The sequence below is a fragment of the Salvelinus alpinus genome, chromosome 3, assembly GCF_045679555.1.
Source record: "Salvelinus alpinus chromosome 3, SLU_Salpinus.1, whole genome shotgun sequence".
Lineage (NCBI taxonomy): Eukaryota > Metazoa > Chordata > Actinopteri > Salmoniformes > Salmonidae > Salvelinus > Salvelinus alpinus.
Genome location: NC_092088.1, coordinates 18,339,312 through 18,483,032, shown reverse-complemented (window position 1 = coordinate 18,483,032; position 143,721 = coordinate 18,339,312). Strand labels below are relative to the sequence as shown.

General features: G+C 43.2%; 6 protein-coding genes and 2 long non-coding RNA genes across 14 annotated transcripts in view; 5 read left to right on the top strand and 3 right to left on the bottom strand.

Moving 5' to 3' along the window:
* Positions 1-3,276, bottom strand: part of LOC139570178 (trichohyalin-like) — an 11,097-nt gene extending 7,821 nt beyond the window's left edge. Inside the window, exons 1-2 of the mRNA XM_071391799.1 lie at positions 3,050-3,276; positions 2,851-2,953 (exon numbers count right to left, since the gene is read on the bottom strand). The gene's annotated coding sequence lies outside the window, so the exon portion shown is untranslated. The remainder of the gene's footprint in view (positions 1-2,850; positions 2,954-3,049) is intronic.
* Positions 3,277-18,683: 15,407 nt separating this feature from the next.
* On the top strand, positions 18,684-22,341 carry LOC139570176 (uncharacterized). Its single transcript, XR_011674021.1, has 4 exons — positions 18,684-18,740; positions 19,146-19,256; positions 19,376-19,403; positions 19,495-22,341. It is a non-coding gene; the product is annotated as an uncharacterized lncRNA (long non-coding RNA).
* Positions 22,342-35,536: 13,195 nt separating this feature from the next.
* On the top strand, positions 35,537-43,694 carry LOC139570175 (V-set and transmembrane domain-containing protein 4-like). Its single transcript, XM_071391798.1, has 9 exons — positions 35,537-35,740; positions 36,877-37,281; positions 40,441-40,494; positions 40,673-40,780; positions 40,962-40,995; positions 41,148-41,269; positions 41,970-42,034; positions 42,300-42,415; positions 42,729-43,694. The coding sequence occupies exons 1-9, from the start codon at positions 35,689-35,691 to the stop codon at positions 42,811-42,813; spliced, it is 1,041 nt and encodes a 346-aa protein (XP_071247899.1). The 5' UTR covers positions 35,537-35,688; the 3' UTR covers positions 42,814-43,694.
* A 3,069-nt stretch (positions 43,695-46,763) lies between these two features.
* On the bottom strand, positions 46,764-77,176 carry LOC139570174 (uncharacterized). Its single transcript, XR_011674020.1, has 2 exons — positions 76,989-77,176; positions 46,764-47,461 (listed from the first exon to the last, which is right to left on the bottom strand). It is a non-coding gene; the product is annotated as an uncharacterized lncRNA (long non-coding RNA).
* On the top strand, positions 51,219-53,462 carry LOC139570170 (leucine-rich repeat-containing protein 18-like). The gene is made up of 2 exons (XM_071391788.1): positions 51,219-51,496; positions 52,102-53,462. The coding sequence occupies exon 2, from the start codon at positions 52,106-52,108 to the stop codon at positions 52,871-52,873; it is 768 nt and encodes a 255-aa protein (XP_071247889.1). The 5' UTR covers positions 51,219-51,496; positions 52,102-52,105; the 3' UTR covers positions 52,874-53,462.
* Positions 58,671-98,075, top strand: LOC139570172 (rho GTPase-activating protein 22-like). Of its 3 annotated transcripts, XM_071391792.1 has the most exons (10): positions 58,676-58,921; positions 64,286-64,485; positions 69,150-69,237; positions 89,042-89,173; positions 92,048-92,255; positions 94,174-94,306; positions 94,480-94,553; positions 94,670-94,791; positions 95,074-96,034; positions 96,311-98,075. In XM_071391792.1, exons 1-10 carry the CDS (start codon positions 58,879-58,881, stop codon positions 96,531-96,533), a joined length of 2,184 nt encoding a protein of 727 aa, XP_071247893.1. In that variant the 5' UTR covers positions 58,676-58,878; the 3' UTR covers positions 96,534-98,075. The 3 variants fall into 3 exon arrangements, 2 of the variants coding, with proteins under 2 accessions (XP_071247893.1, XP_071247894.1); XM_071391793.1 differs by lacking the exons at positions 58,676-58,921; positions 64,286-64,485; positions 69,150-69,237 and adding an exon at positions 75,119-75,767; XR_011674019.1 differs by lacking the exons at positions 89,042-89,173; positions 92,048-92,255; positions 94,174-94,306; ... (2 more) ...; positions 95,074-96,034; positions 96,311-98,075 and adding exons at positions 83,207-83,289; positions 83,671-84,168 and having other exon boundaries at positions 58,671-58,921.
* A 103-nt stretch (positions 98,076-98,178) lies between these two features.
* On the bottom strand, positions 98,179-117,809 carry LOC139570173 (mitogen-activated protein kinase 8). Of its 4 annotated transcripts, none has more exons than XM_071391796.1 (12): positions 117,395-117,809; positions 110,632-110,812; positions 110,058-110,187; positions 109,629-109,687; positions 106,239-106,377; positions 105,843-106,008; positions 104,345-104,416; positions 103,545-103,727; positions 102,992-103,116; positions 102,330-102,393; positions 101,614-101,691; positions 98,179-101,317 (listed from the first exon to the last, which is right to left on the bottom strand). In XM_071391796.1, the coding sequence occupies exons 2-12, from the start codon at positions 110,751-110,753 to the stop codon at positions 101,160-101,162; spliced, it is 1,296 nt and encodes a 431-aa protein (XP_071247897.1). In that variant the 5' UTR covers positions 110,754-110,812; positions 117,395-117,809; the 3' UTR covers positions 98,179-101,159. The 4 variants fall into 4 exon arrangements, with proteins under 4 accessions (XP_071247897.1, XP_071247896.1, XP_071247898.1 ...); XM_071391795.1 differs by lacking the exons at positions 104,345-104,416; positions 117,395-117,809 and adding exons at positions 105,242-105,313; positions 113,718-114,005; XM_071391797.1 differs by lacking the exon at positions 117,395-117,809 and adding an exon at positions 113,718-114,005 and having other exon boundaries at positions 98,179-101,322.
* Positions 117,810-121,013: 3,204 nt separating this feature from the next.
* LOC139570171 (FERM and PDZ domain-containing protein 2-like) lies at positions 121,014-139,899 on the top strand. Of its 2 annotated transcripts, none has more exons than XM_071391790.1 (27): positions 121,014-121,168; positions 121,523-121,686; positions 121,967-122,212; positions 122,879-123,042; positions 123,200-123,359; positions 124,638-124,709; positions 124,824-124,998; positions 125,150-125,285; positions 125,424-125,562; positions 125,766-125,918; positions 126,373-126,558; positions 127,568-127,727; positions 128,095-128,296; positions 128,721-128,818; positions 129,061-129,144; positions 129,238-129,345; positions 131,390-131,506; positions 132,009-132,187; positions 132,432-132,533; positions 135,309-135,402; positions 135,558-135,643; positions 136,132-136,321; positions 136,687-136,904; positions 137,224-137,290; positions 137,771-138,009; positions 138,128-138,238; positions 138,369-139,899. In XM_071391790.1, the coding sequence occupies exons 1-25, from the start codon at positions 121,030-121,032 to the stop codon at positions 137,806-137,808; spliced, it is 3,477 nt and encodes a 1,158-aa protein (XP_071247891.1). In that variant the 5' UTR covers positions 121,014-121,029; the 3' UTR covers positions 137,809-138,009; positions 138,128-138,238; positions 138,369-139,899. The 2 variants fall into 2 exon arrangements, with proteins under 2 accessions (XP_071247891.1, XP_071247890.1); XM_071391789.1 differs by having other exon boundaries at positions 138,128-138,279.
* The last annotated feature ends 3,822 nt before the right edge of the window (positions 139,900-143,721 follow it).

The window sequence follows — 143,721 nt, the reverse complement described above, 5'->3', positions numbered from 1 at the left end:
ACTATCTCGTCGCTATGTACACCACAGACAAACACATACCATACCGCAGGCTATTTCAAGGGAAGGAGGATGCTTCTACACCGTCTCCTAAACATCAAGTATGACCATGGATATGAGCAGCATGACAATAAAGAACTTTTGACCTCATGTCTCATAAATACTGAGATTTTATAGGAGCTGGTGTCCTTGATGCCCTGTACTACAGTGTATTTGTTGTACTGCCTACAGATGTAGGATCTTAATTTCAGCCAGTTTGCTACAGCAGGAAAATAGTCCCGCAGCAACAGAAAATGTGGACTAATTAATGGACATTTTTGTAGGGGTTGAAACATTTTCTGTAAGTGAATTTTTTTGTTGCTAAGGCAAATCAATTCTGAAATTTCAAAGTGGAAATTAAAAACTTCAGAAGCCTTTTTAAACCTCAAATACACCACAAGTGTGATATTTCTTGCATTGGAAAAAAGTTATCCTGCAACTGGGTGATCAAATTAAGATCCTACACCTGTATGACTATGTTAGTCTATAGGCATTATTATCTGACTATATCAGGGCTTTCCAACCCTGTTCCTGGAGAGCTATTGTCCTGTACGTTTTTGCTCCAACCCTAATCTAGTACACAAGATTCTAATAATTAGCTAGTTTATACGCTGAATCAGGTTAGATACAACTGGGGTTGGAGTAAAAATGTACAGGGGGTTAGCTCTCCAGGAACAGGGTTGGAGAACCCTGTTCGATAATAATAGTGCGATAGTAATGGCTAGTGGCTAGTGCGATAATAATGGCTTTAGACTAACAGGCTATAGACTAACAGACTAATAGACTAATATAGGCATTATTATCAGAAAAGGCCATCACATTGTAATCACTGTTATTGTTTGCAACATTCCTATAAATCAGCATAGGTTTGTGTGCTACAGGTGCAGGATCTAAATTCCATCACCCTGTCATTGCAGGAAATGCAAACTTGTGGTGTATTTGAGGTTTAAAAAGGCTTAAAATGTTAGTAATTTCCACTCTACAAAAATGTCCATTATTATAATCCACACAATAATTCACTTTTCCTGTTGCTGCAGGATTATTTTCCTCCTGTGGTCACCTTCACAACAGATATACAGTACTTATTATATTCCCCCGAGTGTACAAAACATTAGGAACAATAGGAACTCTTTCCATGACAGACTGACCAGGTGAATCCAGGTGAAAGCTATGATCCCGTATTGATGTCACGTGTTCAATCCACTTTAATCAGTGTAGATGAAGCGGAGGAGACAGGTTAAAGAAGGATTTTTGAGCCTTGAGACAATTGAGACATGGATTGTGTATGTGTGCCATTCAGAGGGTGAATGGGCAAGACAAGATATGTATGTGCCTTTGAGCGGGGTATGGTAGTAGGTACCAGGCGCACCGGTTTGTGTCAAGAACTGCAACGCTGCTGGGTTTTTCACGCTCAACAGTTTCCTGTGTGTATCAAGAATGGTCCTCCACCCAAAGAACATCCAACCAACTTAACACAACTGTGGGACGCATTGGAGTCAACATGGGCCAGCATCCCTGTGGAACACTTTCAACACCTTGTAGAGTCCATTTCCTGACGAATTGAGGCTGTTTTGAGCGCAAAAGGGGGTGCAGCTCAACATTAGTAAAGGTGTTCCTAACGTTTTGTACACGCAGTGTGTATTTTCATAATGTGATTGATGGTCAAAGCTTATATAAGCAAATCACACACCACAATGCTCTTTAAACATTTTATGTGCAGCATAAGTTTACATGGGGCGCTGAGAATGCATTTAAATCACAGCGTTGTTCACAGTGCACTTTGCAGCAGCTGCTTAGCTTAGTTTAGCTATCTGGGTGAGGGACTGGAATAGCTCATTAACCCATTTCAATATTCTGACCTGGGAGCTTAACCGTTGGCATATTGGTCAATGTTATTGTTCCTACAAAACTGGGACACTCCTTAAAAGCAGCTGCAGCTGATCGAGATCAATTAACACACACACATAGTGAGAGTACTGAATGTATAGAATATGCCATAGTATTGTATTCAATTTAACCCTCTGAGTAAAACTTGATTCAAAAGCACAGAAGAAGAAACATGATTCAGATTCATGATCATGTCAAGATCAACAACAGTTATCCAGACATGCATAGGCCTAGCTCTGCGTACAGTCATCATAACTTTGCCAGTCACACACATGCATTTTCAATCTTTTGCCCTCAATATTTAACAATATACTTTATTATGTAACTGTAACTGAGATGAAAGAATACATTCACTTTCCAGGAGAATTTGGCCAGCACTGAGCTATTTTCCAGTGCTTATAATGTGATACCAGTTAGAGAGACAGGGTGATTTCCCAGCCTCTAGTTGGTGTATTAATACCAGAGGAGAAATAAGAGTAGAGAGGCTATCTATCCACCCTATCACACCCCAGGGTAACTATTCAGTATTATACAGTTAAGGTACAGTAATATACAGTAAATGTAGTTAGTGCCAGCAACTTAACAAACACCGTCTTCAAAGTTCCGCCTCATAACTTTGATCAAATGTTTGGACTTTCATAAAAGTGCACAATTTGGACAAAAGCTTCAGTTGGTATATACATATATAACTGAAGTTTTTATATATATATTTGCATATGGCTATCATAAAAATTAAAAGTAAATATTGACATCTTTGTCGTGTACATGTGCCATATGTTTGTTTGGGTATTAGGGTAGAAGGTTCAGATTGTGAGCCCTTCACCGCACACATAAAGAAATGATTCAGACTGTGTGATCCAATCATCCCCTCACATTTCCATGCTTTGGACAGTTATTACCATAAATAAAGATACAATTCGGCTTTACCTTTTGATTGTGTATTCCATGTTTGGTTGGGGTAAGGGTCAAATCAAGACAGGGGGGGGGGGTCATGAGGAAAAATCCTTAAGTCCTGATGAATCAACGGCACCTGCAAAAAAATCGTAGGAGTGAGTAACAAGTTTACAAGCAGGAAAAAAGTTGACTTTGAATAAATAAATAACCAAAGATAAATCCTTGAACCTACTCAAGTCCTGAGTTCCATGTGGTAAATGCAGCGGGGCAAAGGACCCTAAAAGCTAATCATGGAAGAGTGGCTACCGAAATAGACACAGAAGACGGTGTGGCCAAACTGAGCAGTAACACTAATTTTAGTATCTAAGAGCATGTGTCCATAGCAGCACGCTAGCTTTATCTTTAAGCGCCTTCAAAGACTACAGTGGCTATTCACGTGAGGGGTTGAGTGGAGTAGTCTCTAGCTCCTGATGGACTCATGGGGTGATGGCTTTTAGTCTGTGACTCACTTGTCTCTCCCATGGTCTCGCCATACAAACAAGGTATCAAACATAGCTCATTGCGTCATCCACACAAGTGTCACACTCCTTAAAGCGGAGAATGAGAGACAAATGGCATCTGATTACCATGACGGGTTTGGTTTTCCCCACACACACACATTGTCCGTGCTTTGTTTACTGGGATAAGCTGTGTGGTCTGTGTGTTTGAAGCTTCTGTTGTTTCAGTGAGATGCGTCTAGTTTCTAGTAACTTTTACTCAATTTAGTCAATCATTGTTCAACCACATTGGTGGAACTTTCATAATTGCTTTGGTAAGGAAAATAAGGACTTGAATAGTACACACATAAAGGTGTCAGTGAAAAGCTCAATAGCTCTTGTAATCCTGCAGACAAATTTAGATTTGAATCGTTCCTACAATTAATACATTTCCCCCTTTTATTGTCAATACCACACTTTCATTCAGGTTTGAGCAGTAGCTGATTGCATGTAATCAATTCCATGTAATTCCATGTAATCCATGTTATCAACTTTTTTTAACTGTAATAAATTACGTTAGCAGCACAAATATTATAATCAGATTATAGATACTTTTGAAAAACTAGATTATTTATTGGATTACTTTTACATTTAGAAACATGTTTGCGAGAAGAAAACAAACAATATGACACCTTTCTGTTTTCTCAATGACATTCAAGTCAGCATTGAAAAAATGACTCATCAAACGAGCAAAAGCACAAAATAGGAATAAGGAGGAATCCTACTACTCTCTGACGCCCTCCGCATGTGGCAGGGGCTAAAGTTCACTACGGATTACAGAGGAAGACCCAGCCGTGATCTGCCCAACGATACCTTTCTACCAGATGAACTCAATGCAATTTTATGCATTCTCAAATGACTGCCTTGCCTGGTTCACCAACTACTTCTCAGACAGAGTTCAGTGTGTCAAATAGGAAGGCCTGTGGCCGGACCTCTGGCAGTCTCTATGGGGTGCCACAGGGTTCAACTCTCGGGCCGACTCTTTTCTCTGTATACATCAATGATGTCGCTCTTGCTGCTGGTGATTCTCTGATCCACCTCTACGCAGACGACACCATTCTGTATACTTCTGGCCCTTCTTTGGATACTGTGTTAACTAACCTCCAGACGAGCTTCAATGCCATACAACTCTCCTTCCGTAGCCTCAAACTGCTCTTAAATGCAAATAAAACTAAATGCATGCTCTTCAACCGATCGCTGCCCACACCCGCCCGCCCGTCTAGCATCACTACTCTGGACGGTACTGACTTAGAATATGTGGACAACTACAAATACCTAGGTGTCTGGCTAGACTGTAAACTCTCCTTCCAGACTCACATCAAGCATCTCCAATCCAAAATTAAATCTAGAATCGGCTTCCTATTTCGCAACAAAGCATCCTTCACTCATGCTGCCAAACATACCCTCGTACAACTGACTATCCTACCGATCCTTGACTTCGGCGATGTCATTTACAAAATAGCCTCCAACACTCTACTCAGCAAATTGGATGCAGTCTATCACAGTGCCAACTGTTTTGTCACCAAAGCCACATATACTACCCACCACTGTATGCTCTCGTTGGCTGGCCCTCGCTTCATATTCGTTGCCAAACCCACTGGCTCCAGGTCATCTATCTGTCCTCGTGTTCCTAGACCTTAGTGCTGCTTTTGATACCATCGATCACCACATTCTTTTGGAGCAATTGGAAACCCAAATGTGTCTACAAGGACAAGTTCTGGCCTGGTTTAGATCTTATCTGTCGGAAAGATATCAGTTTGTCTCTGTGGATGGTTTGTCCTCTGACAAATTAACTGTAAATGTCGGTGTTCCTCAAGGCTCCGTTTTAGGACCACTATTGTTTTCACTACATATTTTATCTCTTGGTGATGTCATTCGGAAACATAATGGTAACTAGCACTGCTATGCGGATGACACAGAGCTGTACATTTCAATGAAACATGGTGAAGCCGCAAAATTGCACTACCTGGAAGCCTGTGTTTCAGACATAAGGAAGTGGATAGCGGCAAATGTTCTACTTTTAAACTCGGGCAAAACAGAGGTGCTTGTTCTAGGTCCCAAGAAACAAAGAGATATTCTGTTGAATCTGACAATTAATCTTGCTGTCTCTGCCTGGCCAGTTCCCCTCTCTCCACTCGGATTCTCTGCCTCTAACCCTATTACAGGGGCTGAGTCACTGGCTTACTGGTGCTCTTCCATTCCGTCACTAGGACGGGTGCGTCACTTGAGTGGGTTGAGTCACTGACATGATCTTCCCTTGGGTAGTGCTGTGGCAGAGATCTTTGTGGGCTATACTCGGCCTTGTCTCAGGATGGTAAGTTGGTGGTTGAAGATATCCCTCTAGTGGTGTGGGGGCTGTGCTTTGGCAACGTGGGTGGGGTTAAATCCTGTCTGTTTGGCCCTGTCCGGGGGTATCGTCGGACGGGGCCACAGTGTCTCCCGACCCCTCCTGTCTCAGCCTCCAGTATTTATGCTGCAGTAGTTCATGTGTCGGGGGACTAGGGTCAGTCTGTAAAATCTGAAGTATTTCTCCTGTCTTATCTGGTGTCCTGTGTGAACGTATGCTCTCTCTAATTCTCTCTCTCTTTCTCTCTTTCTCTCTTTCTCTCTTTTTCTCTTTCTCTCTTTTTCTCTCTTTCTCTCTTTCTTTCTTTCTTTCTCTCTCTCGGAGGACCTGAGTCTTTGAAAATTCCAGAAAATTATGTGATGGCTTTAGAAGCTTCTGATTGACATAATTTGAGTCAATTGGAGGTGTACCTTTGGATTTATTTCAAGGCCTACCTTCAAACTCAGTGCCTCAGTGCTTGACATCATGGGAAAATCAAAAGAAATCAGCCAAGACCTCAGAAAAAAAATGGTAGACCTCCACAAGTCTGGTTCATCCTTTGGAGAAATTTCCAAACGCATGAAGGTACCACGTTCATCTGTACAAACAATAGTACGGAAGTATAAACACCATGGGACCACACAGCCGTCATACCACTCAGGAAGGAGATGCGTTCTGTCTCTTGGAGATGAACGTACTTTGGTGCGAAAAGTGCAAATCAATCCCAGAACAACAGCAAAGGACCGTGTGAAGATGCTGGAGGAAACAGGTACAAAAGTATCTATATCCACAGTAAAAGGAGTCATATATCGACATAACCTGAAAGGCCACTCAGCAAGGAAGAATCCACTGGTACAAAACCACCATAAAAATGCCAGACTACGGTTTTGGGACTACTGCACATGGGGACAAAGATCGTACTTTTTGGAGAAATGTCCTCTGGTCTGATGAATCAAAAATAGAACTGTTTGGCCATAATGACCATCGTTATGTTTGGAGGAAAAAGGGGGAGGCTTGCAAGCCGAAGAACACCATCCCATCCCAGGCCTGATCACCGACAATGATGAGGCAGACTATAGGGAGGAGGTCAGAGACCTGACCGTGTGGTGCAAGGACAACAACCTCTCCCTCAACATGATCAAGGTAAAGGAGATGATTGTGGACTACAGGAAAAGGAGGACCGAGCACGCCCCCATTCTCATTGATGGGGCTGTAGTGGAGCAGGTTGAGAGCTTCAAGTTCCTTGGCGTCCACATCACCAACAAACTATCATGATCCAAGCACACCAAGATAGTCTTAAAGAGGGCACGACTAAAACTATTCCCCCTCTGGAGACTGGAAATATTTGGCATGGGTCCTCAGATCCTCAGAAGGTTTTACAGCTGCTCCATCGAGAGCATCCTGACGGGTTGCATCACTGCCTGGTATGGCAACTGCTCGGCCTCCGAACGCAAGGCACTACAGAGGGTAGTGCGTATGACCCTGTACATCACCGGGGCCAAGCTTCCTGCCATCCAGGACCTCTATACCAGGCGGTGTCAGAAGAAGGCCCTAAAAATTGTCAAAGACTCCAGCCACCCTAATCATGAACTGTTCTCTCTGATACCGCATGGCAAGCGGTACCGGAGCGCCAAGTCTAGGTCCAAGAGGCTTCTAAACAGCTTCTACCCCCAAGCCATAAGACTCCTGAACAGCTAATCAAATGGCTACCCAGATTATTTGCATTAACCCCCCCCCCCCCCCCCCCTCTTCTATGCTGCTACTACTCTGTTATTATCTATTCATAGTCACTTTAATAACTCTACCTACATGTACATATTACCTCAATTACCTCGACTAACTGGTGCCCCCGCACATTGACTCTGTACTGGTACCCCCTGCATTGTCTTAAAACTGCATTGTTGGTTAAGGGCTTGTAAGTAAGCATTTCACTGTAACCTGTTGTATTCAGCGCATGTGACAAATCACATTTGATTTGCAGGCATCCGGCCCGCCACAAGGAGTAGCTACTTGGCGATGAGCCAAGTAAAGCCCCACCGGCCAAACCCTCCCGTAACCCGGATGACGCTGAGCCAATTGTGTGCCGCCCTATGGGGTTCCCAGTCATGGCGGGATCGAACCCCAGGCTGTTGTGATGCCGCTACACTTCAATGCAGTGCCTTAGACCGCTGCACCACTCGCAAGGCCATTTTTTTCCTTTAAAAATTAATGATATGTACCCATTGATTCTTTAAGAATATATTTTATACATTTCCCATGAACTTAGTTCAACTGTCATACCCAATCAGTAATCAACATATAACCTTGTTTTTCCCCAATGTTTCTAAACAAAGTAAATTTAAACAAACATGGTTAAAATGATTATGGATGGTAAATCCTTGCATCCATACCCCCATCTATGAATTAGAGAGTGGTTACATTTCTGCAGCTCCATCCCTCAGCTTTTCACTGAAACAGGGGAGGCGAAAATGATTTGTTATTGTTTCAACTGTTGATTGCTGCTTTAAGGGGAAAGTAATCCCAAAGTAACAAAGTAATCAGATTAAGTTACTGAGTTTGGGTAATCCAAAAGTTACATTACTGGACATGTATTTAGTAATTGTAATGGATTTACATTTAAAAAGTAACTAATTCAAACCTGATTTCTTTGTTTTTGTTCCTTGGTTTGTTTTTCCATGAACTTCTCCTGACTTACTGTACCAAGGTGCTCTATTTAAGCAGGTCTATTTCTGTCATGTTGTATTTCATACAGTAACAACCTGCCTCTCGTTCTGTCACACCTTCCATATCTCAGCTAATCAGTCAAATGTCAGGCCAACAACACCTGTTACTGGCAGCAAGCAAGGTCCAATGTGATTCCAGGGGCTGGAAACAGTGTCTTCAATGCCTTTGCTGACTTGAGAGATACAGTGTGAAGAGTTGTTGCAGAAAGTATAGACACGGGATTATAAGGACTGTATCTTTGAAAAAGCAAGATTTCAAGGAAAATTTGAGAAATGTGTGATTTTACACAACTTTTCTGTTTGCAAGCAAAGGTGACAGACTTTTATTTTTACATTACCTCGATGGTTTGACAGGGAAAAAAGCATAAAGTCACGAGCTCTGCTGGCCGGCTACTGCGTAGCAACCTAGCGGTGCCATAAGCCCTAGTCTGCCCTAGCCCATTACGATCGCCACAATGGCCAACAGGGACTACCGTTTTGTGCCGGCAGGCTATGAGGAGGCTTGCGCCCTCATGCCATAGACATTAAGGTTGACTCTCTCAGTCAGGATGAAAATTACTACATCAACCATGATCCTTTGCTAGTTATGGCCACTTTCACCATGATCCTTAGCAATTTTTCAGCCCCATTATGCAAAATGGTGCACTTCAAATTAAAATAGTTCCAGGTTCATGGGAGTTTTCCATAGGAATACATGGATGATGTCAGCGCTATCACTATTTACTGTTTTAAGTGTATATGGAATATACTGGAAAATTTATTTCAGAGGGGAAATTCCCTTCATTGTTTTGGAGAGATTGATGGGATGATTTAAAAGTAGAGTGCAATCCGAGTGCATTTCCCTATTACTATCTGTAGCCAGCCACTAAACCTTTCCCGGAATCAGGTCACATGGTGTCAGCAGGAGGATCTCCCCTAGCAACCCAGCCTCCAACCCAGATACAAATGGGCTCTGGTGTCAGTTCCTCTTGCTGCCCTTCTCCCTGCAGCCAGCTAATGCTAAAATAGGAGATTGGAGCGGCGTGGGCCGCTTTCCGCTGGAGTGTTAGTCAGGCAATCAGGGACATAGTCATGCAGGCCGGCAGGGATGCAGGGCCCAGACCCTATCTGATGGACACACACACATGGGTCTGTGCTGGGCAGCAGTGGGGGGCTAGTTATCAGTCACAGCCACTGGGGACCATGCAAGCAAGCACATGACTAACTGACTGGCTGTCATGGCAGCCCAGTAAAAACAGGCATTTCTGTTCGGTTGGCTGCGGTATGAGGACGATGTGCACAGCTGGCGGAATGCCCCTCATTCCTGTCCGCTGATGCAGTTAGCACAGCTGGGATTAGCTAGTTGATAGTCTGTCCAACTCCTCTTGGATACATTCAGTAGGCCCATGGTTCCCTGGATCAGATAGATAGAAAAGCAGTGTGTTACTGAAACAGCCTGACCAATTGGTCAGCCAAGGACAGCCCAGACATTCTGACACCTCTGAGGTGACATCGATAGTTTGACAAGCTAGGAATGAGGCCCCCATTACTGTATGAAGCAAGTTGGAACTGGTCAGAGAAACACATTTATAACCTTTATAGAGAAACATTATATCAAAATAGATTAGCGTCTGTTCGAACAGGACAAACAAAACTAACCTCTGATTATCAAGCTTAATGTACAATCCACAGAAACCAGTGGAGGCTGCTGAGGGGAGGACGGCACATAATAATGGCTGGAACGGCACGAATGGAATGGCATCAAACACATGGAAACCATGGAAACTATGTGTTTGATGTATATGATTCCATTGCACTAATTCCGCTCCAGCCATTACCATGAGCCCGTTCTCCCCAAATAAGGTGCCACCAACCTCCTGGGATAGAAACCATGATACCTTGTTCATTTGTTTGGTTTCATGGATCAAGATACTAAAATGCATACTTAACTCAACCACATTCAATCCGTGGTCTCAAGAGTGTGTGGAGCAGTGGAGACAGGGCTCCTGTGAGACAAGGCTCCAGTGTGATACTGTCTGTGGCATGTGTCTAGGTCTGGAATCACACCGGAGGCCATCATAATTCCAGGAAGCCAGAAGAAACTGGAGAGGCAACAGACTGTATTTAAACTATGCCAACGACACAAGGTCACAGTCTGAGGAGGCCTCATTGACCTCCATGGTTTAGGAGGACCATGTGGCTTGGCCTATAAAGTGGCATGTAATCATGGGAGCCAGGATTCACATGGGTAGAATAACATGTAATACTGTAGGTATTCAAGTGTCCCAGTGCATTGTCTGCCATCTCCGTTTAATTCAAGGATTTATTTAAGCAAAATAATGCACAGATTTTGTATACTGAATTGTGTGGTATGAAAGGCTAGGAAACATGATTGCAAACATTACCAAAATACTTTTTGTTTTGTCACCTAATCACTGTAGTTTATCCAATACATGGCACACCCACCCCTCTGTTTGTTTGTTCATTACCTTCATCTAATCAAGGCTTCCAAAATCCCCCCTTGTCCCTACTAACAACCTGCAAAGACCCAGCTCATGTTAATATTGTCTTCTCTCCTTATCTCCCACACCTCTCCAGTGTAGGGAGCTGCAGTGGAGTGGTGGGGGGTTGAGGTTAGTGGGTTGGTCGTTGCTGGCTGGCTGGCAGGGGCCATGGGGGGTGCTCTGGGCCCGTGCCAAGGCATCCTAGGCAGCTAGGCGCACAAAGCTACCCTTTCCATTGTACATGTCTGCGACTCTCCATAATTTACACAGCAGGTCAAAAATAATCAAGAGATACCTGGTGATACGGACCAGGCTGTTGCTATTAATGCAGCAGTAGACTGTGTCTTTACAAGGGAAAGCTGGGAGAGTTTGAACATTGCTGCCTGCTATTAAACCCAACCATGACCCGAGCACTGAGAAGGGGCAAGCTCACCTCGGTGTGCCCTGAAGGACCCATGTTACGAACCTGACACCTCGGGCCTCTCCAGGTCCAGACTTCTCAGGGTCATGGAGAAGGGAATGGGAGGGGAATGGGAGGGGGCCGGGGTAAACTCCCCTTAAGGTCACTGTCCGGGTGTTGTTGAGCAAAACACAAACAGCTCAGAAAATTGTTAACTGCCAAAGAGGATTGTCTGCCGGTGGGTGGCATGCTGTACAGTTGCCCTTGGGATTTATGTGCTGTATATTATGGTGGAACATGTCTGTGCTCGTCGGGCCCACATGCCAGGCAGAATTCTTTCCAAAATACCAAGTACTGTGTACCCAACATACCCAACATCCAAGTGTCAATGACTGCTGTGTAATCAAAAAGCAACAGCATTCCACTACGTGCAAGTTCATACATGTAGATTTCGATCCAGATAAACAATAACACGTATTATTGTAATATACACCACACCAGTAGGACCCAATGTTTTCTTTACAATCTATAACTTAGCGATCCATTTTGCTAAGTGAATATACTCCCTGTGCATTGACTACTGTGTTGCATGGCCCTGTGTAGTTTACAAATCTTTACAAATCATAGGCTAGCCAAGAAATTACAAATGTGAACGTGTCAACCGTTTTCATAATCATATACAGAATTATATTTAAAAACAAACGTGCCATTATCAAGCATACAGTGGCAAGAAAAAGTATGTGAACCCATTGGAAATACCTGGATTTCTGCATAAATTTGTCATAACATTTGATCTGATCTGCATCAAGGTCACAATAATAGGCAAACAGTCTGCTTAAACTAATAACACACAAATAATTATACATTTTCATGTCTTTATTGAACACACTGTGTAAACATTCACATTGCAGGGTGGAAAAAGTATGTGAATCCTTGGATTTAATAACTGGTTGACCCTCCTTTGGCAGCAACAACCTCAACCAAACATTTTCTGTAGTTGCGGATCAGACCTGCACAGCTGTCAGGAGGAATTTTGGACCATTTCTCTTTACAACACTGTTTCAGTTCATCAATATTCTTGGGATGTCTGGTGTGAACTGCTCTCTTGAGGTCATGCCACAGCATCTCAATCGGGTTGAGGTCAGGACACTGACTGGGCCACTCCAGAAGGCGTATTTTCTTCTGCTGAAGCCATTCTGTTGTTGATTTACTTCTCTGTTTTGGGTCGTTGGTGGACAGCCTAACATTCTCCTGCAAAATGTCTTGATAAACGTAATACATTTTTCCGTTGATGGTGGCAAGCTGTCCAGGCCCTGCGCTGTGCTCTTGCAGTCATCTTTGCAGGACGGCCACTCCTACGGAGAATATAAACAGTGCTGAACTTTCTGCATTTATAGACAGTTTCTCTTACCATACACTGATGAACATCAAGGCTTTTAGAGATACTTTTGTAACCCTTTCCAGCTTCATGCAAGTCAACAATTCTTCATCTTAGGTCTTCTGAGATCTCTTTTGTTCGAGGCATGGTTCACATCAGGCAATGCTTCTTGTGAATAGCAAATTCACATTTTTTGTGTGTTTTTTATTGGGCAAGGCAGCTCTAACTAACATCTCAAATCTCGTCTCATTGATTGGACTCCAGGTTAGCTGACTCCTGACTCCAATTAGCTTTTGGAGAAGTAATTAGCCTAGGGGTTCACATACTTTTTCCAACCTACACTGTGAATGTTTAAATGATGTATTCAATATAGACAAGAAAATACAATAATTTGTATGTTATTAGTTTAAGCACAGTATGTTTGTCTATTGTTGTGACTTAGATGAATATCAGATCAAATTTGATGACCAATTTATGCAGAAGTCCAGGTAATTTCAAAGGGTTCACATACTTTTTCTTGCCACTGTAAGTGTAGTGAACTTCTCGGTCAAGCCTAATACTAACCTACTACATTTCTGAAACAATTAAGTTACGACAAGTAACGCATTTGGCTTGACCCAGAAATTCACTTCACAGTTTAATCATGTAACTGCTTGATGTGGAAAACTCGAGGGTAAGGGGGATTCCTAGCTTGTTTGGAGACACCACACCTTGCCTTGTTTGGCAAGGCAATGAGAAGCAAAAACAGATCTCCGACATCCTAACAACCTCTCACTCAACTACTTAGTCCTACTTAGTCCTACTTAGTCCTACTTAGTCCAAGTGTTTATACAGTGCCTTCGGAAAGTATTCAGACCCCTTGATTTTTCCACATTTTGTTACATTACATTCTTATTCTAAAATTGATTAAATAAATAAAAATAAATACATAAATAAATAAAAATAAACAAATCTGCAATCTACACACAATACCCCATAATGAAAAAGTGAAAACAGTTTTTTAGACATTTTAGCAAATGTATTAAAAATAAAATAAAAAAATTCCTTATTTAGATAAGTATTTAGACCCTTTGCTATGAGACTCAAAATTGAGCTCAGGTGCATCCTGTTCCACTGATCATCCTTGAGATGTTTCTACAACTTGATTAGAGTCAACCTGTGGTAAATTCAATTGATTGGACATGATTTGGAAAGGCACACACCTGTCTATATAAGGTCCCACAGTTGACAGTGCATGTCAGAGAAAAAACCAAGCTATGAGGTCGAAGGAATTGTCCGTAGAGTTCCTAGACAGGATTGTGTCGAGGCACAGATCTGGGAAGGGTATGAAAAGAATGTGTGCAGCAATAAAGAACACAATGGCCTCCATCATTCTTAAATGGAAGAAGTTTGGAACCACCAAGATTCTTCCCGAGAGCTGGCCGCCTGGCCAAATTGAGCAATCGAGGGAGAAGGGCCTTGGTCAGGGAGGTGACCAAGATCCCAATGGTCACTCTGAGCTCTAGAGTTCTGCAGCACTCCACCAATCAGGCCTTTATGGTAGAGTGGCCAGATGGAAGCCACTCCTCAGTAAAGGGCACAAGACAGCCCGCTTGGAGTTTGCCAAGGGCACCTAAAGGACTCTCAGACCATGAGAAACAAGATTCTCTGGTCTGATGAAACTGAGATTGAACTCTTTGGCTTGAATGCCAAGCGTCACATCTGGAGAAAACCTCTGACCATCCCTACGGTGAAGTATGGTGGTGGCAGCATCATGCTGTGGGTATCATTTTCAGCGGCAGGGACAGGGAGACAAGTCAGGATCGAGGCAAAGATGAACGGAGCAAAATACAGAGAGTTCCTTGATGAAAACCTGCTCCAGAGCGCTCAGACTGGGACGAAGGTTCACCTTCCAACAGGACAACGACCCTAAGCAAACAGCCAAGACAAGTGGCTTTGGGACAAGTCTCTAAGTGTCCTTGATTGGCCCAACCAGAGCCCGGACTTGAACCCGATTTAACATTTCTGGAGAGACCTGAAAATAGCTGTGCAGTGACGGTCCCCATCCAACCTGACAGAGCTTGAGAGGATCTGCAGAGAAGAATAGTAGAAACTCCCCAAATACAGGTGTGCCAAGCTTGTAGTTTCATACGAAGAAGACTCTATGCTATAATTGCTGCCAAAGGTGCTTCAACAAAGTACTGAGTAAAGGGTCTGGCAGGTGCCGTGAGGGGTGCTCTGGGCCCATGCCAAGGCATCCTATGCAGCTGGGCGCACAAAGCTACCTTTGCCATTGTACATGTCTGCTCCTCTCCAAAATGTATACAGCAGGTCAAAAAGGGTCTGAATACTTATGTAAATGTGACATAAAATTTTTACATTTGTAATACATTTATAAAAACCTGTTTTTGCTTTGTCATTATGGGTTATTGTGTGTAGATTGGTGAGAGAAAAAAATGTAATACATTTTAGAATAAGGCTGTAATGTAACAAAATGTGGAAAAAGTCAAGGGGTCTGAATACTTTCCGAATGCACCGTAAATGGATGCATTAAGACGTGCTGAGCTCCGGGGATATTATCTAATTTCATCATCAACCACGTTCTAAACTAACACAGGAAATGTTTATTTTTCAATGAGACAGCGCCTTCCAAGCTGCTATCAGAGCGAATGAACAAAATAAATGGTAAAGAAAGTCTAAAGAGATGAAGACGCTTCACAATGGTCTATGTTTGTCCGTCAAAACAATTATCTTTACAATTGGTGAGTGACTCCTGTATATTTAAATACTGTATGTTTGTATCTCCAGTCACGGAAAAAACATGTCTTCTAAAATTGAATTCTGATTCAATAACTGGATTTGCAGATTTTTTTGATTGTGAATAACTTCGTAATATGATCGTCTTGCATATTTCACGAGTAAATTTGCCTAAATGATCAAGCTTGGAGAGGGCTTATTTTTTTGGAAAGAGCACCTAGTTGCTATACTCATCGATTTACTGCAGACACTCTGTTTGCGTTTACATGTCTGTTGAGCAGAGAGCGAGTTAAGAATCACCACTCTTCTCGAACATGTTACGTCAGAAGTAATATAATATATGCATATGCCATTTACCAGAGGATTTTATCCAAAGTGACTTGTGTGCATCCATTTTACGTATGGGTGGTCCCGGAAATCAAACCTTAAACCCTGGCATTACAAGCGCGTGATTTACAAACTTGAGCTACAAAGGACCAAACCATGGTCTCCTCATGGCTGCCAATGGAATGTGACTAGGGAGGGTTGGCTGTTTACAGTGTTAACTACCCAGTCTCCAGTGCTAGTGGTTTGACAGTGAAAGTATTTGGTCTGGGGGTCTGGTGTTGGGTGGTGTGCTAGTGTCATGTGCCCCATGTTGCAACATTATTGTTCAATCTATCTGGCAATCACACACTGTCAACAGAGTCGGCCTCAACAAGACTGGCTCCAAAATAGATATGTGAGCTCTCTTTATGTGTGTTTCAGTAACACCTTGAAGCAGTTCCTTAGATATATTTAGGTTTGTTACCATAATGCTCTTGTATGGAAAGGCTATGACCTTGAATAGGAAATGCACTTTCCATTCAAATATACAGTTGAAGTCGGAAGTTTACATACACTTAGGTTGGAGTCATTAAAACTCGTTTTTCAACCACTCCACAAATGTCTTGTTAACAAACTACAGTTTTGGCAAGTCAGTTAGGACATCTACTTTGTGCATGACACAATTATTTTTTCCAACAATTGTTTACAGACCGATTATTTCACTTATAATTCACTGTATCATAATTCCAGTGGGTTAGAAGTTTACGTACACTAAGTTGACCGTCCCTTTAAACAGCTTGGAAAATTCCAGAAAATGATGTCATGGCTTTAGAAAATTCTGATAGGATAATTGACAATATTTGAGTCAATTGGAGGTGTACCTGTGGATGTATTTCAAGGCCTACCTTCAAACTCAGTGCCTCTTTGCTTGACATCATGGGAAAATCAAAAGAAATCAGCCAAGACCTCAGAAAAACAATTGTAGCCTGGTTCATCCTCGGGAGCAATTTCCAAACGCCTGAAGGTACCACGTTCATCTGTTCAAACAATAGTATGCAAGTATAAACACCATGGGACCACATCCTGTTTTCAGCTATCCGTTTCATCCTTACAACGAGTTGTGGACGGGTGACTGTCTGAGACAGATATTAGAGCAGTGCATTAGCTTGTTCTATAACAAAGTTTATCCCTGTGTTTCAGAGTCTATGTTGACAAATGTGAGGGGAAATGAACTAGAAAGCAATGAAGAACCAGGTAAGAAAGAAAGTTTCCTCAAAATTCATATCTATAGTCAGTAGACTTTTAGTTGAGAACATTCAACAGGCTCCCATTTAGTAAGTGACCTATGCAGCACAAACACTGACATGCCAAACAAGCCAATCCCCTATTACAATTCAAGGCCTTCTGATCCCAATTGAGAACCACTGATGCACTCAAAGCATTTCAAATCAACACAGGTTCATACAGAGACTGAGGACCTAACTGGACCTTTCTTTAATCCTAACTGACCTAAAACAGGGAATTTTTACTAGGATTAAATGTCAAGAATTGTGAAAAACTGAGTTTGAAGGTATTTGGCTAAGGTGTATGTAAACTTACGACTTCAACTGTAACTGTTTAACTTTGAATAAGATCTACTACTACTACTACTACTACGCTACTACTAAAATACTACTGCTACTGCTAATAATACTGCTACTTGGCTACTACTACTACTACTACTACTACTGCTGCTTCTAGTACTACTACTACTACTACAACTACAACTGCTGCTTCTAGGCTACTACTACAACTAGGCTACTACTACTACAACTACTACTAGGCTACTACTGCTACAACTACTACTAGGCTACTACTGCTACAACTACTACTAGGCTACTACTGCTACTTGGCTACTACTAGGCTACTACTACTTTTTTAAATTTTTTTATTAAAATGTTTTATTTAATCCTTATTTAACTAGGCAAGTCAGTTAAGAACAAATTCTTATTTACAATGACGGCATAACAAAAGGCAAAGGCCTGCTGCGGGGACGGGGGCCTGGGATAAAAATAAATAAATAAATACAATATAAATATAGGTCAAAACACACATCACAACAAGAGAGACAACACTACATAAAGAGAGACCTAAGAGAACAACATAGCAAGGCAGCAACACATGACAACACAGCATGGTAGAAACACAACATAACAACAACATGGTAGCAACACAACATGGTAGCAGCACAAAACATGGTACAAACATGGTACAAGCTACTACTACTACTAATAATAATAATAGTAGTACTACTACTACTACTGCTACTACTACTAGTGCTACTACTGCTACTACTACACTACTACTACGGACTAAAGACATCAAGTTTAATCTGTGAAAGTGTTTTTCTGCTCTACTAATAATACTGCTACTAGGCTACTACTGCTACAACTACTACTACACAACTACTACTACTACTACTACTACTACTAGGCAACTGCTACTATTAGGCTACTACTACTGTTACTACTACTAATACTACTGCTACTACTACTACTACTACTACTACTACTATTACTACTACTGCTACTACTATGCTACGACCACTAACGCTACTAATACTACTACTATTACTACTACTGCTACTACTATGCTACTACCACTACTGCTACTACTACTACTACTACTACTACTAATACTACTACTGCACTGCTGCTGCTGCTGCTGGTGCTACTACTACTTCTACTACTGCTACTACTACACTACTACTACTACTATTATGGACTAAAGACATCATCAAGTTCAATCTGTGAAAGTGTTTTTCTGCTCTGTTTCACATTGGATTAAATACCACTGTCCTCATCTGTCTTATCTACATGCACATCCTGTTTTCAGCTATCAGTTTCATCCTTACAACGAGTTGTGGACGGGTGACTGTCTGAGACAGATATTACAGCAGTGCATTAGCTTGTTCTATAACAAAGTTTATCCCTGTGTTTCAGAGTCTATGTTGACAAATGTGAGGGGAAATGAACTAGAAAGCAATGAAGAACCAGGTAGGAAAGAAAGTTTCCTTAAAATTCATATCTATAGTTAGTAGACTTTTAGTTGAGAACATTCAACAGGCTCCCATTTAGTAAGTGACCTATGCAGCACAAACACTGACATGCCAAACAAGCCAATCCCCTATTACAATTCAAGGCCTTCTGATCCCAATTGAGAACCACTGATGCACTCGAACCATTTCAAATCAACACAGGTTCATACAGAGACTGAGGACCTAACTGGACCTTTCTTTAATCAGACTGAAGAAAAAGTCAACACATTGCATTCGGCAGCTCTCACGTGTAAACTGTCCTCTTGAGCAATACAAGCAACTGATTGCAGCTGCTTTCACAACATGCTGTTGATGACTTAGTCTGCATATTACATTCTTAACATTGTGTGGTGGTTTTTCTCAGATGCCACATATGCTTGGATTGGGGCAGGGATCGGGCTCTTCTTTGCTATCTGTTTTATTGGCAGCAAGCTCTACATGATTAAAAAGTACATGCTTGATAATGAAGTTTCAGGTAAATGCATAAGCACTACTGCATAGTAGCATACCTACGTATATAGCTTTACATTTCTCTACACTGAATATAATTCCCTGATAAATGTGAAACTGAAAAGCATTCTTTACTTGTTTTAGAGGATTCCGTAAAAAGACCATCTCTTCGGTAAGTGGACAGTATCTAACATGACGGTAGTATCTATATAAATCAAATTTTACTTAACTTCCCATGTGTGGTTTTATTCCTTTGCTCATAGAACTACTTTGGTGGACATGAAGGACTGAAGAAGAGTAACTGATAGATGAAGAGAGCAGGACACCAGGGGAATACTGAAGATAAATGGCATCTACTAATCTACTAATGTAATTCACTGTTTGGGCAAACACAATGTGAATAACAATTTAGTAATGTGTGTTGGAAGAGGGTCCACCCTATGTTCCCTCAGCCCTATGTTCTCTCAGCCCTATGTTCCCTCAGCAATATGTTCCCTGAGCCCTATGTTTCCTCAGCCCAATGTTCCCTCAGCCCTATGTTCCCTCAGCCCTACGTTCCATCAGCCCTATGTTCCCTCAGCCCTATGTTCCCTCAGCCCTATGTTCCCTTGGCCCTATGTTCCCTCCGCCCTATGTTCCCTCAGCCCTACCTTCCATCAGCCCTATGTTCCCTCAGCCCTATGTTCCCTCAGCCTTATGTTTTCTCGGCCCTATGTTCCCTCGGCCCTATTCCCTCGGCCCTATGTTCCCTCAGGCCTATGTTCCCTCAGACCTATGATCCCTGAGCCCTATGTTCCCTCAGCCCTATGTTCCCTCAGACCTATGCAGTGGCAATTTTAGAATGTAAATCTTGGTGGGGCAAAAAAAAAGTCTCCAGTGGGGGGGGGTGCATGCCAGCAAAGCTCCTACACAACACAACAATAAACAATACATTAATTACACTATAACAGTGACAAACGGTGCCCACAAACTGTTAGGGCCTACATAAAGCTGTCCCAACAGCAGAGTCCAAACAGCAGTCCCAACACCTTACCACTGGCTATCAGCGGAGCCTTGTCTGGCAGCGAAACAGTTATTTCAGCCTCATTTACTGCCTTTTTAAAAAATATAGCTGATATGGCTGACTTGCTTAAACAAATGTGGTTTCAACAGAAAATTGAGATGTACAAACTATGGCATATGGGGACGACAAGCGGATAAGAGGCAATCCGTAATTTAGGACAGAAATAAGTAATGTAACTAGACTACTATTAAGAGGGTAAAATAGACCAAATTATTAGGGTGAGGCACATGCACTACTAACAGCTTACTACACAACATACACTTAGTATTACTTTCTTAGCTACAGTATACATAGCTCCATGGCATAACACATCATTTATGCAGCAGCATACAAGATATTTTTGGACTCACCTAGTTGTGCTCACTTGAACAGGAAGGTGGCGCAGCAGTCCTTTGTGAGCACATTTTGTCATCAAACGTTGTCATCAAAGTCTGGTATTCTCTGGATTTATGGTGCTTTCAAGACAACTGGGAACCCGTAAAAAAACAAGGTTGAATCATGATGACGTCAGTGATCTTCAGATCATAGCTCTAGAAAGAAGCCCGAGTTCCCGACATACAATTCCAAGTTGGATGACCATTCAAAATGTATTTTACCAGTCGGATAATTTTTTTTCTCCAGAGTTCCCAGTTGTTTTAACCTTTCTGGCGTAGGCATACCGCTAGCGACCCACCTCGACAACATCCGGTGAAATTGCAGAGCGCGAAATTCAAATGACAGAAATAGTCATATTTAACATTCATGAAAATACAAGTGTCATACATCAGACAAAAGCTTAACTTCTTGTTAATCCAGCCGCTGTGTCAGATTTCAAAAAGGCTTTACGGCGAAAGCACACCATGCGATTATCTGAGGACAGCGCCCCACACACAAAAGCATTTTATAAAAATTCAACCAGGCAGGTGCTCCACGAAAGTCAGAAATAGCTATAAAATAAATGCCTTACCTTTGAATATCTTCTTCTGTTGGCACTCCAAAAGGTCCCAGCTACATCACAAATTGTCCTTTAGTTCGATAAAGTCCTTCTTTATTTCCCCAAAAACTCAGTTTAGCTAGCGCGCTTCATTCAATAATCCACCGGTTTCCCTACTTCAAAATGCATACAAAATGAATCCCAAACATTACCAATAAACTTCTCCAAACAAGTCAAACAACGTTTATAATCAAACCCCAGGTACCCTAATACGTAAATAAACGATAAAATGTAAGACAGAGAATCGTTATTGTCTTTACCGGAGATAAACAACAAAGAACAGGCTCTCATCCACGTGCATGAAAACACTACAGCCAAAATGGGAGCCACTTAGAAAAACTACAAATTCTAGCTCATTTTTCCAAAAACAAGCCTGAAACTCTTTCTAAGGAATATTGACTTCTAGTGGAAGCCCTAGGAACTGCAATCTGGGAGGTTTTCGCTTCATATTAAACATGACAGCCATTGGAAACAGTGGTAGGCTGAAAAAAAATATTCTGGATGGTTTGTCCTTGGATTTTCGCCTGCCATATCAGTTCTGTTATAATCACAGACATTATTGTAACGGTTTTAGAATCTTTACAGTGTTTTCTATCCAAATCTACCAACCATATGCATATCCTAGCTTCTGGGCCTGAGTAACAGGCAGTTTACTTTGGGCACGCTTTTCATCCAGATGTCAAAATACTGCCCCCTAGCCCAAAGAGGTTTTAAACTCACTGAAGTCAGATATCCCAGTTCCGAGTTAACAGTTGTTTTGAGCGTGGCAGAAATCATGCTGGATTGACAGCATGGCCAATGTTGAACGTTAATCATTTTAAGCTTGGAAAAGAGACCCTTAAACCCAGAATTGGGACCACACACCCACTCTACTGAATAGCAGGCTAGTGATTGCTTTGCAATACTTGCAGTTAGCCACTGATTCCTTCCAAATCACTCATTGTTGAATTTGCAATTTCCTTCTTGTTGTGTAATGTTTATGTCCAATGGCCGATGAGCACCGATACATTTTATCTATAATTTCTCTTCATTATTTCTCTTCATTTGACAAGGATTAAAAAAGATTTGCCAGTAGATTGTCGACTTGATTCATGATGATGACTGCTAGCTAAGATGTCCAGTCAAAGCTACTGTAGATATAACATGATTTGACGTCATTTTATCTGTGGCCAATGACCTTGAGCCTCCTTGATGGGCACTTATAATGTAACTCTATGGCAGCACCCAAGGGGCTAATTTTGGCAGTGACATAGGGTCCCCTTAAGTGACAGAACACTGAGCCAATCACGGCGCAACTAGAGAACATTACCAACCACTGGCTGCCCCACCACCACAAAAAGCACTGAGCTAAGCCAAAACACCAGCATTTTGGAGCTGCCTTACTCAAGAAAGCAGAAAAGAGACCATGTTTGTATGGAGGCTTTATTAACTCAATTATTTATTTATTTTTTACATTGTTTTCAAACTGATATGTGACACGTATTGATGCTAAAATAACATGCAAAACAAGCAACCCAAAACATTTAGCTAAAAATGTGGAGCTCAAAATGCACCACCTGCCACTTTATTTTAATTTTTTTATTTCATCTTTATTTAACCAGGTAGGCCAGCTGAGAACAAGGTCTCATTTATAACTGCGACCTGGCCAAGATAAAGCAAAGCAGTGTGACAAAAAACAACAACACAGAGTTACACGTGTACAGTCAACAAAAGTACAGTCAATAACACAATAGAAAAATCTATATACAGTGTGTGCAAATGGAGTAAGGAGGTAAGGATATAAATAGGCCATAGTAGCGAAGTAATTACAATTTAGCAAATTAACACTGGAGTGATAGATGTGCAAGTAGAAATATTGGTGTGCAAAAGAGCAAAAAAAGTAAATAAAAACAATATGGGGATGAGTTGGATGGTAGTTGGATGGTTGGATGGGCTATTTACAGATGGGCTGTGTACAGCTGCAGCAATCTGTAAGCTGCTCAGATAGCTGATGCTTAAAGTTAGTGAGGGAGATATAAGTCTCCAACTTCAGCGATTTTTGCAATTCGTTCCAGTCGTTGGCAGCAGAGAACTGGAAGGAAAGGTGGCCAAAGAAGGTGTTGGCTTTGGGGATGACCAGTGAGATATACCTGCTGGAGCGCGTGCTACGTGTGGGTGTTGCTATGGTGACCAGTGAGCTGAGATAAGGCTGAGCTTTACCTAGCAAAGACTTATAGATGACCTGGAGCCAGTGGGTCTGGCGCCGAATATGTAGCAAGGGCCAGCCGACGAGAGCATACAGGTCTCAGTGGTGGGTGGTATATGGGGCTTTGGTGACAAAACGGATGGCACTGTGATAGACTGCATCCAGTTTGCTGAGTAGAGTGTTGGAGGCTATTTTGTAAATGACATCGCCGAAGTCAAGGATCGGTAGGATAGTCCGTTTTACGAGGATATGTTTGGCAGCGTGAGTGAAGTATGCTTTGTTGCAAAATAGGAAGCCGATTCTAGATTTAATTTTGGATTGGAGATGCTTAATATGAGTCTGGAAGGAGAGTTTACAGTCTAGCCAGACACCTAGGTGTTTGTAGTTGTCCACATATTCTAAGTCAGAACCGTCCAGAGTAGTGATGCTAGTCGGTCGAGCGGGTGTGGGCAGCGATCGGTTGAAGAGCATGCATTTAGTTTTACTAGCGTTTGAGAGCAGTTGGAGGCCACGGAAGGAGAGTTGTATGGCATTGAAGCTCGTTTGGAGGTTTGTTAACACAGTGTCCAAAGAAGAGCCAGATGTATAACAATGCTGGCAGATAATTTTAGAAAGAGAGGGTCCATCGGTGGTGACCTTGTTTCCTAGCCTCAGTACAGTGGGCAGCTGGGAGGAGGTGCTCTTATTCTCCATGGACTTTACAGTGTCCCAAAACTTTTTGGAGTTAGAGTTACAGGATGCACATTTCTGTTTGAAAAAGCTAGCCTTTGTTTTCCTAACTGACTGTGTGTATTGGTTCCTGACTTCCCTGAAAAGTTGCATATCGCGGTGACTATTTGATGCTAGTGCAGTCCGCCACAGGATGTTTTTGTGCTGGTCGAGGGCAATCAGGTCTGGAGTGAATCAAGGGCTATATCTCTTCCTAGTTCTACATTTTTTGAAAGGGACATGCTTATTTAAAATGGTGAGGAAATTACTTTTAAAGAACAACCAGGCCTCCTCTACTGACGGGATGAGGTCAATATCCTTCCAGGATACCCGGGCTAGGTTGATTAGAAAGGCCTGCTCGCAGAAGTGTTTTAGGGAGCATTTGACAGTGATGAGGGGTGTTCGTTTGACCGCGGACCCATAACGGATGCAGGCAATGAGGCAGTGATCGCTGAGATCCTGATTGAAAACAGCAGAGGTGTATTTGGAGGGCAAATTGGTCAGGATAATATCAATGAGGGTGCCCATGTTTACAGATTTAGGGTTGTACCTGGTGGGTTCCTTGATCATTTGTGTGAGATTGAGGGCATCTAGCTTAGATTGTAGGACGGCCGGGGTGTTAAGCATATCCCAGTTTAGGTCACCTAACAGAACGAACTCTGAAGATAGATGGGGGGCAATCAATTCACATATGATGTCCAGGGCACAGCTGGGAGCTGAGTGGGGTCTATAACAGGTGGCAACAGTGAGAGACTTATTTCTGGAGAGATTCATTTTTAACATTTGAAGCTCGAACTGTTTGGCCATTGACCTGGAAAGTATGACAGAACTTTGCAGGCTATCTCTGCATTAGATTGCAACTCCTCCCCCTTTGGCAGTTCTATCTTGACGGAAAATGTTGTAGTTGGGTGGAAATCTCAGAATGTTTGGTGGCCTTCCTAAGCCAGGATTCAGACACGGCAAGGACATCAGGGTGGGTGGAGTGTGCTAAAGCAGTCAGTAAAACAAACTTAGGGAGGAGGCTTCTGATGTTAACATACATGAAACCAAGGCTTTTACGGTTATGTTCCTTCAGCCCTATGTTCCATCAGCCCTATGTTTCATCAGCCCTATGTTCCCTCAGCCCTATGTTCCCTCAGCCCTATGTTCCCTCAGTACCCACAGAACCAATTTCAATCAAAATTCAGAGTCAGAATCACCTTTATTCGCCAAATACATTTGCATGTACAGGAATTTGACTCTAAAATAGTGCTGCTACAATAAACAGAATATACAGACGAAATATTTAGACACATCACAATCCACATACAGTATGTACACTATGGACACTGAAGCTAAACACTACAGGCTACACTATGAACACTGAAGCTAAACACTACAGGCTACACTATAAACACTGAAGCTAAAGACTACAGACTACAATATGAACACTGACGCTAAAGACTACAGGCTGCACTATGAACACTGACGCTAAAGACTACAGGCTGCACTATAAACACTGAAGCGAAAGACTACAGGCTACAATACAAACACTGAAGCTAAAGACTACAGGCTACACTATAAACACTGAAGCTGAAGACTACAGGCTACACTATAAACACTGAAGCTAAAGACTACAGGCTACAATACAAACACTGAAGCTAAAGACTACAGGCTACACTATGAACACTGACGCTAAAGACTACAGGCTGCACTATAAACACTGAAGCGAAAGACTACAGGCTACACTATAAACACTGAAGCTGAAGACTACAGGCTACACTATGAACACTGAAGCTAAAGACTACATGCTACACTATGAACACTGAAGCTAAAGACTACAGGCTACACTATGAACACTGTAAGCTAAAGACTACAGGCTACACTATAAACACTGAAGCTGAAGACTACAGGCTACACTATGAACACTGAAGCTAAAGACTACAGGCTACACTATAAACACTGAAGCTGAAGACTACAGGCTACACTATGAACACTGAAGCTAAAGACTACAGGCTACACTATGAACACTGTAAGCTAAAGACGACAGGCTACAATACGAACACTGAAGCTGAAGACTACAGGCTACACTATGAACACTGTAAGCTAAAGACTACAGGCTACAATACGAACACTGAAGCTAAAGACTACAGGCTACAATACGAACACTGAAGCTAAAGGCTACAGGCTACACTATGAACACTGTAAGCTAAAGACTACAGGCTACACTATGAACACTGTAAGCTAAAGTATAACTGTGTGTATAGAGATGTATGAATAAAACGTTTTTAAAGGTTGAGCATACAAAACATTAAGAACACCTGCTCTTTCAATGACATAGACTGACCAGGTGAATCCAGGTGAAAGCGATGATCCCTTATTGATATAACCTGTTAAATCAACTTTAATCAGTGTCAATGAAGGAGAGGAGACAGGTTAAAGAAGGATTTTTAAACATTGAGGAGATTGGGACATATATTGTGCATGTGTGTCATTCAGAGGGTGAACGGGCAAGACAAAAGATTTAAGTGCCTTTGAACGGGGTATGGTAGTAGGTGCCAGGTGCACCGGTTTGTGTCAAGAACTGCAACGCTGCTCACATTTTCAAGCTCAACAGTTTGCCATGTGTATCAAGAATAGTCCACCACCCAAAGGACATCCAACAAAAATTATCTGTTAATTGAATGATTAGAATATTCCGCCCTGAAACATATAATTGTATGGAATTTATTAGAATGTATAAAATCATAATCAATAAATGTGTAGTCCTAGTCAGAATTAGGGTAAAGACAATATGTCTGTATGGTATTTTAAACACAGACTGTCTGAGCTTGGTGCCGACCTGACTAGAGATTTGGGAGAAAACGGGGAGTACGTCTCAAGGACAAGGTCACTAATCTCTGTCGGCTGGGTAGCAGGACATGCGTGTGCGTCTGTTTGTGTGTATGTCTGTGCGTCTGTTTGTGTGTATGTGTGGGCGTGAGAAGTCAGTATAAAATGTATTGTTTTGTATTCTTGACTTTAGAACGTTCCCGTGAATAAACCTTTTTGACTACTTTAGCTGGGCCTCCGTCTGTTTCATTCGACCAGGATCTTACAAATTCTGGTTTGCAGACTGAGGAATATAATTAAATTGGGTTATGTACCTTGAGAACAAAATTCTCTTATCACCAACTTAACACAACTGTGGGAAGCATTGGAGTCAACATGGACCAGCATCCCTGTGGAACGCTTTCGACACCTTGCAGAGTCCATGCCCCAACGAATTGAAGCTGTTCTGAGGGCAAAAGGGGAGGGGGGGGGGGCTGCAACTCAATATTAGGAAAGTGTGGTTGGTATACTCAGTGTATGTGGGAGTCAGTCCCTGCAGGGCCTAAAGGCATTGCAAGAGCAATGGGCAGCTCTACTTGGCACTTTTGGCAGGCATGCTTATTGTTATAAGGTGGAACATGCAGATTATTTCAGCATCTACAGGAATGTGTAAGGGTATATATGGGACCTACGGAATTATGTTAAATCACTGTGACCTTGACCTTCTGTCAATATTCCAGCAGCCCGAATTTCAAAAGAGATTTAAATGTGAGTAATGTGAGATTTAAAAAGATGTATCTCAGCATCTACTCAAGTAATTTTTATAATGATTGGCTCAAATATGTAAAATTAAGGTCTTTCACCCACTGAAGTATTGAATCATTGGTGACCGAAAATGTATCTTCCTCTCATTTGGGTTGCTAACCCCTGGTTTAGAAGATAAAACTGAGGGAACAAAGGGCTAAGGAAACAAAGGGCTAAGGGAACATAGGGCTGAGGGAACATAGGGAGCATAAGGCTGAGGGAACATTTTGCTGAGGGAATATAGGGAACATAGGGCTGAGGGAATATAGGGCTGAGGGACCATAGAGCTAACAGAATATAAATCAAATCCAATTTTATTCGTCTCATACACATGGTTAGCAGATGTTAATGCGAGTGTAGTGAAATGCTTGTGCTTCTAGTTCCGACCATGCAGTAATATCTAACAGGTAATCTAACAATTTCACAATAACTACCTTATAAACACAAGTGTAAAGGAATGAATAAGAAAATGTACATAAAAATATATGGAGGAGCGATGGCCGAACGACATAGGCAAGATGCAGTAGATGATACAGAGTACAGTATATACATATGAGATGAGTAATGTAGGGTATGGAAACATATATATAAAGTGGCATTGTTTAAAGTGGCTAGTGATACATTTATTACATCCCATTTTTAATTATTAAAGTGGCTAGAGATGAGTCAGTATGCTGGCAGCAGCCACTCAATGTTAGCGATGGCTGTTTAACAGTCTGATGGCCTTGAGATAGAAGATGTTTTTCAGTCTCTCGGTCCCAGCTTTGATGCACCTGTACTGACCTCGCCTTCTGGATGCTAGCGGGGTGCACAGGCAGTGGCTAGGGTGGTTGTTGTCCTTGATGATCTTTTTGGCCTTCCTGTGACATCGGGTGGTGTAGGTGTCCTGGAGGGCAGGTAGTTTGCCCCCGGTGATGTGTTGTGCAGACCTCACTACCCTATGGAGAGCCTTGCGGTTGTGGGCGGAGCAGTTGCCATACCAGACGGTGATACAGCCCGACAGGATGCTCTCGGTTGTGCATCTGTAAAAGTTAGTGAGTGTTTTTGTGGACAAGCCGAATTTCTTCAGCCTCCTGAGGTTGAAGAGGCGCTGTTGCGTCTTCTTCACCACGCTGTCTGTGTGGGTGGACCATTTCAGTTTGTCCATGATGTGCACGCCGAGGAACTTAAAACTTTCCACCTTCTCCACTACTGTCCTGTCGATGTGGATAGGGGGCTGCTCCCTCTGCTGTTCCCTAAAGTCCACGATCATCTCCTTTGTTTTATTGACATTGAGTGTGAGTTTATTTTCCTGACACCATACTCCGAGGGCCCTCACCTCCTCCCTGTAGGCCGTCTCGTCTTTGTTGGTAATCAAGCCTACCACTGTAGTGTCGTCTGCAAACTTGATGATTGAGTTGGAGGCGTGCATGGCCACGCAGTCATGGGTGAACAGGAAGTACAGGAGAGGGCTGAGAACGCACCTTTGTGGGGCTCCAGTGTTGAGGATCAGCGGGGTGGAGATGTTGTTTCCTACCCTCACCACCTGGGGGCGGCCCGTCAGGAAGTCCAGGACCCAGTTGCACAGGGTGGGGTCGAGACCCAGGGTCTCAAGCTTAATGACGAGTTTGGAGGGTACTATGGTGTTAAATGCTGAGCTGTAGTCGATGAACAGCATTCTTACATAGGTATTCCTCTTGTCTAGATGGATAGGGGAGTGTGCATTGTGATTGTGATTGTGATTGCATCGTCTGTGGACCTATTGGGGCGGTAAGCAAACTGGAGTTGGTCTAGGGTGTCAGGTAGGGTGGAGGTGATATGGTTCTTGACTAGTCTCTCAAAGCACTTCATGATGACGGAAGTGAGTGCTACGGGGCGATAGTCATTTAGCTCAGTTACCTTAGCTTTCTTGGGAACAGGAACAATGGTGGCCCTCTTGAAGCATGTGGGAACAGCAGACTGGGATAAGGATTGATTGAATATGTCCGTAAACACACCAGCCAGCTGGTCTGCGCATGCTCGGAGGACGCGAGTAGGGATGCCGTCTGGGCTCGGCAGCCTTGGGAGGGTTAACACGTTTAAATGTTTTACTCACGTTGGCTGCAGTGAAGGAGAGCACGCAGGTTTTGGTAGCGGGCCGTGTCGGTGGCACTGTATTGTCCTCAAAGCGAGCAAAGGAGTTGTTTAGTTTGTCTGGGAGCAAGACATTGTGGTCCGCGACGGGGCTGGTTTTCTTTTTGTAGTCCATGATTGACTGTAGACCCTGCCACATACCTCTCATGTCTAAGCCATTGAATTGCGACTCTACTTTCTCTCTATACTGACGCTTAGCTTGTTTGATTGACTTGCGGAGGGAATAGCTACACTGTAGCTACACTGTTTGTATTCGGTCATGTTTCTGGTTGCCTTGCCCCGATTAAAAGCCGTGGTTTGCTCTTTCAGTTTTGCTCGAATGCTGCCATCAATCCACGGTTTCTGGTTGGGGAAGGTTCTAATAGTCTCTGTGGGTACAACCTCACCGATGCACTTGCTAATAAACTCACTCACTCAATCAGCGTATTCATCAATGTTGTTGTCCGACGCTATGCGGAACATATCCCAGTCCACGTGATTGAAGCAATCTTGAAGCGTGGAGTCCGATTGGTTGGACCAGCGTTGAACAGACCTGAGTACGGGTGTTTCCTGTTTTAGTTTTTGTCTATAGGCTGGGAGCAACAAAATTGAGTTGTGGTCAGATTTTCCGAAAGGAGGGTGGGGGAGGGCTTTGTATGCGTCGCGGAAGTTAGAATAACAATGATCCAGGGTTTTGCCAGGCCGGGTCACGCATTCGATATGCTGATAAAATTTAGGGAGCCTTGTTTTCAGATTAGCCTTCTTAAAATCCCCAGCTACAATAAATGCAGCCTCAGGATATGTGGTTTCTAGTTTCCATAGAGTCCAACGAAGTTCTTTCAGGGCCATCGATGTGTCTGCATCGATGGCATCAACTGTGATTATAATTGAAGAGAATTCTCTTGGTCGATAATGCGGTCGGCATTTGATTGTAAGGAATTCTAGGTCAGGTGAACAAAAGGACTTGAGTTCCTGTATGTTGTTTTGATCACACCACGTCTCGTTAATCATAAGGCATACACCCCCGCCCTTCTTCTTACTGCGATGCGTGAAGAAACCAGGTGGCTGTACCGACTGTGATAACATATCCCGAGTGAGCCATGTTTCCGTGAAACAAAGAAAGTTACAATCTCTGATGTCTCTCTGGAAGGCAACCCTTGCTCGGATTTCATCTACCTTGTTGTCAAGAGACTGGACATTGGTATACTCGGGAGCGGTGCGCGATGTGCCCATCTATGGAGCCTGACCAGAAGACCGCTCCGTCTGCCCCTTCTGCGGCGCCGTTGTTTTGGGTCACCGGCTGGGATCCGATCCATTGTCCTGGGTGGTGGACCAAACAGAGGAACCGCTTCGAGAAAGTCGTATTCCAGGTCGTAATGTTTGTGAGTTGACGTTGCTCTTATATCCAATAGTTCCTCCCGGCTGTATGTAATAAAACTTAAGATTTCCTGGGGTGACAATGTAAGAAATCATACATTAAAAAAACTAAATATGGCATAGTTTCCTAAGAACGCGAAGCGAGGCGGCCATCTCTGTCGGCGCCGGAAGATATAGGGCTGAGGGAGAATAGGGCTGACAGAATATAGGGCTGAGGGAGAATAGGGCTGAGGGAGCATAGGTCTGAGGGAACATAGGGCTAAAGGAACTGAGGGAACATAGGGTTGAGTGAACAAGGGGCTGATTGAACATAGACAAGTCCCTTCACTATTTCCAGTATGTGCACTGTTACTGACCACTGTTACTGAACACTGCTACTGAACACTCAGTAGTAATTATGTGAACTGGTACCTACTCAGCCACAAATGGAAATGACCTTGTCCTGTGTGTGAAAACAGGACCAATGAGATCATTCCTATCCAGCGTCTCTAGTGATAGGGGTCAGAGGTCAGGTGCAGTGGTTTACAGGGTGTGAGCAGGGTGGCGTGGAACCCACAGAAGCAGGGTTTCAACTAGCTTATATAGCCACAAAGTCAGATTCCACAGCCACAAAGACAAAATTGGCTACAAAAATTCACTTTTTGGTTTTAATTTAAGGTTAGGGTTAGGCATAAGGTTAGCAGTGTGGTTCATTTTAGAGTTTAGGTTAGGGTTAGGCTTCAAATAAAAATGTAAGAGGAGAAATTGTAGAACTGGGTGAGGTTTATGACTTTGTGTCTATAGAAACTAGGGATGACCCAGAAGCAGCTCAGGGTGAAGGGTCAATGGTGTTGTCTTCACGTTTGGTCTCCATCCACCTTGTAATTCAATATTTGCCATGTTTGGAAATATATGGGTGGAAGTTCTTAATGTCCCTCTATGCACATTAAACATGTTTTCAGCTGCAGCCAGTTTAAATGTACTTTTAATCTATCTGTAAGATTGATGGACGAATACATCAAACATTATTTCAGAAATATCCTGACTTCATTAAATCATACAAACTCCAAAAATGCTTGCTATTTCAGCTAAACCTACTTCTGTTCTGATGACACAAATAGAGACAAATGTTCGTATTGGGAAACACTATCAATATACTTCCCACAAGGTGGCAGTATTACTTACCATTGATAGCGCCATAACAAGGCAGCTTGCCTAAACTGCAACTCCACAACTCACTTCCCCGAGCTCCAATTCCTCCCACGCATATCTCACATCTGAGTGCAAGAAGGATCTTGTTAACATGCCTGTTTACTTTACTTTCCCTGCAACCACATCAGCCTTAACTGCCTTCTGTTGAAAAGACATAGACTTTGATTTAAAGGAACACTTGACTGATGAGAGTCTGAAGTCACTGTAGGAAGTATAACCCCCCCCTCCCCGCAATGGCTTCAGTCTCTCAGTGAAAAGAGAGAGAGAGAGAGAGAGAGAGAGAGAGAGAGAGAGAGAGAGAGAGAGAGAGAGAGAGAGAGAGAGAGAGAGAGAGTGTGTGATGGATAATACTACGCAAACGTCAGATGCACTTAGAATTATCCTCAACAGACGTTCTGGAGCAGGGAAAATACAGTAACTCCCCCATGCCGCCCCCCCCGGGCAGGTAGCCTAGTGGTTAGAGCGTTGGACTAGTAACCGAACGGTTGCAAGATCAAATCCCCGAGCTGACAAGGTAAAAATCTGTCATTCTGCCCCTGAACAAGGCAGTTAACCCACTGTTCCTAGGCCGTCATTGACTTACCTTGTAAAATAAAAAATAAAAAATTGCTCTATATAAGTGTCGTCTCGGACGCTTGTCAAGTTTCTGGGGATGCAGAATAGCTCAGCATTTTCTATAAAACTCACAGCCAAGATGATTGCATCTCCAGCCTCGAGCATGGATAGAATATACAGATTTGAATTTAAAGACATTTGAGAAATTTACCGTACATTCATATACACTTAGGTTGGCGTCATTAAAACACATTTTTCAACCACTCCACAAATTTCTTGTTAACAAACTATAGTTTTGGCAAGTTAGTTAGTACATCTACTTTGTGCATGACACAATTAATTTTTCCAACAATTGTTTACAGACAGATTATTTCACTTATAATTCACTGTATCACAATTCCAGTGGGTCAGAAGTTTACATACACTAAGTTGACTGTGCCTTTAAACAGCTTGAAAAATGCCAGAAAATTATGTCATGGCTTTAGAAGCTTCTGATAGGCTAATTGACATAATTTGAGTCAATCGGAGGTGTACCTCTGGATGTATTTCAAGGCCTACCTACAAACCTAGTGCCTCTTCCTTGACATCATGGGAAAATCAAAATTAATCTGCCAAATCCTCAGAAAATAAATTGTAGACACAAGTCTGGTTCATCCTTGGGAGAAATTTCCAAACGCCTGAAGGTACCACGTTCATCTGTACAAACAATAGTACACAAGTATAAACACCATGGGACCACGCAGCCGTCATACCGCTCAGGAAGGAGACGCGTTCTGTCTCCTGGAGATGAACGTACTTTTGTGCGAAAAGTGCAAATCAATCCCAGAACAACAGCAAAGGACCTTGTGAAGATGCTGGAAGAAACAGGTACAAAAGTATCTATATCCACAGTAAAACGAGTCCTATATCGACATAATCTGAAAGGCCACTTAGCAAGGAAGAAGCCACTGCTCCAAAACTGCCATAAAAAAGCCAGACCACAGTTTGCAACTGCACATGGGGACAAAGATCGTACTTTTTGGAGAAATGTCCTCTGGTCTGATGAAACAAATATATAACTGTTTGGCCATAATTACCATTGTTATGTTTGGAGGAAAAAGGGGGGGGGCTTGCAAGCCGAAGAACACCATCCCAACCGTGAAGCACGGGGGTGGCAGCATCATGTTGTGGGGGTGCTTTGCTGCAGGAGGGACTGGTGCACTTCACAAAATAGATGTCATCATGAGGGACGAAAATTATGTGGATATATTGAAGCAACATATCAGACATCAGTCAGGAAGTTAAAGCTTGGTCGCAAATGGGTCTTCCAAATGGACAATGACCCCAAGCATACTTCCAAAGTTGTGGCAAAATGGCTTAAGGACAACAAAGTCAAGGTACTGGAGTGGCCATCACAAAGCCCTAACCTCAATCCTATAGAAAATGTGTGGGCAGAACTGAAAAGCGTGTGCGAGCAAGGAGGCCTACAAACCTGACTCAGTTACACCAGCTCTGTCAGGAGGAATGGACCAAAATTCACCCAACTTATTGTGGGAAGCTTGTGGAAGGCTACCCGAAACATTTGACCCAACTTAAACAATTTAAAGGCAATGCTACCAAATACTTTGAGTGTATGTAAACTTCTGACCCACTGGGAATATGATGAAAGAAATAAAAACTGAATGAAATAATTCTCTCTACTATTATTCTGACATTTCACATTCTTAAATTAAAGTGGTGATCCTAACTGACCTACGACAGGGAATTTTTACTAGAATTAAAAGTCAGGAATTGTGAAAAACTGAGTTTAAATGTATTTGTCAAAGGTGTATGTAAACTTTCGACTTCAACTGTAAGTCTTGTTAGCTCTAAGACAAATGGATGCATGAATGCAGTCACGTTTTATTTCAAGAAGAGTGAATGTGTGAACGTTTGTTCTAAACTCTAGTGTGTCTCTAAAGAGAGGAAACAGAGTTGCTCTCACAAACTCCTGCTCAAACATTGTCTGTGGGCTCCAGTTACACATAGGGAGACAGCCTTGATACATCTTCCCTCGTGTGTGTGTGTGTGTGTGTGTGTGTGTGTGTGTGTGTGTGTGTGTGTGTGTGTGTGTGTGTGTGTGTGTGTGTGTGTGTGTGTGTGTGTGTGTGTGTGTGTGTGTGTGTGTGTGTGTGTGTGTGTGTGTGTGTGTGTGTGTCTGCGTTTGCGTGTGTGTGTGTGTGTGTGTGTGTGGATCAGTGTGTGCATGAATCTGTGTGTGTGGATCAATGTGTGTGTGTGTGTGTGTGTGTGTGTGTGTGTGTGTGTGTGTGTGTGTGTGTGTGTGTGTGTGTGTGTGTGTGTGTGTGTGTGTGTGTGTGTGTGTGTGTGTGTGTGTGTGTGTGTGTGTGTGTGTGTGTGTGTGTGTGTGTGTGTGTGTGTGTAATAAAAAGCTGGCCAAAAGTGTCTGTTTTCTCTGCTGTAGTCCACAGCTGGAAGTCTGATCGACTCTGTGTCAAAGCTATAGCACAACCTTCCTTCCTCCTACACAGGAAATTGCATTTCCCACTTTCTGCCAAGCAGAGGAGTGAGGTGGGTGGGGTTGTGTGCCTGGGGGGAGGAGGGTGGTTCTAAGCAGAAACAGAGCGAGCCCCATTTCGTATTACACACGAATACAGAAAAAATAAAAGGGAATCCTGAGCTGAGGCTCTTTACTTCGGGAGACATTTAACTGTTTTTTATGGAGACTGCTGGTCTGGAAAATGAAGATCTCTTCTGTGGTCATAGTTCTCCTGACTAGAGCGTTCATTGGAGGTAAGCAACTTTTCTATTTAGGTGACTGGGTTATAATGGAAAATAGTGTTTTTAGGTCATGATATGAAATTTGGTAGTTATGTGTTGATGGATACAGAGAGAGAGAGAGACAGCAAGAGAGAGAGAGAGAGACAGAGAATGTCATAATAAAAGATTGGGAAAACTTTTGTGAAATTAGTAAGTGTTAGAAAACACATTCCACGTGACATGCATTTGAATCAGTAAATCATGTGTTTTCCCTTATCTTTGTTAAAAGCCAAATTGTCTGTGGTTTGTGTGACTTTTTCAAAAGATGCAGCTTAATACTTTAGCTAAATAAATAAATCTAGCAAATTATAGATTTTATCTAGAGATGAATAGTTCCCTTCTTCGTGGCTTGATGGCTTTGTGTGGCATAGAAATATGCTTCCTGCAAATGGAAAGTTATGAAATGACTTGAAAAACCAGATGTTGCTTTGTTCATGAAACAGGCCATAAAGTCTGGTCCTTAATATTTCTTCCACTTAAAATGGACATATGCTTGCACTTAAGCCAAACACCACTTTCAGATGTCTCATCCACAAACATTAACACAGTAGGAAAGAGATAATTAGGAACTCCTTCCTAATATTGAGTTGCACCACCTTTTGCCTTCAGAACAGCCTCATTTCGTCGGTGCATGAACTCTACAAGGTGTCGAAAGCGTTCCACAGGGATGCTGGACCATGTTGACTCCAATTCTTCCCACAGTTGTGTCAAGTTGACTGGATGTCCATTGGGTGGTGGAGCATTCTTGATACACACGGGAAACTGTTGAGTGTGACAAACCCAGATCAAACCGGTGTGCCTGGAACCAACTACTATATCCCATTCAAAGGCACTTAAATCTTTTGTCTTGCCCATTCACCCTCTGAATGGCACACATACACAATCCATGTCTCAGTTCTCTCAAGGCTTAAACATCCTTCTTTAACCTATCCCATCCCCTTGATCTACACTAATTGAAGTGGATTTAACAGGTGACATCAATAAGGGAGCATAGCTTTCACCTGGATTCACCTGGTCAGTCTATGTCATGGAAAGAGCCAGTGTTCCTTATGTTTTGTCTACTCAGTGTTTATTTACTGTACATACCCTTTGTGTACTATATCTTTCAGAAGTGTGCCAGGCCATCAACATCACTGTCACCCCCTCCCCATTTACGGTGGCCCAGGAGGGCGAGAACGTCACCCTGACCTGCCAGGTGTCCCAGAGACGCCGCTCCAGCAGCCTGCCCGTAGTCAAATGGACATTCCTGCCGGAACGTTCTTCAAGCGAGGAAGAGTTCCTCATCGCCAGGGTCAACATGAGAAAGGCCAGGTTCTATGGGGACTATACCAAAAGCTTCCCCTGGCCTAAGTTGAAGCTGACAGTGGTCAAGCAGTGGAAGATTTTCGACCTGCTCATTATGAACATCTCAGTGGAGGACCGCGGACTCTACATATGCCGGGTGCAGGAGTTCAAGAAGCACCACAACCGATGGAAGGCATCAACAAACTGTACGGCCGCCACCGAGCTTAGAGGTAACTATGGCTTTAGGTGTAGCACTGTCTGTGGTGCAGTAGAATACAAATGATGCAGTTGGTGGTGGTATTAGTAGTAGTAGTAGCAGTAGTAGTAGTAGTAGTAGTAGTAGTAGTAGTAGTAGCAGCAGTAGCAGTAGTAGTAGTAGTAGTAGTAGTAGCAGCAGTAGCAGTAGTAGTAGTAGTAGTAGTAGTACATTGGTATAAGTAGTAGTAGTAGTAGTACAGTGGTATTAGTAGTAGTACAGTGGTATTAGTAGTAGCAGTAGTAGTAGTAGTGGTAGCAGTAGTAGAAGGACATTTACATTGATATTTCAGTCATTTAGCAGATGCTCTTATTCAGAGCAACTTACAGTTAGTACATTCATCTTAAGATAGCTAGGTGGGACAACCACATATCTCAGGCATAGTAAGTACCTTTTTCCTCAATAAAGTAGCTATCAGCAAAGTCAGTGCAAGTAGTAGCAGTAGTATTAGTAGTAGTAGAAGTAGTAGTGTAGTACAGTGGAAATATTGGTAGTAGCAGTAGTGGTAGTAGTAGCAGTACTTGTAGTGGTAGTAGTAGTAGTAGTAGTAGTAGAAGTAGTAGTGTAGTACAGTGGAAAAATTTGTAGTAGCAGTAGCGGTAGTAGTAGCAGTAGTAGTAGTAGTAGTAGCAGTAGTAGTAGCAGAAGCAGTATTAGTAGTAGTAGTAGTAGCAGTAGTACAGTGGTAATATTAGTAGTAGAAGTAGCAGGAGTAATAGCAGTAGCAGTAGCAGTAGTAGTATCAGCAGTAGTAGTATTGTATGTATTGTGATTCTCCCGATTCTCCCTATTCTACATGTGTTGCGATTTGATACTGTGATTTTATTGCGATTTCATGTTCCAAACGTATTGCTTACTATTGGGGGGGGGGGGGTCCAAATAGTCCGGGTAGCCATTTGATTAGCTGTTCAGGAGTCTTATGGTTTGGGGGTATAAGCTGTTTAGAAGCGTCTTGGACCTAGACTTGGCACTCTGGTACTGCTTGCCGTGCGGTAACAGAGAGAACAGTAAATGACTAGGGTGGTTGTAGTCTTTGACAATCTGAGGATCTGAGGACCCATGCCAAATATTTCCAGTCTCCAGAGGGGGAATAGCTTTTGTCGTGCCCTCTTCACAACTATCTTGGTGTGCTTGGACCATGATAGTTTGTTGGTGATGTGGACGCCAAGGACCTTGAAGCTCTCAACCTGCTCCAATACAGCCCCGTTGATGAGAATGGGGGGTGTGCTCGGTCCTCCTTTTCCTGTAGTCCACGATCATCTCCTTTGTCTTGATCACTTTGAGGGAGAGGTTGTTGTCCTTGCACCACATGGTCAGGTCTCTGACCTCCTCCCTATAGGCTGTCTCGTTGTTGTTGTCGGTGATCAGGCCTACCACTGTTGTGTCATCAGCTAACTTAATGATGGTGTTGGAGTCGTGCCTGGCCATGCAGTCATGGGTCAACAGGGAGTACAGGAGGGGACTGAGCACGCACCCCTGGGGGCTCCTGTGTTGAGCATCAGCATGGTGGATGTGCTGCTACCTACCCTCACCACCTGGGGGCGGCCCGTCAGGAAGTCCAGGATCCAGTTGCAGAGGGAGGTGTTTAGTCCCAGGATCCTTAGCTTACTGACGAGCTTTGAGGGCACTATTATGTTGAACGCTGAGCTGTAGTCAATGAATCGCATTCTCATGTAGGTGTTCCTTTTGTCCAGGTGTGAAAGGGCAGTGTGGAGTGCAATAGAGATTGCATCATCTGTGGATCTGTTGGTGCAGTATGCAAATTGGAGTGGATCTAGGGTGTCTGGGATAATGGTGTTGATGTGAGCCATGACCAGCCTTTCAAAGCATTTCATGGCTACAGACGTGAGTGCTACGGGTCGATAGTCATTTTGGCAGGTCACTTTAGTGTTCTTGGGCACAGGCACTATGGTGGTCTGCTTGAAACATGTTGGTATTACAGAGTCAGACAGGGAGAGGTTGAAAATGTCAGTGACGACACTTACCAGTAGCCCAAAGTGACCCATTGAATTGGTCTATTGATTGCTGAAGACAGTATTTATCCCAGAATGCAGATCTGTCTTAGGGATGCTATTCATTCGATCTATAATGAGAGACTTCCTATCAAAAAGAAAGGGAGAGCACATATGAATGGAATCAATTGAACAGTGAGAGACACTTCTTTGGCTCCATGCAGTGCTGCAGATTCAGATGATTCATGGTATTCCAGAATGTGCAGCTGGCCTTTTGGCTCAGTGCATATTCATAATGTCCTATTGAAGTCATACTATATGATTCATGGCAAAGAAGAGTCTTCTGCACCACGATACTATACGCTTGATTTCTGATGACCACTATCAAGTATATTCGGGACTCCTCAATCAGACTTGGGAACCAAAAACACATGATCGAGTGTAGCTTCACCTAGATAGGAACAAGCTATATAATTTACAGTAAAAAAACGTGTGGCAAAAAAAGTACATACTTGGCAAACACAACTACAGCAAATACTGAGCCAAGACTCATAGCTCGCTGTCATCTACCTCAGACTAACGTTTCAAAATAGTTGAATGTAGGCCATAATTATGGTCGGCACAAACAAAGCAAGTGCTGCTGGTTTAGCATGAAGGGAAATACTCTAGGGGTAACCCCAGCGTAAGGGTCAGTGCTATCCGGGTTCCTTGGAACATCCCTACTCCAAACCTGACCCTAACCTTAACCTTAACCATAACCCTAACCTTAACCCTTACCTTGACCATTTTACATTTCAACTTCAACGTGGTAGTCCCAATAATCTTGGATGGCACAGACCCAGTTTAAACCCTGTGGACAGGCTAACGTGCAGCACACCCAGACACCCAGCCAGGCTTCAGCCCAGTAACCCTGGAGCTCTGGTGGCTAGCTAAGCTAAGGATGGCTGCTATGTGTGAGAGAGGCTGTTGTCAGCTGCTCGCGGGTTGGGGGTATTTCAGGACGACTCGGTGGGTGTTAGCTACCACTAGCCAGTGATTCAGGAAGAGGATCCAGAGGAGAGGATAACCTCGATGCTGTCATCCAACGCCGAGCCACGTACAATTAGATGTATTGCAAATGTATAATCAGGCGGGACGGTTGACACACTGATGACCATGGACTTTCCCTGGTTTCCTTTCAGTGCACGTCCTGCCAGCGACCACGGCCAAGGAGAGTCTGTGGAGACTGTTTGAAGGTAAGAACGCGACTCTCTAGTTCTCTGCATTGTACTTGACTAAAATAGCGCAACAACAATAAATAGGTCATAAATGGCAAAGATATTTCTGCATAAGTGACTAACAACTGAAACATGAGTCTTCAGGGTGGTACGATATTATGACTGTGACTAATCTGGTCGGTTTCGTGTGTTTCAGACGTGTACCTGTGCGCTGTGCTGATCTGCTCTGTGGGACTGGTGTGCATGTGCATGTTCACTGTGGCGGTGACCTGCCAATATGTTCAGAGGAAGAAGAAGTTAAAAGGTGAGTAAACACTCTATCCCTGCTCCTTCCATCCAACACTGAAGCCCTCATCTGGGCCATATTACCAGATCATTTAAAGATAATGGACTCTGATATGTAAAAGCCAAGGCATGCTTTTTGATGACATTGCAGGATGTTTTTTGCCCCTCATGCGCTTATGTTTTGTCTCATTGCCTCATAGACAACTACCATTTGGTCAAGAGCCTACAGAACAGGTAAGCTTCATCATCCAAGCTAAAGTAACTGTGACTTATACTGTACTTTAGCCACTATGGTACACACAGACTATTTTCTTCCATGACCGTGATGGCTACTTACATTTCCCTGCTCTAATTCTGCTGTAAACATGCCTGTCTGCTGTCTGCAGTTCAGGGGAGACGGTGACCAGTCTAGTCAGTGCGTCTCCTGCTCTGCCCAAAAAGCAGAGGAGGTACAGGAAGAAACGAAGCAAAGCCCAGTCAGAGATACCACCAGAGATACCAGTTAAAGGTAAACAGACAGTCTCTCAACAACATCATACATCTGTATCACATTTTCCCTTACCCAAGCATGTATGTTTTCGTAGAAGCCTATCTTTATACCCACAGTTGGGTATGTGGTCTGGGGGAGGGAATGTGGTTAAAGTGATCATCAGAGCATAAAGGAGTTCTGAACACTCTGTTTCCTGATGCTAGAGACGTTGTGAATTATCTGAGGAACATTGCTTTACTTGCCACTACCTTTTGAGCCCATATATGGATCTACTATACCGTACGTGCTGGCATAGATCAACTGGAAAAAGAGCAAAGCAACTTCTATATCAGTCTTTGTGATATCAGTGTACAAGAAAGAGTGCAAAGTTTATGGTCAACTAATCAAGTAGGACAGTGGATTTTAAGAATGTAAGGTTTGCTCTTGATGATGATACTTTTGTTTACCCTTGAGACGAATAGGCTGATGTTGGGCAGTTTTAAAGTGTTGCATCTGTCTCACAAGGAGTTCATGTCATGTCACGTTGAATGTCTGTTCAACTCTGCTTTGACGTCTGCATCCAAATCATCACTAATAAATGACAGGACGGGCACGTAAACATTGCGGACGGAGAACATTTTGGTTCTGGGTTTGGGTTTTAGGGGGGAAATGTTTCTTGTGACACAGACAATGTGTTCCCTATCTGCATAAAGTATGTAATCATTGTATTCTTCCACAGCACCCATAGCAAACAAAATCCCAAAACCCAAACTTTTAAAGGTACAACCGATGAAAGTGGTCTTGGTAAGTGCTCTGGGGTAACTCCTGGTTCATACATACAATTTAAAAGGCAACACCTACAGTATTTCAGTAGAGGGCTGTCCATAAATCTAACATTTTCCTTTAAGTTGTTTTACTTTAAGTTTTACTTCATTCGATGTTTGTGTATATGTGACTGTTATCTCGAGGTAATTTTGTCCAGTATCATATTATAAAAGACACAACATGAATAACTCAATTGACGAGTATGCTTCTTCACACGTTTAATCTTTCTCCTTGTCCCCTGCAGCCGAAGATTGCAGAGGAGAGCCTGACATATGCAGAGTTGGAGCTAGTCAAGCCTCTGCCGGACAACAAAGCCTCGTGCACAAGCACTGTGTACGCCCAGATCCTCTTTGAGGAGAGGCAAGTATGAGAAACACACCACTTTTAGCTGAAGCTCATGTACAAAATGTTATATTTATGATCAGCATTATTGTTTTATATTGTGTATTTCAATAAATGATTGGCAAGTTTTATTTTTCTTACAAAGCCAAAATGAGATGAGATACAAACAGGTTTTCTATACTGTGTTGAATTTTTATTTTACCTCCCAGAACATCTGCATGATGTCTGTCATCTTCTGCTATGTTATTACAGCAGTACTGCAGCTGCAAAGGTTGACATTAAGGCAACAATTAGACGCCCACCCATTTGTGTTATTTGTGTTATCACGCAGCTCTTTCAACTGGTGCCAAAGTCAACGGGCTCTTGGCGACACACTTGTACCCAGAGCTGTGATCAGCTGTGACAGAGCAGTTTAACTGGCTGCAAACGAAGGCCTTGTTTGGTTTGACTTGTGGCACCAGTGTTTTCCTCTCACCTTATGATTACATAGCACATGATTACTTAAGGTTTTTTTATTTTTTATTTTTTACTCCTGATAAGAACAACACCAATGACCAAATGGCGTTTCTTTATCTCTCAAGATCTGCACAACAGTGGAGATTTTGTCTTCTGGTTTTTACTTTTCTGTGAATTTAAGTGTGTGTAAAAATGCTTAGTACGTTTAATGACCCCTTGGATTTAACCATGGAAAAGCGAGCAAAACAACAGTATTTTATTTCACCCCCTGTGAACTTGAAATGCCAGACATCCAGGCACCATAACCATTCCACATCCACCAGCTCTCTCTCTCATATATGAAGATCTATACATTGACTAATAATCACCAGAGTGCATTGAGACGATTCCATGTAGGAAAAACAAATCCTTCCCACATACATTGACAACAACGAAATCTATCTATATCTATCTACACACATCTACACAATGGCTCAAAGTAAACTTCCTGGGGTGAGAAAAACGTCTTAAAACCTTTTTAAACTGTGAAAATTGAAGTCTCCTCCAAACCACATTTGACTTAATGGGAGGCCACTGCGTGGACCTCTAACTAGAACCATGTGTGAACGCTGAACTCTGCACTTTCCTCTGCACTTTTCCTTTGCCATTCGTTTCACCCGGAGAGTGTCGTCGCCCGCACTCATCAACATTACTCTCCATTCCATTTGGAGCGCTTCTGTTATTTGTTTTTGTCATTTGAAAATGACGTCGTCGCTGTCTGATGAAAACCTCGTAACAAAATGTTTGCCAATTGAAATGTTTTTTCATTTATTGAAAGCAATACAGTGGGGCAAAAAAGTATTTAGTCAGCCACCAATTGTGCAAGTTCTCCCACTTAAAAAGATGAGAGAGGCCTGTAATTTTCATCATAGGTACACTTCAATTATGACAGACAAAATGAGAAAAAAAAATCCAGAAAATCACATTGTAGGATTTGTTATGAATTTATTTGCAAATTATGGTGGAAAATAAGTATTTGGTCATTAACAAAAGTTTATCTCAATACTTTGATATATACCCTTTGTTGGCAATGATGGAGGTCAAACGTTTTCTGTAAGTCTTCACAAGGTTTTCACACACTGTTGCTGGTATTTTGGCCCATTCCCCCATGCAGATCTCCTCTAGAGCAGTGATGTTTTGGGGCTGTTGCTGGGCAACACGGACTTTCAACTCCCTCCAAAGATTTTCTATGGGGTTGAGATCTGGAGACTGGCTAGGCCACTCCAGGACCTTGAAATGCTTCTTACGAAGCCACTCCTTCGTTGCCCGGGCGGTGTGTTTGGGATCATTGTCATGCTGAAAGACCCAGCCACGTTTCATCTTCAATGCCCTTGCTGATGGAAGGAGGTTTTCACTCAATCTCACGATACATGGCCCCATTCATTCTTTCCTTTACACGGATCAGTCGTCCTGGTCCCTTTGCAGAAAAACAGCCCCAAAGCATGATGTTTCCACCCCCATGCTTCACAGTAGGTATGGTGTTCTTTGGATGCAACTCAGCATTCTTTGTCCTCCAAACACGACGAGTTGAGTTTTTACCAAAAAGTTATATTTTAGTTTCATCTGACCATATGACATTCTCCCAATCTACTTCTGGATCATCCAAATGCTCTCTAGCAAACTTCAGACGGGCCTGGACATGTACTGGCTTAAGCAGGGGGACACGTCTGGCACTGCAGGATTTGAGTCCCTGGCGGCGTAGTGTGTTACTGATGGTAGGCTTTGTTACTTTGGTCCCAGCTCTCTGCAGGTCATTCACTAGGTCCCCCCGTGTGGTTCTGGGATTTTTGCTCACCGTTCTTGTGATCATTTTGACCCCACGGGGTGAGATCTTGCGTGGAGCCGCAGATCGAGGGAGATTATCAGTGGTCTTGTATGTCTTCCATTTCCTAATAATTGCTCCCACAGTTGATTTCTTCAAACCAAGCTGCTTACCTATTGCAGATTCAGTCTTCCCAGCCTGGTGCAGGTCTACAATTTTGTTTCTGGTGTTGTCCTTTGACAGCTCTTTGGTCTTAGCCATAGTGGAGTTTGGAGTGTGACTGTTTGAGGTTGTGGACAGGTGTCTTTTATACTGATAACAAGTTCAAACAGGTGCCATTAATACAGGTAACGAGTGGAGGACAGAGGAGCCTCTTAAAGAAGAAGTTACAGGTCTGTGAGAGCCAGAAATCTTGCTTGTTTGTAGGTGACCAAATACTTATTTTCCACCATAATTTGCTAATAAATTCCTAAAAAATCCTACAATGTGATTTTCTGGATTTTTTTTTCTCATTTTGTCTGTCATAGTTGAAGTGTACCTATGATGAAAATTACAGGCCTCTCTCATCTTTTTAAGTGGGAGAACTTGCACAATTGGTGGCTGACTAAATACTTTTTTGCCCCACTGTATATCCCCTCAATGTACTCTCAACATTTCATGACTCTAGGACCAAGAAAATGTATTCAAAATAGCTTCTGAAGTTTCATAATTGTGTGTTCGTTAATGGGAAAATATGGTCATTTTTTTCATTTACTGAAACATTTCTGTTTTGGAGATGAGGTTTCATCAGACAGCGACGATATATGTGTGTGTGTATAATGTATCATATGTGTGTGTGTGTATAAGGTATCATATGTGTGTGTGTATATAATGTATCATATGTGCTGTATAAACACAAAGCGGATGCATATGGTCAGTGGTTAATGGCATGTTTCCTTGTGCTTTCTTTCAAACCTCAACAGGATATCACTTCAGTGAAAAGTCAATGGTTATTCATGACATGTTATAAGGAAAAGGGAAATTGAACAAGTAGCAGGTAAAAGAGATGTTGTGGTTTGATCATACCTCCATGTGTGCTTAATTGAGGGAAATGGAGGGTGGGGTAGGGAGTGTCTCCTCTTGTGAAGGAGGGACTGTAATGAGAGAGAGAGAGAGAGAGAGAGAGAGAGAGAGAGAGAGAGAGAGAGAGAGAGAGAGAGAGAGAGAGAGAGAGAGAGAGAGAGAGAGAGAGAGACAGACAGAGACAGAGAGAGACAGACAGAGACAGACAGAGAGAGACAGAGAGAGACAGAGAGAGACAGAGAGAGACCGAGAGAGACAGAGAGAGACAGAGAGAGACAGGCCCAGACAGGTTGACAGAGGGAGCAAACAGAGAGACTTTAAATAGACACAAACAACAGTCTGCCTCCCCGCCCTGCACACAGATTAAACTACAGAGGCCAGCGAAAAATACGTGATAAATCAAAGCATATTTTTCTGTGTGTCACGGAGGGGGTCAGATCTCAAGTCTCCAGACATCACAAAGTTTCTGAATTGCAGTGTACAGTAAACATAGTGTGGCTGTTGCCTACGTATATCCTGTGTGGTAATAGGTACCGTGATTGTCAAAGTACCAGTCTGACATCTCTGACTCAGACTCAATAAGCTATAGGAAATAAATGGTTTAGGCTATTTAGCCATGTCATGTCTCACTGCAAATTACCCACTGGCTCTGTTAAACACTCATTGTGTTCAAAGAGTGTTTAGGTCAGTGGCTCACACTGAAAGTGTTGGGCCGTAACTAATGAAAACAGTTTTGGTAACTGATCCCCTCTGGTCCCATGCTGATGACATCAGTCCTTAGTGACACACTATGAACGAAGCATTACATTTTTACAGAGTACAGAAGAGTACTATTTTCATTGAAGATGTTCTTCTGTATCGACAGAGTTGTTTCTTTTTCCACAATCACATCGGTAAGCAATGGCACAGTATCCAACTTCTCTCACCACCAAGCCCTTCCATTTTCCTGTACATCATAGCACCATTAGACACATTATACAACTTTTCCAAGTATAATCATTATTGATACTCAGTCAAGTACCTTCGAAGTAACTCCAGAAACATGTATACAAGGAAGAGCTCTTTAAATTGGATCTTTAGACCGTATGACAGGGTTGTATTGAGTCAGAGGAGAACAAAACCACATCCATTCAGGACTTGAATAAACAGAACGACATGTTTCTGCCCATTCTTGACAGTTCTCCTACACATGATGTCCAACAAACTATAACTCATCCCTTGAATAGGCTACATGGCTAATTTGGCTATCTTTGAAAGGAATTACAATAACAAAACAAAACAGCTCTGCAGTCAAAGACATGCCAAGAAAAGAAATGAGAATTGTACAGAAATCCTCTGTGAGTATCATCAGACAATTAGTCACTTGGGGCCTTAAATATTTAACACATAATGAAACCTCTGTACCTGGTGACCCTACCAAGTTTCAGGTAAGACCCAAGTGCAGACTGTGTTGAATTAACAATGTTTCTTGCAACAACAGGGGCAGGCAAACGACAGGTCAAGGCAGGCAGGGGTCAATAATCCAGAGTACAGGACGGCAGGTGGATACTTGGTAGACTGGGGTGGCGGGGGTGAAAGTCGGCGATGAGTGCCGGGTCCAAGATGTCTTTAGCGGGAACCCAGCACCTCTCCTCTGGGCCATAACTCTCCCAGTCAACCAGGTACCGCTTCGTGGACGAACCTTCAGGATGCGTCTCACAGTGTATGCTGGCTGGCCACCGATGACACAGGGGGGAGGGATGGGCCTAGAAACAGAAGACAAGGGGCAGTCAGACAAGGTTTTGACTCTAGACAGAGCCAAGTTAAGAAAAATACGGAGGGTACGGGGCAACAGAGGACAAACAGCATAGGGGCTAATGATCTTGGAGCGGGGGGTCAGCTTCCGGGGATGTAGCCGTGGCACTACAGTGGCGTACCAGCTCCTCAGGCTTGACATTGTTGGATACCGGTCGTTGCTGCGGAAGCGAAGTGGCCCGGGCCTTACTGAACCCCTCCCAGAGGTCCTGGTACTCTGTTGAGCTGGCAGGGGGAGGTCCGGGGAAATTTCCAAGCCCCAAGGAAGACGTCCCGGGGCAGGCAGAGCTGACTTCAGGCAATGAGTGTGGCAGGATGGGCTCCAGCCCACGATGGCACCAGTAGCCCAGTCAACCAGCAGGAATTGTATCGTCTCGCTGTGGTTCCGACACTCGTAGGTTGACGGGAGGGGTGGGTCTGGTGGGTGACCCGGCCTATAGAGCGCCCGTCCAGTGCTCTAACACCCATGGGAATGGAGAGGGGTTGAGTGGGGATGCCCAGCTCGGACGCCAGGGTAATGTCCATGAGACTCACATCGGCCCCCGAGTCAATGAATAGCTGGAGAGACTTGGACTGGTCACCCCACCGCAGGATGGCACGCAATACAGACAACTCTGGGTCTCAAGTCTGCGTACGCGTTCGGCTGGAGATAGCCTAGCCCTGCCGAGCTGCATCGGCTCGGGAAGATGTGAATCGGCAGTCTCCGGAGGCTCTTGGAGAACTCGGGTAAGCTCGGATGTGGGGTGGAGGGGGGTGGAGACAAGCACAAGGCCAGGTGAAACAGATCAGGGCGTGACATACCCAATGGAGCAGTTACACAATAACAGAGGAAGAAAACCGAGAGGCTGTAACATACAGTGTCAGGAAAGCTAGACCGGACAGAACGGACGTCCTGCTAACAACGATGTGAACACGAATGGCTGTGTTCACACAGCCCAATTCCGATATTTTTCCCACTAATTGGTCTTTTGACCAATTATGTTCGATTTCTTTCACAGCAGATATTTTTTCAGAGCTGATGTGATTGGTCAAAAGACCAATTCGTGAAAGAAATATCATAATTGGGCTGCCTGTCTAAATGCAGCCATTGTGTCCAGCAATCCAGCCTCAGCACTTGGCCAATGTGCTAGTATCGCAGCAGTAGATAGCCCAGTATGATTGATTGCTGAGTGTTAGTGTTTGACACTGTCAGCTACTAGAGGGTTTTCTTGAATGAAACAATAAGTAGAATCAGTGTGTATAAGTAGAATAAACCCATAATAAACTAAATGAATAGGTTAGTTAAAACACCAGTTAATGAAATGCAGGTATGTGTGTTTACACTCAACTGGTTGTCTGGCTGTTACAGAGGAATCATCACCCCTCAAGTAAAGCAGAGCTCTTTTTACAGGGGAGGATGACAGACTGAACACAGGTAAACAAGAGGCCATTGTGATGTGTTGTCCTCCTGGGGACCAGAAACAGGATCCCATTGACAGACACAATGACCTGGGGGATCTGTCTAGCTTGGTTTCTGTCTGTGGACAACCCAAAAAACCTGTGGACATAACCCCCCCACCCACCCCCTCCTACCCCTCATCCTCTCTCTCTCTCTTTCCCTCTCTCAATTATTTTTCAATTTAAGGGCTTTGTTGGCATGGGAAACATATGTTAACATTGCCAAAGCAAGTGAAATAGATAATAAACAAAAGTGAAATAAATAATAAAAATGTACAAATAACATAACACTCACAAAAGTTCCAAAAGAATAAAGAAATAAATAAATGTCATATTAAGTATATATACAGTGTTGTAATGATGTGCATATAGTTCAATTACAAAAGGGAAAATAAATAAACAAATATAGGTTTTATATACAATGGTGTTTGTTCTTCACTGGTTGCTCTTTTCTAATGGCGAAAGGTCACAAATCTTGCTGCTGTGATTGCACACTGTGGTATTTCACCCAATAGATATGGGAGTTTGTTTTCACATTCTTTGTGGATCTGTGTAATCTGAGGGAAATATGTGTCTCTAATATGGTCACACATTTGGCAGGAGGTCAGGAAGTGCAGCTTAGTTTCCACCTCATTTTGTGGGCAGTGTGCACATAGCTGTCTTCTCTTGAGAGCCAGGTCTGCCTTCGGCAGCCTTTCTCAATAGCAAGGCTATGCTCACAGTACATAGTCAAGGATTTCATTAATGTTGGGTCAGACACAGTGGTCAGGTATTCTGCCACTGTGTACTCTCTGTTTAGGGCCAAATAGCATTCTAGTTTGCTCTGTTTTTTTGTAAATTCTTTCCAATGTGTCAAGTGATTATCTTTTTGTTTTCTCCTGATTTGGTTGGGTCTAATTGTGTTGCTGTCCTGGGGCTCTGTGGGGTCCGTTTGTGTTTGTGAACAGAGCCCCAGGACCAGCTTGCTTAGGAGGCTCTTCTCCAGGTTCATCTCTCTGTAGGTGATGGCTTTGTTATGGAAGGTTTGGGAATTGCTTCCATTTAGGTGGTTGTAGAATTTAACGTCTCTTTTCTGGATTTTGATAATTAGCGGGTATCGCCCTAATTCTGCTCTGTATGCATTATTTGGTGTTAGAGAGAACCATAGAGAGCAATGGGTTCTATAACTGAGACGCTATTACTTTTCATAACATTTTTTATACTGCTAGTCCTCCTTCAGATTACATTTATATCAACAATGACCTCAAAATATTTCATATACATGCAAATGTGTAACTCTGTGTTGTTGTATGTGTCGAACTGCTTCGCTTTATCTTGGCCAGGTCGCAATTGTAAATGAGAACTTGTTCTCAACTTGCCTACCTGCTTAAATCAAATAAATAAATAAATAAAAATAAGATTGACCATAGATTTAGAATGTATCGATTTACAACAGTGAGTGACATCATAAATACCTGTTTCATTCTTAGAACCATTCTCAGTAGAATACCAAATCATGGAATGGTAAGAATTCTACATGAATCTGTGCTGCTAAAGTTTTGGATCAAGGTAACGTTCATTTATTTTCCATCACCCCTTATCATGGTGCCATCTATTGGTGCTAAATGATACTGACTGAGATTAGTGTATCTTGAATGTGTTATGATATCCATCTGGCTAAAAATACACTTGTTGACAGGGTTGAGTAATGTCACTATAAGGTATGTGTGTGGCTTTAAGGTGTCTTATGAACCATGTGACAGATTTCATAAAACTAATTGGGCGAAGTCTGAGATGTGGGTCATAGTCTATGCTATTTACAAACACGGGAAGGGGACCAGACCGAAGGGGACAAGTTAATTTATATGCCCTACTTTTGACTCCGTCTCGATGTCTTTAAGTTGAATTACAATACTCTCTTAGGGCTTCCAATAGCCAAAGATCAATCTCTCTATCTCCAAGTAAAAGAAAACATGTTGTTTTTGCTTTTCTAATCCTGTAGGATGAGGGCCCACTTAGATACTTCCATGTACAAGGAAGTAAATGTAGCAGTAAATGACTTGAGAAATATGAGAATATAACACGAAAATAGTCTAAGCTTTTCCACCATTTATGTCTCAACATGACAGGCTTATTTGTGCTTATTTGTTCTGAGCTTCAACTGTATGCTAACTGTGTACAGAATGTACACAGTAAGGTATTAACAGCAACAACAGTACACTAGCTCTTTCCCTGTAGGCCTCAGACCTAGTTATAAACAAAATTCAGTTGCTTGGTTACAAAGAAAAACGTGACAAAGCTTGCAACACTCACAGTGTACCCAGGCCAGGCTGACAGTTAAACACAGGGCCTCAGCTGTGTCCACTTAAAAACGTCAGAGCGATGCACTTCCTGGTTTTTATTTACATGGCTCTCGGTGGCTCTTATGTATAATTCACAGCCAGGGAGATGGAATGATCCTCGACAAACACGGCCGTACCTTGGGAGAGTATTCCTGTGTCTTCGCTCTGGAAATTGCACCCTCTCTGGCTCTGCACTGATCTGGGGGAGGTGGACTAACTCCAATGCTGGTAAGAAACAAAACATCATATTTTTCTTCTATTCTATAAGTTCAGAACAAAAGAAACTTGATGAAAAGTCATACAGCAGATTCTAGTGTTGATGTCAGTGTTGTAAGAGGTTAGGTTAAATAGGGGGAATGTGAGAATAGGTCAACTTATTTATAATTGTTAATTTAAAGACAAGCTATACAGTAAAATCAATGACTATTCACTCTTTTATTCTACTAAAAGATGGGATTGAGAGTTCTTGTGGTCAAGGTGTATGTTCATTCTCTGCTACAGTGGCAAACAACAGCCGGCTGTGTCATGTCCTTAGCTGTAATGTGATGAGCTTAGTTACAGTGAGACAAGCCTATTGTCATGGATACAAGGGATTATGGCAATATCTATTACATCAAGTTCTGGTTCTACTAGTAATTCCATTGTTCTACTGTCTACTTCATGTGTAAAGGAGAAATGAACAGCTTTGTTACGATCCCTGAAGTAGTTAGAACCATAGAAAACTGAATAACATATTGATGGAACAGGTTAAAGCTTAACCAAGGAAACCACCTTTAATCAAACTTGTTAAACACTAAACTCATAACAAGTTGCATCTCCTTTATTTATTCAAGCACCATGGCCAAGGGAAACAAGCAGTCAAAAGAGCCCAAAGGCCGGAAGATCACCCTGAAGATGGCAAAGCTGGCTCTGAAGCTGACCGTGGACGGCAAACGTCGGCTGGACCTCAGCAACATGGAGATCGCCAGCTTTCCCAAGTGCATCCTGAAGCTGTGTGATGTGGACGAGCTGGACCTGAGCCGCAACATGCTCAAGAAGATCCCTGACTCCATCGACAAGTTCGTCAACCTCCGCTCGCTGGATCTCCACACCAACCAGCTGGACCACGTTCCGGAAGCTATCGGGCACCTCCAGAACCTATACAGCCTCAACCTGTGTAACAACCTACTGAGCAGTATAGGACTCCCCAACGAGATCGGCCTCCTGCAGAAGCTGAGGAGCCTCAACCTGGGCATGAACCTCCTTGAAAGCATCCCGTCCTCCATCGCAGCCCTCAAGGAGCTGCGCCACCTGGGCCTGTTCAACAACCGCCTGACCCGGGTGCCTGAGTGCCTCCGCAACCTGCCCCACCTTGAGAGCGTCAACCTGAAGTGTAACCCAATCCCCTCGGGGGATGACAAAGGCATAGACCCCATCCAGAGGGTGGAATGTCTGTACCTGGTGAGGGAGAGCTGCCTGTGTACCTCCTGCCTCAAGAAGGTCAAAGACGCCAGGCAGAGGTTGGACAGCAGGCTAAGCAGAGCCACTGCTCATGGGAGGTCCATCTTCGCCGGCCTGATCACACCCAACTCGGTGGCACAGGAGGACCAGGCCACCTGGAGGTGATTGAGGAACCAGGGTTGTGACTAGATGGAGTACAGCTATGACCGGAAGTGACTTTTCGTGGCAGGTTAGGATAGCCTCTAAGCTAACCCTAACCCTTTTCCTAACCTTAACCTAATACTCCTAACCTACTGCATTATTTATGCTAATCTGCTGCGTAAGTTCTCCTAACCTGCTACAAAAAAGTCCCTTGCGGGAAGCTCTATTCCACCAAGACAGAACCAGGAACCAGGTCCAGCATGATGTCATCAAAAGGTCATCAAGGACAGATTATTTAGGATGAGAACAGTCCAGGTGCTCCATTGCGATAGCTACTTATTACAAACAATGTATATTAAGCATATCAGGAATTCTGGAAGACAAACACATTACAGAGGTTACAGTCACACGTCCGTAACCACAGCTTTTTATAAGCTGCTGGGTCTGTGGTCTGTTCTACTCTACCACCCTCTAGAGTTTGGACTACTGTAATGTTCTTCAACAAACGACTGGAAGGAAACCTGCTTAGCTTCACTATACAGAATTCTCATTTGGTGTATTCTAAATCCTGTCACATGTTTCTGTTAATAAATATGATTTCATTCTCATTCTTCATCTGATTATCTGTCTCTTCTGTTCCAGTAAGGAATCACACTAGGCCCAAGACAACAACATCCCAGACATAGTTTTTATTTTGTATTTTACCAGGTAAGTTGACTGAGAACACATTCTCATTTACATCAACAACCTGGAGAATAGTTACAGGGGAGAGGAGGGGGGATGAATCAGACAATTGGAAACCTAGGGCAAAAATATACAGTACCAGTCAAAGGTTTGGACACACGTTGGACACACAACGGGTTTTTCTTTATTTTTACTATTTTCTACATTGTAGAATAATAGGGAAGACATCAATACTATGAAATAACACATATGGAATCATGCAGTAACCAGAACAGTGTTAAACAATCAAAATATATTTTATATTTGAGATTCTTCAAAGTAGCGACCCTTTGCCTTGATGACAGCTTTGCACACTCTTGGCATTCTCTCAACCAGCTTCATGAGGTAGTCACCTCGAATTGATTTCAATTAACAGGTGGGCATTGTTAAAAGTTAATTTGTGGAAATACTTACCTTCTTAATGTGTTTGAGCCAATCAGTTGTGTTGTGACAAGCTAGGGGTGGTATACAGAAGATACCCTATTTGGTAAAAGACCAAGTCCATATTATGGCAAGGACAACTCAAATATGCAAAGAGAAATTACAGCCTATCATTACTTTAAGACATGAAGGTCAGTCAATACGGAACATTTCAAGAACTTTGAATGTTTCTTCAAGTGGAGTTGCAAAAACCATCAAGTGCTATGATGAAACTGGATTTCATGAGGACCACCACAGGAAAGGAAGACCCAGAGTTACCCCTGCTGCAGAGGATAAGTTCTTTAGAGTTACCAGCCTCAGAAATTGCAGCCCAAATAAATGCTTCACAGAGTTCAAGTAACAGACACATCTCAACATCAACTGTTCAGAGGAGACTGCAAGAATCAGGCCTTCGTGGTCAAATTGCTGCAAAGAAAGCACTACTAAAGGACACCAACAAGAAGAGACTTGTGTGGGCCAAGAAACACAAGCAATAGACATTAAACCAGTGGAAATCTGTCCTTTGGTCTGATGAGTCCAAATTTGAGATTTTTGGTTCCAACCGCCGTGGGAACTCCTTCAAGATTGTTGGAAAGCATTCCAGGTAAAGCTGGTTGAAAGAATGCCAAGAGTGTGTAAAGCTGTCATCAAGGCAAAGGCTACCTTGAAGAATCTAAAATCTAGAATACATTTTGATTTGTTTAACACTTTTTGTTTACTACATGATTCCATTTGTGTTATTTCATAGTTTTGATGCCTTCACTATTATTCTACATCGTAGAAAATAGTAAAAATTAAGAAAAACCCTTGAATGAGTAGGTGTGTCCAAACTTTTGACTGGTACTTTATGTTTGGCTTGACAATGACAGTGAAGTAGGCAAAAGCACAAACTGATCTGGGACCAGGCTGGCAAAGACTGCCAACACATTTCTGCACCAACCGTGACGGCTTGATAAGGTCTGTGCACACACCTCAGTGGAACAGCCTTGCTATTACCCTATCTTCCATTTTAATAAACCCTTGAGATACAAGGTCATCACCATCTCCAACATTACACCGTATTTACAATATGGCTGCCTGGGGCTGACGCTGACCAGAGAAGTGCTGAGTCAACAAGAAGATAAAGACGCTAAATCGATAGATTAACTAGTTAGCCAACAGAAACTACACAGTATTGATCTGACCGTTATAAGATCTGGTCACTATCAATGTTAAGAGGCGGTATCTTATAAGATCCTCCTTTCTGTGTTCTGTCTATGCAGCCTTGTCACAGGTGAGCAGTCTAACATGCTTTGCTTTACACACTGCTCACCACTGTGTCAGCGCTATAGGAAATCAATGCACCAGTACACACAGACACACACACATGCACACACTCCGACAGTCAGGCTGGCAGAATGCAGTGGAGCAGAAGCCGTGTGAGTGTGTGTGTGTGTGTGTGTGTGTGTGTGTGTGTGTGTGTGTGTGTGTGTGTGTGTGTGTGTGTGTGTGTGTGTGTGTGTGTGTGTGTGTGTGTGTGTGTGTGTGTGTGTGTGTGTGTGTGTGTGTGTGTGTGTGTGTGTGTGTGTGTGTGTGTGTGTGTGTGTGTGTGTGTGTGTGCGTGCGTGCGTGTGATGGACTTTAACACTCATCATTCAGACATACGTGGCAGCCAGTGCATACTCTGCTGTCCCCATCACATCCATTAGCAGATGAAATGATGGCCCTTGCTAATTGCCAGTGACAGGGTAATGGGGGTTTAGGCATTGTGTCGGGGAGAACGGGAGCTGCAGGGGCACATGGGAATCAACTTTGTCTCTACAGACGTTACAGGTTTGAACTAATAAGCCCCAATTGGATTTTTCACTGGTCAATTATGACTAGAATGCACTCAGCGTGGTTGGAGTCCACCTCCCACATCAAATTATTACTACAGATGTCTGTGTTCTGGTATAACTGAATATATAGTATTAAATATTTAGAAGAAGATTAAAGAATGACTGGCACTGGAATAGCCCAAACAGTGTTTATAGGTTTTCATTTTTGTATTCAATTACATCATTCATTACAGTAAGGGCCCACCCCAGATATGACCCAGATTTCCATTCATCGCATCCTAAATAATTGTCAGTAGAACAACAATCTGTGAAGTAATTTAGTCTATACCTGTTTGTAAACGACCCATTAATTTCTTTAGATGCCAGATATTTAATGAAGTGTAAGTCCCCAGCATTCCGACTAACGCTACATTGAGTATAATGAATAGTATGTCTGGCACAGTGTCAACCATCGAAAAAAAATCTTTACTGTAGAAACAAATGGTGCAGATCTGCAAAGCCTTCTGTCAATACAGTCACTGCCAAAAGAAAACATAAGAATGGATGGCTGATTCTTGAACACACTGCAAATCAATAAGTCATTCTAAGTCATCACACCTTCAACAGACAGCCAAGACAATCTCACAACAACTACCACACGTATCCATTATGAAAAGGTACTTAGGTTAAACTATTCATATCAGAGGAGGCTGGTGGGAGGAGCTATAGGAGGACAGGCTCATTGTTATGGCTGGAATGGAATGAACGGAACGGGTCAAACATGGGGTTTCCATATGTTTGATGTGTTTGATACCCTTCCATTTATTCCATCCCAGCCATTACAATGAGCCCATCCTCCTATAGCTCCTCTCACCAGCCTCCTCTGATGAATATTTAACTTGAGAGCAAAGCTCTGGATTCCCATTTGTAGACAGTCAGCAGTAGCGCTAGTCAGCATATTCCAATTCAGTACAAGGACGCATTGACACAAGAAGAGAGGCTACGTCTGTATCATAAACTGGGTGGTTCGAGCCCTGAATTCTGACTGGTTGACAGCAGTGGTATATCAGACAGTATACCACAGGTATGAAAAAACATTGATTTTTACTGCTCTAATTACATTGGTAGCCAGTTTATAATAGCATTAAGGCACCTCAGGGTTTGTGGTATATGGCCAATATACCACGGCTAAGGGCTGTATCCAGGCACTCCACTTTGCGTCGTGCCTAGGAACAGCCCTTAGCCATGGTATATTGGCCACATACCACACTCCCTAAAGCCGTATTGCTTAATTACTGTACAGCATTGCTTGCAGATTTTCACACAGCTAGTGCTAAGCCATGATATTTCCCATTTCAAACAATCCATCTTAAACCACTAAACAACAATACAACATGTGATGCACCTCTGAAATAGACATAGGAGCCCATATTTCATGAGCAGCCCAGTGGTTATGACTGAACAAAAACAGCAGTGCCCAGCCCAACCCTAACCATAGCCCTATACGCTATCCATGGTGGTGAGGTTTTTATTGCTGTCTCATTTTGGGCTTGTGCTAGGGTGTGTGTTGCCCTCCCCCCTCTGGGCTCTGTAATAAGAGCATCTGTGGTCTACAGGGCAGTGCTGATTCAATTGCAATGGAGGATTTAAAGCTATTATCCTCCATATGGGAAGAGGAGGATGAAGAGGGGGAGAAGTGGAGGAGGAGGATGAGGATGAAGAGAAGAAGTGGAGGATATCTGGGCTGCTGCTGCCTGACTGAGGGACATATTCTTAGAGAGATGCGGAAATGAGGGAGAGAGAAAGGGAGAGAGAGACAATATTCAGAGATCTAGAGATGAGAGAGGCAGAGAGAGGTAATATACAGAGATCTAGAGATGAGAGAGGCAGAGAGAGATAATATACAGAGATCTAGAGATGAGAGAGGCAGAGAGAGGTAATATACAGAGATCTAGAGATGAGAGAGGCAGAGAGAGATAATATACAGAGATCTAGAGATGAGAGAGGCAGAGAGAGATAATATACAGAGATCTAAATATGTGAGAGGCAGAGAGAGATACAGAGATCTAGAGATGAGAGAAGCAGAGAGAGATAATATACAGAGATCTAGAGATGAGAGAGGCAGAGAGAGGTAATATACAGAGATATAGAGATGAGAGGCAGAGAGAGATAATATACAGAGATCTAGAGATGAGAGAGGCAGAGAGAGATAATATACAGAGATCTAAATATGTGAGAGGCAGAGAGAGATACAGAGATCTAGAGATGAGAGAAGCAGAGAGAGATAATATACAGAGATCTAGAGATGTGAGAGGCAGAGAGAGATAATATACAGAGATCTAGAGATGAGAGAGGCAGAGATAATATACAGAGATATAGAGATGAGAGGCAGAGAGAGATAATATACAGAGATCTAGAGATGTGAGAGGCAGAGAGAGATAATATACAGAGATCTAGAGATGAGAGAGGCAGAGAGAGATAATATACAGAGATCTAGAGATGAGGGAGGCAGAGACTCGAGAAAGAAAAGGAAGAACACAGAGGGAGAAGAAGAGAGAAAGTGAGAAAATGTCAGAACATCTGTGAAAAACAGGGAAGCACACAGCTGTAGCCGATTAAGATGGTAGCTGCCAGCCAGAGAGAGGAAGAGAGAGAACAGCAGCTCTACTCCTTGTGTGTTTCAGCCCCAGTGAAGCCTGCGCTTGGAAGGACATTCTGATCACACACAGGCATTTACCTGTCAGTGTGGTGTAGTAAGAGTGGGATGAGATCCCCCCTCCCTCCAACCTCCCTACCGGCGTGGTCGCCCTGGCGATGAATAATGCAGCAGGGGTGGGTGGAGGCCACTGAGCGTGTGCGAGGAGGAGGAATCCCTCCCCCTCAGCCTCAGCCCCCTAGCCTGCTGTTGCTGCTGCTGCTGTTGCCTACTGCAGAACGTCAGTGGCAGAGAGGAGAGAAGAGAGGAGAGGCAGGACAGAGGAGAGGATGGTGTGTTGAGAGAGAGTGATAGAGAGCAAGAGCAAGAGGGGTGGGGTGCCGGACGGACGGACGGATGAACATGCCCAGAGGGGAGAGTGTGGTCTTCCTGCGATGACAGCCATGCTGAGTCCCAAGATTAGACAGACCAGGAGAGGTGAGAGAGCCGAGCGCGTTGTATTTTTCTCTACCACTACTACCTAACCATACTACTACTACTACCACTACATATCTGAATGGAGCATATGGGCGGTACACACGGGTCGTTCTACTACGATGCTGTCAATGACATCATCATCTCCTGTTTCATCTTGATAATGCTGATCAGATGCTTGTCTGTCAATTGCTGCTTTTGATGCATTGAATGGTGAACGTCAAAATGATGCAGGTGTGTTTAGTTAGTGAATGTGAAACGGTGAATATCACTGGATATAGGGATAGGTCACTTTGTTATCTTTGTTCTGTTATTCTCTCTGAAATAAGATACAATTGAGAGTGTATGAGAAACGAAATGGATTAATTAAATAGATTCAATTAGCTTTGTGGTTCTAAGATACACACATTCTCTGCATAGATGTTGTAATTGGAATGTGATTGCTTCCTTTTATTCATTCAACAAAACACATGACGAAATCCGATTTCAAGTCCTGGTCCATAGAAAATCTATTTCCTGGTCCATGGAAACCTCATTAAACAGCCCACATCGCAGCTGTTTCATTCTTCTCCTCACCATGTTTTTTTGGAATGAGAGATCCTACTACTGTACTATATTACACATCATGGACAGTTCTGACAGCTAAGCTACAGGCACAGTAGTACACACACACAGCATAGATAAGTACCCCCCCCCCCCCAATCCGAGTGGAGCCTACTACAGTTTCTCCGGCAACGCAAACACTCCACTAATTCTCAATGGGTTAATACAACCGCAGATGAGTCAGTGGAAATGATGCACCTGTAACTCTCCCAGCTCCTTCCCAGGCATCATAAATCACACAGCAACCAGATTCATGAAATTTTATTTCTCAAAATGGATTCCATGCTTGGAGAAAAAGAGCCAGGTAATTTGTCTTGTGGCTGATAAGTCTACCCATCGTGACAGGTTAATGGATAGCTATTCTTCGATGTGGAGAGGGGACTAGACATCTATACCGTGGGATGATGAATACACAGCTCAAAAGTGCATTAACAATAGTGACTGGATATCATAGGCCATAGTACGTGTGTGTGCAATGCAATCATGCAGTCATATTTCTCTATGGTCATGACTATCTCTGGGTTGAGTCTTCACCCACGTTGAAACATCATACTGTAAGGTAGGTATGAGATCAACAGGAAAACAGCCACACTTAGTCTATGTCATTACTATGGACCAGAGCCATGTGTTTAGCTAACGTGGCTGCATCCTAATGCTCATTCTAGACATGATATTCCTCATGTAATGTTAATGGGGAGCCAACATGGCTGCCATAGAATGTTGTAGTGTCTTGTAAACGCGTCATAATGCTCATTCCAGACATGATATTCCTCATGTAATGTTAATGGGGAGCCAACATGGCTGCCATAGAATGTTGTAGTGTCTTGTAAACGCGTCATTATGCTCATTCTAGACATGATATTCCTCATGTAATGTTAATGGGGAGCCAACATGGCTGCCATAGAATGTTGTAGTGTCTTGTAAACACGTCATAATGCTCATTCTAGACATGATATTCCTCATGTAATGTTAATGGGGAGCCAACATGGCTGCCATAGAATGTTGTAGTGTCTTGTAAACGCGTCATAATGCTCATTCTAGACATGATATTCCTCATGTAATGTTAATGGGGAGCCAACATGGCTGCCATAGAATGTTGTAGTGTCTTGTAAACGCGTCATAATGCTCATTCCAGACATGATATTCCTCATGTAATGTTAATGGGGAGCCAACATGGCTGCCATAGAATGTTGTAGTGTCTTGTAAACGTGTCATTATGCTCATTCTAGACATGATATTCCTCATGTAATGTTAATGGGGAGCCAACATGGCTGCCATAGAATGTTGTAGTGTCTTGTAAACGCGTCATTATGCTCATTCTAGACATGATATTCCTCATGTAATGTTAATGGGGAGCCAACATGGCTGCCATAGAATGTTGTAGTGTCTTGTAAACACGTCATAATGCTCATTCTAGACATGATATTCCTCATGTAATGTTAATGGGGAGCCAACATGGCTGCCATAGAATGTTGTAGTGTCTTGTAAACGCGTCATAATGCTCATTCTAGACATGATTCCTCATGTAATGTTATGACAACATGGCTGCCATAGAATGCTGTAGCGAAGCTCATTCTACTGATATTCCTCATGTAATGTTAATGGGGAGCCAACATGGCTGCCATAGAATGTTGTAGTGTCTTGTCACTAGACGCGATATTCCTCATAATGTTAATGGTGGCTCATGGTGCTGAAGTTATGCTATCGCGATATTCCTCATGTAATGTTAATGGGGAGCCAACATGGCTGCCATAGAATGTGGTAGTGTCATGTAAATGCATCATATTGCAGAAACCTCAATGTCTCAACTCTCTAAATACATGGCTCTGCTATGGATCCTACAATGTGTAATTACTATGGGTGAGACATATACACCATACGCTAGTAGCAGCACATTGAAGCATGCTAAATAAACAGGTTATACAGAGCACATCTTAGCTGGCGCTTTTAGACATTAGCTCATTGATTGATGGTATTAATGAAGCTCATACACAATATACATTACTCATGATGCACATCCTTGGCAGACTATTCTCTAGGGTCAGGGGGTACACGATACATAGAATCAAGATGGTGGACCACCAATCTACTACTTGTTCATTGAAGATAACTATAGATCCTATGGAGGGGATAGCATGTGTGGGTTTGAATCCCAGAGCTACTGGGAGAGTGAATCATCCATTTACTTAACTTTAAACATGGAAAGAACTAGTATGAACGCACACTCAATGAATTGCTAGTATTTTGTGAAAATGTTCACTTTGAACCACAGTCCCAGTGTTACAAATTGAGTGAGACCACATTGTAGCTACACCCATGTCAACACAGGGAAGGTATGAATCACTGTGAGGAGAAATGTCCAAACTGGCTCAGTGTAGCATTTGGCCTACAAACACACACACACACACACACACACACACACACACACACACACACACACACACACACACACACACACACACACACACACACACACACACACACACACACACACACACACACACACACACACACACACACACACACACACACACACACACACACACACACTGACTCGGATAATTGGGCAGTGTATTCCAAAGCGCCCACGGATTGCAACAGCTGGTGCGAACTACAGTACATGACATTACTATGGCAACATTTACAAATCATTCCTTTATTCCTCTTGGACCCAGTTGGTTTCTTCCTGTGGAGACAAATTTGAAAAGACAGTGTGGAAACTGGAAAACAAGACTCATGAGGTTTCCCCCAAATGTCCGTTTAGAAAACCCACAACGCCACTGTGTCCTGAAACACCACTGATGAAATACATCTGTACGGAATTACAGAATAATGACTACAGTAGTGAAAGACTTTCTTGTTATAGTTCCAATTAAGACAATATTGTTCTTGTTCGGTAATTCTTTGATATTGGGTTCTATTCAATCCGCATCGCAGAAGTTCAGCTTTAGAGAATGATTGAAATTTAAAGGCAATGTTCCCGCTTCTGCGGAGACTGTATTCACGGTAACCGCTGAATACGTCGGCTCAATCGGAAATGATCTTAACATTTCTTGCGCGGAATCTGTAACGCTTCAGCTTTGAACAGATTGACTAGAGCCCATTGTATCTCACAATAAACCAATTCAAATGAATTCTGACAATAAACCAATTCAAACAAAAGAGCTCAAACGACACTCTACTAACCATGCTTATAGTCCCTCCATGACTCTTGAGTGTACAGTATGCACTTACTCTAATAAGGCTTCCAGGGTAGAACACAGGGCTGTGATTGAGTGGGACCAGCAGTGCAGCCAGACACGGTGACGGAGGCAGAGAGGGATGGTTGTAGACGGAGAGAGAGAGATGGTTAATGTGATATACGGCCCATGTTCCTCTTGTGAGTTTAACCGATTAGGAATGGAGCCAGGCAGCGATGGAGGTAGGAGTGGAAGGGGACCATGATGACTAGGCTATAGTGGCCATGCTATGTTGTGCTACAGCCAAGCCCACAACCAAAGAGTATAGTATACAATGACTGTAAATGAATGAACAGTTTGAACTATCAATTAATTCCAATGAAACATGGTTGGTGGTGCCGGGGATATGTCGGGAAGTGTCTTTTCAGGGTGTCTTCATCTATACCATAGCCTTCCCCATCCTTAGAGTCAGGAGTTTTCTTTGACCATGTGAGAAACTCCTGGCCCTCCATCCCATATCCATCCCATATCACAAGAGGAAGAAGAAGAAGAAGCAGAAGGAGAATAAGAGAGAAATGACAGAACAAACATTGATTTTCATCCCCCCTTCCGCCTCTAAGCCATCTGTGCATTGATCCTGAGTGTGTCACACAGGATGCTGGATTGATTCTTATAAATTATACATCATAATCAAATAGTTTAGTCTTGTTTGCCTTGCTGCTGTTTGGCTCCGTGAGATGTGTTGCTGGGTGGTTATTCTCTCAGGATGGTCTCTAGAAGCTGTATTCAGGGTTTAGTTGATTTTGGAAAATGGCATGATCAAAGCATGCTGTTTTTTCCACTAGTAATCACCAGATGTTACTTTCTGCACAGGCTGTACTGTATTCAAATAAAATTGTATTGGTCACATACACATATTTAGCAGATGTTATTGCGGGTGTAGTGAAATGCTTGTATTTGAGTTGAAAAGAAATAACACAAAAAAATTAAAAATACTGCAAAGCTGCTTAGGAGCTAGAAGCAGAACTGCCATGTCTGTCAGCGCCATCTTCTCTCTGAGAAAAGATATTGAGTAATACTAAGTGATTCCTGTACTTTTTAATGTATCTCATTTCATCAACTGCGTTGAATAGCGAGCAGACTGATACTGATACAGGATGAGGGACAGCGCGGGACTCCAGAGCCTCCTGACATGAACTGCATCTGAAACGGTCCTTGACTGAGCTCACATTACACTAAAACCCAGAGACAATCCCAGGAGGCCTTGTTATCCCAGTTCAAACAGGTTCCTGGTTCTATTGGTCTGCCAGAACTGACAATAACTCTCTTCCAGGGGCTTTACATTAATCGCTTATATCACCTGAGGCCTCTCCTTTCTTCCCTGTGCCGGGTGGGTCTCCAGCCACCTCTACCCGTGGGATGAAGGGGGGCCTCAGCCTCAGCTCCAGGGCGGGACATGGTGTGTGTGGTATGTGCCTCACCATGGCAACCTTGGAGCGCACACACACTGTGTGTATGTGCCTGTCTCCCTGCTGCTTAAATGTGTATTTGTATTCATGTTTGTATGTGTATCTCCACTCTCCAGCCCGGTCCAAGAGCATGGTGATGGGAGATGTGTCCCGGGGCCCAATCCGCCCGTCCTCCCCCAGTCTCCAGGAGGGGGCTCTGAAAGCTGGCTGGCTGAAGAAACAGAGGAGCATCATGAAGAACTGGCAGCTGAGATGGTTTGTCCTACGCTCCGACCAGCTTTTCTTCTACAAAGAGGAGGAGGAGACCAAGCCACAGGTACTGAACGTTCACACCTAAGCTCTTCTTCATGTTCTTACAGAGGTTAGCTGACATCCTTTATTTGGTTGAATGTGGGACCTTACTATAAAGCCAACGTCGCAGGTTCAGATCCTCTCCTGTCACGCCCTGACCTTAGAGAGCCTTTTCATTTCTCTATTTGGTTAGGTCGGGGTGTGATTTGGGTGGGCATTCTAGTTTTTCTATTTCTATGTTGGCCGGGTATGGTTCCCAATCAGAGGCAGCTGTCTATCGCTGTCTCTGATTGGGGATCATACTTACGCAGCCTTTTTTCCACCTTTAGTTGTAGGATCTTGTTTGTGTGTAGTTGCTTTCTGCACTGCATGTTACGTTCGTTTTTATATTTTGGGTTTTTTTCGGTGTCATTTAAATAAAAGTAAAATTTCTACCACGCTGCACCTTGGTCCAATCCATCTCGAAACGAACGTGACAGAAGATCCCACCACCAAAGGACCAAGCAGCGTGGCCAGGAGGAGCAGGGATCCTGGGCCCAGGAGAAAAGGGAGTGGAGAACATCATGGACATGGGAGGAGATTATGGCAGGAGACAAGACCCTGCCATGGAAGCAGGCGGAGGCAGCGAAGGAGGATCAACGACGACTCCGGGGTTCACAACCACGACGGAAGCCCGAGAGGCAGCCCCCCAAAAAGGGGGGGGGGCACACGGAGTGGTCGGCGGAGCCGAGGGGTGAACCAGAGCCAGTCAGGGAGTCGAGTGAGGAAATCGACGAAGGATTCCAGAGAGAGGTGTGGGCGTTGAGAGTACTGCAGAACGGGCGTGCTGAGGAGCGTGACACCAGTCCGGTGTCATATGCACCAGTGTCACGCATCTGGCCTCCAGTGCGCCTCCTCAGTCCGGTGCGTCCTGTGTCTCCTCCATGCACTCACACTGAGGTGTGTGTCACCGTTCCGGTACAATGTGTGCCGGTTCTACGCACCGTGTCTCCAGTGTGCCTTGTGCCAGCGCCCCGCACTTGCCGGGCTAAAGTGAGCATCCAGCCAGGACGGGTTGTGCCAGCTCTACGCTCCAGACCTCCAGTGCGCCTCCACGGTCCAGTATATCCTGTGCCAGCTCCATGCACCCGGCCTCCAGTGCGTGTCTCCAGCCTGGTACATCCTGTGCCTGCTCCACGCACAAAGCCTCCAGTGATGATCCATGGCCCGGAGCCTCCAGTGATGATCCATGGCACGAAGCCTCCAGTGATGATCCTTGGCCCGAAGCCTCCAGTGATGATCCATGGCCCGAAGCCTCCAGTGATGATCCATTGCCCGGAGCCTCCAGTGATGATCCATGGCCCGAAGCCTCCAGTGATGATCCATGGCCCGAAGCCTCCAGTGATGATCCATGGCCCGAAGCCTCCAGTGATGATCCATGGCCCGAAGCCTCCAGTGATGATCCATGGCCCGAAGCCTCCAGTGATGATCAATGGCCCAAAGCCTCCAGTGATGATCCATGGCCCGAAGTCTCCAGTGATGATCCATGGCCCGGAGCCTCCAGTGATGATCCATGGCCCGAAGCCTCCAGTGATGATCCATGGCCCGAAGCCTCCAGTGATGATCCATGGCCCGAAGCCTCCAGTGATGATCCATGGCCCGGAGCCTCCAGTGATGATCCATGGCCCGAAGCCTCCAGTGATGATCCATTGCCCGGAGCCTCCAGTGATGATCCATGGCCCGAAGCCTCCAGTGATGATCCATGGCCCGAAGCCTCCAGTGATGATCCATGGCCCGAAGCCTCCAGTGATGATCCATGGCCCGAAGCCTCCAGTGCTGATCAATGGCCCGAAGCCTCCAGTGATGATCCATGGCCCGAAGCCTCCAGTGAGGATCCATGGCCCGGAGCCTCCAGTGATGATCCATGGCCCGAAGCCTCCAGTGATGATCCATGGCCCGAAGCCTCCAGTGATGATCCATTGCCCGGAGCCTCCAGTGATGATCCATGGCCCGAAGCCTCCAGTGATGATCCATGGCCCGAAGCCTCCAGTGATGATCCATGGCCCGAAGCCTCCAGTGATGATCCATGGCCCGAAGCCTCCAGTGATGATCCATGGCCCGAAGCCTCCAGTGATGATCAATGGCCCGAAGCCTCCAGTGATGATCCATGGCCCGAAGCCTCCAGTGATGATCCATGGCCCGGAGCCTCCAGTGATGATCCATGGCCCGTAGCCTCCAGTGATGATCCATGGCCCGAAGCCTCCAGTGATGATCCATGGCCCAGAGCCTCTAGTGATGATTCATGGCCCAGAGGCTCCAGAGACGATCCAAGGTCCAGAGTCTCCAACGACGGTCTGCAGTTCAGAGTCTCCAGCGACGGTCTGCAGTCCAGAGTCTCCAGCGACGGTCTGCAGTCCAGAGCCTCCAGCGACGGTCGGCAGTCCAGAGCCTCCAGCGACAATCGGCAGTCCAGAGCCTCCAGCAACAGTCGGCACTTCAGAGCCTCCAACGATGGTCTGCGGTCCAGAGCCTTCAGTGACAGTCTGCAGCCTAGAGCCTCCAGCGAGGGTTCCAAGTCCAGAGCCTCCTGCGAGGGTTCCCAGTCCGGAGCCTCCTGCGAGGGTTCCCAGTCCAGAGCCTCCTGCGAGGGTTCCCAGTCCGGAGCCTCCGGCGACGATCTACGGTCCGGAGCCTCCGGCGACGATCTACGGTCCGGAGTCCCCGACGACAATCTACGGTCCGGAGTCCCCGGCGACGATCTAAGGGTCGGAGTCCCCGGCGACGATCTACGGTCCGGAGTCCCCGCGACGATCCACGGTACGGAGCCTCCGGCGACAATCCACGGTCCGGAGCCTTAGGCGACGATCCACGGTCCGGTTCCTCCGGTGACGATCTACGGTCCGGTTCCTCCTGCGACGATCCACGGTCCGGAGCGTCCGGCGACGATCCCCGGTCTGGTTCCTCCGGCGACGATCTACGGTCCGAGTCCCCGGCGCCGATCCCCGGTCTGGTTCCTCCGGCGACGATCTACGGTCCGAGTCCCCGGCGACGATCTACGGTCCGGATCCTCCGGCGACAATCTACGGTCCGGTTCCTCCGGCAACGATCCACGGTCCGGTTCCTCCGGCAACGATCCACGGTCCGGAGCCTCCGGCGACGATCCACGGTCAGGTTCCACGGAAGCGGAGCGGGGTCTACGTCCCGAACCGGAGCCGCCACCGAGGCTAGATGCCCACCCGGACCCTCCCCCATGGAGTCAGGTTTTGCGGTCGGAATCCGCACCTTTGGGGGGGGGGGTACTGTCACGCCCTGACCTTAGAGAGCCTTTTTATTTCTCTATTTGGTTAGGTCGGGGTGTGATTTGGGTGGGCATTCTAGTTTTTCTATTTCTTTGTTGGCCGGGTATGGTTCCCAATCAGAGGCAGCTGTCTATCATTGTCTCTGATTGGGGATCATACTTAGGCAGCCTTTTTTCCCACCTTGATTTTGTATAGTTACTGTGTAGCCTGCAGAATGTTACGTTCGTTTATATTTTGGTGTTTTTTGGTGTTCATCTAATAAAGTAAGATGTACGCTTACCTCGCTGCACCTTGGTCTCCTCATTCCGACAACGAGCGTAACATCTCCACAAATACTTTGCTTGTTTGCTGTGGTTTTTCCATCCATTCCTGAGACACGCAGGTCAAATGGCCAATAGAAAATAAAGATCTTTCTATACCATGACCTAGCCTGGATGGATTACATTGTCATTGTGCCTTGCCTAGGAGGAAAATCAGGATAAAACATAATTTTGATACCGTCACTCAGTGTTGGTCATGAGTCACGACACCTGTTGATTGACACCTTTTAATCACAGGCTGTCAATAGTCATCCAGCCAGAACTGATTTCTCTACACACACACCTCCCTGTGCAGTATTCAGGATGTGTGCGAGTGTCAATCTGGACGCTTTCCCCCCATCTAATCAATAGGAATCGGAGCAGGGCACTGCGTAGGCACATCACACATCAAGGTCTCACACTGAGATGAAAGGAAATTATAATTGGAGGAAGGACATTTGCACAAAAGCGATCTATAGCCATTCCTCATCATGTAGAGCAGGTCATTAAGGAATGGATTGGTGTTAGAGCCAGAGAGTTTGCTCCAAGACACATTCTGAAGGAAGAACAATCTCAGATCTTGAGTTACATTTTGGTTCTTCTCATTCATTCGTTCCCACCAGAAGTATTCAAGCCACATTGTACGCTTGGGAGATGTGCTTCTGGGCTGCTAGCCCTGTGCCAACGTTCTACCAATTTGTTGCCATGGCGACTAATGTGGTGACAGCTTGGCCTCTAGTTTGGCCATTTGGAAGATCGCAGCCTGTTTGATGTGGGATAGTGCCAGCTCCAGACTGGTAGGATGAGACCAATTTTCCTTCTGCGTAGTCTCTAATTAACAGGCCTTGATTCCGTTGTTAAATTACTAACGATCTGCATTTGATAATGTGTACATCTTCATCATTGGATAGATTAAAGAGATCAATATAAATAACGAGATCTTCGGTCTATTTTCTACCCTAATGTTCTCATCATGATTTAATCAATATTTGTGATTTAATCGATTAGAGTCTCACTGAGGTATCGTTAATCTTTGGTTTCAAATTGATCTATTCCCAAATGCTGCTTATTCCTGTGTTCCAGTTAAGTCCTTCTCGGTTTGTTCGTTCCAGGGCTGCATACCCCTGCAGGGCTGTCAGGTGAATGAGCTCACCGCCAACTCAGAAGAACCAGGGAGACATCTTTTTGAAATCGTTCCAGGTGAGGTGATCCATCAACACCAAATCCTCTCCTATTCTCACAAAAAAAAATACATGTGCTGTCAAAGTCAGGCATCACTGCACAGAGCTGATATTTAACGTTCCAGTTTTCTCAATACCACAGTAGGCCAGCAGGGGGCAATGCTGATGTTTAACAACGGCGTCTGGTGTAGAGAATGTAGATGTAGGACACATACAGTACACACTACTGACTGGTAGATGAGCTTGCACTCAATGCACTGTGCAATTATATGACCAGCTAAGAATTGCTTTCGAAATCCTGTGGATGGTAATCTCTCTCATAACATCATTTCCAAACTAAGACTCCAGAATCAGAACTAATCTCGAAGAACACATTAATACCTCAGGGAGAAAAGAGAATCTCCTAGGCTTGTCCAGGCTTATTGACCCCAATACCTGGGTCTCATGTCTATCAGGAGTCTGTTACTGTTGACACCCATACACAGACAATACACAGCGTCGTCTGGGGGCGAGTGTGCTGGAAAGACCCTACTCAATCAGCTCTTCAAGCTTTTGGTCGCGCTCAATACAGCCAAATGGTCATTTTCAATGAAAGTCACTCAGAGTATGCGAGTTAGCTATATCACTCAGTAAAGGGTATTTGCTAGGTGGTTTTTCCCCCTGTTTATTGTTGTCGACGGGCCAGTGGGTCCCTGTGTGTTTTATTTATGCTGAGTAAATATTGCAGGAGAGTGTGACCCCAATCAGCCAAGTGTGGATGGGCCAGGCAGGCAGCACACAGGCAGACAAAGCCATTTCTGAAGACCATTAAAACAGTGCGACAGTGAGAATAGAAAGGGGATTGAATTTCAATCTGGTCTGTGCACTTTACATACCTTTCACTCCCAAACCCAACTCAACCCCTCAATACCCCCTACATCTAATGTTTACAAGATATTCAACCCTCAGGCCCTTGTTTTTTTTCTCTTTCTCCCCCTTTGTTTTATTCTTAATCAGCTTAAATGAAAGCCTTTTTTGCTTCTCAGCTTTGAAATGAACAGCCACTGAGGGCTTAGGTTGACTTTCGCACTATGATAAAGATCCACTCTAGCAAGAGGGGTTGGGAAACAGGGGATTTTTATTTTATTTATTTTACCAGGTAAGTTGACTGAGAACACGTTCTCATTTGCAGCAACGACCTGGGGAATAGTTACAGGGGAGAGGAGGGGGATGAATGAGCCAATTGTAAACTGGGGATTATTAGGTGACCGTGATGGTTGAGGGCCAGATTGGGAATTTAGCCAGGACACCGGGGTTAACACCCCTACTCTTACGATAAGTGCCATGGGATCTTTAATGACCTCAGAGAGTCAGGACACCCGTTTAACGTCCCATCCGAAAGACGGCACCCTACACAGAGCAGTGTCCCCAATCACTGCCCTGGGGCATTGGGATCTTTGTTTAGACCAGAGGAAAGAGTGCCTCCTACTGGCCCTCCAACACCACTTCCAGCAGCACCTGGTCTCCCATCCAGGGACTGACCAGGACCAACCCTGCTTAGCTTCAGAAGCAAGCCAGCAGTGGTATGCAGGGTGGTATGCTGCTCATGGTAAACAAGTATTACTGTAAGGCTTCAACAGAGGCGCAGGGAAGCTTTCTGTACACTTCAGTGGGTCCACAGGGAATAATACATTGACCCATATCAGCCAAAATGTCTCCATACAGTATGGAGTCAGATCCACTTTGGACCGATGGTCCTATGTCCTCATTCATACTATCCATTTCAACACCGGTTCTGGCACAGAGCAGTGCCTGCAATTCGTTTAACAATTTGGCTTTTGACTGCAGGGGGTTAGAGAGCCCATGACTCCTGAGGCTACTGTCTATATGATGTTCATATACGTTTGATGAATTCCTCTTAGCACCTTTCGTTTCCTGTTACTGCGTCGCGTCATCCTTTCAGAGCAAGGCTGGGCGATAGGGTGTTCCTGGGTCTCAGTTCACTGACTCTCTCCATGCATGAGCTCTGGCAATAAACGCCCTTGCAGGTCGTGTTTGTTGTGGACACTTTAAGGTCCTTGCCCTGTACAAACGAAAGAGAAGCAAAGGCCCCTGCAAACTGAGACTAACTCGTCAAGGGTACAAGTAGCTAGATTTTCTTTGGGGTCCAAAGTTTGGCAGGTGATGATACATTGAGGCATGATACATCTCCACTCATTTCCACAAGAACATCTACGTTGATAGACATCCTGTTTGACCAAATGAACCTCTCTGATAGCATTTCTTCTGTCCTCATATCCAAGGGTTTTATTAAATTAGTTTGGGAGGCCTAATATCCTTGGGACCTAGAAAGCAAGCAATGAACCAAAACACAGCCAAATCACAGCCAAGAAAGTATATGGCTATGACTGAAAGCCTATCAGATTAAGGAACAGTTGTAATAATCTGTGGTTTTTAAATGCTGTCTGTGCTTAAGGGGGCTACTCAAGGCTAAGCTTCCTTTTGTGTTGGTCTCTAGCCATAAAGCCAGCTGGGAAACAACAGCCAGGAAAGGATGGTGCACTAATACACAAACACACACACACACACACACTAAAGCACAAGCCTGGGTAAACGTGACTACTTCAGCGAATTCATTATTGCAGGCTACTTGTTTAGCCAGTGCATGTGCAAACACACACACACACACACACACACACACACACACACACACACACACACACACACACACACACACACACACACACACACACACACACACACACACACACACACACACACACACACACACACACACACACACACACACACACACACACACACACACACACTTGGAGCCTGTCCCCTGCCCCCAGCTCTCCCACAGAGTATTTAACTAAGTTCAGCCTTATCAAATATCTGTTTGTCTATCCCCTTCCCCCACATGTGCAACATCCATGGGTTTTATAAAGCACACCGGTAACAGTTCTAGACAAAGGGACAGTCCTCCTCTCTAAAGACTTACAGTACTTCTGCTCTGAGTTCAGCTTGCTGTCAGTGCTGAATGTCTGTCTGATCATTCCTTACAGACCAGGCTGACACGGAATAGGGATAGACTACAACAAGATCCTTATAAGTCTCTATAGTTAATTGCTGTGTGAAATGACGTGATTCTGATTGGTTTATGACCTTGTTTACTTGAGTAATGTAACCCATGTTGGAAAAGTAGACAATATTAATGCATACCTACATTTCATCTGAGCTTCAGTGTGAGCTCTTCTTACTTGATATGCATAAACTGTCAGCAACTACAACAATGGTTCACTTCATGACCCCAGATAGTGTTGCGTAAGAAATGGAAACGAGCTAAGTGCTAGGTTTAAGTCCCATGTTTACGGATGGAAAAAGGCAAAGTGCTGGGTTTAAGTCCCCAGTCTATGGATGGAAACGAGCTAAGTGCTAGGTTTAAGTCCCATGTTTACGGATGGAAAAAGGCAAAGTGCTGGGTTTAAGTCCCCAGTCTATGGATGGAAACGAGCTAAGTGCTGGGTTTAAGTCCCATGTTTACGGATGGAAACAAGCAAAGTGCTGGGTTTAAGTCCCACGTCTATGGATGGAAACGAGCTAAGTGCTGGGTTTAAGTCCCACGTCTATGGATGGAAACGAGCTAAGTGCTGGGTTTAAGTCCCATGTTTACAGATGGAAACGAGCTAAGTGCTGGGATTAAGTCCCATGTCTATGAAAGGAAACGAGCTAAGTGCTGGGTTTGAGTCCCATGTCTCTGAGTAGCATGCTGGAATTAATACACGCCATTTATCAAATGTTTTTATCGAAAGCGACTTACAGTCATGCTTGCATACAGTACCAGTCAAAAGTTTGGACACACCTACGCATTCAAGGGTTTTCTTTATTTTTTTTACTATTTTCTACATTGTAAAATAATAGTGAAGACATCAAAACTATGAAATAACACATATGGAATCATGTAGTACAGTAATCCCTCGTTTATCGCGGGGGTTACGTTCCGAAAATGACCCGCGATAAGTGAAATCCGCGAAATATAAATTTTTTTTTTTTTTACAATTAGCAACTATTACATGTATACAAATACAGTGACTCACGTGTAGGCCGTTTCACTGCTCACGTGTAGGCCGTTTCACTGCTCTTTAATGTAAATTTGCCAAGCTGTTTTATGTACGTACACATAACTGCACGAGACGACAAAATGATAGCACAATTCGTAGCATGTTTTGATACAAGAAGCGGGAGTGAGTTTTTAGCGAATCAGAATGCAGAGCACAATGCACCAAAAAAAAATGCATTATGAAAATCCGCGAAATAGCGAATCCGCGATAAGTGAACCGCGAAGTGGCGAGGGATCACTGTAATCAAAAAAGTGTTAAACAAATCAAAATATATTTTATATTTCAGATTCTTCAAAGTAGCCACACGTTGCCTTGATGACAGCTTTGCACACTCTTGGCATTCTCTCAACCAGCTTCATGAGGTAGTCACCTGGAATGCATTTCAATTAACAGGTGTGCCTTGTTAAAAGTTAATTTGGAATTTCTTTCCTTCTTAATGTGTTTGAGCCAATCAGTTGTTTTGTGACAAGGTAAGGGTGGTATACAGAAGATACCCTATTTTGTAAAAGACCAAGTCCATATTATGGCAAGAACAGCTCAAATAAGCAAAGAGAAATGACAGTCCATCATTACTTTAAGACATGAACGTCAGTCAATCCAGTAAATTTCAAGAACTTTGAAAGTTTCTTCAAGTGCAGTCGCAAAAACCATCAAGCACTGTGATGAAACTGGGTCTCATGAGGACTGCCTCAGAAATTGCAGGCCAAATAAATGCTTCACAGAGTTCAAGTAACAGACACATCTCAACATCAACTGTTCAGAGGAGACCGCGTGAATCAGGCCGTCATTTACATTTACATTTACATTTAAGTCACTTAGCAGACGCTCTTATCCAGAGCGACTTACAAATTGGTGCATTCACCTTATGATATCCAGTGGAACAACCACTTTACAATAGTGCATCTAACTCTTTTAAGGGGGGGGGGGGGGGGTTAGAAGGATTACTTTATCCTATCCTAGGTATTCCTTAAAGAGGTGGGGTTTCAGGTGTCTCCGGAAGGTGGTGATTGACTCCGCTGTCCTGGCGTCGTGAGGGAGTTTGTTCCACCATTGGGGTGCCAGAGCAGCGAACAGTTTTGACTGGGCTGAGCAGGCTGAGCGGGAACTGTACTTCCTCAGAGGTCATGGTCGAATTGCTGCAAAGAAACAACTACTAAAGGACACCAATAAGAAGAAGAGACTTGCTTGGGCCAAGAAACAAAGAGCAATAGACATTAGACCGGTGGAAATATGTCCTTTTGTCTGATGTCCAAATTTGAGATTTTTGTGAGACGCAGAGTAGGTGAACGTATGATCTCCACATGTGTGGTTCTCAATGTGAAGCATGGAGGAGGAGGTGTGGGGGTGCTTTGCTGGTGACTGTCAGTGTCAGTGATTTATTTAGAATTCAAGGCACACTTAACCAGCATGGCTACCACAGAATTCTGCAGTGATACGCCATCCCATCTGGTTTGTGCTTAGTGGGATTAACATTTGTTTTTCAACAGGACAATGACCCAAACACACCTCCAGGCTGTGTAAGGGCTATTCGACCGAGGAAAGAGATGGAGTGCTGCATCAGATGACCTGGCCTCCACAATCACCAAACCTCAACCCAATTGAGATGGTTTGGGATGAGTTGGACCGCAGAGTGAAGGAAAAGCAGCCAACAAGTGCTCAGCAAATGTGGGAACTCCTTCAAGATTGTTGGAAAAGCATTGCTCATGAAGCTGGTTGAGAGAATGCCAAGAGTATGCAAAGCTGTCATCAAGGCAAAGAGTGGCTACTTTGAAAAATCTCAAATATAAAATATATTTTCATTTGTTTAATACTTTTTTGTGTATGGGTTTTTAAATATGGGTTAGTAAGACAAACTAGCCTACAGCATCGTGTGATCCAACAACATGATTACATTGATACAGTACATTGCGGTTTAGACTCATACTATAGATCACCATCACAAAGCAAGCCAGCCAGAGGCTTCCCAATTGATTAGCAGGGTCTGTTTGTTTTCTGTGTGGGGACGGTGGAGGTTTGTTTGGTAAGGAAAGGAAGAGCAGCCCATCTTCCTGTCACTCCACGCACAGCTGCACACAGCCAGGGAGGGAGAGCAAGGCAAGGCAACACAAGGAGAGCTTAGCTCTTCCTCTGGGACCTGCCTCTCCATAGGGGAGCTAGGGGATAGAGGGATTTTCTGCTGCCCATGTTAGTGAATGAGGGACCGTGTGAACGGATGAAAAATAAGAAGGGACTTGTTTTTGGGGTTTTGTTTTTCCTGGCATCGAGCATGCCTTATTGGCACCGTCTGCCCAGTAGTACCTGTTTGTGGATAAAGATATACAACCTCCAGGAGGGCAGTGTGTACATTCATGCCCCAGCTGTAGCACTGTCAGCTCCCCTCAGTGAAGCATGGGAATGGGGCTGGCCTGCTGTAAGCCCACCGGGCTCAAACAGGAACACCTGCAAGGTAATGCTAGCTACCTTTTTAAGAGTTATATTTGGGAAATGTAATTTAATTTAATTTGAGTACCTGTAATGTACTGTAATTACAATGTACATTGGACAGCTATGGGAGGTTGAAGCCTGGTCTCATAGATTAGATGTAACATACTGTAGTAAATGTAAATCCGTGACACCCAAATTAGTATGATATGTTAGGTTTGGTATGGTTACATAAGACAGAAGATTACTTAAGGAATAAACGAAAGGAGGGTGGTTGGTTGGGTTGGACGTGAACGTCTGGCAACCCAAAGGTTGCGTGTTTGAATCTCATCAAGGACAATTTTAGCAACTATTTACTACTTTTTAGCTACTTTGCAACTACTTAGCATGTTAGCTAACCCTTCCCCTAACCTTAACCATTTTACCTAACTACTAACCCTAAACTTAACCCTAACCTTATCCCCTAACCCTAATCCCTAGCCTAGCTAACTATAGCTACAATTGGTGACATATCATACGCATTGCAAATTTGTAACATATCATGCGAATTGTAATTCGTAACATATCCTACGAAATGGATGATGGACATCCACAAATGAATACATACCACACGAAACGTAACATATCATACTAAATGGAGTGTTTCGGATTTACATACAGAACCATAGGAAATGCTATGAGACCAGGTTGGCGGTTGAGATTCATGTCATACCCCGACAGAAGGTGTACTTAGTAGGGGCACTATAGGGGCTCAAAGAAGTGTTATCTTTAGTTGGTGGCTCTGTTGTTGTATAACATACTGCAGTCAGGTTTTGTGAAGAGTCCTTCATTTCACTTGAAGGGTAAGCTTTTCTGATTATCCAACAAAGGTTGGACAATCACGATGGTCAACAGGAGTTAATCCACTCCCAATCCTCAGAATAATTCTCCGGACAATTATTAACACTGACCACACACACATACCGTACACACACAACGCCACTGCTTACCATTTACTGCAGTCAGTTAACTAAGTTCACACAGTACAATCAGCGATAAGAAGAAATGTATTTTTCGCAGTAAAACCCATCCTTCATCTTCCACTAAGGATCCATTCATCCACAAGCACAGTGGGCAGTCTGACATTTACCAACCTGAGGGAATCAGTATCATCAAAAAATGACCTTCATTGCAGTTTTCTGTGGAACATGAAGTGTCCTTTTCAAAATACCAGCCCTTCACTGTGCTCTGTAGGAGTGAGACTTACTTTCATTAAATCCCAGAGCTCTTGTCTCCAAATCAAATCGTTTTACTTTCTTTCTTCAAACAGAGGATTTTCTTCGATTTTTGACAGTCTGACGTTTCTTGATTGATTTTGTGAAGCTGTCTTATCCGCCTGGCAGTGGGCTGGAAGAGAAACTATTGGCTGTGTTCAGGCTCCTTTATGTCTGCGTCGGCAAGACATCTTTATCACTTGCTTGATTTCTCTCTTTCCCGTTGGCTAGGCAACCTGGTGGGAAGGGATCCATCTGGTCTACACGGTTATTAACGACAGGAACTGGGCCTGAAAAGCTTTAGCTTTCCTATCAGACCACATAAAGGAACAGCTTTTTGAAGAAGTGCTTTTCAAGCTGTAACGATATAAGTCCTATGTTTTAGAACCGAAAGTAGCCAATAAAGACAAGACGGTTAGAAGGTATATTTAGTACAAGACAGTAGAAGGTATTATATTTGGTGAATGATATGATCACCTCCTACAGTGGGAGTCCATTTATTCTCTGTTTTATTGAAGTTCATATCAGATGGCAGCAGCTAGCTGGGCATTATTGCTTTATGCCTGTCTGGAATATGAGTAAGTTGTTTTGAAGCAGAAGACAAGTGGGAAATACAGTATACCTTCACAGAACCAATATTCCACCAGTCAAATGATAGGATCATAATGCAATATTTTATGAAGGCAAGGGAATTCTCATTACTTTTTACTCGGGCATAAGGGGTTTCAACTGATTCTAAGACTATAGTAATATAGTAGCAATGCACTAACAGGAAATCTATCTACAGATGTCGGCTCTTAACTTGATCACACTTCTGTTGCAGAGAATTTTCGTGCCGCATCAGGAAATTCAAATGAGCCTTGTGAGTGGCTGAAAATTAGCAGATCTCTTTCTCTCCATGCAGAGGTAGTCGAATCACTGGGATCAGGCTTGCTATCAAATTAATATTCTCTCTTGATTGCGCAAACTCTAGGCCTAGGCCCTGTTACTGCAACATTCAAATGTACAAACATTTATCTAAAATTCAGCCATACACATCAACAACCGTCGTTTTATATAGATTAATAACACAAGATAGAACATGGTCTCCACCAGACTATGACGTACAAATGTCTAGTGTATCCTAAGGTTATGAATTAACTGTCAAAATTGAATTCAATTGTGGCCTGGGGTGGTTTAGCGGTTAGGGACGCTGCCTTCAGTGCGCACATACAGTATAGGCCTACCGTATCACGCAGATACGACTCCAGCCCACGTCCTTCTGGCACAAATAAATCAATCCCCTGATTGACTTGATGTAGTTACACATTTCAAATGTGGACAGTCCATGGTTATTTTCCCCCTGATCTTGATAAGAAATGACACTTTTAGATAACGTAAATAGGAAACTATTAACAAATAAAATAATAACAGTCAGTAGGCTACACCAATGTTAATTTCCATTCATACATATTGTCAAGTAAATTGCCACAGTAGATTTTGTGTGGTAACCAAGGAAATACTTTACAGAATACTTGTCAAATAGATAAATTGCCCTTAGTCTGTTAAAAAAGGACTAAGTTGTTGCGATGACAATACCAACCATAGGGCGAACATACACTACATGACCAAAAGTATGTGGACACATGCTCACCGAACATCTCATTCCAAAATCATGGGCTATAACAGCCTCCACTCTTCTGGGAAGGCTTTCCAACCAAATGTTGGAACATTGCTGTGGGGACTGCTTCCATTCAGCCACGAGCATTAGTGAGGTCGGGCAGTGATGTTGGGCGATTAGGCCTGGCTCGCCGTCGGCGTTCCAATTAATCTCAAAGATGTTCGATTGGGTTGAGGTCAAGGCTCTGTGGAGGCCAGTCAAGTTCTTCCACACCGATCTCGACAAACCATTTCTGTATGGGCCTCGCTTTGTGCACGAGTGCATTGTCATCCTGAAACAGGAAAGGGTCTTCCTCAAACTGTTGCCACAAAGGTGGAAGCACAGAATCGTCTATAATGTCATTTTATGCTGTAGCGTTAAGATTTCCCTTCACAGGAACTAAGGGGCCTAACCCGAACCATGAAAAACAGCCCCAAATCATTATTCTTCCTCGACCAAACTTTACAGTTGGCACTATGCATTGGGGCAGGTAAACATTTTTTGGCATCCGGCAAACCTGGACTGCCAGATGGTGAAAAGTGATTCATTACTAGAGAAGAACACTTTTCTACTACTCCAGAGTCCAATGGTGGTGAGCTTGACATCACTCCAGCTGACGCTTAGCTGAAATACCCAAATCCACAATTTGAAGGGGCGTCCACATACTTTTGTATATATAGTGTATCTTGAAAGACTTGGGTTGCAACAGGACACAAATATCATGTTTTAGGGAGCGGTAATGAGGTGACCAATAATAATTGAGATCAACTGTGCAGGTGAATTCAGTGTGTATTGATGGTTTTGAGGCAGAATTTCGAGGCAGGGCGTCAACATTGGCATGTCCCAACGCCATGTATGCTGAGTAGAGTCTATCTGCGTACTACATGCCACACCCACTGTATGCCGCGAGGGTATCGTTTATCTGAAAAGCCTGGAAGGGATGAGATCGCCAAGCCCATGGGTTTGCAGCTTCAACCCTGCAGCACACACACACACACACACACACACACACACACACACACACACACACACACACACACACACACACACACACACACACACACACACACACACACACACACACACACACACACACACACACACACACACACACACACACACACACACACACTTACACAGACCAACTGATTATTGGACTGCTGAATGTTTTTCTGTCTTTTTTGGTTTGTTTGTTCTTTTCCATATTATGTCTATCTCAGATAAACTGCCCAGGAAAGGGCTGAAAATAGCCCATATTAATATATGTAGCCCTATAAATAAGGTTCATGAAATCAATAACTTGCTGACAATAGATAACATTCATATATTAGCCATGTCTGAGACTCACTTAGATTATTCATTTGATGATACAGCAGTAGCAATACAAGGATATACAGTTGAAGTCGGAAGTTTACATACACCTTAGCCAAATACATTTTAACTCAGTTTCTCACAATTCCTGACATTTAATCCTAGTAAAAATATTCCCTGTCTTAGGTCAGTTAGGATCACCACTGTCACGCCCTGACCTGAGATATCTCTGTTTTCTTTATATTTTGGTTAGGTCAGGGTGTGACTAGGGTGGGTACGTTCGTTTTTGTATTGTCTAGGGTTTTTGTATGTCAAGGGTTGTTGTAGGTCTAGGTGATTTATATATCTATGGTGGCATGATATGGTTCCCAATCAGAGGCAGCTGTTTATCGTTGTCTCTGATTGGAGATCATATTTAGGTAGCCATTTTCCCTTTGGTGTTGGTGGGTTCTTGTCTATGTGTAGTTACCTGTCAGCACTCATTTGTATAGCTTCACGGCTTGTTTTGTTAAGTGTTAATTCTTAGAATAAAGAAGAATGTACGCATGCTGCGCCTTGGTCTCCTCTTTTTGACAGCTGTGACAACCACTTTATTTTAAGAATGTGAAATGTCAGAATAATAGTAGAGAGAATTATTTATTTCAGCGTTTATTTCTTTCATCACATTCCCAGTGGGTCAGATGTTTACATACACTCAATTAGTATTTGGTAGCATTGCCTTTAAATTGTTTAACTTGGGTCAAATATTTCGGGTAGCCTTCCACAAGGTTCCCACAATAAGTTGGGTGAATTTTGGCCCATTCCTCCTGACAGAGCTGGTGTAACTGAGTCAGGATTGTAGGCATCCTTGCTCGCACACGCTTTTTCAGTTCTGCCCACACATTTTCTATAGGACGGTCATGGCTTTGTGATGGCCACTCCAATACCTTGACTTTGTTGTCCTTTTGCCACAACTTTGGAAGTATGCTTGGGGTCATTGTCCTTTTGGAAGACACATTTGCGACCCAGCTTTAACTTCCTGACTGATGTCGTGAGATGTTGCATCAATATATCCACATAATTTTCCTCCCTCATGATGCCATCTATTTTGTGAAGTGCACCAGTCCCTCCTGCACCAAAGCACCCCCACAACATGATGCTGCCACCCCCTTGCTTCACGGTTGAGATGGTGATCTTCGGCTTCCGAGCCTCCCCTTTTTCCTCCAAACATAACAAAGGTCATTATGGCCAAACAGTTATATTTTTGTTTCATCAGACCAGAGGACATTTCTCCAAAAAGTACGATCTTTGTCCCCATGTAGTCTGGCTTTTTTTATGGCGGTTTTGGAGCAGTGGCTTCTTCCTTGCTGAGCGGCTTTTCAGGTTATGTCAATATAGGACTCGTTTTTACTGTGGATATAGATACTTTTGTACCTGTTTCCTCCAGTATCTTCACAAGGTCCTTTGCTGTTGTTCTGGGATTGATTTGCACTTTTCGCACCAAAGTACATTCATCTCTAGGAGACAGAACGCGTCTCCTTCCTGAGCGGTAGGACGGCTGTGTGGTCCCATGGTGTTTATACTTGCGTACTATTGTTTGTACAGGTGAACGTGGTACCTTCAGGCGTTTGGAAATTGCGGTCGTGGAGTTGTGGTTTTGCCTCACCAGGCGTTTATCGTCGAAGGAATGAGCGTTACACCGAGGCCTGTACTCTGGAGCGGGATCGATTTGGAGGTGGAGTGTCCGTCATGGTCTAGGGCGGTGTGTCACAGCATCATCGGACTGAGCTTGTTGTCATTGCTGGCAATCTCAACGCTGTGCGTTACAGGGAAGACATTCTCCTCCCTCATGTGGTACCCATCCTGCAGGCTCATCCTGACATGACCCTCCAGCATGACAATGCCACCAGCCATACTGCTCGTTCTGTGCGTGATTTCCTGCAAGACAGTAATGTTAGTGTTCTGGCATTGCCAGCGAAGAGCCCGGATCTCAATCCCATTGAGCATGTCTGGGACCTGTTGGATCAGAGGGTGAGGGCTAGGGCCATTCCCCCCAGAAATGTCTGGGAACTTGCAGGTGCCTTGGTGGAAGAGTGGGGTAACATCTCACGGCAAGAATGGGCAAATCTGGTGCAGTCCATGAGGAGTAGTTGCACTGCAGTACTTAATGCAACTGGTGGCCACACCAGATATTGACTGTTACTTTTGATTTTGACCCCCACCCCCCCTTTGTTCAGGGACACATTATAAAATGTATGTTTGTCACATGTCTATGGAACTTGTTCAGTGTATGTCTCAGTTGTTGAATCTTGTTATGTTCATACAAATATTTACACATGTTAAGTTTGCTGAAAATAAACGCAGTGAGAGGACGTTTATTTTTTTGCTGATTTTATGTGTAACTGATAGATGCACACACATACATGTTAATGTTTATATCGGACCCCAGTAAGACTAGCTTTTGCCGTTGGTTAGAGCATTGGGCCAGTAACCGGAAGGTTGCTGGATCGAATCACCGAGCTGACAAGGTAAGAATCTGTCGTTTACCCCTGAGCAAGGCAGTACAGGGAGACACTGTTCGCCGGGCGCCGAATTCGTGGATGTCGATTTAGGCATCCCCCTGCACCTCTCTGATTCAGAAGGGTTGGGTTAAATGCGGAAGACACATTTCATTGAAATGCATTCAGTTCTACAACTGACAAGGTATCATCCTTTCCCTGATAGTGAGCCTAATAAAATTAAAAAATTAAATCCCTTAACACCTTGCGACGCAGCGAAAGTTATTTTAAAAAACATCTGAATTAATGGCCGACAAGTCCCCGCTTGGGATAGCATTTTCCAGAAGAAAAAGGAATACTTTTGCGAAATGTAAGTATAACGTTTGTTTATTCATGAAATTATGTTTAAAAAATTCAACAAATTACTTTCATATGAATGTTTGATTAAAATGCTGAGTAACTGGTGTTTATCCGCTTGTTGCCAAGTTAGCTAGCTAACACGTCAATTCAACATCTATTCCATGTTGGTTCAATGTAATTTAATTGAAGTGACGTGGAAACAACGTTGATTCAACCAGTGTGTGACCAGATGGGGCGGACACGATAACTAGCTAGCAGGCGATCTCATCCTGCTTATCGTTAGTTTAGAGATGAACAACTAAATTAACTAATCGTAGATTCAGCAATGGGTCAATTGTGAAGAATCTGACAGTCTAAATCATGAACTGGTGAACTTGCTAGCCAGCTAAAGACATGTCGCAAATATTTTGTATTTTATTTTCAGGAACTAAAGTGGGCACCTGATCCCGTTTCACTCCATTACATTGGTTTGGCAGGAGAAAACAGTCCTGCCCGACTCGTTTGGAGGTAAAACATTAACAACAGCTGTTCATTGTGTATTGTTCAGTCTAGGCTTGCTAGCCAGCCAAGTTATTTGTGCATTTTGTTGACGAGTCTGTTTTGCTAGCTAGCTGTATGCAGTGTCTGTTTACCTAGCTAACGTTTTCTTGCCACATTCCCTTCCCCTATTGTGTTGCACCATTGTGGTTGGTGTTACTAGTTCAAATTAGAAGCTAAGGAATTCTACTCTTACTGCAAACAACTTGACCAAGCCTAAAAATATGCAAAACCGTTAACAAAACGATTGCACATTAATAAAGGTAGTTGTGGCTTCAGCAACTTGAACCAGTAACGTTAGTGAAATTTGAGCAGTGAGGTTAATTACTCCCTTGTCTCTACTTGTTCCAGGATGAAGGATCCCACCATGACACCCTGCAGATGTAAATAACTTGGTGTGAACTTCCCAGGCACCAGCATAATCACCATATTCCAGGATATTATTCAGGAGTGTTACATCACAATGTTAGATAGAAATAGATTCACACATGTTATTGTGTATCATGCAGATTTGTTAGGACATTGTAATTTATGAGATTCTAAGATACAGATGTGATGTCTGACCCAGGGGATTGCACATTGAACAAGTCTTCAATTTAGACCACAATTAGTTGAATTAGGTGTTAGTGAAGGGCTGGAACAAAAAAAACGAAACTCCGGTCCTGTCTATAAAAAAAGAAACCTGTGGCTGAACAAGCTTATGTACTGAACAAGCTTATGAATGTTGGAGGTTAATCTCCTTGAAATCCCTCACTTGGTAATTATTTATTTTGTACAATGGACTGTGTTTTAAGGACTCATGCACTGATACAGGAAAACCAATAAAAAGTTAACATTTATTTAAAACTACAATTGTTGATGTCTCATGTTTCTGGTTTTGAGGCTTGGGCATCTACAGTATCTGGTGACTGCATCTGTCTAATCCACTGCAAGGAGAGAAAGGCATCAATCATATTACAATGCTGTATTCATTTAATTGAATATATATTTCTGTTTGATACACATTTACATAATTATATTGGACATGTTGTCCTTTATCACATGCCAGTATTTGTTTTGTATCCAATGCATTTAGCTTACATTAGGATGAAGTAGCCTAGGCCTTCTAATCTAGTTAGAATGCATCATATCACCTTTCAATATTAGTTATCAACGAATATAAATCTTGAAAATCAATGTCATTTAAAATAATATGCACGGTGTGATAGTTATATGAATTACTCACAATGCAAGCCTACTCACAATGCAAGCCTACAACCCTACTCACAATGCAAGCCTACTCACAATGCAAGCCTACAAGCCTACTCACAATACAAGCCTACTCACAATGCAAGCCTACAAGCCTACTCACAATGCAAGCCTACTCACAATGCAAGCCTACACGCCTACCCACAATGCAAGCCTACAAGCCTACTCACAATGCAAGCCTACAAGCCTACTCACAATGTAAGCCTACAATCCTACTCACAATGCAACCCTGCAAGCCTACTCACAATACAAGCCTACTCATAATGCAAGCCTACTCACAATGCAAGCCTACAAGCCTACTCATAATGCAAGCCTACTCACAATGCAAGCCTACAAGCCTACTCATAATGCAAGCCTACTCACAATGCAAGCCTACTCACAATGCAAGCCTACAAGTCTACTCATAATGCAAGCCTACAAGCCTACTCACAATGCAAGCCTACAAGCCTACTCACAATGCAAGCCTACAAGCATACTCACAATGCAAGCCTACAATCCTACTCACAATGCAAGCCTACTCACAATGCAAGCCTACAAGCCTACTCACAATGCAAGCCTACTCACAATGCAAGCCTACAAGCCAACTCATAATGCAAGCCTACTCACAATGCAAGCCTACAAGCCTACTCACAATGCAAGCCTACAGGCCTACTCACAATGCAAGCCTACAATCCTACTCACAATGCAAGCCTACTCACAATGCAACCCTACAAGCCTACTCACAATGCAAGTCTACTCACAATGCAAGCCTACTCACAATGCAAGCCTACAAGCCTACTCATAATGCAAGCCTACTCACAATGCAAGCCTACTCACAATGCAAGCCTACAAGCCTACTCATAATGCAAGCCTACTCACAATGCAAGCCTACAAGCCTACTCACAATGCAAGCCTACTCACAATGCAAGCCTACAAGCCTACTCACAATGCAAGCCTACTCACAATGCAAGCCTACAAGCCTACTCACAATGCAAGCCTACTCACAATGCAAGCCTACTCACAATGCAATGCAAGCCTACTCACAATGCAAGCCCACTCACAATGCAAGCCTACTCACAATGCAAGCCTACTCATTAGAGAAGCACATTATCAGCTCCAATGCAATATTAGCTTCACAGTGAAACCACTATTCTGGCTATTAATCATTCTTAAACAGTAAGCTAAATAACATTTTACAATCTCAAAAAATCGTAGCATGTATAATATCATGCATGCAAGCTTACAATGATGGAGCAGCAGACCAAGCAATATGCGAGAGGAGGACCCTATTCCGAAGGATAATTATTCTGGTCGCTGTCAACTTCATTCATTTACAGGTACTGAGGAGATGGATTCTGTTACTTGTTTATTTGTGTCAGATATTTCCATTTTGAGATGGTGACGAGATTGCTAGCACTAGTTGCTCACACTAGTCACACACTTAGAAGCCGAGGAGAGAGAGGAAGGACAGCTATGAAAACAATAGCTGGAAAATGAGTCGGAAGCACAGTAGCATTTGGATGCATTTTAATAATGTAGACAATGTTAGAGCACAGTGTAGAATTTGCCAAAACAAAATCTCCTATCAAGCCGATTCTACGCACAACCTACACCGGCATATGTGAACTGTGCACCCAACTGTGAAGCTAGCTGTAGCGGAGCTTCGAGAAACTAGCGGGCCTGCTAGTGATAGTGGTGGAGCCAGCACCTCAACGTATCCACTCAGTCAAGTAATTTAAGTCGCTCTGGATAAGAGCGTCTGCTAAATGACTTAAATGTAATGTAAATGTACTCTGTGACCCACAGCAACGCAGTCTTCTATGGACCAGTTTATGCCAAAGTCTGTAGCAAAGCCGATTCTTGTGATGTGCTTGCATGACATGGAGGGTTCTTTTTCTTCTTCTTTGTGTGCATGTAGATCCATTTTTTGGGAAATCTCTATGTTTACATATGAATCTTAATGTTAATATATTATAACAAATGAAAATGACATATATGGATGTTGCCAAAAAAAAAATTTGGTAAATGTTGAATAAATATGGAAATGACTAAAAGTAACTCCACTACATGTAACTGTTATTTTTATTGATATTGCATATTGCATATTGGCTAAAATGATTCCCACCGATTTCCAGCCATTTTCGATCGTGGAGGACAGGTTTTTAGAAATTATTATAGCAATAGTCTAAATCCAATGTACACAATTCCAAGCAGGAAAACCCTTTCAAAATCACTTATTCCATAACTGTACGAGAGCATACAGGCTTCAGTGCGGGAAAGAGTCCAAAAAGCTACTGCAGTTTGCCTTACCACTGAGTGCTGGACATCAAGGGTAACCACTTCTTACATGTCGGTTACATGTCACTTTATTGAAGATTTTTTGATGTCTAGCTGTCTTCTAGACTGCTTTGAGTTCAGCGACAGACACTCCTCAGAGAACTTGACAGAGAAACTGTTGAGAATGGCAAGTAGATGGAAAAGTGGTATGTTGTGTTAGCGACAATGCAGCTAAGTCGCTCTGGATAAGAGCGTCTGCTAAATGACTTAAATGTAATGTAAATGTACTCTGTGACCCACAGCAACGCAGTCTTCTATGGACCAGTTTATGCCAAAGTCTGTAGCAAAACAAGGCCAAATTGATATTGCATATTGGCTAAAATGATTCCCACCGATTTCCAGCCATTTTCGATCGTGGAGGACAGGTTTTTAGAAATTATTATAGCAATAGTCTAAATCCAATGTACACAATTCCAAGCAGGAAAACCCTTTCAAAATCACTTATTCCATAACTGTACGAGAGCATACAGGCTTCAGTGCGGGAAAGAGTCCAAAAAGCTACTGCAGTTTGCCTTACCACTGAGTGCTGGACATCAAGGGTAACCACTTCTTACATGTTGGTCACATGTCACTTCATTGAAGATTTTTTGATGTCTAGCTGTCTTCTAGACTGCTTTGAGTTCAGCGACAGACACTCCTCAGAGAACTTGACAGAGAAACTGTTGAGAATGGCAAGTAGATGGAAAAGTGGTATGTTGTGTTAGCGACAATGCAGCTAACATAACCAAAGCCATGAAAATGTTTAAATGGACCCATCATCCATGTCTTGCCCACACAATCAACCTGATTGTAAGAGATGCTCTGAAGGTGATGAAGCCCAATGTGGACAAAGTGAAAGCAGCTGTGGAATACTTCCACAGGAGCACAGTAGGTGCTGAAAAACTCTGAGCTGGTGGAAGAACAAGGCCTCTGTCTACCTACCTTACTAAAGTCATGACAGGGAGACTCTGCATAGTGGCCACATCCGTTCCCTCTAAAGAAGAGAGACAATATGGACCAGTTTGATGTTTTAAGTGGGATGCTGCAGTTTTACACATTGTTATTTATTTTTCTTTGATATGGTGCAATATTCTATTATTATGTTGTTCAGATTGTATTAATTTTGATTTGTTAAATTAAAATGCACTCAATAGCATTTAGCTTCGGGAAGGTAAACCAAATAAACCAAAGGGTAAAACCCTTTCCACCGAGGGTTCAACATGGAACCAAAAAGGGTTCTATCTGGAACCTAAAAGGGTTCTCCTATGGGGAAAGCCGAAGAACCCTTTTGGAACCCTTTTATCTAAGAGTGTAGGGGTCACATGAGTACACAGCAACTGGTCTGCTCAGTGATAAAGGTGTGAGTTTGCTGAGCTGGGTGACAAAGGCAATTAACTTTATGGCACTGCTGTTTATATTTGGTTTACCTTCCCGAAGCTAAATGCTATTGAGTAACATGGCAAGAGATACCATAACATATAACTGGACCGAAGGTAAATGCTATTGAGTAACATGGCAAGAGATACCATAACATATAACTGGACCACAGTAAAATGACATCTAAATAATTATATCTGATTAATCACTTAAATGTGACAATTAGGGTCAATCAATTGAGACACGTAGTCTATATCGGTATTTCAGTCATTCTGTTAAGTTTGTAGCTGTCACTGTATTCTAAACAAATCAACTCCACCATCTAGTGGTACTAATGCCAGTTACAACATTATTTACTGATAGGTCTGAGATGAGGGCAGATGATAATTAGCTTGATTTGCTGAAAATCGAATCAGAATTTTAATTTTGACAATTAGATTTTTGAGGAGTCAGAGGTTGTTGACCATTCACAATATCTCATATTGTAGCCTAGTACAGGGATGGGATCTTGAAGGACACCATCTCCCCCTGTAGAGCTGTGGTATGGGGAAAAACATGGGAGGATATTGAAGTGGCTGCTGGACTCATCAACCTTTAATTAACATCAGTCCAGTCTTCCCCAAGATTGGAGTCTGGCAAAAATATGTACTTTTCAAAGACTAATTCCACTCATCTCTCTCGCTCCGTCTCTCTCTTTGTCTTTCTCACTCTCTCCATCTCTCTTTCTTTCTTTCTCTCAATTTCTCTCTCTTCATCTCTCTCTTGCTCTTTTTCTTTCTCTTTCTCTCTCTTTCTCGCTCAGGTGGTCCAGGAGGAGAAAAGGACCGTGCTGCGCTCAGTCATGAGGCCTTTCTGCTCATGGCCAACTCTCAGAGTGACATGGATGACTGGGTCAAGGCCATAAGACGGGTCATCTGGGCACCCTTTGGAGGAGGTAAATTAGCCTGGCATTCCAAATCATTTTGCTATGTTTCACCGTTGTTTTGCTTTGTTCAGGCTGGTTTAGCCGGGCTAGAGGTAAACTGCTTTGCCCAGAGTTATATTACTAGACAGAATGATTACAAAATGCACTCTAAATCTCAGTGAAAGCATATTCTGGTACGGGCTCACATTATGCTCTTTGTATATGTCACTCAAACGTCTTTGTCTAGTGCTTTATGGGGTCAGTGGTTTGATAGACAGAAGATAATTTTATGACGTACTGTGCATTCGAAAAGTATTCAGACCCCTTGACTTTTTCCACATTTTGTTACGTTACAGCCTTATTCTAAAATTGATTAAATAAATAAAAAATATTTGTCAATCACACACAATACCCCCATAATGACAAAGCAAAAACATTAAAAAAAATGTTTTTTAAACAGAAATACCTTATTTACATAAGTATTCAGACCCTTTGCTATGAGACTCGAAATTGAGCTCAAGTGCATCCTGTTTCCATTGATCATCCTTGAGATGTTTCTACAAATTTATTGGAGTCCACCTGTGGTAAATTCAATTGATTGAACATGATTTGGAAAGGCACACACCTGTCTATATAAGGTCCCACAGTTGACAGTACATGTCAAAGTAAAAACCAAGCCATGAGGCTGAAGGAATTGTCCGTAAAGCTCTGAGACAGGATTGTGTCGAGGATCAGATCTGGGGAAGGGTAACACAAAATGTATGTAGCATTGAAGGTCCCCAAGAACACAGTGGCTTCCATCATTCTTAAATGGAAGAACAACCATCTCTGCAGCACTTCACCAATCAGGCCTTTATGGTAGAGTGGCCAGACAGAGGCCACTCCTCAATAAAAGGCTCATGACAGCCTGCTTGGAGTTTGCCAAAAGGCACCTAAAGGACTGTCAGACCATTCTCTGGTCTGATTAAACCAAGATTGAACTCTTTGTCCTGAATGCCAAGCATCACGGTGAAGCATGGTGGTGGCAGCATCATGCTGTGGGGATGTTTTTCAGCGGCAGGGACTGGGAGACGAGTCAGGATCGAGGGAAAGATGAACGGAGCAAAGTACAGAGAGTTCCTTGATGAAAACCTGCTTCGCCCCAGTTCTCAGGACATGAGACTGGGGCGAAGGTTCACCTTCCAACAGGACAACGACCCTAAGCAAACAGCCAAGACATTGCAGGAGTGGGTTCTGGACAAGTCTCTGAATGTCCTTGAGTGGCCCAGCCAGAGCCCGGACTTGAACCCAATCAAACATCTCTGGAGAAACCTGAAAATAGCTGTGCAGCGATGCTCCCCATCCAACCTGACAGAGCTTGAGAGGATCTGTGTGCCAAGCTTTTAATGTCATACCCAAGAAGACTCGAGGTTGTAATCGCTGCCAAAGGAGCTACAACAAAGTACTGAGTAAAGAGTCTGAATACTTATGTAAATGTGATCTTTTTTAAATATATTTTTTATATACATTTGCAAAAATGTCTAAAATGTTTTTGTCATTGTGTAATATATTTGAGAATAATGCTGTAATTAACAAAATGTGGAAAAAGACAAGGGGTCTGAATACTTTCCGAATGCACTGTATGTTCAGAACAGAATAAAAGGTCCTTTCAGAGCTCGAAGTCTTCAGTTGCTAACGTTGCACTGGAGGCTAGTCTACTGTATGCTACTATTCTTGACGTGTGTCCAGAAATATAACTAGGCTAGGTTGTGTGGAGGCAGCTGAATATACAGATATTATGTTACAAAAATGACGTTATAAATAGGAGGATCACAGTATGTCTGTGATCATTGCCGTAACTTTAAACCAACCAACTCTCTGGAACTGGAAGGGAGGCACTGTATTGTAGACAGTACTTGTGGCTTCATACATTACATTTTCAAAGGTGCGTGCAATGACGAAGATCACTCTTCTTTAGCCCGACATGTCTAATTCATGTAAATAGGGCCTAAACTGAAAACGGTTGGCTATCATTTCCATTTTACATCAGGAGGATATGCACGAGATTGCTGATAACAGCAGGATTTCATCTGTACAGTATTTGAGGCCTATTGGCACGTTTTGTATTGGCCCCTGAATGTTCTGTTGCACTGGAGTGTATTTCGTTTCCATCGTCTCGAATTTACATGGCTGCAGGAATGCTTTCCAGTTCTCGCTTTCCAGTTCTCGCTTTCCATCAAGAATAGAACTGTTGCCAATTTATAGAACTGTCGTTAACAGGAATACTGCTGGCAGAACCCGTGACGCTTCCATGTCTGTTATTTAAATTTTTATGTGCTGCCTATCTGCCACCAAACCTTTTATCTCTTGCTCATCCTATTCTCACGTCTGCTCGGACGCTGCGCTATTACCAACGTCTATAGATGTGTCATTACGTGTTATTAGAAAACCAGTCATCTCGAGTGCACGAGCCAGACTGGATTGAATTACTTCGACCGTCGCTGCTTGGTAAATGTGGCTTTGGAATGTATGAAAAGCGCGCTCTGATTCTGTGTAGCACTTGCTCGATGACGTACTACGACTACTCTGATCTGTCAGGGTCTAGTGGTTGCGACTGTGTTGAGAGGCGGTGTTGCGCACAATCAGGTGAGATGCGGTGCGCGATTGATCGATGTAGATGTGAAGACTGTCTGAACTGTTTTTCCTTCCTCTCTGTTTCTCCTTTATTTAATTTGCATTTTGTGTTTACTGTTCATCCAACTACTGAATGTTGACAAACTGCATATTGGTATTCCTGATGATAACTTTCCATTGATTTGTCATTTTAATATGTTAAAACTTTTTGAATTGAATGAATGACAACCATCATAAAATACTGAAATACAGAACCATATACTGTATGTAAACCATGTTTTTTGCCTGCAGGGATATTTGGCCAGCATTTAGAAGACACCGTCCAGTATGAGACGAAATTTGGGGACCGCCTGGCACCTCTTCTGGTGGAGCAGTGTGTGGATTTCATAAAGGAACGAGGTCTGGATGAGGAGGGCCTCTTTCGAATGCCAGGGCAGGCTAACCTGGTAAAGGATCTACAGGAAGCCTTTGACTGTGGGGATAAGCCTCTGTTTGACAGGTAGATCTGCATTCGCTGTTATTGAATGGCAAAAAGTGCTGACTTGCTATTTGTTCAGCTGGATGTAGAAGTGGTGACCACAGTAATGGTGGCAGTGGTCAATTATTGACAGTCAAATAAAATGAAATGTTATTAGTCACATGCGCTGAACACAACAGGTGTAGACCTTAGTGTGAAATGCTTACTTCCAAGCCCTTAAAAAAAGTTTAAACATTTGGTAAATAAATTAAAGGAAAAATAGTAACACAATAAAATAACAATAACGAGGCTACATACAATGGGTACTGGTAATGTGCAGGGGTACGTGTCAGTCGAGGTAATTGAGGTATGTGCATGTAGGTAGGGGTAAAGTGACTATAAATAGATAATAAACAGATAGTAGCAGTTTGTGTGTGTGTGTGTGTGTGTGTGTGTGTGTGTGTGTGTGTGTGTGTGTGTGTGTGTGTGTGTGTGTGTGTGTGTGTGTGTGTGTGTGTGTGTGTGTGTGTGTGTGTGTGTGTGTGTGTGTGTGTGTGCGCGCGCGCGCGCGTGCGAGCGAGCGAGAGTTTATGGTTAGATTCCAGTGAGTGTGCAAGAGAGTAAGTGCAAAAGGGGGTCAATGCAAATAGTCTGGGGAGCCATTTGATTAATGGTTGTTCAGCAGTCTTATGGCTTGGGGTAGAAACTGTTCAGGAGCCTTTTGGTCCCATACTTGGCTCTCCGTTACTGCTTGCCATGCGGTAGCAGAGAGAACAGTCTATGACTTGGGTGGCTTGAGTTTTTGACAATTTTTAGGGCATTCCTCTGGCACCGCCTGGTATAGAGGTCCTGAAGGGCAGGGAGCTCAGTCCTAGTGATGTACTGGGCCGTACACATTACTCTCTGTAGCGCCTTGCAGTCGGATGCTGAGAAGTTGCCATACCAAGAAGTGATCAACCAGTCCCTCCTTTTCCTGTAATCAAAAATCAGCTTTTTTGTCTTTCTCATATTGTGGGAGTAGTTGTTGTCCTGGCAGTCGCTGACCTCCTCCCTGTATGTTGTCTCATCGTCGTGAGTGGTCAGGCATATTACCGTCGTGTTGGATATCGTGTGTGGCCTCGCAGTCGTAGGTGAACAGGCGGTACAGGAGGGGACTAAGCACACACCCTTGATGGGCCTCCGTGCTGGGGGTCAGTGTGGCGGATGTGTTGCTGCCTACCCTCACCACCTGGGGGCGGCCCATCAGGAAATCCAGGATCCAGGTGCAAAGGGATGTGTTCAGTCCCAGGGTCTTTAGCTTAGTGATGAGCTTGGAGGGCACTATGGTGTTGAACGCTGAACAGCATTCTCATGTAGGTGTTCCTTTTGTCCAGTTGGAAGAGGGCAGTGTGAAGTGCAATAGAGACTGCGTCATCTGTGGATCCGTTTGGGCGGTATGTGAATTGGAGTGGGTCCAGGATTTCTGGTATGATGGTGTTGATGTGAGCCATGACCAGCCTTTCAAAGTATTTCATGGCTACAGATGTGAGTGCTACGGGGCGGTAGTCATTTAGGCAGGTTACCTTGGCGTTCTAGGGCACAGGGACTATGGTGGTCTATTTGAAACATGTAGGCATTACAGACTGAGTCAGGGAGAGGTTGACAGCTGGTCAGTGCCTGCTCTGAGTACGCATCCTGTACTGTGACAGTGTATACATACGAGGCTGGTCAGGGGAGAACGGCTCATAACAACGACTGGAATGAAGTGAATGGAATGGTATCAAACATAAGTAAACCATGTGTATGATGTTTTGACTTCATTCCATTACAGCCATTACTATGAGCCCGTCCTCCCCAATTAAGGTGCCACCAGCCGCCTGTGAAACACACAATAAATCCCTCTACTGTTGGCCACTTGCTATTGGACTGATTCATACAGTTAGTAGACCACTCTAGATAACTATTTTGTACCCTCTTGCAGTAACACTGACGTCCACACGGTGGCATCCCTGCTGAAGCTCTACCTCCGTGAACTGCCTGAGCCTGTGGTCCCTTTCTCCAAGTATGAGGACTTCCTCTCCTGTGCTCAGCTGCTGGCCAAAGACGTGGAGGAGGTAAGAAACACTTCTCTGCACTAGTTCCAGTTCATGTTAGTATTCACACTATGACACCAAAGCCAAAGAACAGAACTGCTCTGTCATTCGATAGAAGCCAGTGTTCAAGTACATGTTGTCTATGTGAAGAAACAAGTGATGGTGATACTGTATGTTCTCATCTCATCTTTTAGGGTGTACAGGAGCTGGGCAAGCAAGTGAGCAATCTTCCTCCCGCCAACTACAATCTCCTGAAGTATATATGCATGTACGTCCATAAACATACAACTCCTTCTTTTGAATATCTCAAATATCTTGTTTTATCACGGTGCCATTTTCATATGGTTTTAATTCCGTCCCACCGTGCCATGCCTTCCTTTGTAGGTTTCTTGACGAGGTCCAGTCTCACGCAAACAAAAACAAGATGAGTGTACAGAACCTGGCCACAGTATTTGGACCAAATATCCTCCGACCCAAAATGGAGGACCCAGTGGCTATTATGGAAGGTGTGAACTCTCATTCATTTTATATTATACTGATATTAATAGGCACTGTATTAATCATATGAGACATTCCTAATATTTTTTTTATACAACTGTCTGGGAGGTATGAGTCAGAGTAGATACAGTACATTAGCCTTTGGAAAGCGGAGTACAGAGAAACGTCACTATTGCATGTTATCTATTCATGACTCATCTTGTCTATCTCTAGTTCATAAAACATGTCAAATCTAAAGTAGAGCAGCGTTGTACGGTATAGTTCCTTATTGTTTTTTATTTCCTGTAAAGGGACCTCCCTAGTCCAAAGCCTCATGACCGTACTGATCAGTGAACATAACCGTCTGTACTCGGGGAGGGGGGAGCTGGAGGTCCCTGTTCCCCAGCCAGAGGTGACCCTCCAGGGCCAACGGCTCCAGCAGCACAGCATCGGTGGCTGGATCTCTGAGGAGGACCTCCAGAACTGCCCCACCAACCCCAACGAGGACCTCGCCTGCAGCAGCGCCTCTTCTCTGGACGCAAAGCTCTGTGCTGCCACCACCCCTCCACCTAGACTAGCTCCTTCAGGGAAGGGGGAGACGGTGGTCAGCCCCAGCAAGCAGACCAAGAACCTTCCCTCCTGGAAGTACTCTTTCAAGGGCACCTCAACGCCACGGCCCCCTCCTCAGGTCGACGTCACCACTGTGTCCCCCAGTGGCAACTGGCTGATGAACGGGCTGTCCTCTCTGAGGAGCCACAGGCGCACCTCCTCGGGGGAGCGTGTCAGGGACTCCACTGGCTTTTCCCAGAGACTGTCCACTTACGACAACGTCACATCTTCCTCCAGCATGGGCAGTGGCCCTAGTGTAGCCAGCACGCCTTGGTCTACCTCCTCCTGTGACATCTCCGCATCCGACTCAGGCAGCGAGCCCTCAGGGCCTAACTGTGGTAATGGGAAGGGTCTAGAGGAGTGCCAATGGCAGGAGCTAGCCTCACCCCAGGGCCCGGGCCAGGGTCAGAGGGGAGGCCGGGTGGAGGAGAGAGTTGGAGATAGGGTCTCAGAGCAAGAGCAGGACAGTAGTGAAGCCATGGAACTGTGTGTTAGCAGTGCAGGCTGCAGTGACAACGGGAACACCATAGCCAATATGGTGGTGCCGTCCATCGTGAGGCCAGAAGACCATGATGGAGGCTCCAAAGCACTTACCAGCCTGGTGGAGGGTCTGAAGGATGAGCTGAGGAAACAGAAGGTGGCCTACGAGACCAGGATCAAAAAGTAAGTCTGCAAGGTTATTTATTGTACTATGGGGGTTTATAAGTCAGAATTTTTTATGAAACTTCTGAGAAACAGTTCATGTGAACATAACAACAAAATATGCACTGAGTAGATTGATTCCTAGTGGCCCAAAAAATCAAAGGACTAAAGTATTTCCCCCTCTAAAATACTCAATATTGCTGTAAATCTGTCAACAATCTTTCTCGGGTTACATGTATTAAGGAGCGCCAGCTCTACATTTGTGTAAATCAACATGTGTGTGTGTGCCCCCTGCAGGCTGGAGGAGTCCAGTGCGGCGCTGTGTGCTCAGATGGAGCGTCTGGAGCAGGAGATGGAGCAGGAGAGAAAAAAGCAGCGGATGCTGGAGATCAAGCTCCGCAACTCAGAGCGAGCCCGTCACGACGCAGAGAACAGGAACCGGCTCCTGGAGAAGGAAATGGAGGACTTCTTCTCCACTCTGGGGGACCTGGCTCTGGGAGCAAGGACTAGTGACATTTAATAGCCCTGGTTATAGACCTCTATAGTCTCTTCCCACAGCCGAGTGCCATGAGTCTGGCAAGCAAGACTGACAACTACATGGACTCAGTGAATAATACTGCATGTTGTCCAACGCAGGCAGCTGCGTCTCTCAATGTTTCCTCAGGCCTCAAAGTGTGCCTATGACTACCATGAGTATCTATCTGGATGGAATTCCGTGTCGTTTGGTGACAAAGCCTCGGTCCTTGGTTTACTCTGGTCAACTCTGTCAGTATACTTTTAATGTAAAGCAAAGGGTTTCAACTGCTACCATTATGACTATACAATAATCCCTGCTGTGTTAATCATATGCTGCCTACAACAGTACACAATATGCAAATACAACATTACCAAAGCTGGACTCTGCTAAGGACCAGGGTTGAAGCCGCCATGTTGGTTTGGGGCACATGAAGCTGACTACTGCCCTCAAAGGAACAATGAAGAAGTGTGCTGGCTGTGCCTTTGCAGTCTTTTTGAATTCGATAAAAGAAAATGTTGCGTGCTTGTTCAGAGGTGTAGTTAGTCAATTACTGTCAATAATACTCACATGGTACATGTATTGCTTAACTTTTTCACTACTCCAAATTTGTTGAAGAGCCACATGTCATCCTCAGAGTCACTTGCAGTATGATGACAATCGTGGAGGTGCTTAAAGATGGTGGCCCCCATGTACTTGCCGCAAATACCTCGTTTGATAAGTTCGCTGTATTGCTCTCCTGTACTCCAGTGTTGTCGTTAGCACAGTATACATGATCCCAATTCTAGCTCCAAGAAGCCGGCGATTTAAAAACAAAGTATAATGTTCTGATTTATTGGCGTGTTGAACCATGTCGCAGGCTGTAGTTTAAAAATCCAGTCTATAGTGGTAAAACAATGAAGTCAAACCTGAATTCTGACATCTTTATGCACCGCCATTAATTGAACATTTTGAAAAATGGTGTATACTTTAGTGAATGTAACTGTGTTGTTGATCAAGCCAGCCCTGTAAATTGAGCCTAAACTAATTCTTAAAACATTGATATAGATTTGAATGGATAACAATTATATACATTTCCCAGAACATTCTCATGTGAGCGTTGCATGTGGTGAAACTGTTGATAGAATCCCCTTTTTCAGCAAATGATTACTGCTACTGCATAGAAATGTCTTGAGGCTTGAACACGAAACATGATTTGGTTCTTGAAGACCACTATAAGCAGTATAATAATGTGCATTCATTAAGGTAATGTGACTATTTTTTGTTTTTACATTTTATACAGACTCTTTTCATATGCTAATGTTTACAAGGTGGTGTTTTGAAAGACGACCGTTATAGACAAGCGTCTAGTGTTCGCCCTGTCGATGATTGCAGTTGAAATGTGTATCTCTCAAAACAAACTTAGGCTGACTGTTTCTTATGTCTTTGATTAAGATTTAAGTTGCTTATTTATTATGAATCTACACACTTGTAATGAATGGCATTATGGCAATATGAGTAAATAAAGATGACAGGTGTCATTTCGTGACTGATACCTTATGTACGGGTCAGCAAGCTTGTGTTCAGTGCATCTTCTACTTAGCTCAGAGTGTCTTACAATTCCAACACATATTAAGATCAAGCGCAAAAAAAAGACCTACAAATGCACGAATCAAATTTTGTTTCTTTTATTTGCAGTACATGTTTTTTTAAGTTGGCATCATCAGATCCCAGTGTTTTTATACCAGTAGTGTACTTTTCATTGGCTGCGGTCGGGATGCAGAGCCAGACATGTTGAACTAGTTGCATAACAAACCAGCACCATATATATATATATGAGTTTGTTTTTAGGCATTACTTATCTTTTACATTTTTTCCTTTATCATTATTTGGCCTGATCCCAATCAAAATCTATTGGCCATGCATGATATAACCGCCTCTGGCCATAGATTAAGGACTGGTATAGGACTGATTACGTAACATCATAGATTAAAAGTCACAAGGAATCATCCTAATTCATAAAAAAGGAAAACATGGATTGACAGTACCAAACATTTGTATATTTTCTGAAGGTAGAGAAATGTAACAGGCTAGATCCATCACTTAGTTTACTACTAGCATAATTTGCAGAAGGTATTGCACATGAACTGTAAAAACAAGAGGGAAAAAGAGGGGGGGGGGAGAAATGACATTTACATAAACAATTCTCTTTACTTCTAGGTGAAGTACACACCGTACACAACTAGAAGTTTCCTAACATTGACAATAGTACACTCTCAAATAAATAAATAACGGAATCTGTATTCACATGTCTTCGATAGCTAATCATGTGGGCAACTAGGTATCCAAGAACTTGTAGAAATTGAGTGTGAGGTAGTTCATCAAAGCCTACTTAAAAATCACAATTACAATTTTGAGAGATGTGATAGAAAAGCAAAAAGCCACAGAAAGTCAAACAATTCTGAATGTGTCCCTAATAATGCTGGGTTAAGAAACAGAAGAGCACTTAAAATAACAAAAAATGTATCATAATTATGAATTATAACACAGCTACTATAATAATGGACACATATGATTGGCTGTTATTCTGCATACCTTCCCCTTCGACCATTCAACAACACACTACATGGTATTTTACATTCTGAAACAACTCCATCATTTAGCACAGGCATTCTTCAACACCACCGCATAACAGCTACACTGCCACAGCCACCATTCAGCACAAATACATTTGGCTTAATATTGAGGAAATGAGGCAAAACAGTATGATAATTTCCCTCCTAAAATCATCAAGCACATTCTCATTATGCAAAGTAAAGCCGCAAACCATACACACCTACCAGTCATTGTAATTTTTTTTAAACGTATTTTACTTTGATGAAAGACCTACTTTGATAAAAACTGCCCCCTTTCTGAAACATTTTCAAATGTATGAGCTAAAATAATCAGAAGCATACATCATCCTCTTGACAGAACATTGACCGTAAAGTTGGAGACTTACCAATGCCGTAGGAAAAGAAAATGTACAATACATTAACGATAAACGCCTCAAATGTGATTGACTTATTTGTGGAAACTACTAGTCATTATCAGGAACTGTTATTGACCTCGACACAACAGGCCTACTCATCCTCTTCCTAGATACTCAGGAATGAATGCTTGACAAACTACAGGCACTTTTTCCTTTTAAAAGCTTTTTTTTTTTTTTTTAAAGGACACCATTATTGCATACAGTTCAGAATCACTGATTCACTTGGGTTTTGAGGTGGTTCTGTAGCTATTTTGTGATGTACTAAGCATAGGGTGACATTTATTTAGTGCATGCATACGTACCAGTTCTGCAAAGGGTTCAGCCAATTATCTTCTCTGAGATCCAGCTTATTACTTACGTATTGTACACTCATTTTCCAATTTGAAATGTTCAATACACTGCAAGCTGACTGCACACTTATATTACATGAATAACATGAGCACAGATTAGGAACCTTGTTTCTTTAAATAGTTTGTTTCTGCGCTTTAAGCCTGCAGAATGTCCATCCCTCCAAAGACAACCAACATCACTACATACACAAGCCCTCTCTACGTCCCTGTTTTGGACTCAATCGAAACACATTCTTCATATACCTTCAACCGTCTCAAGTCATGTGTTCTAACTAGTAACATACTATTTCTCACAAAGCTCTTCAGCATACACCTGTACAGTACGACCACGTTTCTCAGTCCTAGCGTACAACATAGCCCCACTGTCAAAGAAAGAGTAAACCTGTAGAAAATAATCACTGGAGAATAACTGACCAGTGGCTTCAGCACTGACAAACAAAGAAAATTATCAAAAGCTCCTTAGTTTCCTTTCTGGACCTATCTGCGCCATTTCCGTCATATACTGTAACACCCATAATATTGGAAAAGAAAATTCAGACAAAAATTCAACAACAAAAAATAAATACTAAATGTCTTCTTTTACCAAAAGAGAAAATGGTTCAGGAATCTAACAGCATTTTGAGATATTTTAAGACTAAACTAATAAGAAAAGAAAAAAAGAAAGCGGTTTAATAAGCTGTTTTTTTTTTCTTTCAAGGAGGTAGTGACTCACGAGGAAAACTGTATATCTCAAAATCCAACCCAATGGATATGCATTAAACAGTATTCTATATGAAAGAGATTAGAATAGACAAAGAAATAGTAATATTCGGAAGGGGAGTACTAAAATCATAAATGATGGGTAGAATGGCTCACTGCAAACTAAATTTGAAAAATATATATTCACCATAAAATCTGTACAAACTCATTCTACATTGATATGGCCAGTTGAAACAGCAGTAGCCTGAAATAGAAGTAGATGAAACTAAAAACAAAGATACAAAATGAAAGCATGTAAAAAGCTTTTACAGACGTTCTCAAAATATCACTATAGGCCAAAACTGCAGCGTAGTGAAATCATAAAGTTCTTAGGTTAAAAATAAATTGATATTACAGCCTGGACTAAAAAATATTAATAAAATGTAATAAAATGTAGTAGTACTTTAAGGGAAAAAAATGTTTTTTCTTCTTTTCTTTTTTTACAAACAAACAAACATCGAAACTGGCCTAAACTCTACACCATTGAAGACAAGTGTAGGGACTGGTGGGACAGGGACCAGGGCAGGGTGATGGTCATCTGCAGCAGCCCAGCGGGTCCGTGTTAGAGGCCGTCTCCAGGCTGCTGTCTGTGTCCGAGGCCAGGGTGGGGTCAGTGGACATGGAGGACACATCGTTGGCGGACGAGGACGACGCAGAAGGGTGCTGCTGGACGCTGCTGCTCACTGCTGCACCTGTGCTACATGTATGGAGAAACAGAGAGGGGGTATCAAGTCAGACTTAAACCACTTCTGGTTAGGCAGAAAGAGGAACGGTTCTTCATTAAGAGCTGGATCTGGAACAGAAGTCAACTACGGGCAGAGAGACCGTGCCAGTCTCAATTTGTTGCTCCCACACATAGTACTCTAGAACCAGGAGATTTCTCTGACCATAAGACCTGACCAGGAACAAGTTATAAGACCTAGTTATAGAGTATAACTATCAGAGTTTGAGTGCTAGGTTGCCCTTGCAGAAAACTCTCTAAACTAACCTAAAGACGCTGGCTGTCCCCGGATCACTCCATTCTTCGTTCTCTCCTCCCAGTCCTGGACTTCCATGTATATCAAATCTGCAATGGATCACAAGATTTAGTCAAAAGAGTGCCTACAGTTGAACTTCTGGTAACTACACCAAAACTCCCAGGTTTTCCAGAAATTCTTGTCAGAAGATTCCTGGAATTAGGAGGGAACAAGCAGGATATCTGGGAATCTTCCAACTGGGATTTCTGGAAAAACTGTGAATCTCGGGAATTTTGCAACCCTAGACATGAGACATAAACCTAAGAAGAACATGACAGACAGGAACATTGCTAGCATGATATGACACGGAGTCCACACTTGAGAATAGAGCATAATAAACAGGGCTCCGCTAGACTTGGGTGTGAATGCCCTGTCGTCATTATCACGCTCCCAAAGGAAGCAGGGTTAGATCACCAGACCAGGTTTAGATTAGACAGGGAGGGGTAGGATGCACCATAAACACGTCTCACTTTAGACAGGCATTTTAGGACAGAGACAGACAAAGGGCAAAACCTGCATAAAACTCAAATATTAAGATTGAATGTCCCACAAGAACATCTTGAGATGTAGAGTCTTAGTAGAATAATGTGCAATTGCAATGTAACATAGTGGAAACATTTAAACATGCTCAAAGTGTATGAATCAAAGCATGAGTAAGGAAAATGGCTTCTCTCGCTCTCTAATGTACCTTTCCACTCCTCCACCGTGTGCTCCCTCTCATCCAGCTGCTTGTCTGTGATCAGCGGTGGGGGCTGCAAGAGGAACAGGACAGGGCACAGTGTACTTTAAGTGGGGTGTCATGGGGACTGTTGGCCTTCTCTTCACTTGGCTGAGTCACAATCAAATTTGATACATTTGCACAAGGCGCTGCACTGCAGCCAAATCTACACGTCTCAAGGCCGATTTTGTCAGTTGTGAGGAATGTTTGCATGCGAGTGACTGAGTGGAGTGCAACATCTCATTCTCCACCCCCGCACTTTACGGTAGCCGGGGTCTGATTGGTTGACAGAGGAAAAATGGCAAGTGCACTCTCAGTGATGACGACCTGGCTGTCAATGGATGTCAAATCCAGATCCCCTGCTTAAACAGTCAGGGAGTTTTATGATCTGATCCGGGCTAAGCTTTTCACAGGCAGGCAAACTCACAGGGCTTTCATTATTTTGCGTGTGGCTGTTTTGACGTTCCCTCTCAACACTCAATGTGTATTTCGAGGCATATGCACGCATAAAAAATAAAAACACACACACACACAGTAGATCTGAAGAGTCATGTTATTATCTAACGTAAGAGTAGATCATTAACACAAGAACCACCCCTCCACGCCCACATAATGGGCCAGTAAGTGCTTACCGCCTCCACTTCAGTTGGATCATACCACACGTTGATGTAGGGGTGCTGGAGAGCCTCGCTCACAGAGATACGTTTGGATGCATCTATTACCAGCATCTTCGATAATAGGTCTCTGGCTTGACTTGCTGCGAGACAATTGAGACAAATAGAGAAATTAATGGCGTGGGAAAATTCCCCTCTCATTCCCTCGGCTGACATTCACTGAGCTGATAAATTAGTGTAGTGGGCCAGAATAGAGTCCCTTAGTCAAACATGATCCGAATCAAAGCAGAGTAAGGCTTCAAACCACCACATAAAATACTATTCATGATCATCAGACTACTTTCCGTGGAATTTCCAATTGATCACATAAGTCGGACTCGATTAGTTAGTGCATATCAGAGACAGTGTTAGGCACATAATATACTTATATTCAGCAAATAACTGACTACTATATATGGGATATTCTAGTCATACAGACATGTATGAGACATTTTGCATTTCACAATGATACACCATACTGCAGTTTCCATGCTTGGGGTGTCCCCCAGGGGCGTGTGCTCTCCCCGCTTACCTTTCAGTTTGTTGTGCTCTGAGTCGGCTGGGAAGAGGACGTCGGGGAAGAGCTTCTCGAAGGTATAGCCGGCATAGCGGGGTCTGTTTTCCACGTAAGTCCTCACTGACTGGTTGAGCTTCATCAGGAACTCCTGACTTGGAGTCCCCAGCTGCTCGATCACCTTGTTCCACTGATCAATATCTGACGTTCCAACATGTAAGAAAAATGCTGCAAAGAGGCTTTTCACAAGCGGAATATTGGCAAGGTTTTGTGCTTGTAGTTGGGATAAAGGAGGAGGATTACGGACACTGGACACAGAGGAGGCGAATTTCTTTCACTGTTGACTTTGTAGAACAACTGTGATTGAGGAACCAAGGGAAAGCTGTTCGATCGCCTCTTCTCCAGTGAGACAGACACAAAGAAGACTGAAAACAAAGCCACAAGCCCACAAGCCTCGACGTGGGACTGTGTAATGAGTTGAAGTGATCAGAACACTTTTCCCTTGAGTTGAAATGGCCGCCGACAGGTACAAACCCTTTCACATATACCCAACCCAGTGGAAAGTAATTTGGATAGGGTGAAAGGTCGCTGGTTTCAAACCTTAAGCAGACTAGGTGAAAAATCTGTCGATGTGCCCTTGAGCAAGGGACTTAACCCTAATCGATCCTGTAACTCGCTCTGGTTAAGAGCATCTGCTAAATGACTAACATGTAAATGCAGTATGATACGCTGACCACCAGAACACACACATAACAAACACATACACACAAATATTCACACACACAATGGAGGGACGACGAGGGTCCAGGGAAGGATACGATCTGTACCTGGGAACAACACACTACCTCGGACCATTTCTGCCATGATGCAGCCAATAGACCAGACATCAACTGAAAAGTGGAATGACAACCAAATTAGCATGCAGAACTCAAAGCAATCCAAAAAAATAAAAATCATAAAACAAGGAAGTAATTACGATGCAGACAAGGTGATGTGTGTGAATACAAACAAAGAAAATGAAGGCATGCCAACTCTCATGTCAAACCGCTGTCAGTGTCCGACTAGGCAGTGCATCATGATAAGGTGAGGGTTTTTTGGTTCACTATCTGGCATATTATTAAACAAAGTGGAAGTGGACCAAAGAACTGCCTACATTGGCTTTCGACTAACAAGACACTGACACCCGAGGCCTGCAGAAACTGTATTATGACAGCAGAAATGCATAAAACCCTCAAGATTTTCACTGGGGCAAATTAATACTATTAGTTTAATAGACAAAGTCCAATTTTTGATCATTGATAAAAGATCGACCAGTCAATCATTGATATTAGATATTCTGTGTAAGGACAGGGTCCATTTCTTATTTTCTGCCAAAATGGCTGCTTATCTTTGAAGAAGTACATCAAACAATATGATTTAAAAGGGTATCTTTTGCAATTGTGTTGGTAAAAAATGAAAGCGCAAAACACTGTCGAATTCTATTTCAGGTGCTTGTTGCATAAGTGAGAAGTGCATCAAGCTACAGCACTGGGTGCTTTGGGGGATAGAGGGAAGGTGTGGGGGGGAGTGGAGGTGTCAGGCATATCAGAAGATAAATACATTTTGACAGTTGCTCTTTGACATGATCTCCGCAATCCATTGTAACAAGCCTTCAAAAATAAACTGATGTTTTTTTCAAATGCAGAACTGAACTGCTTCAAGCAGCACAAGGATACAATCCCTTCCTGGAAAAAGGATTTTGTGGCGAACCATTTCTGCCATAATGCAGCCCACAGCCCATATATCCACTAAATATGTGTAGCATAGAAAGAAGGAGAAGAAGAAAGGCAAAGCAACAAGTCAGCAGGGAAGTTTGGGTCGTTTTTAGACACTGCAGGGATGCCCATATTTTCAGGCAGTTTTTTTCCTCGTATTTAATCTTTGAATTTTATCGCAGCGAGTCCAATGATTCGGAGATATCAAGCCCCATCACATCTGCACATTCTTGCAGTAAACGTTAATTGTTAAAGACAAGCCAAACTAGGGACTGGATCACACTGACATCTAGTCCAGCTGCGCCGTCTCTGGACAGCCTCCTACAAAACACAAGCACTACACCTGCTGTGCACTGGCTCTCTATGCAGCAGGAAAGGAACCCACAACGCATAGCCAGGCGTGCCACCTACCCCTCTGACTGCGACACTGACACGGGAGGGGGGGGGGGGGGGTGTGTGGCTGAAGGTGGGTGTCTCAGGACCTTGTGGGCGGGGCATGCGACAAACAGCGTTCTGCGGCACGCACAGCTCCAATTGGCCGATCCCTCGGTCGCTCACTCACCATTGGCCTGGTAACCCATGCCCAATATGACTTCAGGGGCGCGGTAGTAGCGGGTCACCACGTACGGGGTCATCAGGAGGCCCGTGGCCGCTGTCCTGGCCAATCCAAAGTCCAGGATCTTCAGCGTGCAGTCAGACTTTACCACGATGTTGCTGGGTTTCAGATCCTGAGGTTGGGGGACAGGAGGGGGATACGCTTTAGAGATGGATAACTCTCTACCGATGCTTAAGTTCCATTCACACCACACCAATGAAATTAATTTTTATTCATTGTATTTTTATTTTATTCTCCAAAGGTGAATGCATTGTAAGAGAAGGGAACCATTTAGGAATACAAAGGAGGACTGGGTCATATTAAGGTTGCTTGGCCAGGCAAGGTGTGGTGGTGTGTGCCCACCCTGTGTATGATGCCCGCGGCGTGAAGGTGCTTGATGCCACACAGCATCTGGTAGAGCAGATAGGACAGCCGCTCGTGGTCCAGCTCCATCTGAATCACCTGGCACAGGTTGGCATCCATCAGCTCCATCACAATATACCTGGGGACAGATACAGAGGAGGGAAGGGAGGGTGGATGACATTACACAGAAAGATGTGCAGTGCACACGTATACACTCACAAACGTATGCATACACACAGATACACCCACACACATGAAAGAATATGCACAGAGTGCACACGTCTCGCGTTCTCACTCACACACCAGGGCTTCAGACTGTGACCATTTAATTGTTCCGACTGGTGCAAGCTGCACATTCTACCTGGTCACCTCAATCAAAACGTCCTATTTCTGGGTGGATAAAACCATGAATTTGTTCAACAGTGAAGTGCATTATTCTCATGATTCCTGTAATAAAAGCGTACCTGCTTGTTTGCTGTAATGAGTGAGCCTCTCACACTCTCTCCCCCCCTTCATATCATTTCAGTTGCAATTGCGGGGGAAATGCCAAGAGTGTGAATGCCAAGAGTGTGCAAAGCTGTCCTCAAGGCAAAGGGTGGCTATTTGAAGAATCTCAAATATATTTTGAATTGTTTAACACTTTTTTGGTTACTACATGATTCCATGTGTGTTACTTCACTATTATTCTACAATGTAAAAAATATAAAAATAAAGAAAAACCCTTGAATGAGTAGGAGTTCTAAAACGTTTGACCGGTAGTTTGTGTTTATGCTTACTAACGCTCAAAAGTATGGGGTGAGTTAGAAATGTCCTTGTTTTTTGAAAGAAAAATCTTTTGTCCATTCAAATAGATCCGAAATACAGTGTACACATTGCTAACATTGTAAATGACTATTGTAGTTGGAAACGGCTGATTTTTAATGGAATATCTACATAGGCGTACAGAGGCCCATTATCAGCAACTATCACTCCTGTGTTCCAATGGCACACTGTGTTAGCTAATCCAAGTTTATCATTTTAAAAGGCTAATTGATCATCAGAAAACCCTTTTGCAATTATGTTAGCACAGCTGAAAACTGTTGTTCTGATTAAAGAAGCAATAAAACTGGCCTTCAGACTAGTTGAGTATCTGGAGCATCAGCATTTGTGGGTTCGATTACAGGCTCAAAATGGCCAGAAACAAAGACCTTTCTTCTGAAACTCGTCAGTCTATTCTTGTTCTGAGAATTGAAGGCTATTCCATGCGAGAAATTGCCAAGAAACTGTAGATCTCGTACAACGCTGTGTACTACTCCCTTCACAGAACAGCTAACCAGAATAGAAAGAGGAGTGGGAGGCCCCGGTGCACAACTGAGCAAGAGGACAAGTACATTAGAGTGGCTAGTTTGAGAAACAGACACCTCAAAGTCCTCAACTGGCAGCTTCATTAAATAGTACCCGCAAAACACTGTTCTCAACTTTAAAAATTGAAGAGGCGACTCCGGGATGCTGGCCTTTTTCTTTGCATGGTTGCAAAGAAAAAGCCATATCTCAGACTGGCCAATAAAAGAAAAGATTAAGATGGGCAAAATAACACAGACACTGGACAGAAAACCCTAAGTTTGAGGTGTTCAGATCTCAAAGAAGAACATTCGTAAGATGCATAAAAAATTAAAAGATGCTGGAAGAGTGCTTGACGCCATCTGTCAAGCATGGTGGAGGCCATGTGATGGTCTGTGGGTGCTTTGGTTGTGGTAAAGTGGGATATTTGTACATGGTACAAGGGATCTTGAAGAAGGAAGGCTATCACTCCATTTTGCAACGCCATACCCTGTGGACAGCGCTTAATTGGAGCCAATTTCCCCCTACAACAGGACAATGCCCCAAAGCACAGCTCCAAACTATGCAAGAAATATTTAGGGAAGAAGCAGTCAGATGGTATTCTGTCTATAATGGAGTGGCCAGCACAGTCACCGGATCTCAACCCTACTGAGCTGTTGTGGGAGCAGCTTAACCGTATGGTATGTAAGAAGTGCCCATCAAGCCAATCCAACTTGTGGGAAGTGCTTCAGGAAGCACGGGGTGAAATCTCTTCAGATTACCACAACAAATTGACAACTAGACTGCCAAAGGTCTGCAAGGCTATAATTATTGCAAATGGAGGATTCTTTGACGAAAGCAAAGTTTATAGGACACAATTATTATTTCAATTAAAAATCATTATTTATAACCTTGTCAACATCTTGACTATATTTCCTATTCAATTTGCAACCCATTTCATGCATGTTTTCATGGAAAACAAGGACATTTCTAAGTGACCCCAAACTTCTAAACGGTAGTGTGTATATATAAATAATGGCTCTTTGAGAACTAACAATCAAATAACAGCTAGACAGTCAGGGAGAATCTAAAATAAAATAAATGTTAATGGTCATTCAGGCCACATGTCCATTGATTTTGTTATAATGTTTGAGCAGAGGAACACAGCATTAGCCATGGCAAAATACATAGAATTGAAGGAAATTATCTTAAAACGGCAAAAGTGTTTCTCAGCTCGATGCCAAACTGTGTAGATTAAAAACTGCAAGTTACCTTTCTAGCTAATAAATTATGTTAGAATTTACACTTCCTCTTCCAATAAACTGTGGGGAGGTCAAAATAATAACTGTCGACCAAATCTATTAATTTTAAAATGTTTATTACTTCTACTTGCCATTATCATTCACCCAGAACTATGCCAGTTATGGATTTACACATCTAGTTTTTCTGGATCTATGTCAAGTAATGCAAGGGGGAAAAATGGCACAGCAGTCATTTTGGGAGGAGGTGTGGATGACCACACACCATAGCAGTCATCTTTTAATGATGACAAGATGTGATTTCTTTTTTTTGCTAACATATGGATGGTGGTCCCTCGGTCACCGGTTTTCCCTGGGCAAGAAAAGTTTGTAATAGACCAGGGTTTTTCACTTCTTAAAAAAGCATTGTAAATTACTTCATAAATGACTCAAATGTATTCTATTGTGTGATGCTGCAGGATACATACACGCACACAAACACAGGAGTGGGCTGCTCCGCCGTCATACTCCGTCATAGTGCAACGGGCTTGTTTTACCCCCCAGCCATGATGTTCATTTTTCTTTTTAGATCCAAATCAGAAAGACAGAGATTCTCAAAGTACCTCCCTCCGCTCTGAGAATGAATCACATTTCCTCCCATGCACTACAATGTACTAACCCTTCAGTTATCCCACAATAGACCCTGGTCCCCACTACACTGTACAAAAAACACACATCCAAAATATACTTTTGGCCATTTCAGCACTACAGCCTACCAGGGAACAGAGATTATACAGTATTGCAATTTATCCTTATTGATTTTATAAGCAAAGTCGACGATGACGTTACTTACACATCTTGAAATTCTTCCAGCGTCTTCTGTGGCGTGAATACATTTAATAGGCCAATAATCTGTGGAGATATAAGATGCATCAGTGCATCATAGTCGTGTGAGCAGCGTATGTAGGGACATTGCATGTCATGCTGACAATATGCTGCCTAAGGGCGAGCTAACACTACAGAAGGGTTCTTCCGAAAATGAATAACACCACATCAAATAGACAATGACATTTTAGAAAAATGAATCAAGAATTAATGTAAGAGCTACAAGAGGATCGCAGCATTCTAGAATGATCTGTGGTGATCTTACATTTTGGTTCAATTGTACAAGAGAAAATGCTTTCGCAACTTTCTTTTCTATAAATTGGGACAACTCCCTTTCCTACTTGCTGTTCCCCTTTTTCTAATCAGACACACAAATTCAGAGAGGTGAATAGCTTACGTTCTTATGGTTGACACATTTCATGAGCACCAGTTCTCTGTAAGCTCTTTTGGCATGGGTCTGGTTCTGGAAAGGCCGGCTGAGTTTTTTAATTGCCACATTTCGTTCAAGGTTGTGGTCATACGCTGAGCTAGAAACACAAAAATACAAATGTACGTCCATACTTTATGATGTATCTGAAGAAGGCTAGCATTAAATATATATATATTATTAATGAAAGATGAGTTTTGTTCCTTATTTCCCACATCCTAGATCAATATCAGGGTCCAAATGATTGAAGTGTAATACCGGACCAATGGCAAACATATAGCATATAAACAAACTTAAAGCAGCTAATAACGTATCATATTGACTTCCAATGCCATTTCAACCTACAGCAGCTAATAACGTTTGAATCACATTGACTTCCAATACCATTTCAAATAGCTGGCAAATTGTGATATTTTATAGTATGATTCAGACGAGATGTTCTTTCCCAGAGTAACACACACAGTTCTAACATAGCCACTGGAAAATGAGCATTTGGCTACAGGGCATCTCTTTTCCTTTCCAATTCACAGCTCCATCTACTCACCAGACAATCCCTTGTGCTCCGGAGCCTATGGGTCTTAAATTCTGGTAGCGCTTCAACACCGTAAAAGTGGAATCCCCGACGTCTAAACTGTAATACTCCTTTTCACGCTTATTCCGATTCATGATGAAATCTGGACAAAGTGTGTGTTTTGGGCATCCAAGTGGGACTTCTGTCTCAAGACCTAAGACAGAGGGAGAAGAAACAGAAAGATAAAAAAGCAATTAGCATATTATCAGCTTATTACCTGGACCTTCCAAGCCATAGCTGTCAATCTATGGGAATACGATTGACAGAGGCTGCATTGTGTGTCAAAATTCATGAGGCGAAATGATTCAGTATATGAGAGAAATCAAGTCCTCCCTGAAAAGCGATGACATTTGGGTCATTTAGGCTAGCGAGAGTATACTGCGTTACACATACAGTTAATCTAAATAGGTTTAAATGCATTACAACACATTATAGTTCTGGGTTTATAGGATTAGCTGGTATTTTATATCCCATCATAAATCAATATACTGTACAAATTCATTCCAGGATTTGGATCACAGCTTTCAAAAATGCAAAACCAGAGCACTGCAAAGCAAAACATCAGCCCAGCAAACTGTCTGGTACCACCAATCAATTGTGGTCTAAACAGGGACCAATGTTTCAGCCACAATTGTGTTAGCCTAAGCTGGCCAAACCTTCAGCTCAAAAAATCCATTGCATACATCCTGCTTCTACAGCTTTAAAAACATCTCCAATATCAGAAAACAGAGAGGCATTTCCTGGGGGTTGTGGCTGTGCTTTGCTAGCATTTAAACTAGGGCTGTGAATTTACCAGTGTCGCAATACGTTTTCCATGGCAAAAATTAAAACACAAAGCAGACCACACTCTGGTCCTTTAAAAACCTGCTATATGTAAAATACTGTGTGGAAAAGCAGGGAAAATAAATAAATGTGACTCTGGATGACACTAAAAGTATGTTAATTTCAAACATTAGGGCTGTTTTCCTAAAGAAGTTAAATACACTTTGTGTTTTGTTTCCTTGCCACAATAGTAACTAGACGTCCGGGCTCGATTTTAACATAGAAAATGTAAAACAAACACAATGTCTTTAGATGATTGTTCAGGCAGGACATTGCCAGCGCTAGAAAAGTTCATCACTAGCTTATAGAGAAATCCCACAGCTATCACAACAAGAGGGACTAGTACCACTGTCCAAAGACCATTTGAGCATGCAGAAATGTACATTTAAGACTCATTGTTCAGGCAAATGGAAGAAAGTATTGAGGCAGAGAGAGAAAAGGAGAGCGGGAGGGAGCGCTGGATTTGATAAGGAGCTAGAATAAGAAATCATTAGTCAAATCTAGAACATTTGTGCTGAGGACATTTTCACTGGCTGATGGCTGCACGGTCAACAGACCATGACTTGACCTCCATACGCCTATACAGCCACCCCCTTCCCCTTTTCCACATGAAGGGGCGTTCAGCAGGGTTTTTTCATCCCGGTTGAAAGGCATGTCAACGGCCTGAAGCCCTGCTATGAGATGGAGGGACTAAAACAGGGTTTGGAGAAGCCTGAACAGAATGCTTTGCCAAATTCAAAATGAAATCGTTTCTGTGCAGTCGCTCCATCCAATTGTGTGCTCTGGAGCAGAATGAATGGCGGTGTGAACAACAGGATGACCATAGCAATACAGTCAGATTAAATTGAATGATATGCGTGTAATTTTATTAAAACAACATGAATTACACTTTTTTTCCACCACATTATCACTGGAATGTGAGCATTTTTATGACATGTCAGTTGGTCTTTAGACGTGAAACTTAGATGAGTGCTGCTTCAAATCACAGAGAATCTGAGAGAATGTGCGATCAGAGGGAGGCAGAGAACCATAGCCATGAAGCATGTCGTCGCGCTACATCGTCTGACGCTGTTTCAAGGTCTCTCACTAATCACACGTTCGCGGTATGGGGCATTTCAGTAAAATGGGGGCCCATTTCATTTCAAGGAATAAATTAAATGCATAACTGGAAGAAAGCTGAACATGAAAATGGGTTGTTCAAACTTTCAAACCAGCTGTCAAACCATTCAGGGCCATCCATGACTCTCTTTCATACTACAATGCCCAGCTGGGGTCTACATCTAACCTAAATTAATATGACTTCTCACATTATCTGTGTTTTTTTCTGGGATTCACCAGCCTACTTTTCCAGCTAATGAAGACGTTGAAGCCTATCACCACAGAGCAGACATCACGATTAGAAGCAATGTGCCAAAAGCATCTGGCTTCATCTGTTACGGAGGTCATTCTTCTATATGACACACCTGGAATGGTTAATGAAGGTGTCCAAAATCCTTCAAAAACAACATGCGACACTAAACATCACCGAAATTGCATTAATCTTTAATTGAATAGATAGTCAAATTAAGATATGATTTAACCATATTTACATGATAAATAGCGTTCATATTATGATAGATGGTTGTCGATGTGACCATAAAATCGTCGATTCATTATTCTGCTATTCTTAGGTATATTGGATTAAATGTAGACAAATTGCAGCTATACACCTCTCACCTGTTTAATAGAAATCGGCTTGACGCACTAGCAGCAGGCAATAAGTTAACTTGCACTCACAAGTTTATACTAGTCCATTGGTGGTAGGCTAATTGTCAAAAGCCCATTTATGACCGAATGGTGGGCTTGTGTTTCTCATTCATTTTAGAAATTATGGTGATGTTACAAATCCAAATATAGCATGGCAAATGTAACCACGCCGTTGATGTTGTCAGTAGCCTATATGCCGCGAAGATACTTAGGTCGTTGTTACAATGTAGCACTAGCTGTTAGCAGGTAGTTAGTCTTACAATGTAACGTTAGCGCATTTTGTAGCCTCTGGTGCGCGTTTGAGAATATCCAATAGCCATCTTTTTTTTATTCGGTGCATGTCTTTAAAAGCCCAAACTTGACAATATGGTCCAGCTAGCTAATTGCTGTTATTTAATGTATTTTCTGTGTTCTTTGCAACCCATCAGTGCGAATACCCTCCCCCACTGCAAACAATAACATGTCTTATAAAGGTTTAATATCGAACTCACCCTACTCCAAAAGAACGCGTTAGAAATTCCAAAACTGTCAAACCGCGGTTTCTGGTCTTCCGTTGAAATATACAGCAGAATGTTTGAAGATATTATATTATTTCTTCCTTAGTAGGACAACCTCTGAATCCACTGCGTTTCCTTCCACTGGCAGGCCTGGTTCTGCCAAATACATGTGTACTACGTAGCCTAATCTTTGAGTCCGTGACACAGAGGCATTTTCTGCCATTTCATACCGATGTCGTCGAAACCTTGCGATGTTTGCCGGAAGTTGCCGATGAGAACTAGGTGACATTCAAGAGCAAATCGTCCTGCGGTGTTGTATAGCCTACGGTAGCCTACCTCTCACGGTATTAGTTTATGTAGCAACACTATGCAGGACAAATTAGAGGCATTTAGGCATTTCACCTCTGTGATCTCGCCATAATAAGCACACGCACTTACGCGCGTGCATAGAGCGAGAGAGAACCTACAGCAGCACCTAGATCTTCTGCACAGATTCTGCCAGACCTGGGCCCTGACAGTAAATCTCAGTAGAGCAGTGGTTGCCAAACTTTTTATAGTCCCGTACCCCTTCAAACATTCAACCTCCAGCAGCGTACCCCCTCTAGCACCAGGGTCAGTGCACTCTCAAATGTTGTTTTTTGCCATTGTTGTAAGCCTGCCACACACACACTATATGATACATTTATTAAACATAAGAATGAGTGTGAGTTTTTGTCACAACCCGGCTCGTGGGAAGCCGGCTGCGACAGAGCCTGGACTCGAACCCAGAATCTCTAGTGACACAGCTGGCAGGATATTCTGAGCGCAGCCCTACCCAGAAATCTGGCAGTGGCTTCTGATTAAATTAAATTTTCACAGAACCACTTGTTGCAATTTTGATGAGGCTCTCTTGTTCAGGTATCGGTAAGTGGACTGGAAGCATGGCATGAAAGGGATAACGAATCCAGTTGTTTGTGTTGTCCGTTTCGGGAAAGTACTGGCGTAATTGCGCACCCAGCTCACTCAAGTGCTTCGCTATATCACATTTTACATTGTCCATAAGCTTGAGTTCATTTGTCTTCATTAATTGACCCCCCCATAAACATAATGGACATATACCAGGAGCTGTGCCAGGCCCGTCACGTCTGTTGACTCATTCAGCTGTAACGCACAGAATTCACTGGCTTGTATGCGAAAGAGTAATTGTTTCAAAACATCTCCTGCCATTTCACTGATGTGTCATAAAACAGTGTTGTTTGAAGGCATTGTCTGTATAGTTTTTGTTGGCCTTTTCCCCCAGCATTGTCCCAGCCATATCCGCGGTAGCAGGAAGAATCAAGTCCTCCACAATAGTATGTGGCTTGCCTGTTCTAGTCACTTGGTAGCTCACCATATAAGACGCTTCTAGCCCCTTCTTATTAATGATATCTGTTGCTTTTATAAAGTTGAAGTCAGAAGTTTACATACACCTTAGCCAAATACATTTAAACTCCGTTTTTCACAATTCCTGACATTTAATCCTAGTAAACATTCACTGTCTTAGGTCAGTTAGGATCACCATTTTATTTTAAGAATGTGAAATGTCAGAATAATAGTAGAGAAAATGATTTATTTCAGCGTTTATTTCTTTCATCACATTCCCAGTGGGTCAGAAGTTTACATACACTCAATTAGTATTTGGTAGCATCGCCTTTAAATTGTTTAACTTGGGCCAAACGTTTCGGGTAGCCTTCCACAAGCTTCCCACAATAAGTTGGGTGAATTTTGGCCCATTCCTCCTGACAGAGCTGGTGTAACTGAGTCAGGTTTGTAGGCCTCCTTGCTTGCACATGCTTTTTCTGTTCTGCCTACACATTTTCTATAGGATGAGGTCAGGGCTTTGTCATGGCCACTCCAATACCTTGACTTTGTTGTCCTTAGGCCATTTTTTCCACAACTTTGGAAGTATGCTTGGGGTCATTGTCCATTAGGAAGACCCATTTGCGACCAAGCTTCAACTTCCTGACTTGTTGAGATGTTGCTTCAATATATCCACATAATTTTCCTGCCTCATGATGCCATCTATTTTGTGAAGTGCACCAGTCCCTCCTGCACCAAAGCACCTCCACAACATGATGCTGCCACCCCGTGCTTCAAGATTGGGATGGTGTTCTTCGGCTTGTAAGCCTCCCCCTTTTTCCTCCAAACATAACGATGGTTATTATGGCCAAACAGTTCTATTTAGTTTCATTAGACCAGAGGACATTTCTCCAAAAAGTACAATCTTTGTCCCCATGTGCAGTTGCAAACCGTAATCTGTTTTTTTATGGCAGTTTTGGAGCAGTGGCTTCTTCCTTGCTGAGCGGCCTTTCAGGTTATGTCGATATAGGACCCGTTTTACTGTGGATATAGATACTTTTGTACCTGTTTCCTCCAGCATCTTCACAATGTCCTTTGCTGTTGTTCTGGGATTGATTTGCACTTTTCACACAAGTACGTTCATCTCTAGGAGACAGAACGCGTCTCCTTCCTGAGCGGTAGGACGTCTGCTTGGTACCATGGTGTTTATACTTGCGTACTATTGTTTGTACAGATGAACGTGGTACCTTCAGGTGTTTGGAAAATGCTCCCAAGGATGAACCAGACTTGTGGAGGTCTACTATATTTATATTATATTGGCTGATTTCTTTAGATTTTCCCATTATGTCAAGCAAAGAGGCACTGAGTTTGAAGGCAGGCCTTGAAATACATCCAAAGGTACACCTCCAATTGACTCAAATGATGTCCATTAGCCTATCAGAAGCTTCTAAAGCCATGACATAATTTTCTGGAATTTTCCAAGCTGTTTAAAGGCACAGTCAACTAAGTGTATGTAAACTTCTGACCCATTGGAATTATACAGTGAATTATAAGTGAAATAATCTGTATGTAAATAATTGTTGGAAAAATTACTTGTGTCATGCACAAAGTAGATGTCCTAACCGACTTGCCAAAACTATAGTTTGTTAGCAAGACATTTGTGGAGTGGTTGAAAAACGAGTTTTAATGACTCCAACCTAAGTGTATGTAAACTTCCGACTTCAACTGTACATGTCTTACTACTCAAAAGTCATCTTTGTAGCTAAAAATACTTGAATCAGTAATAGAACCCATTGCCCTTTTTGGTTGCGAGGTCTGGGATCCGCTCACCAACCAAGAATTCACAAAATGGGACAAACACCAAATTGAGACTCTGCAAAAACGTCCTCTGTGTACATCGTAAAACATAAAATAATGCACACAGAGCAGAATAAGGCCGATACCCACTAATTACCAGAAAAGAGACATTAAATTCTACAACCACCTAAAAGGAAGAGATTCCCAAACATTCCATAACAAAGCCATTACCTACAGAGAGATTAACCTAGAGAACAGTCCCCTAAGCAAGCTGGTCTTGGGGCTATGTTCACAAACACAAACAGACTCCACAGAGCCCCAGGAATTGAATTGAGATTGGGTACCGGAAATCCCCAAAAGTCCCCACAAGGATAGCAAAACAAGGAAAATTCTCCCAGTTAATTATTCTTACTTTTTAACTGTGCATTTGTTCTCGTGGGCCTAAGCTATTTTAGGTTTAGGTTCGGGGTTCAGGGTTCAAATCAAATTAAATACAATTTATTTTTCACATGCGCAGATACAACAGCTGTAGACTTCATTGTGAAATGCTTACTTACGAGCCCTTTCCCAACAATGCAGTTAAAAAGTAAGAAAAATTGGCAAACAAAAGTCACTGTGGGGACGACCACGTGGATGCACTTGACTGTGGCGAACTCCTCAATGCCATCGGATGAATCCCGGAACATATTCCAGTCTGTACTACGAAACAGTCTTGTATTTTAGCGCCCGCTCTCTGGGTGAGCATTTTCTTCATTGCTTACGGCTTGTTGCCGTTCTGCCGATGTATAGAAAAAAACAGCTAGATTTATATTTCCCATGTCCTGGTTCAGCTACAGCTCTGAGAAACATAGGATATTACAGATCACGTTGATAGGCTAGTCTCGAACGGAGCTTGTCTAGTTTATTCTCCAGTGGATTGAACGTTCGCCAATAGAACGGAAGGGAAATGCGGTTTATCCACTCGCCAACCTAGTCTCATCTGGTATCCCACACACTGGCCTCTATAACGCCTCCCGGGATGAGTAGTATGTCCTTCGCCCCAACTAATTGAAGTATTATTCCCTTCAGCGTCATTCTTTTAGGGTTACAATTAGGGTTATTGTCAGGAGTTAGGTGTTAGGTTTAGCGTTAGGATTTTGAATGGAAATGGTGTGTGTGTGAGAGAGAGAGCGTAAGAAAGTAAAACAGATAGCAAGAGAAAAAGAGAGTGTTGGTGACTTTAGCCAAACAACAATCACACATTATAGTCGAAGTAAAAAAAAATATATATATATATATTATTAACATGGGTTGGATTAGTAGAATTGAGCAGAACAATACGTGTATCACTTTACTATTGAAAGATTAGCTAAATGTTCTTGCCCACACCGATTGGTTGACCACTACCTTGCTGCTTGTCAAACCGCTCCTGCGTAATCCAATTGAGTTCTTATACCTGGAGTCTAAAAATAGTCCAAATTGACCGAAAACCCAGTATCGATACATCGCTACGTTTGTGTACAGAACATTATATTCAATGGAGAAAATGACTTATTTCCACGCTATCTTGTGATGGAATTATGGATAGATGAAAAGTCGCCTGATTGGCTAGAAAAAGTAGCGAATGAAGAGTACAGCCACAGGTGGAATGCGGTGTGACGCTTGAGAAGATTACATTCGAGCTGGAGGTTTTCTGAAGAGGGACTTCTTCATATATTGAATGAAATTAGGTAAAGTTATGGGTTTAATTGGATAGAATTGCCCAAAAATATAGACCTACATCTATTCAACACAAATGTGATATTCTATGAATGTCTAAAAGTTGCGGGAACACGACCAATGAGTAAGTGAATGAATGCCGGTATGTCATCGGGAGGTAATTGTGGCCCGATCTTGCCATTAGGTATTTACAGTTTAATTACAACATATTCCATCGACAGTTTCTAGACAATAGCCTAAAGAGTTTATCGTCAGCGATAGTTTTAGCACATCAATTTAATTATTGGGCAAGTGATTTTGATATTTTGCTAGGATAAGAGTAAGTAAATATGTTTTAAATGCAACGACAGCATGAATATAGCCAGTTATCATGCCTTTATATTTAAATTATTTATATATTTTTGTACAAACTGTCCTGGTGCAAAAATAGACCTACCCTGTCTGACCTGGGGCTGGGTAGCATGATGTATGATAATTGTTTATTTTCAGAGTAAACCAATTGGGAACGTGATATTTAGGTAATGGGGGTACCCACTACCTAAATATCAATAAGTCTCACTTTGTTGATGACCTTTGTACCTGCCTTCAGCCTTCTAATCTAAGATACAGTATTGCCATTTTACTGATGCCTGTTATTGCAGCAGTAGTGCTTACTCTCTTCTGTCAGAAAACACAACCTTGTGTGAGTTACAGTTGAGTGATTGCCTACCTACTTATTTTGGGATAAAAGGAATCCTCAGTTTGCAGTTGTTTATGAGAAACGCTATCTTATAGGACTACTTTGAAAGTAATGTCATCATGACCCAAGATGGAAAATGCTTAGTCTCGGCTTGTAAATACTGTCCTCTTCAACTGCACCCAGGTTGAAAAACAATAGGAACTACTGTGTTCCTGTAGAGCAGATATAATGGCTTTGTAGCAATTAGATCTCCCACTAAACCTGGTGTTCCCGGACAGCCTTTGTTGGCCCAGATCAATCCTTGATCAAATGCTGGTACAGAGCCTCAGCTCACTCTGACTATTGGTATGAAGATTACTTATTTAATTTGAGTTTAGCTACAGTATGAATACCCATCTACCCACTGTTATCCCCGATTCAAAACACCAACAAGGTTACACGATATATTGTTTAACTGTAATGACGAACCCAGCATAATTAACTCCCTAGAGTATATATTTTTGGAGACGTTTCCACCTGCAGGAACCAGAGATGCTACACAATCAATTAAATCGCTGATGTTAATTGTATTATAGTTCTGTGTTATCATTTGATTTAGTTTATATTTTCAGTAATCAACGTATGATTTTAGAGTGAAATGGGATACCACCTTGTTGTTCCATTTATCACTCAGTCAGTGTATAACTCCACAACTTTGAGGTTTAATTTAAAGAAAAGTGAACCAGCATACCTCTAAAATAAGGTTTTATATGCACACAAAAACAAAATACCTAATGGGTTGTTCCAATCTCCTTGCTCCAAAATACTTTTTCATGGATTACATTCAGTAATGTTGTTTTTATTTGTCCCAATTTATTGTGGAATGACCCTAATTCTAAAATGCCATCGCTGTTTAGTGAAATTGTACACAAGGTAAACTAATTTAATATGTCAGAGAACCTCAGCACTGTCACTTCTCATCTCAACGCTTCGCCGTCACCTTGGTGACGAGAGGGTGAAAAAAATTCAAAGGCACAGGGAGAGCAGAGACATTAGAGCAAATCCTTCAGGCTCTGTGAAAGCCAATTACCGGTATTTGCCAACTGAAAGCTCAGTTTGAATGTGTGAAAGCCTGGTGTGCGTGTGTGAGGAAGAGGGGGAAAGAAACAGATTGGGGGAGGGGGCGTCTGTATTGCCTTCCATTAGACCAAGCATTGGCCTTACTCATTGTACTCTAGATATTTATCTGTAGATAGTTGTTTAATGGGCCAAATGTACCTTTGTTATCCTAATATCTCTATATTCTCAGCGAAAAGGATCACTTTGAGATAATGATTTATGCGATAAGACAGTACGGTTGTGTGGACCCTTTTTAAAACTCAGAAATTATTCTGGAAATGATTAAGTTTCTTACATTCAACAGTTTTCATTGTAATCCAAATATCAGCTTCGCTTATTCTTTCACAGAGACTATGATGAAACATATATTGCTCATCAAATAACATCAGATTGAATTAGTCACATGCTTCGTAAACAGCAGGTGTGGAGTAACAGTGAAATGCTTACTTACAGGCCCTTCTCAACGATGCAGAGAAAAATAAAATGGAGAAATAACAGAAATGTAAAACACGTAATAATAAATACACAATGAGTAACGATAACTTGGTTCTATACACAGGGTATCAGTACCTAGTCGATGTGAAGTGGTACGAGGTAATTGAGGTAGATACTGTACGTATGTACATGTAACTAGGAATAAAGTTCGCTAGTACAGCGTTTGAACTTAAATAACAACAAATATTCCCTCCCTTAGATAATATATGACTGTATCTACCCATGGCTGTGTCCCCCAGGATGGGCACGTTCGTGACCCTGGCAGAGGTGCTGGAGGCCCGGGGGTCACCTCTGGAGGAGGATGAGGTATGGCGTCTGCTTTTGGGCACCGCCGAGGCCTTAACGGACATCTCCCACAAAGGTACCTGGGCACATTTATATCCCATTCCTGACCCATGATAATACCCACTGGCAGGTGCTAAAAGGATCTTTAGGTCTTAAAGGGATTGTTCATGGCCCATCAAACATTTGTCCGATGTTTGCAGACCTCAAAAGTGGTCTAATATCCCATGACTTCTGTTGTTACATGCTTCTTTATGCATTAGAAGAAATAGGCCTCAAACCCGAAATGAATGGGAAAGATATGCACCACCATATCATATCGTGCTCTACTTCTAACGTCTGACAAACGTACCTTTTTGGAGTGAGTTATTCCTATAGTGAGTGAGTGAGTTATTCCTAATAGTATGGCTTTTGTCTTTTGTCTTGTTGTCAGGTCCTGGTAACATGTGCAGTGTACTGAGCCCCGGCTCTATGTTACTGTCAGCCAGTGGGAACCTTGCTTTTAAAAGCTGTGCCCGGTCAGGGGACCTGGGCTCCTTCACTGCTCCAGAGGTACAGGATGGACACGCTGCCTCCAACAGGACAGCCTCAGAAAAGGTCATCAATAAATCCTGCTCTTAGAGTAATCATAATAATAATAGATGTATTTTATATAGAGCTTTTCATTACAAGTAGAATCTCAAAGTCGGTTAAAAATTGTTTTACACATTTTTAAAAATACAGTAATCACTACTAGCGTAGTTCCAGATCTGTCTGTGCTGTCTGGAAAACTCCTATGGTTATTGGCATGACATCTCACCACTGTTTTGGTTCTTGACTTTTGGTTTTACATGAATTCCTCTGGAAGGATTTTACAATTTTTTTTTTTTTTTTCCAGATGGTTGTATATTCCCTAGGAATGACCCTCTACTGGTCCGTTGATTATCAACTACCTCAAAACCAGCCCATTCAGCTGAGTGGCAAACTGAACAACCTGTTGCTGAGCATGTGTGAGGACACGGTCCAGAGACGAGCAGATCTCATGACTGTGCTGGAGACCTGTGACCAGCACATCAAGACTGCTCAACTGCCCCCACCAGAGAAGCTCATCAAACAGCTAGTAGAATATGTGTTTAGGGACTCTGTGAGTTCACCCACATTTCCTTTGGTGTATGAAATGCACCTGTAGTCAGTATAGGTATCACTGTACCTATCTGGCTGTTGTGTATGCAATACCCTGGTCTACAGGTATACATTTGGCAGTCATACGTGAGTCATTATCTCTTCATTTTGTCCATTTGTTATCGATAAGCTGAAATTGAGATCGGTCTTGCCCAGTTTGGTATAGGCTACACATAGGGCGGCGCACAATTGGCCCAGCGTCGTCCGGGTTTGGCCGGTGTAGGCCGTCATTGTAAATAAGAATTTGTTCTTAACTGACTTGCCTAATTAAATAAAGCATCCGTTGAAGCGGTGGGGGAGACATGAAGTCATTAACTCGATCTTTTAGCTCTGTATGTCTTCGTTTTCGTTTAGGGTAATACCACAGCACCCCGCTGATTTCTTAGCGATGTACACTAAAGCATGCCAGGGGTCACCCTACACTCCATGTGCCATCCAGCACGATGACATAAGGTCAAAGTTCCTAGAAATATGTTGGCATCCATATTGTGACACTACGGACTCTTGGCTGGCTGAACGTCTATCTCGGCTGCGATCTGAAGCTGGGTTTGTGACATGCAGTTATTTTTAACGATAGGTCAGTGCAACTTTTTTAATTCAGTAGCTGCAATTGTATTGGGTTTTCTAGGTCAATCATGTGTCTATGGCTGAGAATGGTCCTCAACTTACTGACCGGAGTCAGATGGTCAGAGAGAGGATTCACAGTTTCTCAGAAAGTGCCCCGTACCATAACTCTACCTGGGCGCTGAGAAACAGAAGCAACTCAACATTCCAAGCCGAGCTCAGCAGAGGGTAAGAACTTAGCCGGCGCCTTTCAAACAACAAAGGCTCATTTTGACCGTAATACACAAAGTATCAGCTTTACAAATGTAGTTTTTTAAAGGGATAGTTCACCCAACAGTCTGTGGACAATAAATTAAAGAATCCATGTATTCTTTTTTTCTTACAGAATTGCCCAGGGGTTACGTCACAGAGAGAGTTACTGCAGCTATCAATTCCGTAACCCCTGTAGCCCTTACCTGGATGGCTTTCGCCGTGGCAGCATCAGACCTATACCATATGTGTATCTGAACGAGTCCACTGTCAGTCTTAATGAAAAGACAGCCAAGGTATGATATCATAGAGAGTCATGTGACATTTTGGGTTGAAATACCAGAAGATATAGTGTATATATATAAAACAATTGTGGATTCGGCTATTTCAGCCACACCTGTTGCTGACAGGTGTATAAAATCGAGTACACCGCCATGCAATCTCCATAGACAAACATTGGCAGTAGAATGGCCTTACTGAAGAGCTCAGTGACTTTCAACGTGGCACCATCATAGGATGCCACCTTTTCAACAAGTCAGTTCGTCAAATATCTGCCCTGCTAGAGCTGCCCCGGTCATCTGTAAGTGCTGTTATTGTGAAGTGGAAACGTCTAGGAGCAACAACGCCTCAGCTGCAAAGTGGTAAACCACACAAGCTCACAGAATGGGACTGCCGAGTACTGAAGCGTGCAGCGCGTAAAAATCATCTGTCCTTGGTTGCAACACTCACTACCGAGGTCCAAACTGCCTCTGGAAGCAACGTCAGCACAAGAACTGTTCGTCGGGAGCTTCATGAAATGGGTTTCCATGGCCGAGCAGCTGCACACAAGCCTAAGGTCACCATGCGCCATACCAAGCATCGGCTGGAGTGGTGTAAAGCTCGTCACCATTGTACTCTGGAGCAGTGGAAACGCGTTCTCTGGCGTGATGAATGACACTTCACCATCTGGCAGTCCGACGGACGAATCTGGGTTTGGCGGATGCCAGGACCGCTACCTGCCCCAATGCATAGAGCCATCTGTAAAGTTTGGTGGAGGAGTAATAATGGTCTGGGGCTGTTTTTCATGGTTCGGGATAGGCCCCTTAGTTCCAGTGAAGGGAAATCTTAACGCTACAGCATACAATGACATTATAGACAATTCTGTTCTTCCAACTTTGTGGCAACAGTTTGGGGAAAGTCGTTTCCTGTTTCAGCATGACAATGCCCCTGTGCACAAAGCAAGGTCCATACAGAAATGGTTTGTCGAGATTGGTGTGGAAGAACTTGACTGGCCTGCACGGAGCCCTGACCTCAACCCCATCGAACACCGTATGCGAGCCAGGCCTAATCGCCCAACGTCAGTGCCCGACCTCACTAATGCTTTTGTGGCTGAATGGAAGCAAGTCCGCACAGCAATGTTCCAACATCTAGTGGAAAGCCTTCCCAGAAGAGTGGAGGCTGTTATAGCAGCAATGGGGGGACCAACTCCATATTAATGCCCATGATTTTGGAATGAGACGTTCGACGAGCAGGTGTCCACATACTTTTTGTCACGTAGTGTAGTTCTTAACGTTTCCCTCTTTTTTTATGTGCAGGATGTGGGTCCAGAGTTTTTTCGAATGTTAGATGAGCCACTGGTTGTCTTGGAGCTGCCCGGATCCATTGTTGTAATTATGACTTTTCATCATCAAGAACTCCATCATCAAATGCTTTTTTACATCATCCCAACTATCACCAGCCTGTCTATCTATTAATCACTATCTTTCTGTCTGTCAATCCAGTCAAAGAAAGGGAAGTCTCCCTCCACTATGAGGGAGCTGAGTGTGGTCATGCCAAACGGACAGAGCATCCTGGTTAAGTGTGACGTCAAGTCAGGAGGAGGGGATGTCTTTGATATGATTGTTGCCCACTCCAACCTGGTTGAACACTTCTACTTCGGCCTTGCTTACATTGATGGTAATTGACCAGGTTCACTAGTGTTTTTGTTTTGAATGGCTCTTGTCCGCTACCTGCTGATTTGTTGTTGTTTAACTACAGTTCTGAAAAAGTCTTTACATGGTTGATGTGTTAAACATGTCACTCTTTTTCATCTTGTCTCGGTTTTTAGATAATGAGTTTTTCTTCCTGGACAATGACACAAAGATATCCAAGGTTGCCCCCGATAGTTGGAAGAAAGTGCCTACGTCCACATTTGTCCTTTTCTTCAGGGTCAAATTCTTTGTCCACGACATTGCTCTACTTTTGTAAGTACAGTACGACACATCCTCCTATGCTCACACTGTGTTGTATTGAAGGACGACCTATAGAATCCATAGAGGTCAGGCAACACTGCAGATGGTCCACCGATTTCTCTATGTAAGCATATTGTGTTTTTTTGGCAGGCACAAACTGACTCGTCACCAGTACTACTTACAGCTGAGGAAAGATATACTGGAGGACAGGTTGTCCTGCCATGAAGAGACAGGCCTATATCTGGGTGCCTTGGCTCTCCAAGCAGAGTATGGAGACTGCATGCCTGAGGTGTTTGCTACTTTTTTATTTGAGTTATATGGTCATGAAGTATCTTTGATATGCTGTATCACACAATTGTCACATGATTGGTCAAGGTCTAGGCGGATTGATCTGCATACTTAAATATCAATTACCTTGTTAGTATTTCGTAATATTAGCTCTGGAAATGTTATAGTTGAGTGATGACTAACTTTGTCTGATCTTTTTTAAAGGTTTATGGGAGGAACTACTATCGACCAGACCAGTACGTTGCCAAGAGCGTCATGGAGAAAAGAGCCCTGCCTTACCTAAAGGAGGAGTTGCTACGGTTACATGCCAACAACTCCACGATGAGTACCGACGAGTCTGAGCTTGAGTTCCTCAAGGTAACATGAACCAATGAAAACGCTTCATAGAGTTCTACGTTTTATATCGTTATATTCATGTTATTAGTTCCATACTCAGTGGACTGATATTTGAATCATTACACCAAAAGGCTGTGGCACCTGCACAGTGGATTAATGGTGAAGATATGGTAATATCGTATATTACATAAACGTTTGGCTTGTATTCTTAGCCCGTGTGGTAAACTTGCACATCGGCAGTTCCCGGTTTCCACTACATTCCACAGCCACAAAGTCAAAGTATCATAAAAATTCATGAAAACAAAATTTGCTTCTTGGCCTTAATTTAGGGTTAGGCATAAGTTTAGCAGTGTAGTTAGGGTTAGGGTTAAAATAAAATGTAATAAAGAGAAATTGTAGAAATAGGCGTGGTTTATGACTTTGTGGCTGTGGAAGCTAGTGACGACCCAGTTCTAACGTCTAACTTCCTTCCCAGGCCACCCAGCAGCTTCCTGAGTACGGTGTTCTGTTCTACCGCGTGGGGCGCGAGAAGAAGCCAGTCATCGGAGAGCTGATCCTAGGAGTGTGTGCCAGAGGAGTCATAGTGTATGAGGTTAAAGATAGCTCTCGCTCCACGAGTCAGACATTCCACTGGTGGGAAACAAACAGTATCTCCTCCTCTGTGAGTATTATGCCTTTTTAGATAATGCAAAACTCAGTTTTTTTAACATTTTAAAGTGGCACTCCAATCTCCTTTTCACCTCAAAAACGTAAATCAGGTGTTAATTCTGATTTACTTAACAAAAGGCACATCTCAGTAGGTGGTCCTGGTATCCTCATGACATGGCACAAGTGGGGGAGCCTTTCCTTTCTTTTTTCCCCCTCTTTTATTATAATATATTCTTTTACCCCCTTTTTCTCCCCAATTTCGTGATTTACAGTCTTGTCCAGTTGCTGCAACTCCAGTACGGACTTGGGAGAAGCGAAGGTCGAGAGCCATGCGTTCTCCGAAACACGACCCTGCCAAGCCACACTGGTTCTTGACACACTGCTCGCTTAACCCGAAAGCCAGCCGCACCAATGTGTCGGAGGAAACACCGTACAACTGGCGACCGTGTCAGCGTGCATGCGCCCGGCTTGCCATGGGAGTTGCTAGAGCGCGATGGGACAAGGACATCCCAGCAAAGAAACAAGGAAACCCCTCCCCTAACCCGGGCGAAGCTGGGCCAGTTGTTGGCCGCTTCATGGGTCTCCCGGTCGTGGCCGGCTGCGACACAGCCCGGGATCGAACCCCCCTGGCCTTTACCCTTTTGTTCTCTATTGCTTCTCTATTGTTCTTCAAGCAAGGAGGGAGGCCGATGACATAACGGATTTCCATCAGACCAACTCCTTGATTGCCCTACTCCTTGAAGTTTGCAGTTGTGTTTAAAATGCACTATTATGCTCAAAATGTATTTATTTTTACCCTTTTAGTGTATGTATTTACTGTATTTATTAGTTTTCAGCAGTAAAAGTATTTTATTTTTTTATCGCTGGAGATTCATTTTAATAAAGGAAACTGAGGAATATTGAAAGTGAATATAGTTGACTTTGAAGTGTTTGTTTAGTCAGTGAATTTTGTAGCTGTTGTTTTGTTGGCTTGTTATGTCTGTAAATGCCTTAAACCCTCCTCGCTCTCTGTCCCACCACAGTGCCGGAAATTTGTCATCGAGAGCAGAGGGAGCGCGAGAAAGCACACCTTTGTCACCGAGAGATCCAAGACGGCCACATACCTGTGCAACCTCTGCTCTGCCCAGCACAAGTTTCACAATGAGATGAACTCTCGCCAGCTCGGACACAGTCTGGCCTCAGGTCGGAACATTTTATAATGACATCATAACTGGTAAAGTCACATGGTCAAGAAAACTCCTGGCCCAAACCATAACCACTTCTACATTCCTGTAAATAGTGTCTCAGTGACAGCTTGTTCTGATTCTATACAGTTTGTGTCCTGTTCTAGGTGAATCTTTTTTGCCAGACCCTTCAGCCATATACAGTATATAGCTAATAAGCTATATATCTCGCTAATGTACCACGTGGGCTTATTGATAGGCCAAAAAGAGAAACTTCTGGATCATTGGATTATAGCACAGTTATTGGATCTACATCTATCTTGATTTCATTATAGCCACCTTTGACCAACCTTGATTTGAACGAAAGAGCCCTTTTTTCTTTTCAGAGGACAACATAGTGCAATATGCGGCAGTGTGTCGGGCACAGAACAGCCAGATGAACAGCCAGATGAACAGGAACTCTGAGACCGTACTGACAGACAGCGGTCTGACCACACCGCAGGACGGCTCCATGACCAAACTGTGTGATGACATCGCCGCCAAGATCGAGGCGCGGATCAAACAGCACCGTGTCCTCCATGAGCAGGGGTAGGAGTGATGGAGAGCATACCCACTGGGCACAGGCACCAGTTCAACATCTATTTTTGAATTACATTTGGTTGACTTGTCAAGTAACGTGAATTCAACGTGAAATCAACAAATGTCACCATGTCATTGGATTTAGGTTAAAAGTTGGGTGAAAACATTACGAAATCCCCTGATGTTGATGACTTTATGCAAATTCACTTGGTTTCCCATGTTGATTTAACGTCATCACATTGAATTATTTTGTTGAAACGACGTGGAAACAACGTTGATTCAACCAGTTTGTGTCCAGTGGGTAAAGTATCCTTCCCTGTATTCTCTTACTGTATACACTACTGTACATTCCTTTGCATTTCATTTCTTGCATATTGTAAGTATTTCTATTTCCCTGCATTTTGTAAGTAATTTCTCCCTGTATAATTTTCAGCAGAAGGAGACCATTGCCTGGGAAACTGTCTCCAGCCCTGACTCGTGGGTCTGGGAAGTGTGGGTCAGAGGTCAACCCCATGTCCTCAGCAGGCAGAGGTATGGATAGATGATCAGCTCCTAAGAAAATTAACCTCTTAACACTGGGTAATCAGGTACAGGATCAAGTGTTCACATTCTGGAAGCGTTCCAAAGCCGAGCACCGTGCGGAAGACATCCTCGCAACCGTTGTAGTAGCCTGTCAATATCATCCAAAGAGATGGCATACGGGTTTCTTATGAGCTGCTGCGGTTAATGTACAGTAATGCGTTAAAAGGTAGCTGCGGTATTTCTGTCAACAGATGTTTTTGCCCAAACGAAGAGAGTCATACCAAAGAGAGAAGTCATTTGTGTGTGCTTAAAGAAAGACCCGAAGCTCGGCGTCGGTAAGTTCATCGCTTACAACATTTAGTCATATATCCATTAAAGGATATGTTGTAGAATAGAACTAAAATGGAAAAGTACTTTTATCTATTCAGGTGTTGTGATAGTTGGAGAAGACATGGTGGGGAAGTACGACCTGGGTATCTTCATAGCATCCATCGTGCGGGGAGGACCAGCGGATAAAGATGGCCGCATCAGAGCAGGTAGGTGACTAGGTTTTATTTCTGGGCTTCTCTTCACAAAGCTCACACCGGATTATGACGCCTGGGCACATTGGTGAACAATAGCCTTGCATGCCAGGTTTATTTTTAAGTTCTCATGTGAGCTTTTTCTCTTGACTCTGTCGGTTAATTAGTCATGACTAGTGCCCTATCTACACTCTTAGAAAAAATGGTGCTATCTAGAACCTTAAAGGGTTCTTCGGCTGTCCCCATAGGAGAACCCTTTGAAGAACCCTTTTTGGTGGCAGGTAGAACCCTTTTTGGTTCCAGGTAGAACCCTTTCTACAGAGGGTTCTACATGGAACCCAAAAGGGTTCTACCTGAAACCAAAAAGGGGTAACCTGGAACCAAAAAGGGTTCTCCTATGGGGAAAGCCAAGTAACCACTTTGGAACCGTTTTTACTGAAAGTAAACTCAGCAAAAAAAGAAACGTCCTCTCACTGTCAACTGTGTTAATTTTCAGCAAACTTAACATGTGTAAATATTTGTATGAACATAACAAGATTCAACAACTGAGACATAAACTGAACAAGTTCCATAGACATGTGACTAACAGAAATGGAATAATGTGTCCCTGAACAAAGGGGGGGTCAAAATCAAAAGTAACAGTCAGTATCTGGTGTGGCCACCAGCTGCATTAAGTACTGCAGTGCATCTCCTCCTCATGGACTGCACCAGATTTGCCAGTTCTTGCTGTGAGATATTACTCCACTCTTCCACCAAGGTACCTGCAAGTTCCCGGACATTTCTGGGGGGAATGGCCCTAGCCCTCACCCTCCGATCCAACAGGTCCCAGACGTGCTCAATGGGATTGAGTTCCGGGCTCTTCGCTGGCCATGGCAGAACACTGACATTCCTGTCTTGCAGGAAATCACGCCCAGAACGAGCAGTATGACTGGTGGCATTGTCATGCTGGAGGGTCATGTCAGGATGAGCATGCAGGAATGGTACCACATGAGGGAGGAGGATGTCTTCCCTGTAACGCACAGTGTTGAGATTGCTAGCAATGACAGCAAGCTCAGTCCGATGATGCTGTGATACACCGCCCCAGACCATGACAGACCCTCCACCTCCAAATCGATCCCGCTCCAGAGTACAGGCCTCGGTGTAATTCTCATTCCTTTGACGATAAATGCGAATCCGACCATCACCCCTGGTGAGACAAGACCGCGACTTGTCAGTGAAGAGCACTTTTTGTCAGTCCTGTCTGGTCCAGCGACGATGGGTTTGTGCCCATAGGTGACGTTGTTGCCGGTGATGTCTGGTGTGGACCTGCCTTACAACAGGCCTACAAGCACTCAGTCCATTCTCTCTCAGCCTATTGCAGACAGTCTGAGCACTGATGGAGGGATTGTGCGTTCCTGGTGTAACTCGGGCATTTGTTGTTGCCATCCTGTACCTGTCCCACAGGTGTGATGTTCGGATGTACCGATCCTGTGCAGGTGTTGTTACACGTGGTCTGCCACTGCGAGGATGATCAGCTGTCCGTCCTGTCTCCCTGTCTTAGGCGTCTTACAGTACGGACATTGCAATTTATTGCTCTGGCCACATCTGCAGTCCTCATGCCTCCTTGCAGCATGCCTAAGGCACGTTCACGCAGATGAGGAGGGACCCTGAGCATCTTTCTTTTGGTGTTTTTCAGAGTCAGTAGAAAGGCCTCTTTAGTGTCCTAAGTTTTCATAACTGTGACCTTAATTGCCACAGGTGCATGTTCATTAATTGTTTACGGTTCATTGAACAAGCATGGGAAACAGTGTTTAAACCCTTTACAATGAAGATCTGTGAAGTTATTTGGATTTTTACGAATTATTTTTGAAAGACAGGGTCCTGAAAAAGGAACATTTCTTTTTTTGCTGAGTTTAGATGCAACTCCCAGTCTATTTTCGTATCCTCTATTTTTGTGGTCTTTACAAATCTGAAGGAATTGGATAGGGGCTAAGGGTATCTATTGATTCTGGACCAGGACTAGGTGGATACCAACAACATGATTATTTATATGAAATGTTGTGGTGATGTTCTCCCTCAGGTGGCCGTCTGATCTCTCTGAACCACACCAGTCTGGAGGGCATGACCTTCAGTGAGGCTGCAGAGGTCATGCAGAACAGCCCACAGGAGGTCACACTCATCGTGACCCAGCCCAAAGGTACTGGAAGTGCGTATATACAGTACCAATCAGTACCAGAGAATGCCAAGAGTGTGCAAAGCTGTCATCAAGGCAAAGGGTGGCTACTTTGAAGATTCTGAAATATATCAAATATTTTGATTTGTTTACACTTTTTTTGGTTACTACATGATTGTGTTATTTCATAGTTGTGATGTCTTCACTACTATTCTACAAAGTAGAAAATAGTAAAAATAAAGAAAAACCCTGGAATGAGTTGGTGTGTCCAAACTTTTGACAGGTACTATATATCTCTGCTCTGTTCAGGCTCATTTACATTCAGTGATAAACTATATATTTTTAGTAGACTGGCTTTTCAGCTAGATGTTTTAGTTAGAGCTCCAAATGGGAATTTACGTTTTTGTCCTCTCTGGATCATCACTACATACATTGCCAGGCTTTCGCTATTAGTTGATAATTCCACATTTCAACTTTTATTACAATGTGGATTTTTTGGTGTGTTTTTGTTGATGTTTCTTTACAGTTTCCTCGACACCCAACAACGTGAGATCTCCGCTATTGAAGAACTACGAGTCCCAGACCACTTCGAGGACTAACATGCGCTCTGGGGAGGACGACCTGGATGAGATCGTGTCTGTCATGTTGACCCCAAAGACTGGCAGTAGACTGCAACTCCCTGACGTACGCATCCTCAACGCTCAGGTAACCAATGGCTACTGACCATCATCTCCTCCATGTTAAGGACAATACTCCACATGTGCTAAGATTGGGGAACAATTGTATTCATTTTGTACACAAACAAGACAACGAACATTAGCAATCAACTCTACATAATGTCAATTAAATAAACAAATAGAAACAAATACAATAGAATCGTGCCTTTGTTGTGAATTGTATCATCCATCTTAATCTCATCATGAACTCTTATTCCCTATCCATTATCCAGGACTGCCGCTCAAGGTCTCCTTCCACAAACTGCTTCAGGGGTGATGAGATCTCTGTGGAGCTGAAGAAGAAAGCTGGAGTAGGTTTAGGGATCAGTATCGCTGTAAGTTAACTATTTCACGTCTAACTCCCTAGGACAGCTCTAGAAATGACTGTTATACACATGATATAACCTCACACTCCGGCCAGAGAGAACATTTCCCACCCAATACCCTAAGAGAGGGTCAGACAAGCTCCCATTTTTTCCTCAACATCTGATCGGAGATCGGTGATCTCACACCATTGTACGGAAGGGGTTTATTTTACTGGTCAGTGGTACTATATGGAGATGGACCTACTGTATTTAAGTCTGGGATAGACAAATTAGTCTAGTCAGGAAGTCAGCTGCTTCTGTGTCTCTGGGTAGTAATCCTTTAGACCCCTGGGGTTAATCACCTTGGAGGAGCTGGAGCTGGACCCACTAGAGCCTGCAGCTTGGAGCCTGCCTGCTTACTGGACAGTACAGTAGGCTACGAGCGGGTGAGAAGGAGGGAGGGAAGGAGAGAGAGCAAGGGAGCGAAAGATCGAGAGAGGCAGAGACAAAGGGAGCAGTAACAGCCTACCGAGCCGTCATTAAGAGGCCTGTTAATTCTTTTTAGGCCTGGCTGGGATTTGGGTTGATGCGAAGGGGGATCAGGGATGAGAGCATACCACACCACACACCTGGTGTGTCTGTTGCATTCTAGAACCTTAAAGGGTTCTTTGGCTGGCCCCATAGGAGAACCCTTTGAAGAACCGTTTTTGGATGCAGGTAGTACCCTTTTGGGTTCCATGTAGAGAGAGACACAGGAGGCAGAGAGAAAGGGAGGAGTAACAGCCTTCCGAGACGTCATTAAGATGCCTGTTAATTCCCATTAGGCCTGACTGGGATTCGGATGATGTGAAGGTGGATCAGGGATGAGAGCATCCCACACCACACTCCTGGTGTGTCTGTTGGCAGACATTCTATTTGTTTACCCCCTATGTGTGAGAGACAGAGCGATAGCGTGTAAGATCCTATAACCAAATAAACATACTATATTCCTTTTAAACTTGATACATCCCTCTCACCTAGCAGCCTGATGGCTCTATTTTCGGCTGGCGTCAAGCCAGCGCAATTGTCAAGCGCACGCCCTATTAAAACCGCCGCTCTTCTGTTTTCAAACCCTAGCGCAAGGATCGGTCATTTACATGTCTTATATGAGCTCGCTTGCACAGAGGTGGGCGGGCTGTGTCCTTAAAAACGTGCCCCAAAGTGCCAATTTCAGGCAGCGCTGGTGGGGATATTTGAGACCAACCAAAGCTGATCTTACCGGTAACGCGGTTGGTTTTGGCATGGATTTGAACAGCGGAAATGCAGCTTATCCAGCCGTGACGCCCACTGCCAAAATGCAAATGGAATAAGATAGATGTGCTTTTTGTGCCCGTAAACCTCCCATTTAGTTTCATCTGATTTAAAAACCGATCATAACCTCCCCTCCTCTCAATGAAGACTGTTTTCTTTTGTCCTGCCAAATGCATTTGCCAAGTAGTAAAGACGATTATAAAGGGTTTGACTCGTGAGACCACATACAGTCATTCTTAAATCACCAAAGCGTTATTAAAATGTTTTTTATTTGTCACTATGTGGGGTTAGGGTTAGTTTGTACGTTATTTTAACCTGCTCTTTTTTTGCTTAAATAACCCTCCCTGTAGCCTACTGTATATGCCCATCATGGAACTAGACATGAGATGATCCGGTCACACTCGTATTTAGAAACATTTAAGTTATTTTCCTGTAACAATTGCTTGTTTTCCATTTCATTTTTATAAAAGCCCTTTAAGCTTCACTTACCCTACTCTAACAAAATCTGGTTCAACAGCAATGTGTCTGCTGTCTTCCTTATCCTGGCAATGCATTAGCATAGTACCCTATCCATAAAAGGTTTCTAAGTGGTCTACTTGTGAGGCTTTTGCAATATTCACCATTCACATAAGCCAACCTGCCGTGCAAACTTTATTTCAAACTCCATTTTCAAAGAGCACCTCTTGTCTAGTTACCAAAGACTGGCTGCTCCAAACTTATTTAAATGAATCAGTCATTTAAGGCCCTATCAACGGTGTCTTGCTTATTGAGAACGTGCTCAACACGTGCAATACAATTTACGGTAGCCTAGTATGTTTTATTTCAGGGACAAGTGCGCTGCGTAAAGGCCTATACTCGTTAAAGCCAATTGCAACAATGTTGACTGTCAACACTCCGAACATATTGAGCAAACATTGCATTTATTATTACTGTTGCTATTACTCATTACTGTGGCCTATGCTATTTAATCAACTGTATCGATCCACAATGAACCAGGAAGAGAATATTCCGTGCCCCCAGCCGAATTACTGTTGATGACAACTCAAAGACCGTCAATAACCTACAGAACATGAGACAACGGCATGCAGTATTAACCCATGAAACACTTCGATTGGCCAGGGATTGGCCAAGCCCTCGTCACACCTCTAATTTATTTATTCATCAAAACCCTGTCCTTTTGCGGCACCGCCAGCTATTGCGCTCATAATTCCCGCAGTGAAAATGGCACAAATATTTCCTACACACCCCTGGAACTGTAGCCCTACTGCCAGAGCTAAGATTTACCGTGGCGTTCGGTTTGTTAAAGTAGAGCCCAGAGAGTAGGGACTTATTATATTAGTATGAAGGAAAAAATATGGGGAATTAACCCTTTATGGTACATTGTCATATTAAGCCGCTTCAGCATTTAGTCAGACATGCAAATGTTATTGATGGTGTACAGTATATTGATACACTTACATTTCAACCGAGACTGTCATGTTGTTGGATAATAACCTTGTGTTTCTGATTTGCCAGGGTGGTGTGAACACAGGCCTGCGTCATGGAGGTATCTACATCAAAAGCCTAGTCTGTGGAGGGGCTGCTGAGCAAGATGGCCGCATTCAGTCAGGTACAGTATAATACTGAACAAGCGCTACTCTGTTACAGTAAAGCACCTGGAATAATAGTGACATTTAGAAGAACATTATACTGGATTATTGCTGCACAAATTTAATTTAGATGAGTGAGATGATGAATGTGTGTGTGTGTGTTTGCATCTAACAGGTGACAGACTGCTGAAAGTTGATGGAATCAGGTTTCAAGGGTTCACATATCAGCAAGCTGTGGAATGTCTGGCGAAAACAGGAAAGGTAAAGGAACATCAATATCTCAGCTGCAACACCAGGGCAAGGCAACACCATCATCGTTTTGCTTCTGCGTTTGCCTGTAACCGAACTGTGTACAGAACTGAGTGCAAACAAACACTGACATTTTAACCTGTGTTCTGATTATGTGCTGTTTATCTTGTGCAATGTGAATATACCTGTGTATATACAGTACACTCTTAGAACGAAAGGTGCTATCTAGAACCTAAAAAGGTTATTTGGCTGATCCCATAGGAGAACCCTTTGAAGAACCATTTTGGGTTCCATCTAGAACTATTTCCACAGATGGTTCTACCTGGAACCTAAAAGGGTTTTACCAGGAATCAAAAATGGTTCTCCTATGGGGACAGCTGGAGAACCCTTTTGGAAGCCTTTTTTTCTAAGAGAGTAGTTTAAAACTAGTTTCTGAAAGGTACAGACTAATGAGAAGCATTAACTGTTGTTTGTCTTTATGTAACTGTTTCCTGTCCTAGGTGGTGACCCTGGTCCTGGAGAGGGAGAACATGAACAGCCTGCCCTGGGTGTCTCTGAGCCCAGACACAGGTTGCAGCCTCTCCCCTCAGAGTTCCCACCGGGACATCACCCAGAAGAGGAACAACAGCTGCCCTGCCGTCATCACCCCCTTCTTGGTCAAGCCCAAGGACTACAGCTTCGTGTCTGACGGTAAGGGATAGTATATCATCGACAAGGGAACTTTAGTGTAAGGGGAACACTGGTGCTTCGAGGGACTGAGCTCAGAAGCATTGTCCATGACTGAAGGAGGGATTAGAAATCAGCCAGACGAACAGGAGAAATCTGCTTAAACAAACTGACAAAAATGACCAGCAGATGGTGTAAAAACAAGCAAGCACACCCACTGACAGGCAACTAAACCATCTTATCGGTATAGTGTGAGTGAATACAGTAGGTCTATTCGGCTTTTGTGAGAGAGAGTGTTACCTTTGACAGCTACCCAGTCTGGATCCACAGTCCAAGCCTCCAAGGTGAACTCTGACACACTTCAATCCCCTAACCCCTCCACCCTACAGGGAACACTTTGGAGGTGACCTTGAATAAGAGGCTGAATAGCTTGGGCTTCAGCTTCCTGGTCCCTGAGCTCGACCCCTTGAAAGGAGACTCGGGCAGTGGTCTTGTCCGGATCAAGACGCTTTTCCCTGGCCAGCCAGCGGAGGAGAGTGGGCGGATCCAGGAGGGAGACGTCATCCTGGCAGTCAATGGAGAACCGCTGAAGGGATTGTCCTACCAGGTAAATATGGACGCAGACTGGTGTGACGTAATACGATTGTTCAACCGTAGCTACAGCTGTGAGTTGGCATGCTGTATATGGGGGTGGGTGGGAGCATTGGAAGACAGAGATATTGTGGAAATGTAGTGTGTGAGATAGGGTTTTTGTTTCACTCAGTGTGATTGATCCGTTCAATATTTCTGTATCACACACCATAAGGCGTACTATACATTATTATGGCCATTTATCATTCCATAATTAACCCATCATTCCATAATTAACCCATCATTCCATAATTGTGGATGTGACAGTGAGTGACGGTTGTCTCTCTGGCATGTAGAGGGTGGTCACGCTGCTGAGAGGCTCTCCTCCTGAAGTTCGGTTGTCTCTGTGCCGTCCTGCTCCAGGTAAACACATCTACACATCCGGATGCAGGTTGATGTTTATTGCCATGAGTCTTGTCCTGGAGGCAGAACTGAGCGATTTTCTCTTAGATAGGCCAGCTGCAAAGTAGAAATTGGTTTTATTCATAAAAATGAAGACTAGCTTTCTAGTCTTAATTTAAGGTTAGGGTTAGGCATTAGGGTTAACAGTGTGGTTAGGGTTAGGGTTAGGTTTAAAATCAGATTTTATGACTTTGTGGCTGTGCCTCCAGAACAAGATCCATGATGAAAAACGCTAACCTGCTATCCGGACAGGGCAGACAACATAATCCAATTTACAGTTTTTCCTTTCACAAAGTAATAGCTTTAATTCATTTAAATGTTAGCTTTTATAAGACACATTTTCATCTTTCACACCTAAAGAAGTTGTCTTTTTATGCAGAGGCTAACATCAAACTGCATGTATTTTTCATTCCTTCCCTTTCCATTTTGATATCTTCCAAGGAATTCTGCCTCCCATTGAAACGTTGTTTGGCACCTGAGTGATGTCACACCACAGTACGTGAGCACCAATGGGAGTTCAGGAATATACTTCCTGAAAGACAGACAGGAGATCTTCGAGGAGCGGGACAGGGGACGATCTCTACAGATGAAAGAGTAGGACATGGGGAGACACCTGGCCCTCCCTACCCTGTAGCAGAGCCCCGGGCCTGACCTGATGGATTACAGAACCCACCTGGATGGTGGGTGGATGGGCAGTACCAGCACTGCAAGACATATCACAAGATACCTCATAATGTCAGATTCAGTTTAAAGACGGCAAAAATGTGACCTGAATATTTATGAAATTATTCTTTTCAGCATCTCTGCGTTCTATGAGTCAGAGGAGTTGGATGAGTCGCCCCGCAGACAAGAACCAACTGTGTCATGTTACAACAGCCAGGAGGCACTGCTGAGGTCAACTCATGTGAGGTGAAGAAAATGCTAAACGATGGAAATCTCTTGCTATTTAGGTAAATAATAGTTAGTTTAAAGTCTAGTGACATTAATGTATGAAATATATATATTCGGATCAAGGCAATGACCTTTTCTCTTTTCCAAGATTCTGTTGAACACCAGAAGAGGCGAATGAGTTGGTTGGACTGGGGGCGTGGGGGTTCTACAGTGTGAACCCTTGACGATGAGGAGAGAACTATTACACAAGCTCAATTGGTTTGAAGGTGAGGGGGACTGTATGGTGAGGGGTTCTGTGAACTGTGTGGTTTTCCCTGAATGCGGATGTGGTTTCAGTTCTGGCACAGAAAGACAGACAGTCTACAAACAGAGAAAAGGTGTATGGTTGAGGTACTATGGTCACATAGGGAGGCCTGATGAAGAAGCAGGACTTAACCACCGTCATGCTTTAATAACCTGATCGTCGATTGACGCACCCGTGCGTCACAAGGTGACGTCATTTTGAATATTGAGTAGCTCCCGGTGTGTTTACACTAGAGACTTACCGTTTCTTGTAGTGGCTGCAGCTCAATCCCCTCTTTCCGCCGATATAAGGGTTGTACCTATTCCATAACATGGGGCTTGTGAAAGCTGCATTTATTTATTTTTTTACACATGAGAGGATCCAGACAAGAAAATCCCTTTTCTTTTTAATTGGAAATCAAACTCAAATCTTACTGCAGGCAATACCATCAGAATCTCACCCCAGACCACCTCCCATGAAGGGCATAAAGCATGCACCATGGTCAAGTTCATAGAGTATGCAATGTAGGTCAAGTCACCAAAAGTGCAAACATTTAGTATGCAGGGAAAGGGTACACTCTGACGGTCTTTGTAAAGCAATGCATTTTCTTCTCCATACGCATGACCTTGTATGCATCCTCCACATGCGCCATCGATCTCTCACTCATTTTCAATAGGAATGGTAAATGGGAAAATAAGTTTAACGTTTCTTCACCTGTCTGTGTCTTATTTTTATTTTGTTTACTTGATAACTTGAAAGCTCTGATTGCTAGGATCATTTTAAGGTGTCAGTCTTGAAAATCTGTTTAGCCATTTTGTGACTCACTACCAAAACCAGATGTAACGGGTTTCACATGGACAAGAGACATCGTGTACTCTCTTACTCCTGTCTCGTGGACAAACTGGGAATCAGGCAGGGGATATATTCACATAACTGGGTAGGCAGAGGCTTCTGCTTTCTCCTCATATGAATGTCATTTTTGTCATATGGAACATTATTCCTGTAATATGAAACATTATTCCTGTATGATGAAAAAAGTGAAAGAAACCCTGTACATTTCAGGGTTCTGTAATGTTTCTGACACATTTATCAGATACCCTCAGTTCTTACCTTTTCTAACAATATTAATCATTTGTTTGTAAGATTTATAGTTTTGAAACCGAAATGTTATTATTCTTTATGAGGGTAGTATACAATATTATGCATCGTTTACAAAATGCCACTAGAGGGAGTCAGAGTTGAACACGTTTTAAATACACCTCACTGTTATCTAAGGTTGGTTGTTCAGCAACAAAACCAACGTGTGCTCAACTAAGGGGCAAAACAGACTGGGTTGGCTTAGATCGTTGATAAAATGTAAACTATATTTTGTCTCCAATGTTTATGTTAAACATAAATAAAATTGCACAATGAGCACTTGTTGTCTCTCAAATACATTTTTACAGTTGTTGGTTAGCTAGCTGGCAAATATTTTGCCGTAGTAGCATAGACATCTCAAAACAAGACATGGTATCAAGAACAAGTTCAAAACGAGCTGAAACTAGGAACTTATGATTCACCACCTGACAGTTTCTTGTCGTTGCTAGCTATCTGGCCATCCAGAACCATAACAACACACGGCCTTCTGCCCCCTTTGAAGTGGACGCATCGTTTTCGTGACGTTGTCAGCCAACCAGTCTATATATCCCCCTGGCGGTGTTCATGAGCAGAGATCAGGTCATCAGAGTAAAACCTTGACTGTGGTAAGCCAGTTAAGGTGTGACCTGGGGTTAGTTAGGTGAAGTACTTTGCCCAATATCCACTGATATCCACTGATCACATCTATTTAAGGTCGAACAGAACAGAGCTCTTACAGAGTGATCTCAGCCTTTCGCTGCCTGCTAGTGCAACTATCAATTCACACATATGCAGTTAAAACATACTAGTTAAATGGATCCCAGATTTGAACTGATATTTACATAATGCCCAGGGCCACATGGCCTGCCCTCTTTTATCCTGCTGGACAATTTACATTTACATGTATTATTCATTTATTATTTATTTATTCAACAGTGTATATTATAGCCTGGAGGGTGATCTCGGACAGATTGCACCACTAATGCAGTGCCTAATCAAAGAAAAGGTAAGCAATTAACACTAATTATTTGAGCCATAAAGGTATTGTCCACTGGGAGGCAGCATAGGGCTAAAAATGATTCACTACCCACTGTTGCTGTCCCTATCTCATCTCTCCTTTGCCTCAAACCCAGGTTGGTTGGGGAAAGTCTTACCAAAGATTTCTCACTAAGAAGTCGTTTTGCTAGATTTTTGGTTTGTTATAGATCTTTTCCTCTATTTACAGACTGAGCTACAGAACGCCATATGGTGCAGAGTGGTGACAGCCCCTGAAACACATGAAATGAACCTTACGTCTGACTGTTGATACACTCATACGTTCATCTTTGAATTAACTCCTACCTCTGTTTAGTCAAAACGTCTGCAGGATCCCACTGATTCTGACATGGTCCTTAGAGCCACACTGCATGATGGGTACCCATCAATGGGGCGAGAAATAGTTACATAAGATTCTGGTCTTGTTTCTGAATTCTACAGTATTAAAGACCTCTTCTAGACATCATCGGCGGTCTTGTGTGTGTGTGTGTGTGTGTGTGTGTGGCGAGGACATTCTCACCTTTACTTTTAAGGTGAGGCTGCAAGTTCTACCAACTAAATATAATCTAGCACTCTGGTACCCTATAAACCATGATCCATGTTGTATTCTACATGAGTCAAGTGTAATGGAGTCCATTGCCCATGTTGTGAAGGGCTGCTGTTCATAGAAGGATTTGTACATTGCTAGACATGACCGCCTTGTTACTTCAACACCAGGGCCCCCGCACATTGACATTGACTCTCTACCGGTGCCCCCTGTATATAGCCCCGCTATTGTTATTTACTGCTGCTCTTTAATTATTTGTTACTGTTTGTTATCTCTTGTTTTGTTTTTTTTTGGTATTTTCTTAAAACTGCATTGTTGTTTAAGGGCTTATAAGTAAGCATTTCACTGTTGTATTTGGTGCGTGTGACAAATAAAATTTGATTTGATTTGTTGACCAGATAGCCAGCGAGGTGAGACAAGTAGTCTCACCAACAGCACACGTGCTGAAATTATTATTGTGTAAGGGGAAGCTGGTTTGATGTTGATGTGTGCCAAATATGCCTGATATGGTTTTTCTTTGGGGGAGGTGCTCGTTTTGGATGTGGGCTGCTCTTGTGACGGCTACATGGAGCAGGCCTTTGCAGAGACGCTGTTTAAATACCAGCCCCACGTGGCACGCTTGGACAGCCTCGGGTGTAAGTGCAAGCTGGTGGTGCTGATATTTGGCATGTACACAGGCTTGCAGTGCGTGGCCTCCAGATTGTGTGTGTGTTTTGTATGTTAACACACAGGGAGGTACATTAATGAGTTTAGCATCTACATGTTGTGTTTGGAAATCCAGTGGCTGCAAGATGATGTATAATGTTCTTCAGCAACCACCAGTCCGCTTTCAGACTGGCTTTGACCTCCAGAGTAGACTGAACCCCCAAGAGGGAATACAAGCCTGGGGGCCATCCTCTTTTGGGAGTCTGGATAGGGGGGGATAGAGATGAACCCCGCTCCCCTGACCAGGAACCCTTCAACTCCCCTCGTAAATAAGGGTTACTGTATTTCGGGGGAAACCCACCGTTGGTTGATCAATATGGTTCCCATTTGGGCTCGTGTTCCCTCGTTTCTACCCCATTCCCCTCGTTCTCTCCCTCCCTCTATTTCTCATTATTTCTCACTCGCTGGTAACCTGGGACATTGATGTTCTCCTCACTCTTCCCACTGAGCCAGAGCAGAGACGGCAATCAGTGGGTTTGGGGATCTTCTCTGTGGTTAGGGGAATCCTCCACAATGTCTTCCATTGTGGTCACATTATCCACAGCCACTGCCAGCGAAAGGCAATTTTAATAGTGAGTGCTGCATGGTGATAAAAAAAAGAAGTAGGATCCCAAGGAGGTTTGGTGAATTACAGCGGTAAAGTCATTTGGGACAGGGTTCTGAATGTGACTCCCACCGAGATCATGGAAATCAGAATCTCTGACTCAGTCCGTTTCACTGTGGGTGGCTCCGGGGTTGCAGACCTGACTTTATAACACTGTGTATATATTTATATAGAGAGAGAGTGCCAACCTTGCTGCTCCTCCAGAATAACAGAGAAAAAAACCCAGCTAGACGAATGGACATGGTGTCGCAGTCTGGCAGCTCTGAAACCTTCTCCCTCTATTATGAGAGATTTTGAAAGATTCACTTTTTCCACAGCTCTGACGCGCAATCCAGCCATCCTGCCATCCGTCCATGATTGTGTGTGTTCTGCTTGTGTCTTTGATGTGCTTCTCACACAGCAATTTCCCCAATTAAAGTGACTGTGCTAATGTGTTAAGTGGCAAGCTACGATTGAAGGGGGACACTGTTATTTTTGAGAAGGCTTCAAATGCATCACCTGCTGATGAGGCCAAGAGGCATGGAAAAAGCCACCACCTCAGAGAAGGTGAGTAAGAAAATCACAAATGTTGAGATAATATTTGAGTGGAAAAAGACATCCTAACTGTGATTACAGCCTGACCACATACTTCATATTGACAATCGAAACAGTGCTAATTGTACATTTTGAGTGGTAGCCGGCCAACTTGTAAAGTTTCTGGCTCATTCCAGCTTTGAGGGGATGAGGAAAAACACAAGGAGAAAGATAATTGAGGTCGCTGTCTATTAAAGAATGTTTAAAAAGGACCAGTAAAAGTGTGTCAAATTCAATACGTCCAACGGGTTGCAGACTGAATAGGGGGAAGAGAAAAATGGAGAAGGAACTATACAGGCTGGACCTGGTGTCCAATGTTAACATGTTGACATTGTTCTCCGTGTGAGGTCCCTGTGATGACCGCACGGTAACACACAGGAGAGCCTTTCAATACATCCCGTAACGGAAATCCACAGCATAAGTCTCTCCACTTTAGGAAACGAAAACAAAGTCAGGGTGTTTTGTGCACAGCAGACCCCGTTTCGGTATTGTGTAGGACGTGGTTGGCTAGGGGATGGGGTTGGCTTCTGGGGGGAGAGGAGGGTGACAGCTTTGAATTATGTATTCAGGGTTTTGCGTTGCACTGACTTTGAGGTTAAAGACTTTCGCCCACAGAGGGGTTACATTTTTTTCAACTT

What these genes read in the sequence shown, in the direction of transcription:
- LOC139570171 (XM_071391790.1), top strand. Translation starts at nt 121,030, where the DNA reads ATGGCTGTGTCCCCCAGGATGGGCACGTTCGTGACCCTGGCAGAGGTG. An exon ending in CGGCCTTGCTTACATTGATG is followed by an intron (nt 124,999 to 125,149) that starts GTAATTGACCAG and finishes CTCGGTTTTTAG; the next exon opens with ATAATGAGTTTTTCTTCCTG. An exon ending in CGTGTCCTCCATGAGCAGGG is followed by an intron (nt 128,297 to 128,720) that starts GTAGGAGTGATG and finishes TATAATTTTCAG; the next exon opens with CAGAAGGAGACCATTGCCTG.
- LOC139570175 (XM_071391798.1), top strand. Translation starts at nt 35,689, where the DNA reads ATGAAGATCTCTTCTGTGGTCATAGTTCTCCTGACTAGAGCGTTCATT. An exon ending in GACTAGAGCGTTCATTGGAG is followed by an intron (nt 35,741 to 36,876) that starts GTAAGCAACTTT and finishes TATATCTTTCAG; the next exon opens with AAGTGTGCCAGGCCATCAAC. An exon ending in GTCAAGAGCCTACAGAACAG is followed by an intron (nt 40,996 to 41,147) that starts GTAAGCTTCATC and finishes TGCTGTCTGCAG; the next exon opens with TTCAGGGGAGACGGTGACCA.
- LOC139570170 (XM_071391788.1), top strand. Translation starts at nt 52,106, where the DNA reads ATGGCCAAGGGAAACAAGCAGTCAAAAGAGCCCAAAGGCCGGAAGATC.
- LOC139570173 (XM_071391796.1), bottom strand. Translation starts at nt 110,753, where the DNA reads ATGAATCGGAATAAGCGTGAAAAGGAGTATTACAGTTTAGACGTCGGG. An exon ending in CCGCGGGCATCATACACAGG is followed by an intron (nt 106,009 to 106,238) that starts GTGGGCACACAC and finishes CCCCAACCTCAG; the next exon opens with GATCTGAAACCCAGCAACAT. An exon ending in GTTGTTCCCAGGTACAGATC is followed by an intron (nt 103,728 to 104,344) that starts GTATCCTTCCCT and finishes TTGGAACGTCAG; the next exon opens with ATATTGATCAGTGGAACAAG.
- LOC139570172 (XM_071391792.1), top strand. Translation starts at nt 58,879, where the DNA reads ATGACAGCCATGCTGAGTCCCAAGATTAGACAGACCAGGAGAG. An exon ending in GATTAGACAGACCAGGAGAG is followed by an intron (nt 58,922 to 64,285) that starts GTGAGAGAGCCG and finishes TCCACTCTCCAG; the next exon opens with CCCGGTCCAAGAGCATGGTG. An exon ending in CTGGGCACCCTTTGGAGGAG is followed by an intron (nt 89,174 to 92,047) that starts GTAAATTAGCCT and finishes TTTTGCCTGCAG; the next exon opens with GGATATTTGGCCAGCATTTA.